At 48.6% G+C, this 131,433-nt stretch overlaps 1 long non-coding RNA gene and 2 pseudogenes across 2 annotated transcripts; 1 reads left to right on the plus strand and 2 right to left on the minus strand.

Moving 5' to 3' along the window:
- Positions 1 to 27,994: 27,994 nt before the first annotated feature.
- Positions 27,995 to 73,967, minus strand: LOC139361149 (uncharacterized). Of its 2 annotated transcripts, XR_011618682.1 has the most exons (4): positions 73,375 to 73,967; positions 73,234 to 73,289; positions 72,410 to 72,558; positions 27,995 to 28,064 (listed from the first exon to the last, which is right to left on the minus strand). It is a non-coding gene; the product is annotated as an uncharacterized lncRNA (long non-coding RNA). The 2 variants fall into 2 exon arrangements; XR_011618680.1 differs by having other exon boundaries at positions 73,234 to 73,962.
- On the plus strand, positions 72,611 to 72,926 carry LOC139361145 (small EDRK-rich factor 2-like; annotated as a pseudogene).
- A 436-nt stretch (positions 73,968 to 74,403) lies between the features above and the next one.
- Positions 74,404 to 109,808, minus strand: LOC139361146 (uncharacterized; annotated as a pseudogene).
- Between the last annotated feature and the right edge of the window lie 21,625 nt (positions 109,809 to 131,433).

A 131,433-nucleotide genomic window follows, 5' to 3' on the forward strand; every position in this document is an offset into this window, starting at 1 on the left:
CTAAACTTTCTGCTTTACTTGGGTGTGAACATCATGAAATGTAGTTTACAATTATTTGGGCAGAGAAAAGAGAATTTGGGTAGTTATGTAAAATTCAAGATTAAATAAAAGCAGTATTATATAGCAGAAATAAAACTTGGCTATTACCTTCGGTAATTTAGATCAGGGGTTGGCAGGTTTGTGCACCAAATCTGGTCCGTTTTTCTTGTAAATAAAGTTTTATTGGTACACAGCCATACACACTTGCTATCGCCCATGGCAGAGGGCAGAGTTGAGTGGTTGTGAGAGACCTTATGGCCTGCAGGAACTAAAACACTAGTAGCTGGCACCTTGCAGGCAAAGCTTATGACCTGATTCAAGTAACTGCCTAAACTGTCCAATTCGCTTGTTCTAAAACAATCCAACAATATAGCACACTTGTCTGAAGATCTGAGAACACGCATGCACCAGCCTAATCAGAAGAAAAGTCTAATTCTACCCAGAGGGTTACGAACTCTTCCCTTTTCCCTACAAAGAATTAAATGAATAAAACTGTGTGAGATTTTACTGGTATGTATCATATGTATGAGTCTTGATGAAAAGTTAAAAATGTGTATTTATATAGATACATAATGTTACTTTTCCTTCCACGTTTAACTCATACACTGTTTTCGGACTTCTGGTTCACAAAATCTGCATTTCTGCACCATGATTTTGAAGGCAAAAACCCGAATACTGGGCTAGTGGTCAATTCTGAGGCACCCAGCATGTTCAGGAGGCAGCGTCGGGGAGCGTGTCCCTTACCTGGAGGGGTGTAGGCGTCCACGGAGGTCTGCATGACCAGGGACCTGCGTTTGGAAGGCATAGGCACCGGCCATCTTCTGCTCTTTGGGTTTGGCCAGAGCCGCCTGGACAACTTCCGTGTGGACGTCTGAAACGGAGACAGCTCACTCAGTGCTCAGCTGAGGTCCCAGAGGCCAAGCTGCACCCTACTCTCTGTCCCCGCAGTACGGTTCATCCACCTTCTGAAACTCACCAACAGATGGGTGGGTGAGGAAAGAAAATCAGTGGTTACAATTCCAGTAAAGACATTAAAATTTATTTACAGACTTTTATTTATTCATTTTATGACTGTAGAATCCATATCCAAAAGCAAACACTGGCTCTAAACTGCGCTGAGATTTTTCTTTTTAGGGTGAATGGACCTTGATCTTTGGAGATTCTTTTAGGTCACACGTTTGAGCCTCCAAATCCTTTCACTGTACCGCTGAGAGGCGTGTGCACGCCTCGCACCCCAACTCACAGAGCCACGGTCGCAGCTCAGCTCAACACCGGCCATGGGCCAGGACTGTGTTGGCTATGGATATGGTTTGGCTGTGTCCCCACCCAAATCTCAACTTGAATTCTACATCCCAGAATCCCTATGTGTTGTGGGAGGGACTTAGGGAGAGGTAACTGAATCATTGGGGCCCGTCTTTCCTGTGCTCTTCTCGTGATAGTGAATAAGTCTCATGAGATCTCATGGTTTATCAGGGGTTTCCGCTTTTGCTTCTACCTCGTTTTCTCTTGCTGCTGACATGTAAGAAGTGCCTTTCGCCTCCTACCATGATTCTGAGGCCTCCCCAGCCATGCAGAACTGCAAGGCCAACTAAATCTTTTTCTTCCCAGTTTTGGGTATGTCTTTATCAGCAGCATGGAATTGGACTAAAACAACCATTAAGACATTTTGTGGCTATTAACCCATTACATTAATTCCACACATTCACTGAATGCCTTCTCTGTTAGTCCCTACGGGCTGGGGTCGCAGCGGTGATAAGGCAGACAGTCTCATGGCATCTCACGCTGGCCACTTCTTAATGGAGGAGACAGGTGATAGATGGGGTAGGGAATTAAAGCAGAGACAGATGCAGTGGCAACTCCAAACTGTGAAGCTAGGGAAGAACCTTCTTAACACAAAATCAGAACAACAGGAATGAACCATACTGGCTGTCAAGGCGAGAATCTTTGAGACACAGGGAAAAGCCCGCTCAAAGGCCCTAAACTGTGAGTGAGAACGGTGTTAGCAGAATAAAAACACCATCACCACCAAAAATGGACAGCGTGAGTGAAGACGGGTTGGGGCAGTTTTCTCTGAAGCTGTGAGAATGATCCCACTGAAAGGGAATCGGACGTGGCTTTCTGGCTTAAACCCCCCAAGCTGCCACCTGAGACAGGACCCAGACCCGCAACATCACACCCACAGGCAGCTCATCGCACTGCTTGGTCTTGGTCAGCCTTTGTACACACTACTCTCCCTAACTAGATAAAGAGCCTGGTCATCTGGCCACTATTTCTAATTCCCAGGTCATAAACCACTGTGTGACTGACTCGGCTCATGGCCAAAAACTGAAGGGATCAATGAAGTGACAGTCCACTCACTTGCACAAATCGCTTTTTGTTTTGCATAGTCTCCGTTTTAAACTTTTTGAATGTAATTTCAAAGACACAGAAAATCTGCAAGACCAGTGTAGTGAATTCCCACATAACTTACCAGGCTCAACTTAGGCCCAACTGTTCCTATCTTACATCACACTGCTTTCCTCCCTCCCCCATGAATTTTCTAAGTCAAATGAAAATAAATTTCAGATACCATGTCCCTCCATACCTAAATGTTACAATGTATTTCCTAAACACAAGGATATGCTCTCACATTCATTTTCCTCAAGATCGGGAAATTTAAATGTCATATACAAAGTTCACTTTCAAATGCTGTCAACTCTCTCCATAATTTTCTTACTTTGTCTTCCTCTTTTACGATCCAATCCAGGATCATGAATTGATTTGTCATGTGATTTTTACCAGTCCAGCATCCAAGTTTCTCAGGTTTTGTGTTTCTTGAAATTGGAAACGTGAAAGAATACAGGTCAGTTTTTTTACAGCTTGTCCTTTATTTTGGTATCTTCCAGACTAGACTCAAGGGTATGCATTTTAGCAGGGACACCGCAAGTCTGTCCTGTGTGACAATGTTAACATCAGCAACTCAGTGAAGGTGGTGCTTAAATTCCTTCAAAGCAAAGACGCTACTTCTCATGTTGAAATTAAGATTTGGGAGGAGGCACCATGACATTATGTGCATATTCTGTCTTCCATGAATTCTTCACTACTAGTTTTATCATCCACTGATTTCCTGTCATTCCTTCTAAATCATTAGATCTTCCATATTCACTGAAAAATAATTATTTCATCTTTCAGCATTCATTTATATATGTTCATATGTACTCATGGAGTCTGGCTTGGTAGGTTATGATTCACAGTTACAATGGTTTGTTTTGTTGCTCAACTGGTTCCAGATCTGATACCTGCTTCCCCAGCCCTTGGACCAGGGCTCCTTCTAGTGAAGAACGGTGTTTGGAAGCTAAGACCGGGCACCCGGTGCCCCTGGGCATTGCCGGCAAGCAGAACACACAACACGCATGTACACGCATGTGCACCCACACCCATCCACAGGCACTTCTGTCCCTGTCTACATCTGTCAGGAGCCTCCATCTTATACTGGTATAAGGTCCCACATAGACATTCGGCATTTGTGGGGATCTGGCACCGTGACTCACTTCTACAGATTTAACATGTTTATGTATAAATTACAATGGCTCAACTATAGGAAAACTGATAGCAGTAATGGATGAATTCCCTCATTTCTCACTTGGGCCACACTTCCTGTTTCTGCAAGAACATATCGCTTGGCTAGAAGACACGATGTTGACATTGACAGGAAAAAGGACCTTGTATAAAAATAATGCAAAGAATTCTTCTCAAAGGCCACTGGGACACACACTTTGTTGCTGATCAGCTGTCCACCGGCGCAGCAGCGAGAGAGAGCTCCACGCGTGAGCAGTCACGGTTCCCGTGACCCACACAAAGACCCCCAGGGTGACGACAGGCCAACCAGCATCCTTCGAACGGACACTTCCTTCCCGAAATAGCTTCCTGAGAGACAACAAACAGTGATAATTGCAGGCATTTCTATGACTGGGAAGCAAGAAACCCTCCCAGTCCTGTTCCTTCTGCACCACATCCAGAACAGGCGTACACCCGGTGTAGAAAGCTCCCAAGGCCTGAACAGATCATTCGATTCTAATTCAGACTGACCTAATCTCTGCAGTGCAGTCCTACAAACAGACTTTCCAAAAGTTACCAAACCACTACCTCAAACCTCATGCTTTCTCTGCTTCGAAAGAGGACATGCGGCTCGGTTTATACGGCCACCAGCACACACACAGGGTATTATCTTATTGCCCTTCAGTGCCAAGAAGAATCCTGTGGTCTCTCACAGTAAAAACAAAACCACATCCACCACAACCCAGCTTTTCAAGTTGCAGGGAGTTTTACAGCCTCTTTCTATGTCGTCTTCCTTTTTGCCCCAAACTGGATATTCTTTTTAATTTCTCCTTATTTCCTGAATATAATTTGATCAATACAATTAAAGTGCTTGTGTTAGAAGTAACTTTACTTAAAAAGAATTGAAAGAACTACATCAAAATATTAGGAGTAGCCATTTCAGGGTGACAAGAGAACAATATATTGTTTTTATTCATTCTTTTCAACATTTGCAAAGTTTTTTGCCTTGAATGTAGTCACTTTTGCAATCAGAGGTTACAGTGCTTGATGGAATGAGGCCATGAAGCACACACACCACCGAGTTTCTAACACAGAGCGATCTATGGGGAAGGATGGAGACACAGGAAAGGTTCATTTTAAAGCAATGCAGGTGGTTTTTTTCATAAAGGCAAAAGACATTTTTAAAAGTCTTTGCACCATACACAAGTCTGCTAAATTCAGTCAAAAAACAGAGAAAACAGTAACAGAAAAACACTTTAGCCCACAAGGAGACCAGCACACCCAGCTCGAAGCCACTCCAGATGAGGACGGAGAGTGGTTTCCTCACAGCTGACCCATAGGATCAGGTAATACGAGCAGGAGGGAAACGTGGGGACCACAAAGACGTCAGACTGTGGACTGTACAGCAAAAGACAGCAACACAAACTAGCGGAGTAATTAAAAACTATTGTGAAAAGATGTCCACATTCTATTTTAACCTGAAATCGGTGGCACGGTGACACTTCAAAACATCTATAAACAGCACCCCTGAAGATTCTGTCAGACTCTACACTGAACAAGGTTAAGACGAGGAACAATAACAGGATAGCCTCCCCACATTGTGTGGTGGAGTCTTCTCAGCACAGACCCTTAGAGCATGCTAACCCCATCATCAAAACACAGCGAACACGTGGAGAAAGGACAACCTGTCCAGGCGTGAAGATCAGCTTCTGAAGCATGCAGTGTAATTATGGCTGAAAGCATTTCCTGCGACACTGAGTGAAACGTTTGAGTCAGAATCTACCTCCATGTGCTAAGTTGTTGCTGTGTTTAATAATTCCCATCCAACTCAAAATATCCAAGGCAGAAAGCAGCATCCAACCATGAACACCTAAAATAGCGATTAAGTGGACAGCACTTTGTGGACAGACTTTTCCCAACGTGACACCTAGAGGGGACAAGGAGGCAACGCATGCCACGATGGCCCCCCGGTTCCACTCGCTGCTCCTCCTGCATCCTCAGCACAGCCAGATGCTTTGCTAGTGCCCTGCTGCAGAGGAAACACCCCCTTGCAGCTACTGGGGAGGCTTCTCTTATGTCATCCAGCTTAAAAGGCGGCATGTCCACTGGCCAGTGGCCCAAATCCCACACGTGAGGGGAGAGATCTGAACACCGGACACAGGGAGCAGGATGGACCCATCTCCCAGGAGAGCCAATGCCAGCGGGTCACAGGGAGTCCTGGCCAGTCTGAGGCCTGGGTGCGAGGAAGGGGGCAGTGTTGGATGAACACACAGTGCTGGAAAGGGTATGAGCCGAGAACAAAGACGTTTACAAAGCTCTGCATAAAATCCAGATCATTCTGAGAAGCGCTCAGAAGATGAAGAACTTTTAGGAAAATATAACATGGGTAAACAGGTTGCTACAAAACAAATATTCCCTTGAAAACACAACATCCTTTTCACAAAATGAGCCGATAGATGAAATCCAGCACCCGTGCAGCATCAGAAATCCATGAAAACATCTGACCAAGTGCCCTCCAAAGCCTTAATTACAAATGCCCTAAATACAGTTTTACCCAGCCACGTCTACGAGACATTAGATGAGAGGTCATGGACTGGAAACCATGAGAAACGGAAACATCCTGGGTAAAGGTACCAAGCAGGATTGCAGAGGAGTCAACAGACGTGTGCGCGGACGGCACGAGAGTGACAAGATTCGCTGGTCATGCTGGACACACAGAGTGTCACGGACTCCAACAAATGCCTGAAATGCAAATGCTTAAAAAGATAGGAGAAAATCATCTGGAAGCTCAGCAGTTAAGACAGAGAGCAGTGACTTTCTAGTATTTCTAAGTATCTTTGAGGATAAGCATCAAAAATGGTCAAGGATGTTTCTACCTACGGAGAGGCTGAGAAGTAAAGGCTTGCAATTTCATGTAAAGAGAAAATGATTTTAGCCCTGGTGCGGTGGCTCAAGCCTGTAATCCCAGCACTTTGGGAGGATGAGGGAGGTGGATCACAAGGTCAGGAGATCGAGACCAACCTGGCTAACATAGTGAAACCCGGTCTCTACTAAAAATGCAAAAAATTAGTCAGGCGTGGTGGTGGGTGCCTGTAGTCTCAGCTAGTTGGGAGGCTGAGGCAGGAGAATGGCGTGAACCCAGGAGGCAGAGCTTGCAGTGAGCCGAGATCAGGCCACTGCACTCCAGCCTAGGCGACAGAGCCAGACTCCACCTCAAAAAAAAAAAAAAAAAAAAAAAAAAATCATGATTTTAGCTTGGGATCCTAAAGCCGGATTAATGTGTTATCACAACAGAGACAAAAAGCAGGTGCATAAATACTGAGTGAGAAGGGGATGAGGGAATGAAATGGGTACTGCTGGACTCGGGGCTGTTGGGGCAGACACAGCACAGGGGCTCCATGGAGACCAGTGGCCTGCAGCCCTCTCAGGCAGGGAGGGCTCTTGCTGGAGAAGCTCCTACAAAGCTGTCGGGGCTGGGGGTGAGCTGCTGCTGCCATGCAACACAGGGGCCAGAAACTCCAGCAGGAGCAGGACCTGCTAGACCCCGTGTGCACGGCCCTGGGACTAAGAAGTGAAACCACTGTCCCGATATGCCTCTGCCAAACTTCAACACAACTGAACAGAATTTGCAGGGGTCAGATCCATGTTTTCTGAAGAAGGTAATAAAGGGTGAATGTGGAGCTGAGAGGCAATAAGTTGATAGAGGTGCATTTGGTGACCCCAAAAGAGGCAGATCTTTCTCATCTTTTCTCTCTGCTGAGGCTGTTTATGGTTCATTCCCTTTAGGCCTTTAAGAACCCAAAAGCATCCATCTATTAAGAGAAGGGATTATTCAGGATCAGCTTCATGCAGCATTGAATAGATCACTATTGTGAGTAAATAATTTGTTGGTACTTCTTACATTTATAGCGTTAGGTAAATTGGTTAACTAAAATACATTTATTTAACGACATTTCTTAAAGTACTAAAAATGGCAACAAACTACGTAGTATGTCACATGATGTTGGAGAAATAAAAAATACCTTCTCTGGCAAGAGTTTATTAAAAGTTCAACATCACAGTACACACATTACGTAGCCATTCCGTATGTCTCCATCTTCTGCAAGCACCCCTTCCTAAAATAATGAAAATGAAACATTCGTTTTTCTTTCCGTTTAATTCAGCAAGCTGCGATTCCGTCTCGCTGACAGGAGGCTTCGAGGGACTGGCAACACCCCACGTTCCTGCGTTCCAGGGAAACAGAAGAATAACTGGATTAAGAGTCCAGGCTTTGGCATCAGAATCCCAGCTCTGCCACTTACTCACACTGAGTAAGTTCTCAAATTGCTCGAAGCCTCCCTTGCATCATCCGTAAAATGGGAGCAATACTGGAGAGCTGCTGTGAGAGTCACATAAGATGAAATATACAAAGCAAACTACTAGGTCCTGGGCACAAGGCCACACGCAGTGATGGCTGCTTTTATAAATACCTTGAAGCAACGGATTTGTTGCCAATTTCCAAACCTAAAAAGCCCGAAAGGATTAGACTGTTGACACATCCCACCTCATCCTCCGGCGCGGATGACGTGGATTCCTTCCCACCTTGCTCCGGTGCGGACGACACGGATTCCTAGAGCGGCAGGACCATGGAGCACACGTCCTGCAGCCGCCTGGGATTTAAACACACCCATTTCACACAAAACTGCTGTCATAACTTGCTAAAATCTCTTTGGGCAAGCATAATTTCTCCAGTATGTCCTGGGAGCTAGAAATCCCTCCTTCACACAAAAAGGAAAGAAGTCCCACCCTGTGAAAAGACAGCTCTGAGAAGACTATGTCATATTAAACACAGCTACTTCCCTTTCCCATGACATTCTCAATGTTGCAGATCTCAGGCCCCAGCAGTAAGTTGGTTTTACTGGATGCTGTATTTACATTTTTTGGTGTTGTGGGGAGGGAGAAGGGGCAAGGTAGGGACAATGAAATCCAGCTTCTGTTATTCCCAGCTAGACATTGAGACTGACATGTAGAAGAGGACCTGGTATGGCCTGGCGCCTACTGTGGGCTCTTCTCAGATGGCCGCAGTGGGCCTCATGGCTTGAGAGCAAGCCTCTCGCTCTCCACCCCCTACTCCCTGACAGACAGAGGGAGAGATCCCCTTGGAGATTTTTCTTCGGATTGGGAGGGAACATGAGCATGAGGACAGGGGGACAGGGGAAAGGATGGAGGACGATCATCCACCTACAAAGTCGGGGTCTTACTGCAAACTTTATAGACAACCATGTCATTTAAGCATTCCACAAGCACTATCATCCTCGTTTCACAGATGACAGTCTCAGCAAGTCCCAGACGCCTGCCAAAGGGCCAGACTGGTGGCAACAAAGTCATAATGCATAACCACCTGGCCCAGTGGCGCCAGCCCACCCCTGACTGCAGGAGACGCTTCAGATGCCCCAGCAGAGAGAATGTCACAGCCCTGCTGAAGGGGGAGGATGACAACTAGAAGAAACAAACGTCCACATCACTTCCAGGATCTGAACAGTCACACTGGACCACCCCCAGGTGAGAAGTGGACGGTCAATCTCGGATGCCAGGCCACAGGGAGTGGTTACAACCACGTACCATGAGCCACATGCCCTTCGGCATCAGAAAGTGCTTTTGAGGAAACAAAACTGCTAAGGCATTGAAGATGGAATCGCTTTGACAGCAGAAAGAAGTGGGCTAATCTCAGTCAACACAAAAGCTCATGCAGTCCAGAGTCCTAAACCCCAGGAGGAGCCCATCTCTGTAATCAGAGCTTCACGGTCACTGCGTGTTCATGCCAGAGCCAGAGGCGTGCAGTGAATGGGGGCCAAGAGAGCTTCGACTTTCCACAACACATCAAGCATTGTCTTCCTGTTTTAGAAGCACACACTCCCTCACCCAGAGTCTGACTTTAAGTCTTTGCAGAATTATTTAAGCAGCTGCGTAGTAGCTACGGCTTTCTGCTCAGTTGCCTTTTTAAGTCAAAACTCCCAAGAGCCAAAGCAATCCAAGAGGCTCCTCAGCCAGTCTGTCTGCAGCGTGAGAAAGCAAAACTCAGAGGTGGCAGTGAGCGGTCAGGCCACCTGTGCCCACGCCAGGAAACCCAAGGGATATAGGAATGTAAATTCTGCAGTGTTGGCAGATGTGGAGCAAAGGAAACCCTTGCACGCCGTTGGTGGGAGTGCAAAGCAGCACAGCTGTGAAATAGTATGGAGCATCTTCCAAAACTAGAAACAGGACTCTGTGATCCAGCAATCCCACGTCTGGGTAAATATCCAAACGAATATTGAACCATTAATGGAGAGAGGCCTGTATGCTCACGTCCACCACAGCGCTATTGACAGTCACTTAGATGTGAAATTGACCTACACACCTGTCAGTGGATGAACAGATAGAGACATTGTGGTGTATGGACACAAGGCGTACAATTCACCTTAAAGAATGAAATTCTGTCATTTGCAAAAACATGGATCAACCTGGAAGATATTTTGCTAAGTGAAATAAACCAGGCACAGAAATACAAATACTGCATGATCCACTTATATGTGCCAAACTTTTTCTTTAAAAAGTAACATTTGTAGAAAGAGTGGAATAGGGATTAGCAGGGACTGGGATTGGGGAAATGGGGAAATGCTGGTCAATTCTGGAGACCGAATGTACAGCGTGGTAACTACAATTAGTAACAACGTATCATCTGCCTGAAATTCAGTTAACAATGTATCATCTGCCTGAAACTGGGTAAGAGAATGGATCTTCCGTATTCTCACCACACACACAAATTAACTACAAGGTGAGGGAATGTGTTATCAATAGCTTGAACTCGGAGATGAAAAAAAACCCTGAAACCCTTTCCTTCCTCCCAAAAGCTATTTGTAGATTTTGAACATTGATCTGTGTGGAAAAAATTCTGTTTTTCTTCCAGTGAGTCTCTTACAGAAAAATAAATAAATAAAGCATGTTAAAGTACAGTCACCCTCAGTGTCTGTGGGAGCGGGTTCCAAGGGTCAGAATCCCAAAGTCTGCGATGCTCAAGTCCGTGATAGAAAATGGCGCATCGTTTGCGTAGAACCCACGTGTGCTCTCCCGTGTACTTACAATCTCTACATTACTCGTAATAACGCAAACAACGTGAGTGCTGTGTTGTACTATCTTGTTTAGAAAATAATGAAAATGGCAAACTCTACGTATGTTCAGAACAGGTTAGGCCATTCTTTTCCTTCTGAATATTTTCACTTTCAGTTTGGCTGAATCCAGGGCTATAGAATCCATGAACATGGAAGGCCAACTCTGCGTCTCGGAAATTTTTAACATTCAGCAGGCGGGGGAACGAATACAGGCTCTCCCCTCCCACATCCCTCAGTACTTCCTGGTCATTCTGCTGTGTCAGCTGCTTCTCTTTTGACCAACTTCACAATCTTCATCAGCAACGGGGCAGCTCTGGACACGGAGAAGCAGACATCCTTCACTTGCAAACTGTGTTTGCCCTGGCAATGAGCTCAAGACGGTGTCTTCTTCCAGACACTCACCCGAGGAATCCGAACCATATGTAGTGAGGATCAGTCCTGCCACACACAGCAATCTCTTGGATGCAGAGAAGCTGAACAAGTGGCCAGGGCTCCTCTGACGCACACGAGACCACGTGGAGAAACGTCTGGTAACGTTACGGCACCTGGCTGGTTCCACCATAAAGATGGGACGCAGAGCAAGAATTTCTTGAAGCAACATTCATACGTTTGGAGTTGAAACGCAAGCGCCAAAAACATTAGCTATTTTGGAATAGGTTGGGACAGGGAAAACATCTGTCATGAGATTGAAAACAAATTTTTCTTGAGACAAGCCTGCCTCTGTCACCTGTGCTGGAGTGCAGTGGTGTGATCACGGCTCACCGCAGCCTTGACCTCCCCGGGGCCAAGTGATCCTCCCACCTCAGCCTTCTAGGTAGCTGGGAACACAGGCAGGCACTACTGCACCCGGCTGACTATGTAGTTTTTGCAGACATGGGGTCTTGCTGTGTTTCCCAGGCTGGCCTCAACCTCCTGGGCCCAAGTGATCCTCCCTCCCGGGCTGCCCAAAGTGCTGGGATTACAGGCATGAGCCACCAAATCCAGCCTCTGTCATGAGTGTTATAAACACAGTACTTGAATTTTTTCCAACCTCTTGCTATCCAGCCAGCTTCCCCGGCTGTGGCGAGGGTGTTGCTACTGCTGTTCTCTCTCCATGAAGGGCGGGGCAGCAGAGGACAGGCACACACCGTACCCAGGGAACGACTCGGCTCTAACAGGAGATGCCTCAGCTAAATGAAGTCCTCAGAGCCCCTCGAATCTCCACACCTGAGAGAACCGAACTCACTCACAGTCAGCAGTTCGTGCCACAGAAGCAGTAGAGACGCTTGCCTCTCCTCGGGGATCCCGGCCCAGAGACCCCACACCAGGACGTGTAGAACAGTGGAGAGTCACGCTTTCTTCTTTCTCCCTGCTGCCCGAGGGTCTCTCTCGGAGGGCGCGTCAGAGATGCACCTCTGTCAAGGGATGACTGACTTCCCTTTCATTTGTCTGAAAGGAAGTTTCTGCCCTTTCCTTCTCAGCAAATACAATTTTTCAATGAAGAAGTCAGCTCACCCCAAGACTCTGGGCTCAAGCGTGTCCCGACCTCCATCCCTGAGTACAAAATCTCCTCTCACCTCCAGGGCACCTTGGGAAGAGCCAGGACCCCGCTCACCGCTCCCCAGTAACACTCCTGGCCTGAAAAAAGCATCTGCAGTGTGGGCAAATTAAGGAGGCAACGTGCGTTTGTTGAGTCCTGCCAGCTAATTACAGATAAAACACGCTTTTTGATGGCTGTGAATGTTACTTATCTGCAATGCTGGCATTTCTCACCGATGTCCCTCTGTGCCGCAGAGCACTGCTGACTTCTGAGAACAACTTCTGCTTTCCTTGAGGAATTCTCAACCACCAGTTTTCATGCGAGGCACTGACTCTGAAAACTTCAGCCCTGTTAATATTTTTTACCCTTTTTCAGACTTTGAAAATGGGCTGCTTAATGAGAACAGCACGGCTAAACCCCTCGATGGCCACACGGCTGAGATTCACCACACACGATGCTGATTGACTCCCTGTCAGCATCGCAGGCATGACCCCTCGATGGCCGCATGGCTGAGGTTCACCACATGTGGCGCATGTTGGCATCGCAGGCCTGACAGCAGCATTCACACTGTCACCTCCTCTCTCTGTGGATTGCTGAGCTGCATCAGTGTTTTCACGCTGATATAAAGAACTGCCCAAGACTCTGTAATTTATAAAGGCAGAGGTTTCAGTCACAGTTCCGCATGGCTGGGGAGACCTCAGGAAACTTATGATCATGGCAGAAGGTGAAGGTGAAGCAAAGGCACGTCTTACACAGTGGCAGGAGAGAGGGAAGCGTGCAAGGGGGAGGAGTCCTACACTTAACGAAAAACCAGATCTCGTGAGAACTCCTCACAATCACGAGGATGGCAAAGGGGAATCCGCTCCCAGGATTCAATCACCTCCCAAGGGTTTGCCCTTGGCATGTGGGGTTATGGAAATTACAATTCGAGGTGAGATTGTGGTGGGGACACAGAGCCAAACCATATCATGGGCTTTACTGACACCTTTTAAAGAAACTCTTAAATGTCCAGTTATCATCTGCCAAATTGCTGACTTTATCATAGAGCGAGCATGGATATACTAAGCCCTTCGAACCTGTTAGTAGTCGAGGTACTGACTAGGACTTATCTCCAGTAACCTGGCCCTGCCACACTGGGACCGGGGAAGTAGCCCCAACCCTAAGCCTTCCAGCTCTCACTCAGGTGGATTTCGAAGGCAGACAGGGCCATTGAGAGCAAGCTCAAACTCAGGGAATAAAACTAGGGACCCTTCAAGCAAGTGCAGACTCCTGCTAGCCTTAACAAGAGATGTGGGTTCAGAAAGGCACTCCCTCCATCTGTACATGCCGGGGTCCCCTGCAGGCAACATGCACCTGCTTCCCTGACAACCACCTCCCTGCTCATGAACATCTGGGGCAAAGGTGGGCTCACAGCCAGCCCCTGCCTGTCTCAGGAGCAGGGCCCATGGCTGCTTCTGTGTTCTCATCCTGAGACCTGTGGCCACCAGCCCTTGGCTGCTCCATCAGACATTATACGGTACTACTTCAGCAGGTCCTGTGACCCCACAAATCCAGGATGCATGAAGAGAAAGTGACTGCTGCTTAGCAATTAATCACATAAATACTGTAGCTTTCACTTGGGCCTTGTTTGCTAACACTGTATGTGCCTAGGCTGTACGTGAGAATCTCCAAATGCCGTAGAAATTACCCTGAACTTTGTTTCCCAGTTCATTCATTCATCCCCCAAATATTTAATACCTACTGTGTGCCATGCAACGCAGAGTACATAAAACAGAAATCCTACACAAAACAGAGAAAGCGCACACAGAACACGGACATAACATCGCCAAATGTGTGCTGCATAAAAGATTTACAAAGTTATATTTTAACTTAAAATCTTTTAAAAGCTACAAATAAAGGGATGCTTAATTCAATGACTCCAGTGATTTTCTTAAATCACCACATCTGGGTAAGCAAAGGAAAACAAAACGGGACAGGCCAGGTACCTTCAGGACAGGAATGATTGCGCTGTCTCCTGCCACAGGTTTCAGGCTTCAGAAGATGCTAAGATCTTTCTATCATCCTTAAAGCTATATTTTTTCTCTGACAATCTTGCTTTCTGAAATAATGGCTCAGTCCCGAAAAGACTTGCGGTTAATTTAAGACGTCTGAGGTTTTCTTTTGGAGAGTGGAGGGGGCAAACGACCTACCAGAAGATGTATGTAATAAGCTTAAGTTATTCCAGAGAAGTTCGTGCACACCTTACGACTTTCTCTGAGGCCAGTGAGCTGCGGGCATCCCTCCAGGAAACACTGAGGCTTCCTGTGCACTAACTCAGATCGCGTCAAAAATACCGAGTTGCAGGGAGGAAAGCAGAGATGATTCCTAGTGCAACATGTAAATGTGATAAGATTTTGATGGTTTCACTAGCTATTTAAATAACAATGCTGATAGTACAAACTTTGATTTGTGGAAACGTCTTTTCTAAAAGATCTTGCCCAACGTTTATTAAGTGGCAATGATTAAGAATATTCTTTATTTAGAAGGCAAATAAAGTAGAATGTATGCAATCCTATACTCACTGATACATTACAAGAAGTAGAACTTGTCAAGATCTCTGCTTTGCAACACCAACTCTTAATAAAAGAAACGCCTGTCTATGTAAGCACGTGCGTATTCAAGGATTTTTATTATAACATGTTTATGAAGAGACATGTGTTGGTACCATACATCCCAATGACCGAGGGAAGATGAGAATATCTTAGAGAGAATGGGGGGAGGGGGACTTCTTTCATTTAAAACGAAAAAAAAAAGGTCAATAATCAAAGTGCAAAACTACTTGAAGAACGTGATCCTATTACAAGGTAACTTGTAGAACAAAGCAGTCCAGAGAGGCAAAAGGACTGACAAAGAGAAACACGAGTGAGTGAAATTAAATTTAATTCAATACATAGGCACCGCAGTATCCTTTCACTCAGCAATATGCGTTACGCACCGACTGCGGGCCAGGCACTGTCAGGTATGTGGCAATATCAGAACATAAAACATAAAACCTCTGTACCCTTGTGGCACTTCAATTCCCAGCCAGGTACGCTGGCTCACGCCTGTAATCCCAGCACTTTGGGAGGTGGAGGTGGGAGGACCACTTGAGGCCAGGAGTTTAAGACCAGCCTGGGGAACAGAGTGAAACTCCATTTCTACAAAAAACAAAATTAATTAACTGGGTGTGACAGCATGCACCTGTAGTCTCAGCGACTCAGGAGGCTGAGGTGGGAGGATTGTTTGAGCCTGGGAGTTCGAGGTTGCACTGAGCTCTGATTCTACCACTATACTCCAGCCTGGGCGATAGAGAGCCTGTCTCAGAAACATTCAAATTCCCACATAATTTTTACAACACCAATATACCATGCAACCATCTCCCTGATAAGCTCAATTATTTACTGGTCAAGGCATAGAATGTGAAGATATTATGAGGCACACGCAGGAACTAAACCTGCATGAATTTTTATCTTTTGCTAAAATGAGATTTGAGTGAACTAAATAAAACCACAATGAGTGTTCAAAGGAAAAGAATTGTCAACTGAACTGAAACAAAAATTAAAATTTATGAATTGCAGCCAAAATCATGATGGGAACTAAGCTTATGGCACGAAAGGCTCATATTTGAAAAAAGTAAGGTCTCAGGTCCATAATCTAAGCTGCCATCTTCAACTCAAAGCCAGTAAAAACATATCACAATGAGCACAAATAAAAGAAACTGAAAACAGAAAGGAGAAAACTCTAGTCACACCAAAAGCCTACATATAAAAATTCCCAAGGAATCTACAACAGTCAGTCCTAGATCCAATAACTGAGTTTAGCCAAGTCACAGCACACAATCAAATCTTACTCTACATAGGGGCAAATCAGTATTTGGGACCTAAATTTTAAAAACCACACACTCACAGTAGCTATATAAAAATCACGTAGGTATAAATCTAACAAAGCACACAGAGGATGTGTATGAAGAAAATTACAAAACGCTGAAGAAAGAAAAGAGCTACATCAGCTGAGCCACAAGTCCAAGCAGAATCGGCAACAGGGTCAAGACGCCAATTCTCTCCACATTGACCAATAGACTTAACATAATTCCTGCATAAATCCCAGCAGGACACTGACCTGCAGACTTACAATTCCAACATAAATCCCGCCAGGACTTTCTGTAGATAAGACAAGCTAAAAGTTACATGAAAGGGAAAGAAACAGAGGACAATAAACATTCCAATTAAAAAAAAATTGGCAAAGGTCAGACAGACACTTCAACGAAGTGGATGGACGTAAGCACTAGGAAACTAACAGAACTGCCCACAAAAGAGTGGCAGTGCTACTATACATAAATTTAAAAAACAAAATAAAACTGCAAGGGAGAAACAAATGGAACCAAGGGCTACAAAGATTATCTTATAGTTGGCAGAAAACCATGGAGGCGTTCCTTGCGTCTTTCTCTGAGAGCGCCACCTGACCACCCAGGAGACATCGCTGGCAGACCCAGAACCGGTGGACACTAACCACAGCTTCCACACTGAGAGGAAGGAGTCATTTGAAGAACATCCAAAAACATTCCTTCGGCTTTTACCATTCTGCTGTGCGAACTACCGAGTTAAGTTTGATGGCCTCTATACGAACACCGAGGTCCGCATTTATAATCCACTTTTTAAATCTTTCAGGACAGGACAATCCTCCTTTATCCCCTACCGTTTTCATCACGTTTCTATACATACCTGAAAAACTCTGCCACCTACATCAGATGTTTTGTCTAAACACGTTACTGTGACTTACCCTAAATTTACAACCGTTCATTTCAATTCCAAGTCCAAAGACTCATTTCCACAGTAATTATTGTACTCAGAAATTAAATTCCAGCTTCCTCGTCACACTTAAAATCAACTGCTTTCAACTTCTGGGTTAGAAATACAACTGATCTAATTCTGTAAACAGAGGATTTCATGGAAATACTCTCTCTTCATCTCACGACACGTGCAGGTGTCACTTGCAGTCTTCAATCCAACTCCCTGCCACCCAGAGCATGAAAGAGCAGCAAAGAATATTTATCCCCATCTCCTTGGGCCGGAGACCCACAGCATATCAATCACTGTCAAATCACGGTTGCGCAAAAATCAGTTCCAACGCCCCATGGAGAATAAAGGCCATGCTGGAAGCTGAGGCCGGCCACCCGCTGATACCCTGGCTACCACGGAACTATTCCAGGCACGAACCACCTGCAAGTCCTGGGGGACAAAGCCAGCATGCAATGTTGCCAACAGACCTGTGAGTAGGATCCCTGGCATGGCCACATTAGCCTGGGAGAGTGAGGACGGGACTCAGAAGCTGCAGGGTGACCATGTTGAGAAGTACCCACGGGCTCCGTGACCAAGTCACAAGTAAAAAGATGAGACGCTTCCTGTGTTCCCATGTTGTGTCACTTTATCACTAAAAATTTAGTGCCCCTTCCTTTTTCCTAAGAAAGCACAAGGCCTGAGTAACAAGTGACCACTAATCTGGTTCTTTTCAGCCTCAACAGAAGGCAACAGCTGCATAAACCAAATCACTAGAACATCACACTTTATGGCTACATCACAGCTTTTATTGCATGTCAAACCCTCAGCTCCAAGCGGCACTGACCCCAAATTGGACTCAAAGAGAACAGGTGAGCTCTTCAATCTCCATTTCTCAACACTCAAAGCCTTTTCTGTATGAGCTCATGTGACTCTCAGTGCTAGGTTCATTCATTCATTCATTCATTTAGCAAAACTGCCGTGAACCCCCGGGATTCCCACCCTGCCCTCCGAGGGATACTGTTCTCCTGGGACCTGTGTCCACACCCACATTACTGCAGCCCAGCACCCTTCCCGGAACCGTGCACACCTCCCCAAAAGAAAACTGTACAGAGAACGGCAACACGTCCAGTCATGTTCGGAGGAGCAATTTCAACCGCTGATGTTTTAAGGCAACAGACTGATAACTGGCACCTCATCAATACAGAGTTACTAACTTTCCAGCAGTGTCTCTAGTCCCTCTACAATGATATACAGATATATATGCAGGAGCTATCTTAGGAGTTAAAAAGACGCTGTTCAGGGAAACAGGAGAAAGCAAAACTTTTGAGGAACGGTGGGGGGAACGTCCACCTTCTACTGCCACAATTTGTGTCTCAGTGATCAAGCCAAGGTTCTCAACCTTTCCAATCTATTAACCCCCTGCCTGAGGCTCTGGGCTGAACCCCAGCTGTACTTCCTGGCAATAAACAACCTGCCCAACTGTGATTCCTGTGTGCACCTGGCACCAGTGGAGATGGAGCCATCTGCCCTGCTGTGCTTCCTGTGGGTGGCCCTGACGACACAGGAGATGGGGACCACCTGCCCAGCTATATTCCCTCTGGGTGCACCTGAGACTAGTAGGATCCTGCAGCATGTGCCTATACTGACAGCTGCTGCATCACCTCCTGCTGTAAAATCCCCCTTTCAGAGGTAACAGGACAATGGGGCAGGTTTTTTTCCTGGAGAAGTAAAGAACCTGAGAAATCCAGAGATTTGAGAAATCCAGGAGATTAGCAACACAAGTGACAAAGAAAAGGATCCTGTGACATCCACACGACATGACATTTGGCAGCACGAGAGTGTACTGGTATTCCCAGAACCACCTCGCACTGCATGGCATTGACATGTTTCCCATGCTTGTTACCTTCGGACAACACATTCAGGTAACCTTCACTTGCTAGGTTGCAGGTGGAGAGAGACTCCTGGAGACCACCAGTTGGAACCGAGACTCCATTATCTCCTGCTTGCAGCACTTCTGCATGAAGCTAACGCCTCCAAGTGTGCGTAAGATTTACGAACAGCAGACAAGCTCCATGACATCTTCTGAGAGGGAAGCTGTGCCATGTCAGGGGTTGGGACAGCAGCAGCAAGAGAGATCAGCACGAGTGCTGGGGAGACGCAGCCGGGAAATCTCGGTGTGTGTAGCCCTGGGGTCTGAGGCCTCCAACTGTCCATGTGGCTCCCACAGCTCAAGTCCAGCGTGTGGTCATGACCCAGGGCAGGGCCACTCACAGAGCACAGTTCATCTCAAATATGATGGGGGTGCTGAATGATCCACCAACCTACCAGAAGAGAATCGCCAGAACTCACGTGCAGAAGGCATGGATCAGACCACTCCCAGTAATACACATGCCCTCACCACCCTGCAGCTGCCTCCTCCCGCCCCCACACACAGCAGCCTCCTGGGACAACATCCTACTTGCCGGCCACAGCCTGGAGCCCCCAAAGCATGGAGGGGTTTAGTGAGCCACACAACATTCCCCCTTCACACCTGGGAAGTCAGCCCCTCACTGAAGTGGGTCCTGTACCCGCCAACTGTGCATGATCGGAGGTGTGAAGTCATGGACCTGGTCACCCGCTGTGCACGATCAGAGGTGTGTAAGGTTCCAGACCTGGTCACCCGCTATGCACAATCAGAGGTGTGAGGTGATGGACCTGGCCACCCACTGTGTACGAATAGAGGTGTGTGTGATTAGCGACCTTGTCACCAGCTCTACACAATCAGAGCCATGCGACGTTACAGACCTGGTCACCAGCTACACCCAATCAGAAGCTTTTGAGGTTAGGGACCTGTTCACCTGCTGTGCACAGAAGTGTGAGGTTATAGACCTGGTCATCTGCTGTGCATGATCAGAGGTGTGCGAGGTTAGGGACCTTGTCACCTGCTGTGTCCAATCAGAGCCAGGCAAGGTTACAGACCTAGTCACCAGCAGTGCCCAATCAGAAGTTTTCGAGGTTCCAAACCTGGTCACCCACTGTGCGGGAACAGAGGTGTGCGAGGTTAGGGTCCATGTGCGTGGTGACAGACCTGGTCACCAGCCAAGACACTTGACATTTCCAGGGTCATCCCGGCTTCCTTCAAAACTTGAAAAGTCTTTAGATATTTCCCAAAAGCTCATCCATCTTTGAAAATGATATGCGTGTGCACAGGTGATACCGATGACTGAAGATTGAAGGTTAGAGCATTCCAGCCCTCTGCCCATGTCCCATTCCATCTGCGAAAACTTGAGCATAAACATCCCCCTCTCTGAAGCTCCCTGAACCCCGTGGCAGGCCTGGGACTCAGGTCCAGTGTCCTGTCAGTTACACTGAACAAAATGTCATTCAACACTGGCCATGTGCCCTGTGCTTTAAACGTCTAAAAACCACATAGAAACCTCCCAAAGAACTACAATCTATGAAAGCGTTCATGGCTAGTATTTTAGGAAGACGGACCAGTCTTGATCTAAATCAAAGCCGACACTGCCCAAATTAACTCTGACCCCAGCTTCGTGCAAAGGCAGCCATCGCCTGGCCGTCGGTGTGACCAGCAGCCTGGGCACAGACAGGACCAGCTCCAGTCCCTCCCTGCACCTTAAGCGGGCTTCTGAGCTGCTGTCCATGACCAGTGATGGTGACGCCCAGAGCAGCTTTCCAGGAAAGCAGTAAACCTTTCAGGTCCTCACCTCACGAGGATGGCCATGTATAAATCAACCGCCTTTGTTACTGCCCTGCCATTCCCAAAGAGGAAGTGGGTTAAACTTCTTCCTCCTCCACATGCCCAACACAAGGCACACCTGCCCCAGCACGAGGCTCATCTACTTATTCCCGAGAAACTCACACAACCCACAGAGGCCGTGTACAATCAGAGGCCGCGCACAATCAGATGCCACAATCAGAGACTGAGTACAATCGGAGATCACACACAATCAGAGACCACACACAGAGGCCAGAGGCCACAATCAGAGACCACACAAAATCAGAGGCTGCACAGACAACACAATCAGAGGCTGTGCATAATCAGAGGCCACGCACAATCTCTGCAACCTCATCAGAAACTGTTTCTGATCATTCACCTGAGGCCACCAAGTTTAAATGAGAGGCCCAGGTTTTAAAAGACACAAGGAGTTCTCTGAAGGCAGACTCCGTGCATTCCACTATCAGCACCATTTGTGCCTGTCACGGTCAGGAAGAACCACAACCACGTCTCGGTGCCCTTGCAGTGCAGGGCGCTGAGTTTCTCCCCCTTTCCAAGCCCGCGGTGGCTCCTGGCGACCCAGGGCCTCTGCTCAGCCAGGCGCCCCCAAGACCTTCCTCCCTCACCTCACAGGGGAGCTGTTGCAGCCGGGCTTTCTGGCTCATCACTCCAATTCAGTCACTTACACCCTCATTCCAGGCTGAAGGTCTCTTCTGAAAATATCCAAATTTTACCCACGTCAGGCTCCATCTTTTCCCTAAGGCTGCTCCCCCCCTGCAGAGCAGCAACTCTGGTGCCCGTGCAGCCGGGGCCTGGGGGCGGATCCGTGGGCTCAGAGCACACAGCCCCTCAGCCCCTCTGTGTGTCCCCTTACTCCCTGCTCCCTGGCGTTAATGCCCTCCATCCTCGATTTCCTGATAGGCAAAAGAGCATTAATTCTAAGAGTGCTAACCGAACTGGGTCACTTAACACCGCGTCCGGCCCAGAACAGCCCTTGATCAATGACAGGTATTGCTGAGCTGTTACCATTGCGCTGGTTCCGGTTTTCTTGTGAGCCCTTTAGGCTCTTTGCCGTAAAGGCCACTCAATGGTGCTGTCCAAGCCTGTCTGTGGCAGATGGACAGGTGAGTGGCCGATGCACACGTGTGATGCTGAATGGGATCGTGCAAAGTTGGCCCCGCGTATTTTGGTCAAGGTAAGGTAAACGCCGCCCGTGCTTGCTTGCTGTCGCCCTGCGGTGTCCAGAAGGAGACGCTTAAAGGCAACTGCGCCACACCTACCTTCTTGGAAGGAGACGGCAAGACCAGACTGGCTGGAGCTGGGAAGTTGTGCGCTACAGATCAGGGCTGCGTGACCCAGGGAAGGCATCACTCGAAATACCTGCTGGAGAGCGGCCAATCCGACCCGACCGTCCACCTCCAGGGTCAGCCACGGGACTCCTCTTGATGTGTCATCCTGATCACCCCTCACAGAATAAATGAGCCTTTGACTTCAGCCTGTCCTAGGTACAACACCGACTGCCACCTCCCACGTCCTGAACCAGCCTGTCCCGGGGATTGCTGTGGACATAGAGGAGAAGGCTCAAGACATCTAGTGGCATTTCCTGGCAAGGACACTCACGATGCTTGACCGTAAAACTTAGGGTCAACTGGTTTTTCGAACAGACTGGAATTTACTTGTGGCACGCATGGATTCTGATTGACCCAGGGATGGGCAAGGAGGCTGACGGAAAACCCATTGTGACTGCGCCAGGCATTCCCGCACACACCGACATCTTCAGACTCGGGCGGCGTCCTAGTCTTACAATCAAATCGAAGCCCACAGAAACTAGGGAGCTTGTCCAAGACCTGCAAAAAGTATGTGGACAGCTGGCATTCAACTAAGTCCTTCCCTGGATCCATCCGCGCTGCTACCGGCCCCCACTCCCACCACCCCGCCATGGCCCCCGATAGACACAGCAGATCTGAACATCCGGCACCCCAAAAGCAGAGTAGGGAGCAGAGCCGGCTTCCTCAGGGGGAACTCACATGCAGCCCACTCCCCTTCTTGCCGAATGCCTGGGGACTCTATGCGGTAAGGTCTGCAGATGTGGCCTCACTCTGCACCAGGAGATCCAGGTGGCAGGCAGCGTTTTGGAGAGTGCTCCTCCAGACAGGAGAGAGGCATCTGACAGGGCTTGTCGGCTGATCCATGAGACACAGGACACCTGAGAGAAGGGCCGACAAACCCCACAAAGTCGCTGCGCACGCTTCGGACAGGTCTTGCTGCAGACTGTGGTTCTCGTCAGGCGCGAGGAAGTTTCCCAGGGCAGGAGCTCTCCTTGCACAGCAAAAGCGGCACAGGCGATGCAGCAGGGCGTACTTCAGCCCAGGGCTCAGGAACCACGGGGTGCAGCGCAGCCTGCAGCAAACCAGACACATCAGAAACGAAACTCCCACCTTTTACATTCAGTGACATTGAACGGAGGGAGTTATCTGTAGCAATGGTCCTCCTGGGGGACCCGTACAGCATGCATGACCACCGACACTGACCACGAGTACTTCCTAGATCCTGGGGGCTACCCCACTTTACATGCACGGTTCCATTCACAAATCTATGTGGGGCAGTTGTTAGCCCCAGCTTAGAGATGAGAAAAACGCTGCTGGAAAAGCTAAGTGAGAAAATCAGACTTCAGCACACCTGCCATCTCCAAGCCCCCTACTACTGTATGTACTAGGGTCTCAAGGTTGGGTGTGTGGCATTTTAAGTGACTAATCATAGGTGGTTTTCTTCTCTTCTACACTTGTTTAGCCTGAACGCGCACGTACATGCTCTGCTGCAGGTGCACTGCCGTATGTCGACCAGCAACGCTCTTTTCTGTCTCGGGTTCTCGTCACTGCCTTCCGGAAAGCTCTCGCCTGCTTTACAGCCAAGCCAGGTAGGCCTGGTCAGCCGCACAGTCAAATTCCTGCAGTGTCAGAGCTAAGTGCTGGCTGAGACTTTAACAGCGAAGACAGCGGAGTAATGGGGATAAACTGAACAAAACTGTATTGTAACGCAGATGAACGTCTAGAAGCAAAAGAAGCTGACACCCCTAAGAGATCAGGCGACTGCGTCTCACTATGATGTTAATAGCAGCTTGCTGTTTCCAGTGCCTCTCTGTGCCAGGGTTTCCAGTCAGCGTTTGTGTTTAACTGCTCCTGGGCTACCTGATCAAACCTCTGCAGAGATCAGGGATATCTAAATTGACCCGGTATTTGACCACAGCAAAGTCATTAGCCTTCGAGATGCATTTGAGACATCAACTTGCGTTCTTCAAGAGGTTTAAGACACACATAAGTCTTTCTTGCCAGGCTCAACACACACGGCCGGCCGTTTCTGAAGTCAGTGTTTCTGGAACAAAAGCCTTGGCCTGCCCCAGTGAACATTCACAATGAGCACACTGTCGCGAGGCTGCTTGGCCAACCAGCAGGGGGCAGGAGAGAGCTGCAGGTGCCGCGTGGGGTCCCTGCAAACCTGCCTCAGTCAAGCGCGGTGCCTCCTGCCAATCCAGCGGCTTCCTCCAAGGGGAAGAGGCCTCTTCAGCTGCTACTGCACTGATTTCAGGCGGCTCAGCCAATGGGGCAACAGATTCAACAGAGTCCCATGTTGTTAAAGGAAAACTTCTGTTACCAGGCAACCTTAGGGTCAGATTCAACGAAATATAACCAACAACATTGCTTCCAAAACAACATGCTACTAGTGTCTTATCCTTCAATGCTGCTTAAACACGGAAAAGTATGAGGAAAAAAGAACATGGCACTTACTTCTTAAAAAATAACCCCTCTTCCAGGTTCATTTTACCCATATCATAAAGACTTAGAACTGTGGATTGCCTACAGGAACGTGGAGTGGGGGTGGATCCCCACACTGACCCAGACTCACCCCAGGTCAGTCATCCCCCCACCACGGGGTTCACACCTCTCCAGGCCCTGTCACCTCATCAAGGAAAGGTGGCGTCTCTGAGCTCTCTTCGCAGGAAGCACCCAAACACGAGCTAGAGACACAGACACACCCACAACTGCTTTGAAATCCTGAACATATTTAAGGACTTCATATAAGTTTTTTAAAACGGTAAGAACAAAGTGAGCCTGGTTTTAACGTCTCAGCCACAATAACACCGTGTTCATCTGTCTTTTACTGCTTGTTCCTTCTCTGGCAGCTGCTGCCTGGCTGGCCGACTGCAGAAGAACAGCCTCTGGTACTCCCAGGAAGCCCTCCGTAAAAGCGTGACCACCACGATCACGTCTCAGGACGCCACACACGTTAGGACGCCACACACCCACAGACCGCCATTCCCACTGCCTAGAAGGCACTGAACGGGCCTCATGCTCTTTGTCAATGTCAACCTTCCTAAGCTATGTTGTGTTGAAAATTTTTAACCGCAGTCCACACATACTTCTTTGTTTGTGTCTTGCTTTTATCCTAGAGGAATATTTTTATGGAAAATTAAGCTGGCAAAGTTGAAGGGTTTTCTGAAAGTCGACTCCTAATCCTGGAAGGAAAAAAAATGGGCCAGATGTGGTGCTCACGCCTGTAATCCCAGCAGTTTTGGAGGTTGAGGCCAGGAGATTGCTTGAGCCCAAGAGCTCAAGACCAGCCTGGAAAACATGGCAAAACCTTGTCTCTATTAAAAATATCCAAAAAAAAAAAAAAAATAGCTGGGCGTGGTGACATGTGTCTAGTCCCAGCTACTCAGGAAGCTGAGGTGGGAGGATCACCTGAGCCCAGGAGGTGAAGACTGCAGTCAGCCAAGATTTGCATCACTGCACTGCAGCTTGGGTGACAGAGTAAGACACCGTCTCAAAAAAACAAAAAGCAAGAACAACTGTATAAATCATTATAGAAGGGAGCTGGCCGGGCGAGGTGGCTCACGCCTGTAATCCCAGCACTTTGGGAGGTCAAGGTGGGCAGATCACCTCAGGTCAGGAGTTTGAGACCAGCCTGGCCAATATGGGAAAACCCCATCTCTAATAAAAATACAAAAATTAACGGGGCATGGTGTTGGGTGCCTGCAATCCCAGCTACTGGGGAGGCTGAGGCAGGAGAATCACTTCAACCCAGGAGGCGGAAGTTGCAGTGGGCCGAGATTGCGCCACTGCACTCCAGCATGGGCAACAAGAGCGAGAGTCCACTTCAAGAAATAAAAATAAAAATGAAGGGAGCTAATGTTTTTCATTTGAGGGAAGGGAAAAGAACATTCAGTATTTATACCTCTCACGCACACATCTGCAGTGGTGTCCTAAAGTATTCAAGATACACACTCCTACAAATATAGCTCAAAACTACTCACCAAGTTACATGCTAAAAGCACATGCATTGTAAGAATGCTACATTATATTTTTTAAGCATCTGTATCCAATATTTTAGCATACTGGCAGTTTTCCCTTCAGGTGCTGTATGCCTATATTATTACATGTTTAGTCATTCATTTTAGAATTTATGACTTGCTTTAGGCGAAAAATATGTTTAAACATAAGCTACTAAATTAATGACTTAGGGGAAAAGTTACTAAGTTAACTTGGAAGTTAAACTTTGCAAACTGAATTTGTTGGACCTCATGCAAGCTAGACGATCAGTTTTTTAAATTGTTTCTTGTGTGTTTCCCTCGAGGATGGAAATCTCTTTACTCTCATCCACTGTGCACACTGCAGCCCCGCCTCTCCTCCACCACGCCACACTGCAGCCTGCAATTCACCCTGTACCAGGCTTTCCACACCTTACCTGAAAGTCACTAAGTATAACCAAGAAGGAAATGAAAAGCAGATAAATGACCTCCACCCCCACATTTAGCATGCAAATGTTAAAAGTTCATCAAAGTAAAACCAAAAACCCACGTTAGCTCACGATTGTAACTGGGAGAGTTATGTACATGGCAATTTGAAAAGTCATTTAAAGTTAAGTAAAAACATAATTGAGACTCTCAATAAATACAGTTTATACAAAAAGACATGTGCAAAGATTGACAGTGAGGAGAGGACTTCACTCTGCATCCAGCCTGTCCTGGAAGCCACGGCCAAATGCCAGGTTGTATGGATCCGAAAAGCAGGAAAAAACAAGTGTTGAAAGGTGTACAGTCTCAGCAATGTACAAATTCGATGTAGGATGCTCAGAAACCTTGAATTTCCAATCAGGAAACAGCAACATGAGGAAGTTTCCCAGCAGTGCCCACCTTCTGCCTACGGCACGTGTAACAGGAACGCTGGCCACCTCCGGGGGGACAGAGGCTTCCTGGTCACATTCGCTCTAGCAGCCGCACAGCTGGCCCCACCACAAACACCTGGCTAATACTGAAGAACCACTCACTCCCTGGGCTTTGCTCACTCTAGCCGGGAGAGCATATTTACAGAGTACTTTATCAACTGAGTCCTCGTTCAATGCGTCAAGCTTGTATAAGGCAGGGCAACCCCATTCCTGGCCCAATTAAGTGAACTGAGCAGAGCAACTGCCCCCAGTTGGACGGCACTCAGTCACGACAGCAGGAGCCACTGTTCACAGGGCGCTGGCTTCGTGCCGAGAACAGTTCCAAGCGTCTTCTCTCTGTCCGAGGAATGTGCGCTGCAACCCTGTGGGGCCGTTTGCAACGTCCACCAGAGTTCTGACGCAGCCAAGTCCAGCCTGTCTGTGGGCCTCGCCACGTGGCCGTCCACATCCCCTGCAGACCAGACCTCACTGCAGGGACTGCGGGTTCCAGGGCTGCCTTGAGGCACATGCTCCCTTCGCCACCTCCTCCTGGCCCCTGACATCAACCCTCACCACTGCTGCCAACACTTGATTTTCTCATGGCTCCTGAGGGGCCTGTTCTGCCCTTCCCTGCTCCCTGCGTCCGGCTTGGAGGGTGCCCACATCAACGCCAACGCCAACGCTCATGTAATCACCAACCCTTCCACGGGGCTTGATGCCTAGGAGTCTCAATATCAGAAAGTCAGATTCCTGTGCTTGTTGGAGAATTTCTTCCCATTGTAGAAGTGAAGGAGATAAAATTCTAGGTGCCTGCAATAACCTCATTTCCACAACGAAGCCACTTCTGTAGCACAAAACAAACAAAAAAGCTTTTTTAAAAACTTCTTTTATACAAGCTAAATACAATTTAATTTTTACATCCACGTTCTCATCAGCTCCCACCTGGCGAGCAGGCAAATAGTAATTTTCAAAGAAACAAATTGTTCCATAATTTTAACACTTAGCATTTTCACTATTAAGCAAGAATTATCCCAAAAATACACGAAGATCTTGTTCTCACCTTCAAAAATTGATTGTCACACAGTGAAATAGCACTTAATGCAAAGGAATTTTCTTTTCAGGTTTCTGTTCTGGAAAAGAAAAAAAAAAGATTTCTGGCAAAGAGATAAACACTAATTATGTCATAATCCAAAATGTCTCCAGGAAAAATAATGTCATCCAATTAGTTCTTTGAAGTGTTACAAATACAGCTGAGTTTTAATAGTAATTTGTCCATAATTATCAAAAGAATCTTTTAAAATCTTAATACTGAAAGAATAACCATAAACGGATATAAAACACAAAGCAGAAGGGTTAAAATTTTGGGGTAGATTTTGGCCCATATTTTTAACATATGCATAGTTATTTACCTAGCTGAAGCTTATCCCTCTCCTCCTAGGCTCTTCAAGACTGATTTTCAAATATAGACTGGCTTTTGGTACATGAAGGCAGCTTTAAAAGACGTCAGGATCAGGCCGGGCACAGTGGCTCAAGCCTGTAATCCCAGCATTTTAGGAGGCCAAGGTGGGCTGATCACTTGAGGCAAGGAGTTTGAGACCACCCTGGACAATATGGCAAAACCCAGCCTGTATTAAACACTTTTGTAATTAGCCAAGTGTGGTGGCACACACCTATAATCCCAGCTACTTGGGAGGCTGAGGCAGGGAGAACAGCTTGAACTCAGGAGGCGGAGGTTGCAGTGAGCCAAGATCGCACCACTGCACTCCAGCTTGGGCGACAAAGTGAGACAGTCTCAAACAAGAACTTAGCCCTCAGGAAAAGCGTTGACCACCACCCACCCCAACCAACCCAAGGAAACACATGGCAATCGTTATCATCTGATTTTGACACAATAAAGTTCTATTCTCCTCTTTAAACACAATGGTAAACACCTGCCATCAGTCCACAGAAACTGCCAGGACCCAGTAACACTGGACTAGCAAGATTAATGGGCCACGTATGCAGGGTTCAGCTGCAGAAAGTGATGACACCAAGAATGGTGTGTGCTCAAACCAGATTCCTTGCTTTCGGGGTGGAGGGGCTTCCCGGGAAAATCTAGTCCAGCGTGATGGTTTCCACTTCCACCGAGAGGAGGAAACAGGGGGTTTCCTGAGGGCACTGACAGGACTTGGGTCTCTGCCCCTTTGTCCTCTGTCCTATTATGGGATGAGGGTGGGCTGAAGGCAGGTTCTCCCTACATCTTCCGGGCAGGAGAGATGGAGCTGACAAGTGGACGATGGCTTTTCCAAAACATTCTCATGTTTATAACCTGTTATCAACCTGTTTTCCCTGGAGATCAGTGAAGCAGCATCATTGATTCTCTTCCATTAGGGACAACCCGGTGTTACGGGAGGCAGGAGACGGCATGCAAGCTCGGTCAGCCTCTGTGCTGTTCTGAGTCAGTCACTTGTGTCTGATCCTCAGCGTGCTCGTCTATCAAATGGGCGGCCCCACAGACCCAGTGACTTTCAACCAGAGTTCCATGGAGGTTGCCCAAGGACAGGGAGGGGGAAGAGGAGGAAGAGGAGGGAGGGGGAAGAGGAGGAAGAGGAGGGAGGGGGAAGAGGAGGAAGAGGAGGGAGGGGGAAGAGGAGGAAGAGGAGGGAGGGGGAAGAGGAGGAAGAGGAGGGAGGGGGAAGAGGAGGAAGAGGAGGGAGGGGGAAGAGGAGGAAGAGGAGGGAGGGGGAAGAGGGGGAAGAGGGGGAAGAGGAGGGAGAGGGAAGAGGGGGAAGAGGAGGGAGGGGGAAGAGGGGGAAGAGGAGGGAGGGGGAAGAGGGGGAAGAGGAGGGAGGGGGAAGAGAAGGAAGAGGAGGGAGGGGGAAGAAGAGGAAGAGGAGGGGGAAGAAGACGAAGAGAAGGGAAGAAGACGAAGGGAAGAGGAAGAGAAGAGAAGAGGAAGAAGAGGGAGGAGGAAGGGGAGGAAGGAAGAAGGGAAGGGGAAGGAAGAAGTGGAAGGGGCGGAAGGGGAGGGGGCGGAAGAGGAGTGTGGAGGGAGCAGTGTGGAGGGAGGAGCAGAAGGGGGGTTCTCTGAGGAGGAGGACCAAGTTTCTGAGGTGTCTTGGAGTCAGAGTTGGCAGTGGCTTGGGCTCTAGGCCCTCTCTTGCATAGTTTTAGGCTTTAACTATTTATATTTGTGGACTCTTTAAAAGATTTAATTTGAAGAAAACCGGAGTTGGGGATACCTTGCTTCTAAAACACAATTTCTCAAGCCTGAGACTAAGTGCTAGGAATTGCTCATTCTGTTACCATCATTTCCTCCTATTTAAAATCAGCTGCACACCCCCAATCTCCCTTCAGTGTAAACACCACCTTTTCCGAGGATCTCAAACGGCAGAGCGAGCAGCCCGTGACCCCGGCCGTGGGCACGAGGAGCGAAGAGCAGACGTGTGGTGAGGGCTACGGACGACATGAGAGGCAGAGGTCCGGCACTTCCCTGCACGGGCTGTGCTCCTCCAGGCCTAAAGGACATCCTCGCCTCTGGGGTGAACAAGCAGCACAAACTATCAACACTTATTCCAAAAGAATAGGAAGAAAATTCAAACGAAGTTAACACAGTTATCCCAACACAACACTGCAGGAGCCCAGAAACAAGAGGACCAGTGAGCCTGAGGTGGGTGGTTCCAATAGCGGGACAGTGACGTTGGCATTAGGGCTTTTTGACAAAAAAAAAAAAAAAAGACACAAAAGGTAACATGGGACACCCATTATTTCCTGCCAGTGGAAAGACACCCACAGGCCCCCAGATGCCAACGGCCCCCTGGGAACGAGCTCACGCAGCGCCTCGGGTCTTCACACAAGTCGGCGCGTGGTGTCCTCAGCAACCCCGCCCATGACACACACACCACACTTGACTCCCTTACCTGAGGGTCCAGGGGAATGGCGGGAAGTTCTCGAAGGACAGGGAATCCTGTGAGGGCACTGCACGACTATGCACCTCAGAGGGGCCCCCGGGCAGGTGCTCTCTCTCCAAAGGATGAGCTGGATCCTGACCACACCCAGATCGCGCTGGCCTCCAAGCCGAGCGCCAACATCTCACGTCCAAAGGGATGCGCAGGTGCCTGCTGCGCATGGAGCCCAAGCCCCTCCCAGAGCTCAGGACGAACCCAGTGTCCAGGCCTGGGGCCGTCACCAGCCAGGAGAGGCGTCCGGGGCACTTCCCAGCGATGGCAATGGGAAGTAACAACTCAGGCCCATCAGGGGCTTCCTCACTATGCGGGTGTTAGAAGTAGAGACAGAGGTTCAGGTCTAATGCCACAAACATCGACGGATCCCATGGAAATGCGGGCGCAGGCCCTCCATCCCAACAGCACGCATGGCTGCTCCATTCTGCTCCCACACACACGTCCCCACCCAGCCAAGCCCCTTCTCCTTTTCCCCACTGGATTCATCAAATCACACCTCACTGTCCTTGGCAAATGTACCATTAATTTACTTACTGCCCAGTAGAAAAGCACACTTCTAGTTAACATGACACCCCCGCTATGATAGAACAAGCCACTCAGGCAATGGTGTTTCATTACAGCAGCCAGAGCTACCTGAGATGATGATGCTCACCGTCCTACAGAAACGGCTACTCCCCTCTCCCAGAAAGAGGGGTTTAATTAAACTCCCTGTCTCTCCTCGCGGCCACCACAGATCTCACTCCCCCACCCCGTAAGCCAGCAGTTGCTAGGATTAAAGGAAACAGAGGATCGTTTTAGACCAGACCATCCATGTGGGTCCGAAGCCTGTAACTTTGCCCACTTCCATGGCGGCTATGTCACCGCATTCCCCATGCCAGCTCTGTGTCTGCACTGGGTAACAGGCTCTGCACAGACTCCTCTAGCTGCCATCTAGCACAGCCATTTCCCCTTCTCCTTTGCAGGTTGTCCTTCTATATGCAACCCCCAACCTTTCTGCAACCCAAGGCCTTCTGATCCTGGCATTCGGGGTGAGCTCAGCCATGTACTGGAGTCCTTGACTCAGGTTACCCAGGCCAAAGGCGTTGGCACCAACGATCTACTGGCTGTGGGGTCTGCACAGTCACTAGTTGCCCCAGCCACATCAGGGCCCTGGAGGGGAAGCAGAGGAAGCTGTGAAACTTCCAACAGTCATACGGGAACAGGGGCCCCTGGGATGAGGAGGATGCCATGGAAGGAAATTCAGAGAAAGAAAGAGCCTCAAAGGCTGGATGGGTCATGCCCAAAGCCTGCAATGCTGAATTTTCTAGGTTTCTGAACTCAATCACTGACCCATATAGCACATGTTTCCTGAGTGCTAACCCCGCATGGCATTGGATACGGCTAAAGTAGGACCCCCACTTCCCCCTTCCCCGACACATACACAGGGCCTCCGTCCTCATGGGAAATCAGGCCTGGGCGCCCAGCTAGCACCGTGAGCCTGGGAAGGGGGCCGATTCAGACGGACAGTGGGTGCAGCCTTGCCAAAGCCCAGCAGTCACCTGCACTGACACAGCCAGGCTGAGTCCGGATCAGCCGCACAGAAACCTGACCCTCTCAAGGGCACACCTGAGCTCATTAGGGACAGACACCGTCTCTTGCTTATCTCCAACACTTTCTCTGGATGTCTACTTACACACGGATGACACAGTCTCGGAAGCACAGTTATGATTCTGGAGACAGATCCCAGGCCTCCCCCTGCTCCTCTCCGTGGTGCCATTGATGGGGAGGGGCCGGTATGGCCGCGAGGCCACACACCCACAGTCACCCTGCCATGGAGACGCGGGCCTTCGACGGTTACTTCTGCCAAAGAACCCTGCTGCGTCTTGGAGCACACCACGGTGGGCGGGAAGCTCCACCCGGAGAAACAGCGATGCTTCTCCCCAGAGCCAACGGAGGGCACCCCCACCCTGCATTCAGCAGATTACTTACTTTCTGGAAAACATCTGAATTAATGGGGAACACTAAAATGAAAAGGTCACGCTAGAAAGGTTAGAAGGCTGTGTGAAGTCTCAGGAGGTCCAAAGATTTCTGAACCAAGACTGCTGTGGTCAACGAGCTTACAGGGAAATTTCCACATGGGCCTTCAACAAGCAACGCTCAGCAGAGAGGAGCAACGTTCTGCGCAGAACCTCAGAACCAGAACATCGGACACTACAAAGTCACATCAGAGCCAACAGCAACTGAAATACAGCGCTCTCCTAAGATGTGTGCGTCACCTGCAGAAAGTCACTACACATTAAGACGGGGGAAGAAAAGGATAAGGTTAGAAACAAATTTGAAGTAATTTCTGCATACAAAAAATTTCTACATCCACTGGCTTTCTCTCTGGGAGTAACAACTTTTACATGAGATGCACATCCCAGTTGGAAGGAGTTTGGGTTTTCCGTGGGCAGAGACAAGGGCTCTCCAAGAAATGTGAACCTTTTTTCAATCACTGAGCCGCGTACCATGAGGCCACTCTGGCCTCCCTGATCACCTCCCTGCTCTGCCTTCAGCCAGCTCCTTCCAGCACTCACCCTGCTGCTCCCAGAGCCTGCACTGGCCCAGGATCTCCTCTTCTACTGCTGTCAATCTTCCATTTTAGGGCAAATACGTTGGAGACTAGAAAGTTATAAGACCCCTTGGCTTTTTAAAAATTTGTCTTCTCAGAAAACAAAGAATACTAATTCTACTTTTATGGTTTAATGTGTTGCCGCCATCTGTATGTCGATGGATATGTGTTTTCATATATATTTTACTCAATATTTATAAAAGCATGCACTGTTGGCTACATTCAGTTCAATTACATTTGATGTAAGAAGTTTTAATTTCAGTGAATTCAGGCACTCAAAATTTAAGCCCTCTGACATCTATTAATCAAATGGAAAAATTACAGGTAGATATTACAAAAATCAAGAGAAGTGTTTAATATAAATCCTGGACTTTTAGATATTTCCACAAATGTAATGTATACATTAGTACACGACCTTGAGCATTTTTACAACTCTTTGAACTCAAATTCCATTCTTAACTTTTACAGATAAATCGACATCCATATGTGATTTTAAGCAGCTCAAACATCAGCTCTTAAAAACAACCAGAAATGCTGCGGGCAAATCCCACCAAGCAGCAAATAATGGAACTGCAGCCAACAACCCAGGTACCTCCCCTGAGGCATCTGGAACTCGAGGATTACGAGCAGCCTTTGGTTTCTGAGGCACCCGAGAGTGGGGACTCCCAACTCCCCAAGTCTAAGAAGGCCTCAGCAATAAGGACAACTGATCAAAAAGTCATCCCTGCGGGCTCCCTGCCACGGGCTCCTCCTTGCCTGCCCTCAGCCACGTGCTTACAAGATCTCACTTCCTCTCTGTCCCACAAAGCCTGACTCCTGAGATTCCAAGCCCTACTGCTTTCTGGGATGTGGCCATGGATGTCAACTGCACCTGTAAGGGGAGAAGCTGGTCAGGATACAGGATCCTGGCCATCCTGGCAGCGCTCAATCTGATAGTGTAACTTTGTAGTGAGTTACTTAATGCAAAGGTTTAACTTTGAATAATTTAGATATGTGTATTCTAACAGGGAAATTCTGAACGTAGAACACAGGCCACACCCTCACACAGATACTGTCTGGCCAGTACTCTTTTGTTTGCCTTTTCAATAGACGTTTTTAAAAGCAATTTTTGGTTCATAGCAAAATCAAGAAGAAAGTACAGAGTCCTCACATATCTCCTTTCCCAGCACAGGCACAGCCTCCATCATTCTCCTGCCCTCGCCGGACCAGCATGTCTGTACGACCGACAGACCCGCATCAACATGGTACCACCACCCACAGTCCACAGCTCACACGAGGACTCGGCCTGCTGCTGCTCACTCTGTGGGTTCCACAGACGTGGAACGGCATGGATCCCCCATGAAAGCCCCACCTGGAGTTGTTTCCCACCCTACACATCCCCTATGCTCCTCCCATTCATCTCTCCCTTCCCCAACCCCTGGCAGCCACTGACTGACTGTCTCCACAGCTTTGCCTTTCACAGACTGTGCTGTGGTTGGACTCAGATAGCGCAGCCTGTCCAGATTGGAGATTCACTTAGCAACATGTGTTTAAGATCCTTCCGTGTCTTTTCATGGCTTAGGGGTGCAGTTCTTTTCAGTGCTGAATAATATCCCAGTATCTGACATACCACAGTTTATCCATTCACCTACTGAAGGGCATCTTGGTTGCTTTCTAGTTTTGGCAACTATAAAGCTGCTGGCAACGTCTGTGTGCACATTTCCACATGGAAGTAAACTTTCAGCTCCTCTGAGTAAACGTCCAGGACTGTGATTGCTCCTGTGGTCGGAGAGCTTAGTTCCAAGGAAAACCACCACGCTGCCTCGCACAGCTGCTGCCCCACTTCCCCCAGTGATGAGTGAGGGTCCTGATGCTCACACACCCACCAGCACGTGGTGGTGTCGGAGTTCGCATTTTGGTCAGGCTGATGGGTGTACTCTGACACCTCACCCTATGACATAAGACTCGGGCCATCTGTTCACGTGTAGATTTGCCATCTGTGTATCTTCTTTGTTGGGATATCTGTCCAGGTCTTTGGTCCGTTTTTAATCAGGTCATTCATTTTCCTCTTGAGTTTTGAGAGTTCCTTGCACTGTTTGGATAACAGCCTTTATCAGATGAGTGTTTTACAGATATGTTCTCCGCGTCTGTGGCCTGCCCTCTCATGCTCCTGAGACACTATGTTTTTTATTATTAAAAACACTTTAGACAGAAGATGGACCTCCCAGCCCACCACGGTTCTTATTTTGGCCGTGGTTCCCACCTTTCCACGATCTGCTGGTCCTATGGGCTTCAACCCATACTAAGTCCCTAACATATCTCCAATGATGGCAACGTGAAAGCAGGCAGTTTGCAGGTAGAAAGGAGCTGATGGAGGCCGGAGACGAGTGTGAAGGCCAGTGGATTCATCCCTCAGGGACTGGCAGGCCTCTCAGATGTCCCCCTGGGTCACCTCCCAAATGAAGTACCTGCTTTGGCCATGGGCAGGAAGCAGGACCTGGCCCAGATCTCAGCATATTTGACCTGGCACCGCATTTACAGGTGAGCCTCTGTAACCAGAAACTCTATTCTCTGGGGAGAATGCATTTTCATTATCAAGGCTTTTAGGCTTTTAATTAAGAAACCAAAGAGCAGTGCCTGGAGTGAGGATGCAGGGACTCTGGGTGACCCACACGCTCATTTCCACCTGGCACAAAGGACCCTGGAGTGAGGGTGCAGTGCCTGCTCTGAGTCACCAGCACACTCATCATTTCTACATAAAGAACCCTGTGAGTCTGTCCCAGGGCTTTTTAGCCTACACCTAAAAATTCACAGCTCAGGAAACCCTAATCATTTTAGGAACCTGAGGGGTGGGCCAAGGGGATCTCACAGAGTTTGGTGCTGGCTGTGGGATCAGCAAAGGGCGACTGGGGCTTCCCGCAAGCACTTCCGGGAGGGCATGCACTGGCCCGAGGCTGGTTCCGCCTCCTATCCTCGGTTCTCATGCCCAGCCGTGAGGGGAGCCCCCTGCTTCAGGAGCAGTCCCTGGCTCCAGGCCCTAACGTCCATGTCCAGGCCCCTGGTAGGGCAGCTTCTACCCCAGGGAGGCTGGGACTGGAGATAACCTGGAGCTCTAGGCAATCCTGGCAACCACGTGCTTCCCGAAGTGGCTGCAGACAAACTCCTGCTTCCAAAACCTGGCACGGGCTGTGTGAGGCCTGGAACGCGGGAGGCTCATTTCGCAGGGTCCCCGCTCACATACAAAAGCAAGGCTAAGAGCAGGTAAATTATTTAATTACCCTCTCATGGTTATCAAGTCAAGTCATAGTCGCTTAGACCTATGTGTGACTAGAAGTATACACATTATGCAAGTGTATGTAAATGTGAATACAGACACGCTTATTTTATTTATTTATTTTTTTTTGAGACGGAGTCTCGCTCTGTCGCCCAGACTGGGGCAGTGGCGCGATCTGGGCTCACTGTAAGCTCCGCCTCCCGGGTTCACGCCATTCTCCTGCCTCAGCCTCCGGAGTAGCTGGGACTACAGGCGCCCGCCACCACGCCCGGCTAATTTCTTTTTGTATTTTTAGTAGAGACGGGGTTTCACCGTGTTAGCCAGGATGGTCTCGATCTCCTGACCTCGTGATCCGCCCGCCTCGGCCTCCCAAAGTGCTGGGATTACAACGCTTATTTTTTTATATATATCTTACGTATATGTATACACATGCATATGTATAAAACATGGATGAAAAAACCATAGTTAATATTTCAAAGGCCGGGCGCGGTGGCTCAAGCTTGTAATCCCAGCACTTTGGGAGGCCGAGACGGGCGGATCACGAGGTCAGGAGATCGAGACCATCCTGGCTAACACGGTGAAACCCCGTCTCTACTAAAAAATACAAAAAAAAAAACTAGCTGGGCGAGGTGGCGGGCGCCTGTAGTCCCAGCTACTCCGGAGGCTGAGGCAGGAGAATGGCGTAAACCCGGGAGGCGGAGCTTGCAGTGAGCTGAGAGATCTGGCCACTGCACTCCAGCCTGGGCGACAGAGCCAGACTCCATCTCAAAAAAAAAAAAAAAAAAAAAAAAAAAAAAAAAAAAATTTCAAATCTCAGTCACAAAGATCTCAGAAGCAAATTATTATCCTTAAATTCTAAACAAAGACGTAACATTTTACATTCTTACCAACAAAACATTCTCTATTAGCATTTTATTTTAAAAGCTAAGAATGCATTGCACTCTCTCAATCTCTATTTTTAACTCAGCTCACAAAGGCCCCTGTACCGCCGCAAGAAAGGTGGTGGTCACACCTGTGGCCATTTATCCTGCCTGCATCTAGCTTCTCTTCCTGAGGCAACAGCACCTCTGAAGTCACAGTCTGGCCTCCCAACTCTCCCCGCTCCCGGGCTTCTTGGCGTGTAGCTCTGCTACACACACCTCAGCAAATACTGCTGATTAGCCAGAATCACCCAGAAATCTCTTAACCTTGATTCTGGCTGCTTTTGTAATTTGTAATATTTGTACTTCTGGTGTGATTTGAGGAACAACACATTATAAAACTAGAGAAGATGTGGTTTTTATTCTCTCCTTTCTACTTGCAACCTTGAAAATTCAAGTAGCAGCAAGGGTTTGTTGAAAGTAACTTCCACCAAATAGAACCTATTCCAAATGTACTACAGAGCGTCAAATAACCACATAGATGTAAAATAGAGATGCAGACACAGATATCAAATCCAATAGTTAAACCAAACAGAAATGCTTGCCAGTTTGATAGGACTTCTAAAACTTGACATAAGTGTTGGCTAAGAGATACAAGATGTTATGAGATGAGTGAGATGCTTGGCCTAGAACCACAGACTCTCTCCTCTTTACAACAGAAAATCCATAAGGAAGTCAAATCTGAAAGAACCAGGTACCGTTGAACGGCATACTCAGCCATGCTTCCCCATCCCTGGGCCAGCTGCGGTGAGTGCAGCCAGTGGTTCACCAACATCCATCATCCATCCTCCAGGCCATGGCTACACTTTACTCCCAGGCTCCCTGCCATTATGTAGATTAGGTAAACCACGGCCACTCTCACCTTAAGCCTCCCCCGCCAGCATGGCAATCACCCATTCCCAACCACAACAAGGACAGCCGTGTCCCTGGGAACACAGAGCAGGGGTCGGTAAGGAACCTGGATCCCTAAATACCTCATGGAGCAGTCACCAGCCTGGAACATCCTCCCTGACAGGTTTGCAAGAGAGAAAAACTGCTTGGTTCCTCAAGCAACAATATTACAGAGTCTCAGGTCACAGCATCCTTACCTACCCTCGTCAGGAACCGTTTATGCTCATCAAGACATGGGAACAAAACTGCAGTGGCACAGTCACACTCACCCAGAATGCAGACCACCTGCTGTTCACATTCATGAGTTGTGAGCCAGCCACGTGGCCTGGACAGCTCACTTAGCCACTGAAATTACATCATCTAAGATTTTGTGGCAGTTACTTTGATAAATTATCCCTCCTGCTATGAAGAGTAAGGTTTGGCAATTTTTTTTTTTTTTTTTTTTTTTTTGAGTCGGAGTCTCCTGTGTCACCCAGGCCAGAGTGCAGTATTACAATCATGGCTTATCGCGGCCTTGACCTTCTGCCTCAAGCAATCCTCCCGCCTCAGCCTTCCAAGTAGCTGGGACCCACAGGCGAGTTTGATTTCTTTGCTAACGAATTCCTAATTCACCTTGCAGCGGGCCTGTTAGGGCCATATGCCCGGACATCCACCTTGCCGACCGGCCGTGTGGTCTCTAAGGTGGATGCACTCCGGTTGCCCGGGCTCTGCACGTGATGCTGAGTCTCCAAGTCTGCCGCTGTATAAGGGACTGACATCCCCGAGCGTCTCGACGTGCCACCGTGAGCCGGACTTTATTCCACAGGGCGACTCTGCTTCCCGTGACGAGATGCAGCACGTGAGCACAGATCAAAGGGTATCAACAACCCATTCCCCAGGTGCTAAGCAGAGGACCAAGAGTTTAGTTCCTTACTTACTTGCTCCAAGCTTGATTCAAAACAGCTTTCTGGGATCCTGGGGACAAACATCTCTAACTGGTGAGAATTCTGGCTTTAGTAACGGAAGAATCACCTAATGCCCATTTTGTAACTGCTGTTCTCATCAGAACTTGAGGTCGAAGGGTAAAATAAAAGGGGGGCCAAGATCTTGACACCCCAGGTTTGCACAAGGCTAACCAGCGTGATTGAGGGGGTGAAAGGAGTAGGATTTTTAAAGTGCTGAGTTTTAAAAACATGGCTGTAGGCTGGGTGCACTGCCTCACGTATATAAGCCCAGCACTTTGGGAGGCCGAGGTGGGAGGATTGCTTGAGGCCACGAGTTCAAGTCTAGCTTGAGTAACACAGCAACACTCTATCTCTTTAAAAAGAAAAAAAGTTATTAAAATAGTAATAAAAAGGTTAATACAATAAATTACTATATCAACATGGCACCCCCTGCTGTCAAACGAGGTGCACTCTCTGTGGCTACGATGAGGTCCGGAGAGAAATGTAACCGGCATCATAGGGAAGGTGGACCCCAAAGCTCCACGGCACTACTCCTGTACAGTGTGTTAACCAGCATGAAGTCTCCTCCACAATCAGAAGCCCCATGCTGGGACCCTGCCGGCAGCCCCAACTGGACAGAATGGCCTCGTGAATGTCCCTTCCCGCCACAAGCTGCAGACCCTGAGCCAGTCCTGGCTGTGACTGAGGCTGCGCATAAACGTCTGCGCCCAACAGCTCACCTTTGTACATGACACGCCCAGTCCACCTCATTTCAAATGTTACGCCTGCCCCAAGGCGAACATGGATGTTACAGGTTAACTCACTGCATGTGTGCTAGACTTTCCCTATAAGTGTTCAGACATTGCACGAACCAGATGAACAAACCGCACTTTCCCTGTAAACGTTCCAACATTCCACGAGCCCGATGAACACACACAGCCAACAAACCCCGGAACGTGTAACGCCGCGGCCTCCTCCCCTCCTGATGGGCACGTGCTTACAGCTCCCCCGAGACCACATTTCCCAAAGCACAGAGTGTTACTCTGAAAAGAAAACCTCCTTTTTCCTTCCTCTGTACATCTCGTGGTCGTGTTAACAACTATTGCTACAAATGCAGAGAAACGAGGTATCATCTGTGCCGGTCACCGAATTCCTAGCACCAAAGCTTCAGGGTTCAGGTGAAGTTTCTATCACCCTAAAGCCAACTCTGGAGATGAAGGCCGAACTGGGGAAAGGCTGTGTCTCTGCAAATCCACACCACGGGGCCCTCTGCAGTTGTGTGTAAGGAACTCTTGGCCTGTCCTGGGGTTTGGGGAGATCAGGATGCAAGCAGATACTCTACGCTCTGCCACGGGACCGTGAAGTCTGCGGAACCTCAGAGGAACACGGAGACAAATGGCTGCACGAGTCCCACAGGCCGCGCCTCGATGGGCACCGGTGTCAAGAACATAGACACGCCAGGAGGGGCAGCCGATGCAGTCAACGCCTGCAGCCCCAGCACGCGGCAGCATACGAGAGGGGGGTCTCTGGCCAGGCTCCACCACAACTGCCATATTCTGTAGCAAAATTTTAATCATAGGTTGTAACTAGTTATAACTCTAACTGGTTTTACAGATAAACAGAACACAGGGTACCAACAGACTCCAAAGTACTTCGCCTAGAACCAAGTCTAGAATGCAGATGGCTGCTGCTCCGAGTGTGATGAGTCCCCTGTAGTGCCATAAATCCTAGATCTAGGTGACTAAGTGCTCTGCCTAAACCAGATGGCACCCTGAGGCTCTGAGGGCACCCTCTCTCCCCAGGCCAGTCCATCAGCCCCGGCAGAAGCTTCTAGAGTAAGAAACTGTGGATTTGTATTGGACAGATGTAAACCAGGCCAAGTCACAGGGACTCATCCTGGAAGCCCGTCCGTTTACCCACTCATGCCCTGGAGAGCCCTGCCCCCAGCTCCACATCCGCAGTCACGCTGAACCACAAGAACTGGCTTCTAGGCCCTCAAGCCACTCCCTCTCGCCCCCGGACAGACCCTTCTAAAACCGTGAGGCCCAGAGTAGCCTTAACAGGTGGCCCAGCAGAACTGGCCTCTGCATGTATTGATACTTTGTGTGTGAGTGTGTGGGGGTGGTGGTGGTGGTTCTTGTTCTGTCACTCAGGCACACCATAAGTACAGTGGTGCTATTAGGGTTCACTGCAGCCTCAACCTGCCAGGCTTGGGTGATCCTCCAGCCTCAGCTTCCCGAGTAGCTGGGACCACAGGTGCACATCACCACTCCTATTTAATTTTTTTGTAGAGTCAGGGTCTTGCTATGTTGCCCAGGCTGGTCTCGAATTCCTGGGCTCAAAAGTGAACTGCCCACCTCAGCCTCCCAAGGTGCTGGGATGACAGGTGTGAGCCACCATGCCCAGCCTAGAATTGGTTTTTCTTAAACCTGAGTTTGACACATGAACCCCACTTACATAGATATCAGCACACTCTCACAGCTCGAGGGTTTTTCTGAATCCCGATTCTGTCCGTTCAAAGGTCAATATCTAAGATAGGGTCAGAACTGACCCTCCCTCAGTGAAGCCTAAGGGCAAATGCAGCAGCATCTCAGTGTATGAGGAGACAAAGTAAGAAGGGTGGAAAATACACACTGAAATTCTAGTGTTAGAATCATAATCACCAACACTTTAAGAGGCAATCTGCTTTCCAAAACATGTAGCTGCTGGATTAACTCCAAAGTCACCAGATTCCACAGGCAGGAGCTCAGAGGGGCACAGCTTTCTAAGGCCGCACAGCCCAGGGCAGAGTAACAGCCTCGGGGCAAAGCAAACTAAACAAAGGCTTGGTTCTCTCAAGGATGAAGGTGCTCAAGTCCTTCCAAATAGATTCTTCTTCTAAGTAAGTTAGATGCCTCCTACAACACTGTTTAGAGTGCCAGTGTGTTCAGAAACATGCGGTTGAAAATACATCTCAGGACCCCAAAATCACTAAGCTAAAGGGACGTCAATGTGAGGAACAGCTTAGGGCAAACCTACCTCCCATGCTCTTCCAAACAGAGACAGCTACTGGGGGAGGAAAAAAAAAAAAGCCATGTACCTCCCTCACAACCGATCCACAAGGAAATTCCTCATGACAGAGGAGAGAACCCAAAGTCCCCATCTGCACACGGAGATAAATGTGGATCTGACTGCTTCCTCTGGAAAGGTACACCAGAAACGCTTTTGTCTGATCTACCTGTGACCTGGAAACCCCTCCCCGCTTCGAGCCGTCCCTCCCTTCCTGGACCGAACCAACGTACATCTCACATATATTGTTGTCTCACATCTCCCTAAAATCTGTAAGACCAAGTTGTGCCCCAAACACCTTGGGCACGTGTCCAGGACCTCCTGAGGCTGTCGCAGTGTGTCCTCAACCCCTCGTGAGGCTGTGTCTTTAACCTTGGGAAAAGGAACTCTCTATGGGACGAGAACCGTCTCAGAGATCCTTCTGGTTTACAGGAAGCATTCTCTCCTGCGAGTATAACGATGAAATCATGTGGAATTACAAAGTGCCACTTTAGTAAAGGCCAAAGGAATTAGGGTTCAATGTGCTTAAAAAACAAACAAAAACAAGTAACGTTCTGTCAATGGACCATGAAGGCCACAACCCCTTTGGCAGTGAAGATGTCAACTGGGACGAGAAGCCCCTCCTGCGGATGCAGCAAAGGCTACCCTCTGACCCCACTTCCCAGAGTCTAGGTTCCCACTGCTCAGGGAAAAGCAACCCCAGCTTCACGGGGCTCGGGCCTCCAAACCCAACTCCCACCCATGCTGGAGAATCACCCCAGGGACTAGCGAAATGGCAGGTGCAACTCTCACCTCATCCCCTTAAAGGGGAAAAGGCAGCTTCCCGCTCCTCTTCCTGCTGGTGGGAACAGGGGCAAGAGCTGGAGGGGCAGGAGCTGGAGGGGCAGGAGTCGGGCGGCAGGAGGGAAGCAGCCTGGGTCCCTGCTAGTCACAGATGGCAAATGCCAACCATCCCCGACCTTCACTTTGAAAAGAAATCCTTCTCTTTTGTCAGGTCCCTGGTTAGAAGTTTGCACCCATTCCTTAAAAACAAAACAAAACCAAAAACAAACATGAAAAAACCTCAGATACAAAATGGGTGTCTTCCTGACAATATTTCAATTATCTGGAGGCCTTGGGTCAAATGACGGCAAAACAGGAATCTGAACACTGTTATTCAGAAAACTACCTTCCACAGCCCCCTCTACCCTCCCAGGCTCTCACCTTATGGTGTTTGTCTGCTAGATGATTAACAATAACTGTTCTGAAAACCTAGGTGTACAGAACAGACAAAAGTCCGCTCGGGTTGAGGGGAAGCAGGATAAGACCCCCTTCCCCGCAGGACGGTGGAGGAGGAACCTTCAGCACCTGGGTTTGCAAGATGCTGGATCTCTGAGAGCATCTCTCACAGCTCAAGTACGGCCAGACCCTCCTCTGACACAGCCTGTTCAGGCGAAGGTGGCACCTGCCCTAGAGATCCACAGCCCTGCGCGGGGCTCTACTGGAGCTGAACTTTCCTCCCTTGGTAAGAGTCAGGGCCAGGGGTGGGGAGAGGAGAGAAGTAGCAGGCCTGAGGGGCACTGTGGAAACTCCATGCCACGCTAACTCTCGTCTGACGTGCTCCGGCCAAAGCCACGCTTTTTGGAGGGCGTTTACCTTCACACATCCGGAAATCATCAACGTCTAGACTCCCCACAGAACAGATCCTTCCCCAGGAGGCAGATGCTTGGCTGTAACACGGGGTAATGAGGGGCGCGCCTTCGTGCCCATTCTGTAATGTTTCCCATTACCTATTTTACCTTAAGCGACAAATGATTCCCGTTTACACGGGACACAGTGACACAGACAGCAAAACACATGAGATTCAGTGTGATCCCACACACGTCACTGCTGACCTCAAGTTCTTTGTTCGTTTTGCTTCTAGAGTTTGTACACTCTCCCGGGGTTCCAGGCCTGTGGATTCAACCAATCATAGATCAAGAATATTTTTTAATGTGTTTGTACTAAGCATTCAGAATTTATTATTCATTAAACAACTACTCCCATGGCATGTCCATGGTATAGCTGTTATGAGCAACCCTGACATGACTGTCTGCAGGAGGATGTGCGTATGTCATATGCAAACACGATGCCATTTTAGAGCAGGGACCTCAACACCCACAGACCTCGGATTCCATAGGCAGTCCTGCAGCCTACTCCCATGGGCACTGTGGAATGCCTATAACAGAAAATGTGGAGGTTTTAAATAGTTATGCACTAAATCTAATCTTTTGTTAAGAAATTACTATGTATCATGTGTATTATTTGGAAGTCCTTCATGGCCCAGAGACTTGACATGTTCTTATCTTTTTGTCCACGGATCTAGCCATTCCAGTAAGCTTATTGAACACAAATCAATTTTACAATTAAATTCTTACAGGAATCACACTCAATCTGTAAGTTGCTTTGGTTTTTAAAGGGAAATAACCAATAGTTTTGCAAACCAGCTATATCATAGAATAACAGGACAAAGTAGCCCCATGACATGCCAAAAACATGGGGTTTCAAAGCTAACCAGTATAAAACACGTTACAAACCTCTAAATATGAAAACGTTTTACACCACAACAGATATTCCAGAAAAAAACAAGATATTCAAAAAAGGCCTTTGCAGAAAAGCACTTTCCCCTTCATTTTTCACACGGTTTCCAGAAGCTTGTGTTTGGCAATGACCATGAACCAGAAGTAGCGTCCGCTGCAACTACTGCTACCGCAAGACAGAATATTAAGGCAAAAAAAGAGAACACATTGATGAGAACAGGTAGAGTGTTATACAAATAAGTGTGTTCTAAAGTCAACAATGTTCAAATTCTAGGTCTTCCACAGACACTAGACGGTAACCGCCAAAGCTTATGTACCTGGCAACGTTCAAGGAGACCAAGTTCAGAGCTGTCACAAGGCAGCACCATCCTCAGGAGATTATCTCAGGCGGGTTTGAGGGCAAGTGCCCCCGTCACAGCAGGAAAGCTGCCCAGCCCAGCACTTCCTGAGATCACAGACCTTCGCCTTCCCACGTCTTCAATAGTTCCTTTACACCGGGAACCAGACAGCAAAACCTAAAACACTTCCTCAAATCTCAAGACAGTCTTTAGAGCTCTTTTCCTTCCCCTTCTCTTACTGAAAAAGCCTATTTTGTAAGCAACCTGTAGTGCTTCCCAGAGCTGGGGCGGGAGGAGAGCTGGTGTTGGGTAGACCGAGTTTCAAGCGTGGGGAGACCAGAAAGTTCTGGAGATGGATGGCGGTGATCGTGGCACCACAGTGTGAACACACTTAATGCCACCAAACCATACACTTAAAAATAGAGTGCTATGTAATTTTACAAAAATCAACACACTGAGAAAACTCATCTATAATTACTGTCACTTCTAATATCTTACATCCTGTAAGTTTCATTTGCTTTTGGAAATCCTCAGAGCAATCATGAAAGACTAATACCCTATCGTCTCTGAAACGCAGGCAAAGTCGTTCAAGGGTTTTTTTTTTTTTTTTTTTTTTTTTGAGACGGAGTCTCGCTTTGTCGCCCAGGCTGGAGTGCAGTGGCCAGATCTCAGCTCACTGCAAGCTCCGCCTCCTGGGTTCCCGCCATTCTCCTGCCTCAGCCTCCCGAGTAGCTGGGACCACAGGCGCCGCCACCTCGCCCGGCTAATTTGTGTTTTTAGTAGAGACGGGGTTTCGCCGTGTTAGCCAGGATGGTCTCGATCTCCTGACCTTGTGATCCGCCCGTCTCGGCCTCCCAAAGTGCTGGGATTACAGGCTTGAGCCACCGCGCCCGGCCTCAAGGGTTTTGATTATAGGAAAGTAGCTGGAAAGCAAAGCGCCCGTTAGACACGGCAGCCATGGTAGGACAAACACATGGTAGGAAGGTGGTGGTCATGCTACACACAGATGGGAAGGGTTTGGGGAGCCAGAGCACCCGATGCTCGGGAGGCACCTGGGCAGGAGCTGAGAATGAACCAAACACGTTCGATCACGCAACATTCACAGACCCTGAGTCCAGCCACCGCCGCTGACATCCACTGTGGCTGGGGTGTCCTCTGCCACAGAGATACACACCCTGCCAAGGATACTGTACAGATTTAATGTCAAAGCACAGACACGCTCAGGTCCAGCTGTTCAGATAGAAGCAAACACAACACATTTCCCAGACACCAGCAGCAAGACTCTCCACCTGACTGCGTTCGGAATAACGATCTTCTTTGCCAGGGCTGAGCCATGCTTCCCTCTCGCCTGTCCTCTGCCTTCACCAGCTTCGTGAGCGTTTCCGGGCAAGTGTTTGTGCAGGTGCTATCACTTATTTCCACAGCGAGAATATACACAGACACCACACAGAAATGGGCAACCCCGTTAGGAGCTGTGCAGGGACATCTAACTCATCCGATGTGCCAAATTCCTGTTGCCATGGAAATTAAACTAGCTAAACTACCGTTGCTATGACCTCATCTCTTACTGCACCACTAAAGATCATCCGGGTAAGAGGAATGTGTCTCTGCATAGCATTCAGCTCACGTTTACATGTCGTTTTTCCCTGAATATGGTTCTGTGAGATAGAAATCAGTAAGATGGGGTGTAACATCTAGTATAGGATCATTGTGTCTCCTAGGCTCAAACACTTCCTTTAAGATCCTCAGAAAATGAAGTTTAACTCTGGGGACGCGAGTTACATAGTAACTTGTTTTGGATACTGTCTCTTTCACAATCCAAATATCAACACCAAAGTTCTTGAGTTCCTTTTGAAATTGAAAGGAATTTACAAACCATAAAAGCCCCAATATTAAAGGATACAATTCAGTCTTTTTAGCATATTCTCAAAGCTGTACATCAACCACTAGTATGTAATTCCGGGACTTTTTCACCACGGGTCGAAGAAACCTTGAACCCATTAAGAGTCAGCACCTGCTCCTTCCTTCCACCAGCCCCTGGCAATCGCCAGCCGACTTCCGTTTCTCTGGATTTGCCCATTCTGGACACCTGTTGTGAGGAGAATCGTACAGTGCGTGACCTTCGGTGCTGACATCTTTCACGTCCAGGGAGAGTGGAATCTCACAGTGAGTGACCTGTTGACAGATACCTGGACTGTTTCTACTACTACGAATAATGCTGCTATGAAGACTCTTGCATAAGATTTTTTTGGCAAAAATATTTTCAATTTTCTTGGGCGTATGCCTAGGAGTGACATTGCTGGGTTGTACGGTGATTTCATGTTTAACTTTTCTGAGAAACTGCCAGACTTTTCCAAATCAACTGTACCATTTTACTCCCCCTCCCACTAGCAATATATCAAGATTTCAGTTTTCCCAAATTCACCACCATGTCCCTGTCCAATACTGGGGTTTTACCCATCCCGGTGGTTGTGAAGTGGTATCTCACGGTAGTTTTGATTTCCATTTCTAAGATGATGAATTCTGCTAAACATCTCATGTGCTTTTTAAGGCATTTATAATGTCTTTCTTTAGAGAATGTCTATTCAAATCCCTTGTCCATTTTTAAATTGGATTTTTACTAAGAGCTTTTAAATATATTCATGATATCAGGTCCTTATCATGATAATGTATTCCGTTCTGTGGGTTGTCTTTTTACTTTAAGAGTATCCTCTGAAATGAACATTTTTAATTTTGATCCCGTCTTTTTCCCTTCAGTTGCTTGTTACAGCTTTAGACGTCTCAGCCAAGGAAACATTGCCTAATCCAACGTAGCAGTTTCACCAGGATTCTTCCCTAAAGGTGTCATGGGCTGAACTATCCCCCCTCTCAAGATTCACATGTTAAAGTCACAACCCCGGAAACTCAAAATGTCACTGTACCTAAGTGTACAGGGCCTTTAACTTGGAAATTTAGGTCACATAAGATCTTAAGAGTAGGCCCTGATCCAGTATGACTGGTATTCTTTTGAGAGAATTTAGACACAGTCCTCAGTGCTGCATGCACATAAGACAAACCTCTGAGGACACAGAGAGGACGCCGTCTACACAGCATGGGGTGAGGCCCCAGAGAATCCAACACTGGCCGCACCTTGATCCCAGGCTTCCAGTCTCCAGAAAAAAGGAAATAAGATGCTGTTGTTTAAGCCGCACGGTCTGTGGTGTCCGTTATGGTACCCAGCAGACTGACAGAATGGGTCTCACAGTCGACTCCTTACACTGGGTCCATTTTGAGCTTTGCGTGTAGGGTGAGGAAGGGTCCAGTCCATCCTTTTCCATGTGGATACCCTAGTTGTCCCAGCACCATTGAGTTGTGAAAGGAAAAAAGTAAAGCAACCCTTACCGTCCTTTCTCCATCAACAGATTAGAAGATACACTGAAAAATCGTGGACAATTTTCTCAGTTTAAGCCAGTAGTTTTCAAATTTTTGGGTCTCAGGAACCCTTTGCACTTTATTCAAGATCACAAAAAAGCTTTCTTATCAGGCCGGGAGTGGTGGCTGCTCATGCCTGTAATCCCAGCACTTTGGGAGGCAGAGGCAGGTGGATCACTTGAGGTCAGGAGTTCAAGACTGCGCTGACCAACATGGCGAAACCCCATCTCTACTAAAATACAAAAATTAGCCTGGCATGGTGGCGAACACCTGTAGTACCAGCTACTAGGGAGGCTGAGGCACAAGAATCACTTGAATTCAGGAGGCAGAGGTTGAAGTGAGCTAAGGTCACACCACCGCACTCCGGCCTGCGTGGCAGAGTAAGAATCTGTCTCAAAAAATAAAAAATAAAAAAAAAAAACAATTTAGTTTATTTTACAATGATAAAGTCATTACATCTTAACACAGTCTTCAAGAAGAAACCATTTTCCAAAATAAGCAGCAGCGTGGCAACAGTTTGTGCTGCTGTGAAAACACCTAACATCCCTGCACCTCAGACAGCAGGATTCTCATGCCTGCATCTGCGTTCAGTGGGCTACAGAGCCGTGGCTGAAGTTTATGAAAGATGTCCGACCCCACGCTGATATACAAGTAGGAAGCAGTATTTTCATTGTGTATTCAGATCATTTTAAGTATTCTCTGCTGCCAAATGTAACAAGTGGCACTTCCGCACAGGCTGTCTGCAACGCAGAGACTGCGCTCTGGTCGACGGGCCTTTCTGCCCCAATTCCTTCTGAGTCAACTGGTCCGTCCTGCACTTGAATGGCTTTTACCAGCACACGATTTTGTAATCACACATTGGTTAGAAAACACTGGTTCATAATTATGAGCAACTTCCACATTTCGTTCTATATCAAAAAACAAACAAAAACACATCAATATCACCATTGATCACATGAGAAAGTGGTGGACACAAGATTTTTATATTTTAATACTCATTGGAAAGCTCAAATGTCTATCATTGGGAATAATGTAAGGTACTTTCCTTGAGATGAAAGTCATTTTGTTCATTTTTCAGGCCACAGCTGCAAATACCTCCATCTGAAGTGGCATCGTTTGTAAGTCATTCTTTCTATAAAGGCGGCCGTTAGTGGAAGAAGTGGTTCTGCAGGTTCATAGCTCAGAGGCACCAGTGCTCTCCCAAGATAACCATAAAATCCGCAGAAGACGCACCTGTGCACACTTCCTGTTTCTCACTCAGAACATTCCAGAAGGAACCCTGAATCCCGATGCCGCAGTGGGACTGAAGTTTGCTCTCACCCACACAATAAACCCAGCGAGCTCCAACAGCCCCCACCCCGAGGCCACAGCCTTGGTCCTCTGTCTGGTCTAGGAGGGCTCCTGCAGCTCCAGCCTAACAGGGAAAAGCAGGCACCCACATGTCAGAAAGCCCTCCCAAAGCCCGGCGAGCACTTCCGCTTATGTGCCAGCTAAGTGCGTTTGAGAAGGATACAACCAGCTGTACGGCAGGCGGCGAGGTACCAGCAAATACTCAGGGTTCATGTTACTGAGGAAGGAAGGTGAACAGCGAGATACCCAGCAAGTACTCAGGGCTCACGTTATGGATGAGGAAGCCAGGCAGATAATGAGGTACCCAGCAGGGTTCACGTTTCCGAGGAGGAAAGGAGGGTGAAGACAAGGGGGATGGAACAGCCTGTCATAAGCTTTAGCATTTACAAGGCTCACTGAAGATTATCCGATTTGATCTTAACAGCTCACAAGATAGGCAGAGGCACGGCTCCTTCACTTCATAAAGAGATCCCGAGAACTGATGATGACCACGTGCTCTTCCCACAGGCTCCCAGAAATCATTCTCAAATCATCTCTCAGTTGTATACATGTGATAGTATCTCAGTCACGTCCCCTCTCTGCAGGGGAATTTTAATGCCGCCCTGCTGTTGCTTCGCACCCCTGCCCTCTCCTGCATTTCAGCCATGCCCACCATCCATGGGGAGTCTGCACCACCCCACCCCCGCTGCTACTGAGGGCTTGGATCACCCTTATCTTTCATTTCCACCTACAGGGACCTGTTCTTCCTTCAAATGCAGCTCAAACTCTCTCATTGTGTGAAGCCTTTTCCAGCCATCACAACTGTCATGTGTAAAATCAGTCTGTGGAATGCTTCATTCAGGAGGTGCTTATGTTGACTCATCGGCTGTGATCAGGACCAACTTCTGAGCAAACCAGGTGGTCCCCGCTCCCCAGCTCTGCTCCAGTGCACTTAAAACAAGGATTCCTGGAAGCACCTTTTTAGCCCAATTCACGCATGAGTCTGCCCCACACCCTACAGAAAAGCCCTGGTGGTCGGCGGTCAGGGCTCGGGGCCCCCAGGTGGGTAAGGAGAGCTTAGTGCCCTCTCTGGACTTGTCGCTTAGAGACCCGTGGCTGGAAGGGAAGAAACTTGCATCCTGTGAAACATCCAGGCCCCGAGACCCACTCAGGAGCAGAAAATGGGGAAAGAGCCTCGAACACACCCACGGGAGGGCAGACAGCAGGAGCCACGGAGGCCACCAGGAGGGAGGGAGGGAGGCAGGCAGGCAGTGAGGCCAGAGGTGATGTGGCCAGGAGGGAGTTGATGTCGCCAGAGGTGACGTGCTGTGGGGATAACACGGTGTGGTGCGGGGAGGAGATGTGGCCAGAGGCAACGTGGCCAGGGAAGGAGACATGGCTGGAAGTGACAAGAGGGGTCTCCAGGCCTCAGATTGTGCCTGATTTTTAGATGACATTTTAATTAAGATGTTATATCTAACTTTAACGAAAAATAGCAATTTAGAACCATTGTGTACATTTAAAGCACGATACAAATAGACCACATTTCCCAAACCAAAGAACAGTGCATTAAAGGAAAAAATAGCAGCTCACCAAAAAAAAAAAAAAAAAAAAAAAAAAAAAGTGAGTAAAGAAAAAATTCATTTAAGATCAGAAATAAAGAGATCCTATAGCTCTTCTAGTCCAATCCCCACCCTAACGTGAATGGGGGGAAAAAGAAAGTAGATCCTAGTCAGTCAGAATTAAAGACAAAACCGATCCAATTTACCTTCCACTTGACAGAAAACAAGAAGCTCATCAAGGAATCCCTACAAACAGTAGCTTTAGTAGTTCCCAAAATGCAAAATTCACCTACAAATTAAATCCACTGCTAAGTGTGTATAGAGTAATTTTTTTCATTATTGCCTTCCTCATCCCCAGGGGCTTTTTTAGACTTTTTTTCCCCAATTGCCTCCAACACCCAGGAAATTTAAACCCCACAAGTAAACCGTGTCTCGATTCATCCACAGCGTCCTTTAGAGCAGACAGTCCATTGCTCTAAGACGTTCTTGTCACCTAAGCACCGATTACAGCCTAAGAACGCACAACACGTACTCACACGAACTCTGACAGACAATAGGTGAGATATGGCACATGAGGAGGAAGACAAGATAAATGAGCTTCACCGACACCCCAGATCTGAGAAGTGAAACAGGCAGCCTGCTCGGGTGCAGGTGACTCCTGGAAAACAGCCAAGGGCAGCATTTGGAGAAGCAGCACCAAAGGGCCAGGAGGGTCTGGGGGCTTTAGAAGGGAGGGGCGCCCCGAGCAGGTACTGGCGGATTCAGAAGGGAAGGGCGCCCCGACCAGGTACTGGGGGATTCAGAAGGGAGGGGCGCCCCGACCAGGTACTGGGGGATTCAGAAGGGAAGGGCGCCCCGACCAGGTTCTGGGGCCTCAGAGGGGAGTGATGCCCCGATCACTTGCTGGGGGCTTCAGAGGGGAAGGCCACCCTGACCTCGTGCTGGGACTTCAGATGAGAAGGCGCCCCGATCGGGGCCTTGGGGCGGCAAGACAAGCCCAGGGTTCCGTCGTCACTTTTCACTCCCTACTTCCGAATCTCGTCCTGAAGTTGCAGCCAGTCCAGGTATTCATTTACCCATAAAATTATGTATCTGTGAGTAACACAAGTCACTAATCCACACAGATCTGAGTCCACAGATACCTCCCAGAGATGCCACCATCCCTTCTGGTAGAAGAGCAGCCCAGGGGCCCACGCTGCTAGGAAGGGAGACTATCTCCAGCCTGACGCTGCAGAGTCCTCAACACAAAGTCTACCTTTGGGAACATGCCGTCTCCTACAGAAGCAACTAGGGGCATGTAGGGTTTTTTAAAATCTTTTTTTTCTTAAGACAGAGTCTCCCTTTGTCACCCAGGCTGAAGTGCAGTGGCTCAATCTCGGCTTGTTGCAACCTCTGCCTCTCGAGTTCAAGTGATTCTTCTGCCTCGGCCTCCCGAGTAGCTGGGATTACAGGCGCCTGTCACCACGCCCGACTAATTTTTTATATTTTTAAGTACAGATGGGATTTCACCTTGTTGGTCAGGCTAGTCTTGAACACCTCACCTGACCAGCAGTGAGGGTGAAAGGGGCGCCATGTGAGTACCCCTGAAAACACACACAAGCCTGGCTGCTTAAAAGGAATGAATATAGCTCAACACTCCTATGTGAACATTGATGTGTCTACTGCCTTACAGAATCCTCCTAGATGAGCTTCTTCCTTGGAGCCTTTTCTCACCTACACTGCCTACAGGTGTCCACTGGGCTCCCTGGGCAGTATCGTGTCTTTGTTTAGAATATCACAGTATTTGGAGGCCTGTTTAATCCCAAGTCAGAGCCTTATCATAACTCAGACACCATCCCTCAGGGCTTGTGGGCCACCTTCGGCTAATGCAGGCTGCTCCACAGTGCCCTGCAGATGGACTTGGTGCATCCACACGATTTTAAGATTTGGGGCTGCCGTTTTCTGCAGTCACAGATGCGGACTTACAGATTCATCATGACTGAAGGCAGCACGTGTTTTTATGTTCCTTCTGTAATGGTAATAATCATGGCAACATTTCCTCGATCCTTAAAAAAGCCTCCTAACAGCAGTTGCATTCCACCCCCTTCCTTAAAATTAATAGAATTTACCAAACTAGGTGAAATCAGTCTTCATGAGAAAGTGAGAAATCAGTGTTCACACAATGGCATAGTAGCTGGGCATAGAGTGTACGTCAACATCCCAAACTAAGCACCCATCACAGTTATTCCCAACTCGCAGGAAAGCTAGAAAAATTAGAAGGCTTAAAACATACTTATAAATGAAAACAACAAGAAACCAATGTTTCTGAGGAGCATTTGTTAGCCCAGCAAGGAAAGCCATTAACCAGTGCTGATTATATTGCATTTGATTACAGCAGCCAAAGACGTGTCCAGAGGAAGAGAGTTTTAAAGATTAGTCTTTCGGTAAGAATGCTTGCTTAACAAGTTCACACTACTGGGCTACACCAATCGTCAATTATAAAGCAAGGCAAACGAGTGTGAGTCATTTTCCTTAATCCTTAATGCGTCAAAAATTACCACATTGGCCAAGCTGGTCTCCAACTCCTGATCTCAGGTGATCCGCCCGCCCCGGCCTCCCAAAGCGCTGGGATTACAGGCATGAGCCACCACGCCTGGCTGAGAAGTGTTTGACAGAGGCTGAGGGGAGGCTCCTGTCCCTTTCTGGGACATCCACATCACACCCAGTTTCCCATATCGACTATGACACTTGAAGCATCACAGCAAGGGCAGCTGCATCCCCGCAGTTCTCTGCACTAATGCCACAGTTGCGTGAGCAGCCACAGCCCTGGAGCTGCCACTCAGCCTTATCGTGCTGGAACAAGCACAGCAGAAACTACCAAGCCCCCAAAAGAGGGAGGAGTGGGGACCCAGGGGAGTGAACCAGGAAGGAGGAATGCGGCTCAGGAGAGTAGGGAGGCGTGGAGGCCCAGGGCAGTGAACCAGGAGGGAGGCGTGGGGGCCCAGGGCAGTGAACCAGGAGGGAGGCGTGGGGGCCCAGGGCAGTGAACCAGGAGGGAGGCGTGGGGACACAGGGCAGTGAACCAGGAGGGAGGAGGGTGGAGTTCGACCCAGGGAGTGAACCAGGAGGGAGGAATGTGGTCCAGGAAGTGAACCAGGAGGGAGGAGTGTGGTCCGGGGAGTGAACCAGGAGGGAGGAGTGTGGTCCAGGGAGTGAACCAGGAGGGAGGTGTGTGGTCCAGGGAGTGAACCAGGAGGGAGGTGTGTGGTCCAGGGGAGTGAGCCAGGAAGGAGGAGGGAGGAATGAGGTCTGGGGAATGAACCACGAGGGAGGAGTACAGTCTATGGGAGTAGGGAGGAGTATGATCCAGGGGAGTGAACAAGGAGCCTCTAGGGGTAGCAAGTTCACACACCACAAATACCTCCCAATCCATCCGCGTGCAGGGAGGGGACGGAAACCAGGCAGGACCTGCAGCGCTTTCTCCTCGCAGAAGAGGAGTGAGGATACCAGCTTATGCATGAAATCAGAGCTAAAGTTATACCACGGTGGGGAGACGATTCACAGCCCAAATGGGTGCAAAAAGAAACCAATCATACAAGATCAGTGGATGGAACGGGATCAGAAATTTAAGCCTGTAACAAGCTTTCAGAAAAAACTTCACTTGATCTGCAAGATGACTGCAGCTCTGCTTGATCATTTCTGGAAGTGTCTAACTCGCGATGAGCCATCTCAGAGCCGTTCAAGAGGAGTAACAAAATCAAAACGCCAAGGCATGCTCCGTATTTTACATAGCCTGCAACAGTATGGAAATGAGCAGCCGTGCCAGAGCTTTCAAGTTTGTTTGAAGTAAATTCCAGCATGAGGGCAGCATCTTCCTGGCTGAAGCAATGAGGTGGGCTCCTGCTCACCGCATGGGAGACCAGATTTCAGCTAAGCTGCTGTCAAGGGTCTCCAAACCACGATCCCCGACCGAGCCTTGGCCAGGGAACCAGAAGTGATTTTTACACTTTGAAGTTTTCACAAAAGAAATATATGCAGAGACTTCTGTGGCCCTCAAAGCATAACACGTTGCCTACCCTGCCCTTTACAGGAGCTTCTAGTTTTGGAGTCAGTTACAAAGTGTTTCTATAAAATAATGTCACTGATTTTCAAGCATGCCAGGAAAAGTCACACTTCTCAACAACCCTCAATGGAGATGCACCATCCTGTGTTTCACACAGATTTTAGATTTTTAAAAGCCAAAATAAGGGAGGTAATTCAGCTAAGTATTATAGTAACACAATTTGAGCTACTTAATGATGTGTGACAACAGAATAATTGGCATTCCTGTGAGGCAATAAACTAGCTCAAACACAAAATAACAAATCAAAGCATATTTTGGCCTCTCAAAGTGATCAGTGAAATTGGAAATAACATTCACTTAAATGACATTTTAAAAAAAAAAGCAAAAACAAAACAAATACTACTACACCATCACTCCTTAAATTTATTTAACTACTGCTGCCAAATAAAATGGAGAGACTTCTTACTGCAGGGTAATAATCGGCCATCGTCACCATGAAATAGACCGCTGTGCAGGCTCAGGCCCTCCAGCCCACAAAGGCAGGGGGAGGGAGGAGAAACGATGGCCAGAAAGAAAGGGACAGGGCAACCATGACCTACTCAGCAATTGTACCCTCCCACCTTTCTTCTGGACTTACAATTTTGGAGCCATCTGGGTTTACCTTCCTATGTCCATAAGTCAGCAAGTTCTCGAAGCCAGAAATCTACAATGTTTCTGGCAGCCAAGTCCTCACGGCCTTCCCCCATGTTTTAGGGCCCCATCAGCTCACCCCTGGATAGTATCAATGGCCTCAAATCTCCAGTCAACCTTGCACTCCACAGACTGAAGTATGCCAAGAGCCACTCGAGACTGCCACTGCCCTGATCAAAGGCTTTCAGAGACAGTTGCCAGCACCGCACAAATCCATGTGGCTTCACCAGGCGCAAAGCGGCTCCAGCATTCCATCCAGTCTGTCGCTGCTACCATAGCTGTGAGTCTAGGATGTGTCAGGAAGGGAAGGAAGACACCATGTACATCATCTCATTTAAGCTTCAGTGTCACAAGGTGGATTTTGTCGTGCCCATTTTATGGATCACGAAAGTTTTAAGGAGGGCAAGCACAGGGCCCTGCTGACACAAGAGCAAGACCCGCAGAGGCCTGGGCATGACCCCCGCCCCACGCTCCCTGGGTCCTGATGTCCACTTCTCCCCCGTGGGAGCCTGATCCTGGGTCTGTCTGAATTGCTACCATTCCTCAGACACGACTCACGTCTGTCCACCTCCTCTCCTTTATCTGTTTCCCGCAGCCCAGAGGCGTGTGTGCTCTTCCATCCAGACAGACATCACACTTCAGCACCTGCACCTGACACCACTCAGCCAAAAGCTTCTCTCAAACCTCCCCCCACACCTGCCGGTCACACAGGTCTGCACCCATCACCTTTCTCACACAAATTCTCATGTATTCCTGTGTAGCACCATCCAACTGATAATAGTCTGAGAGGAGGAAGCTTTGTAGATAAGTCCACATTCTACTTTGCTCCCAGCCCTCCGTCTTGCATGAGGCAACCGATTAACAGCAAATTCATTTCAGCACAACGTTTCCATTTGAAGGAACGCAGAGCATAGAGTTCTGGTCATAATTAAAAGCTTGTTTCATTCGTCATTTGAAATTCCATGTACTGCTGCAACAGCAGCACCCCCTCCTCGCCAGGCTCTGCCCTAAGGACATCTTTCTTCCAGCGCACGACTCCCATCAGAACCCCGGCAGCGAGAACCCCGCAGGTTTCCCAGCGCCTCGGGCTGCGGCTTCCACGCTGGGCCGGCACTGAAAGGACGGGAATGGTGCCCCCAACAACTACAGGATCCAAAGCTGGCCGACTGCTCTGTAGAATGGAGACATGTTAGTAATCCCTAATATTTCCACTGACAGGCTGCTCAGGTAAACTGGGAAAAATCCACAAAATAGAAAGAACCCATGGGGAGGAGCATTTCTCTCTCCAACCTGGCAGCAAACGGTGACTATGCACACGACCTTTTCGGGATAACCATCGACTGCATCTCAGGTCAGCAACAGCCCCGCTGAGGGCCAAAAAACCAGCTCCCCCTGGCCCTCACTTCCTAAGGGTCAGCCCTCCCAGGCCGCCTCTCCTGGAAGATCAGCTCTGACGCACCCACGACGGTCAGGAACCGGCTCTGGGACTCATTTCCCTGGCTCCTGCCCACCGCCCTCTCTCTTCTTCCTCCTCCATCTCCGTCTTCGCTCCCATCCTCCCTCCCCCTTTCACTTCCCTTCTCTCCTTTCCTCTCCCTCCCACATTTCCTTTCAGCCCTCACCTTCCTCACTGCACTTCCCCATCCAACTCTTCCTCACTGCACTTCCCCATCCAACTCAGCTGACGCATTCTCAGGTCAGTAGAGGGTTTTCTTTCACTCTGTTTTTATTGCAATGATCATTCTTAATGAACAGAAACCTATTTCGGACCATGTGGATGCCACCTCATGACCAACCGCTCCCCCGTGGCTCCGTGTCCACTCCAGTGTCCTCACGGCGCAGGTGCCCAGGAGTATGGCTGTGACCAGGGGTAGCAACATGGGACATGAGAGAGGTATCCCAGCCAAGAGGCCCTGCCAAGCCTCCCCAGCAAACCGGAGCAAGGCCCAGGGCGGTAGGGAGAGCGCCGTGCTCATGCTGTAGGCAGTTCAGCTTCCGCAAACTGTCCGTCGACTGCAAATTACTTTGTTTCCATGGTTACAAAAGAACCATAAGCATCCTGAAATATGTTCTTGGTTTCATGTTTGCGAAATCTAAGCAACATTATAAGAAAAATCACTGAATTCTGCCCGAGGCTCTAGGGGTGTTTTCCTCTCTGAAAGGAGCCCCTTCCGGGACTTGGGATTGAGTGACAGCCTTCAAAATCACGGTTCTCCTGGTGGTAACAGGGAAATCCTCAGCCCGCCAGCAGCTGGGGCCCTCGAAGCCCTACGGCTCCACACACCAGTGTTCTGAGGATCGCACGTGTGCAGATAGCAAAGCTTGCTGCACACACGCCAGGTGCTAACAAGCCCCAAACGTCTCATTCATACTTGCTGACCACATCTCTTCTCTCAGCCTCCACGGCGTTTCACACTCTGCCTTTATATAGAGATGAACCGTACATTCTGAGCGCCACAAAGATTCAACTCCCGGGCAGAGGGGTGCATCTTTCCACCACGGGATCCTCACTCCAGCCGGCACAGGATTTCCAGAGTGGGCGAGTCTAATGTTGATGACACTTTCTCAATATTCCCTTCACACCCCTCCAAAAACAAGAGTGTTGCCAGCTTCTTACCGAGGTTGTAATGAAGAAAATCTCTCTCTCTTATTTGTCACTTTTCAACGTAATACCTGTGAAGAATGTGACTCTACATGTACACTGTAAGCACCCACACCGTGAACATTCTGCTCTCCCGTGACTGTATTCACAGGTCACAAGGACAAAACTTCTTCATAGTAGCCAATATATATATATATTTTTAACATGACTTCCACATCTGAAAGTCACAGATGTGGCTTTTGCTTCTTAAAAAGATTCAAATGATACACAAACCAGGTTTAAGAAACACGTTGGTCCAGGTGGGAAAATGACCCCTCAGTCTCCCTCCCCTCAAAGACCAGGGCAGCCAGGAAACTGCGCTCTCCGGTCAATGACAGCCAGCAGGATTCCCTAAATAAGCAGCCGGAAGATTCCCATCTCACAGAGCGCGCCTTTCAAGACTCAAGATGTCCCCGCGCTCCCTAAATGTCCTACAAAGAACAGACTACCCAACTGAGGACTGAGGCAATAAAGAAACATGTTTTTGGCCAGGTGCGGCGGCTCACGCTTGTAATCTCAGCATTTTGGGAGGGCGAGGCAGGTGGATCACAAGGTCAGGAGATCGAGACCATCCTGGCTAACATGGTGAAACCCCCGCCTCTACCAAAAATAAAAAAATTAGCCAGGCGTGGTCACGGGCACCTGTAGTCCCCAGCTGCTCAGGAGGCTGAGGCAGGAGAATGGCGTGAAACTGGGAGGCAGAGTTTGCAGTGAGCCGAGATCGTGCCACTGCACTCCAGCCTGGGCGACAGAGCAAGACTCTGTCTCAAAAAATTAAAATAAATAAAATTTAAAATGTTTTCAGCAAATAGCATCATCGACCCCCAAATGAGAGGTACCGTTTTCATTCTAGGAGGGAAACACTACAAAGCACGTACGTTTTAGCCCCGTAAGTGAATTCTTCGGGCGTTCCTGTGTCCGCTATCAAATGCAGCACATCACCTCAAAAGGCAAAGTTCTATAAGTCACATCCAAGGAGGGGAAAAATCATTCTAAGTTTTAGTAATCCAGTAAGAACCTGATCCAGAGAAGTCTACTTGTTCCAGACTCTAAACAGCAATATATTGCTACAATGTAATGAAAACAAAGGGATGATTAAGAAGATTTCAATGCTAATAAAAGACAAAAACGTAATTGGATTTATTCTACTCTAGACAGAGCAGCCGGGCAGTTCACCCATACGTTATTATCGTTGGTGTTTTTCAGGCAGCGTCCAAACTGTCAACAAGGCTTGACAGCAAGGGCGTGATCTCCACTCACTGCAAGGTCCGCCTCCCAGGCTCAAGCCATTCTCTTCAGCCTCTGGAGTAGCCGGGACAACAGGTGTGCAGTCATCACGCCCAGCTAATTTGTGTGTTTTCAGTAGAAGTGGGATTTCACCAGGTTGCCCAGGCTTGTTTCCTGGGTCTCAAGCTCCCAGGCTCAAGCAATCCACCCACCTCGGCCTCCCAAAGCGCTGGGATTACAGGCGTGAGCCATCACGCCTGGCCCTTTTTTTTTCTTTTCTTTTTAAGTGATTAATGTGCTTCAGAGTCTTGTCGGCATTTTTTTTTTTTTTTTTTTTAAGAAGTAGTAAATTCTGTAAGGGAAAGAAACCATTAACACGTTTTACACTTCTCAAAACTGAAATGCTAAGAATAAATGTATTTTATTCACAGAAGTAGCATTCTTAAAGTTCTGTAAAAGTGGTACCATGGACACCACCACATCACAGACGAGCGTGGCAGGACTGCTCAGATTCAGAACACATTCTCAACAGTCCTCCTGCCCCTTTCCTCAATGGGAACACTTTATTCGGTCTTTTATTCAAATTAAGTATCTTGCAAGGGAGTTGAAGAAAACTGCATGGCACATTTTAAAACTTCAATGCTTTTCTCAATGTTCACCACGTTCTGATGCATTTTACTGACTACACGGCCAATAAGCCTAAAGCTTTTTGCATCGATAAAGACAATGCTCCTTGTAGCAATAGGCTTTTTCTTTTCTATACAAAGATCTATAACTTAAGCTAGTAAACTGGGCATTTCACAAAGATTTTGCACAATTCCTAGCACAGATTTTAGCAAAATAAAACCGTTATCTTTCTGCAATTAAATAATCAAGCATAGGAAACTGCACAGTTAAAATAACCATTCCATTATTTTATATAAACACAAATGAGAAAGTAGAGTATGCTTTGAAAAACAGCATTTCCATATGCCAACGATGAAGCAGAAAACAGTTCCTCAGCCTCATATGACATTTGACAACCAAATATTCTGGCCCAAGCCCAGCCTGGCTAACGGAAATGAAGTAAACATGTGAGTGACCGTGGTGGGGCACTCTGATAGCCACAGTCCAGGAAAGAACAGCTAACATCTTTCTTCTTCATGGGAAAACTGAAACATGCTCTAGAGACCTTAATTCTTTAAAACACAGTCTGCCCCAGTACTAACCTTAAGCTCCCATTGATCAAGATTGCTATAACCACAGAGGTGTTTTTCCAGGCCCTCCAAAATCACGGACATGGCACATACACGACGTTTTCAAACACTCAATGCTGCCAATTTGTTAAATGTGCTGTGATACTGGAGGTCTTGTGCAGGACCAGAAGCGTCGCAGCCTGGTTACCTGTCCTGGTGTTCAATGCTTTGTATGTGCAAAACCCGCTGTTACAATTTACCGGGCTTAATGTGATTCAGTTCGTCACAGAAGAGAGCTATGACATTTACTTAATTCCACGCACAGATTCTCAGATTCACCTTCCATGAATGACTGCTCTGTCCACGAGACGAGACAGCAGAGGGAAGACCCAGGAAAGGCCCGGGAGATGCCAGGTGCTCACAAACTGGTATCCGTCTGCTGGTTTTGGCTTAAAGGAAAACAGACATAGAAGAAACTAAAAGGGCTCACTACACCTAATATCACAATGTTCTCAACTTTACCTTAGCCAAAAATAAAAGCAGAAAAGCAAAACTATTCCAGGGCATGATTCCAGTGCTAACCTGAAACATGAAATATTTAGAAAGCAGAGCTTATTGTGAGTGCAATTAATATACACATAAAACACTGGTTTCACAAAACCCAGTCTTTGCGATTGCTTTTATAGAAAGTAAAATTCTCATGAGGATCGCATACATTAACTGATTTTCAAATGAAGGGACTGGTAAACTTCAGGGCATATGATTTCTGCCACACACGAGGGGAGCAGTGAGAGAGAAGAGCTAGGATCAAGTGTGCTGAAGCTGTCCTAGGACTGAAATTCAGTTTCTGCCAAAACAAAAACACAGGAGGCTGTCAACTTCGATAGCAAGCTCTGCTTGAGAGCGTCAAGATGTTAAAGTTGCAAAGGGGCTTCTCCCTGTATGGGCACGTGTGACCCTTGCAAAAACATTGCTCAGCATCATCAAAAACCAGGAAAGAACACAAGCCTTCCACACATAAAATCCAAGGGCAGAAGGGAGCAGAGTCCAAGCTTGCTCGGCAGGACTGTTCCCGGAGGAGAACAGCACAGAGGACGTCACAGGGAGGGCAGAGCAAGCAACAGCAGCTTCTGTCTCACCGCAAGCAGGGCCTGAGCCAGGGGAGCAGTCTCCTCCAACCTGACAAGGAGGCGCGAGGAGCCACAGAGAAGTCAATTCAGGGTCCTTTACAGAAAGGGGCAACAATGAGAAAATCTGGTCTTACCCAACCCCCCCCCCCCACCTCCCACGGTAATAGCTGAACCCGCACGTGTGTCTGTCATGTTCCCCAACCCCTCTTGCAGATGCTCTTCCTTCACCCGGGTGCCTGTCTCCGTGCTGCTCCTGAGGCCACACCTGTTGCCATCCAGAAGTGACCAGGAATTCACCTTTGTCCGGGAGAAGCAAATGCAGAGTTCACACACTCCTGTACAGGTTTGCTGGACGAGAATCTAACTGCACTGTCCGATTCCAGATGTGCTGGTACCAAGGAGAACGTTCGATGTCCGGCATTTATAAACGGTATCAGTGGGTTCTCCTGGGACTCCCAGGCAGCCATACGAGGGAGGGAGATGTTGCCCTGTTACCCCCAGCCAAAGCAAGGCTGAGAGACAAACACCACAGGCCATATCACACTCGAGCACCGACTCTTGACAGTTGCTCGTTCGTGTGTTAAGAAGAGTTCGGGGTACAGGAGTCAGACAGGCCTGATCTCCAGCAGTGATCAGCAGTGACTGTCCAGAAGTCTCGTATCTAAGCCCCGACTTGCCCATCTGGCCTTCCTTCAGGAACAATGCCCACCTCACCGTGCTACCATGAACGCTAAGTCAGCACGTACATACACAACCAGATTCATTGCAATTGTGCTTTCTACAACAAGTTAATACAACCAGGCGATATCATTCAGACTGAATAACCAATATTAGAACAGAAGATCAGGCCAGGGATGGTGGCTCAGACCTGTAATCCCAGCACTTTGGGAAGCTGAGGTGGGTGGATCACTTGAGGTCAGGAGTTGGAGACTCGTTTGGCCAACATGGCAAAACCCCATCTCTACTAAAAATAAATTATCCAGACATGGTGGCACACACCCTGTAACCCCAGCTACTAGGGAGGCTGAGGCATAAGAATCGCTTGAACCTGGGAAGTAGAGGTTGCAGTGAACGACATCATACTACTGTGCTCCACCCTTCCAGCCTGGGTGACAGACCAAGATTCTAGTAAAAAAATAAAAGGTCAAGATGAAAACTGATTGCCTAGGTCCATGTTCCATATACTTCAAACATAAAGTTCATTAGCTGGTACTTGATCAAGTTGTTGATTTCTTCATTACAATCTTGTATATCCTTCTCACATGGCTCAAAATGTTTACATTTGAGCACACCTCGAGTATAACAAAAAATAAAGTGCCTATATTTCATAAATGGGCAAGTTCCAGTAAGGCTGCATCCTGCTCTAGTTAATCCTTTGACAACGTAAAGCTGAGCCATCCTGACATAGCACTGACACATGGTACAAGAATAATGACCTCCAATTAAATCGTTAGATTTAGAGAAAGAAAAAGTATCGGGACTGTAACTAGGAATAAAGGCAAAAAGAAACACGAGAAATTAGTCACGTTTAAATCAATACCCTTTCTGTGGGGCCGTAATAAAGTATACACAACAGGTGTGCAAGCTGTCATGCTAAGCTGTCACCAAGCTCTCTATGAAGGTGGTAAGAGCGTCCCAAGTCGCAGAGCCTCGTATTCCTATTTAAACCCTAAACAGCCAACACCACACTCAGCACGCAGTGAGAACTCTGAGAGCTTAGAGGAACGCATGATGGGATGAAGGGCCCCAGTCCCGCCATCACCCTGCTGCTTATTAAAAATATAAAACAAAGCCCTGCCTTCAAGGTGCTCAGATCTAACTAGTACAAGGTTTTGCTTTTAACAAGTTAACTACGACTGATGAAGACTCTCAACAGCTGTGCGAAATGTAAGGCAACCTAGTAAGAGGAACTTGGCTGAGACTAAACCCAGAGATGGTTTTTTAACCACAGAAGAGGAAAGAACTGAAGAACCTTACAGAAAGTTGACAGCAATTTCTGTTTCTCTATGGTAGAACCTGGAATTTACCTTTGAGACAGACTGCCCTTCTGTTCTGAAAAATCAGATTATTCTTGCAATCCTCCATCAGAAGTGGAATTCCTAAAGGCATGGAAAACCAAGTACTAATTTTAACCCCCCCCCCCCAAAAAAAACTACTTGTGATCTTAGATGTGAGATTTAGTATTCTCAAATTCCAAATTTGGAAATATTTTGCACAAAGTCCTTATTTTCCCTGTTTACTTGAAAGCTCTCTATTCTTTTGTCCTAAATATCTTCTTTCTCATCCTTCCAAACAGTATCTGAAGATGAACTTACATATCGTTTTCAATGTTAACAAAGAAGATACTACATTTGTCATGAACTGTTTAGATTCACAACTCTAGGAGGGACTTTGCTACATCGTGAGGAATAACACGAGTCAGTAAATACGCCACGAATAAGGAACAGTAGAAAGTGGACACATTTCCTGATGAGTGGCGATTTCTCATTGAGCTGCTGACAAAGTTATCATATGGAAAACTAGACAGTTACTATGTTAGTTCTACTTCACTTAAGTGACCGAGTCATTGTTGTTTCGGTTCCCTCTCTCGTCTGGGGATGAGACACACCTCACAAAGCTGTTTATGATTTCAGGAACACACACATCAATGAAGTGACTGTCCCTAAATCGTTGCAGAGGGTACAGTAACCTGCCAAATTTCAACTAGGTTGCAACCAACAACTGTTTTCATCCTACACTCTCCGGTGCCAGCGAGAGGGTGCATTCTTGGATCCCTGCGGGAGCCCTATTCCTGGTGCCACAGAACACACACACATTTACATTCACATAGTGTACATATATGAGGGTACACTGTAACATGTGTACCTGCATAGAGCGTACACACATCCGAATACCTAGAGTGTACATAAGTGCACTACATGCGTAGAGTGCACACACATCCAGATCCATGTAGTGTACACGCATAGAGTGTACACACATCCAAATATGTAGTGTACAAACAAGTTCACTACGTGCGTACATAGAGCATACATACATCCACATAGCAAATGTACATAGGTACGCTAACATGTATGCACATACATAACATGTACACCCACCTATATGCAAACAGTGTACACAGGTATACTATAACCTGTATGTACATGCATATGGCGTACACATGCACATTGGTGTGTACACAGGTATGCTATTTGCTATATGTATACACATGCATATAGCATACATTCTTATCCAATGCACGTAGGTGCACGACAGCATGCATACACATGCGCAGTGTACACATATGCACATGTATACAATGTACATCAATATACTAACGTATAAAGCGTATACACATATACAATTGTGTACATACATATGCAGCATGTGTATGTATTAGTGTGTACATATCCAGAAGTTTCTTCAGTGTGCATAGTATACATGCATGCTTGTGCGCACATATGTATATATACATCTGCAGAAATACTGTGCACATAACCACATGGTGTACGTACACAGGTATGTATATGGCATTAAATACGTGCATGTATGTACACACGCAGAACAGATAGGTGTCCAAGTAGTGTGCATATAACCATAGTGCCCATATGCCCATACACACATATACACATGTACATGCATGCCTGCAGCATGCACGTGTGTAAGACACATATGTAGTGTACATACCTATACATTGCACATACATGCACAGTGGAAATACAAGTAGTATGGGTTCACCACATACAAACACGTACATTTATACAATACACATATACCGAGAGCCAGAATGTGTCATGAGTATTAACACTGCGGAAACGCTTCCGGTTCTACCTAAGTGAATTTTTTTTCAAACTATAATAGAACTCATACAAAAAGGGTTTTAAGGAAATGAATAAAGCTAGTGACAAAAACAGTGAGAAGGGCACAACCACTTTCCCTCAGAGTTCTGGGCCTGACCGTGGAAGTTCAGAGGTCTCCTAATGCAGTACACATCAGAACTGACTCACGATGAAGTGCTCCTTAAAAATTAAAAATGTGTCCTCATGTTTTGGCCTTTGAGACAAAGCCTCTTAGTTAATCGAGTTCTGACTGAATGTGACTCACAGTACTCTGGCAGATTCTTCATTTTCTGGTGAGACAGACGAATGTCCCAGGGTGAGGGCAATGCCAGACTTTTCGGGGTCAGCTTTTCAAGGAGCGATGTCTGGCACAACATAATCCAACACCATAGTAGGATCCCCCACCCAGCCACTTAGACGCTTTCGGGTACTTACTCTGCTTGTTTCCCTTTCTTGAATTCAGCTGGGGGGGGAAAAAAAACCAAAAAAATCAAAACCAAAAACAAACAGCCCATGTATTTGTGTGTCTGAAAAGTTAATACATCCACATCCAACTTTCTAAATGAGACACGGCAGGTATGATGGTCACTGAACAGTGGCCACTATTGACAAAATATAAAGTCTTCTGCAAACAGGAATACAAAAGTCAAGGGAATTTACTTCACATATTAAAGCTGTCAAGGGTGCTCATGAAAAATGTACTTAGAGGTTTTCCTTTAAAGTTATTTTAGAGGATTTTTAAGTTGCAATACTTAAAAGCCTCTGGGAAAAGAAAGGATACAGGTATCTGGAAGATTTATACTAAATGATTTTCATGTCTTTTTGAAAAAGTTAAATAAGGTCAGCCTTGAAGAAATGAGTTCCACTACTCTGAGGCTGTGGATGGAATCCACAACACCAGACAATTGAATAAACAGCAAGGCTGCACACACAGGACACAGGCAGTGAGCCAGCCTGACTAGTTGTCAGGTTCTGGGTCAGTTCTACCCACTTCTGCCCAGGCCCCACTGGAGATGAAAACCTGCCCTTTAGAAGCCTTCAATCCCCACCTTCCAAAATCTAATCCTCTTCAACTGAGGCCCGAGTCCAAAAATCTACTGACATCTTAGCACCTGTTAGGCCAGCTGTCCCCCAGTCTTTTTGGCACCAGGGATGGGTTTCATGGAAGACAATTTTTCTGGGGGCTGGTTTTGAATTGCAACTGTTCCACCTCAGGTCAGGAATCAGATCCTCATAAGGAGCACCTCCGAGATCCCTCCCATGCAGTTTATGATAGGGTCCCAGGGCCGAAGGAGAACACGCGGCTTATGATAGGGCCCCCGCACCTAGGAAAACATGTGGCTTATGAGAGGGCTCCAGCGCCTAGGAGAACAGGCGGCTTAGGAGAGGGTCCCAGCGCCTAGGAGAACAGGTATTAAATGAGTTGACAAGCCAAAATCCACCCGATCTACCACTCCAAAACAAACATACACCACTGCCCAATATTAATGTGAGCCAAAAACATGGAAGTCCTGAGGGCCCACACTGACCACAGCCAGACACCACTTCTGCAAGACCAAGCATGTGCCTAGAGATCACCCGTGATGACCCAGGAGAGCAGCTTTGAGCAGAGACAAAAGTTAAGGAGAGGCACATGGGCCAGGGTGCTGGGCGTGCCCGTCTTTGTGACCTCACTGAGATTGTTGACCTCTGACCCTTGGTGTCCGTCCTATGGAGGAGGTAGCCCCCAAATCCCTGCCTCCCTTCAGCACTGACTGAGGCGGCCCTGAAATCTCCCCAGGGCTGAGACTGCTTCTAAATCCTGTGAACTGTACACCCACATAAATGAACAAAAAACAATATATCAAATATGCAGACAGGAAGAGGGAAATATGTGAATCCTTCCTTATTCAACAGGCATTTAAAAAGTAACAGGAAAATTGTGATAGTCTTTAAACAACCACCAGCTATCATGCCCTGTTGACATGTTTTAGCTAATCAGGAACATCTTTACCAAGCACATGTGCGTTCAGGAAATCAGTTGACAGGTCCCAAATAACCTCGGAGCTTGTGACCTGACCCCCACTCACGTACATCACCTCTCCAGAGGAACGTGTCCTGGACACCTTTCAAATGGTGAGGAACAGGAACAAGGGTAGCTTTCCCTCAACACCACAAAACAAGCTCGATCCCGAGGAGCCCGGAGAACAGCGATGTTTGTTTAGATGCTTTCCCACTGACCTTGTCAGAGGGAACGTTCCCATCCCACAACACCCAGTGTTTTACTCTCCCTGGGATACCAGCAGCCGTCAACCCTCAACAAGCTGGAAACACAGGCCAAGATGACAGGAGGCTTCTCTCCATTCCCTACTGAATTCGCTCAGGACACGGATGTTCCCAAACACACACGGCCCCGAGTATTCCACACCTGGAGAACATTCAAACAACAGACGCTGCAAAGACATTCCCCTAAAGAGAAACTCAGTTTCTAACTTCCCTTAGGGAAAAATATGAGACCCAGAACTTTCCGGAAAATCAAGTGTGGGAGGAAGCCACTCACCTCTGGCACTTCCTAAACCTGCCTTCCCATGCAGGGATGTCCCCGCGACAGCCCCGTCCACCCAGGACGGCACCAGGGCTCAGGCAGCCAGCACCTGGGCAGCTGGCAAAGCAACCCCAGGGTGAAAACGCCATCCCAGGCACCACTTCCCGGAGCCCCTCAGCAAGAAAAACAGAGGTGGGACAGAACCGAGGGCTGACTCGAGGCTGGGGAGCCACAGACCCACACAGCTCAATCATCAGACATGCTCTTCTGTGGACAGAGCCCAGCCCAGGGAGAGGCCAGCACAGAGACCCTCGTGCCGGCTCCACGGGCCAGCGTCCTCCAGGGCTGCAAGTTTGTGATCACAGCTTCAGAATTTGGTTCCAGAATCTTCCGGAATCAAAGACGCACCAAACTGTAAAGCTGCCAGGACAGCAGGGCCCAGGAGCAGGCTCAGGGGAGGACCACGTAGAAACCCCACACACAGCATACACGTGTGCATGCTTACTCCACACATGCCACCCCTTCACCCAATACTATACACGCAAACGCATGTATGCACTCCATAGACACCCTCAAATACACTCACCAAATATGATGCGTGTACACACTCCACACACACCCTCAAATACATGCAACACACATGAACATGCTCACTCCACCCACACCTGCTAAATACACTCACCACACACGCACAAACGTGACACACCTGCACACTCATTCCAGACATCACACCCCTCACCAAGTACACAGGCGCACACAACCCCAAGTCCAGAACCTGCAGACTCCACAAGCTTTGGTTTCCCCCACTGTTTCTCTCATCACATGAGATCCACACACAGCTGTCATTTACTGACATCTAACACCCGGGGAGGCCCTTAGACAGAACTGCAGTCACAAGTCGGCTTCATTCAGGCATTCATCACCAGCCTCCTGAAGCCACCTCCTGTCCCCACGGGGAGGGAGGCCGAGACCGGAGACGTCACTGGGCTTACAGATCCCCAGGCTGGCAACCCAGCGAAATGAGGAGGGCTCGGCCACGGCCCTGGAGGGAGACGGGTACTGGCTCAGGTATGCGGAACATGAGTCCTCATTTCCAGACAGTGTCACCTACGACAGCGTCAGGTGAAAGCCAGTGGTTTGACATTCCTGGGATAGACAGTCCTGGAATTCCAAGGGAAGCTTTTTACTCCTCCCCTCTGAACACAGGAGGTCCATGGTCCTCTCACATCTAACACTGGGAATCCGAATCGGTGACTCGTTGTCCACCTGAGGACCACCCAAGAGGATCCACACATCTGCTACAATAGCAGCACTGCACCTGGTCTGCAGGGGAGCAAAGAAAATCCAACCTTTATGACTAAAACTGCATTACCCCAACACTGGAAGCCTGCAGTGTGTATATCGTCAAGCCCCCACACATCTGCACCACCTGCAAGAGGAACACAAGCACTTAGTCCCGGGTTCTCAGGACGGCCTGCGAGGTGGATGCTGGCACCCTTCTCATCTCCCAGTGGAGAGGAGAGAAGGCCAGGGTCAGGACTGGTGTATCAGGAGGGTCGGGGTTGAAACCCCATCTGCCTCACAAAGCAGCCCTTCCCGTTCAAGTGACTTCGATCATCATCCTTAAAATGTACCAGTTACCAGCAATTCTGAGTGCGGCTCCTTGGGACGTCATAAGCAAGCATTTTGTTAGAAAGATTTTGCCAAATCTGCTTTCAAAATACTATGTTATGAAATGACTAATGAAAATTTGAGCTATGAAATATAGCATATAGTTAAATGAATCCCAAAATGACTATCGCGAAGGAAGTTTTAACTTGAAGTGAAAAATATCCTCTAAAGGACATCAGCCAGAATTATCTTCAATCATTACTGATCCCATATGCTTCATGAATTATACAGCATCATCTCAGATATGAACTTAAAATCATTAGCTGAAAGCACATTTCAGCACAACCAAAGTTCTGCTATAATAAGCAGCACAGGCGTCTCTGGAGAGGATTTTAATTGGGACTACAAACAATGCGCACGATCGTGGTAAGAGGTTTCATGCTGGCTGTTCTCCAAGGTCCGACACAGAGAAACACCACTAACCTCAAAGAAACCTGCTGCTCTGTAATGAGATGAGAGATGATGTGGACGGACTACTGTAAATATTTGAAAAGGAGAAACAATCATATCAGTTTCCCTTTACATTCTTAGAAAAAACCGATTTTTCTTTTGGGATGATTTAAAAAGAAAATGATATTTCTGGATTTTTTTTTAATTATTATTATTTTTTTACTTTTCTTTCTGAGACTGGGTCTTGGCTCTGTTGCCAAGATTGGAGTACAGTGGAGCAATCGCAGCTCACTGTAGCCTTAAGTGATCTTCCCACCTCAGCCTCCAGAGTAGCAGGAACCACAGGCACGCACCACCACACTCAGCTAATTTTTCTGTTATACAGATGGGGTCTTGCTATGTTGTCCAGGCTGGACTTCAACTCCTTGGCCTCAAGTGATCCTCCTGCCTTGACCTCCCAAAGATTTAGCCTAAGCGACCATGTCTTATCGGAAAATAGACATTAGAACAAATGCATTTCTGTACGATTTTTTACCTCTTTTCACTGGGGAAAAAGGTAACTTGCCACCAAGGGTCGGACACAAAGACGTTACTGCAGGCAAGAGCGCTGTGCATCCCGGGAACCACTACACCACGAGGTATGGCCGTGCACCCTGGACGCAGGAGTAACACACGAGGCTAGCACAGGCCGATGCTGGCCCTCTCCAGAAGTAGGCCTATCCTTCCTCCTCTCCTCAGCCCCCTCTCCCTTCAGGCCTCAGTGGCTGCTGACAGGGGAGAGGCCACAACTAGAGGAGTTTCTCAACTCCACCAGGGACAGGAGCCCCGGATGCTGGGGACTCAACTGCTGCCCTCCATGCCCACCTCCTTCTGGTCCAGACTTCTCAGGAGTCAGACGTGGCCACTTTGACCCTCTTTCCCTTCTGTGGCTCCTACAAAAACTAGTCCAGCAAGCCCAGGCTGCCTCACACTCCAGGGACACCCGGCACAGGCCCCCTCCATGTCCTTATCCAAGCTCCTGGGGCCAGAAGGGTCTTGCAATATTTCAATTTCCACTTGAGCATCCCCCGCTTGAAATTCAAAGTGCTCCGAAAAGCATTTCCTTCCAGTGTCATGAGGAAGCTCGGAATGTTTCAGGTTTCAGAGCATTTTGGAGTAGGGACTCTCAGCCTTAATTTGAACCTCTTCAAGGAAGCCACACACTGAAGCCCCCGATGTCCACCCTACACAATCCCAGCACACCCTCTGAAGTCCTCAGCAACAGATTTTCTTTCTTCAAAAATAACCACAAGTCACAAACTCACACGCAATCACAGAAGGGGGTTGTGGACACCCGCACAGACGATGAAATTTAACTGTCACATTTTTACCTGGGTAATTTAAAGTCATTCCTCGAAACACACCTGTTTTCCTGAGTTGCATTTTAAGGTGAACACACACAAATCATTTCAGGGAAACAAACGTCTCTTTGGGCTGCGTGTGGTTTCTTGACTCCCGTGAATAACTCAGCGTTCACCCTCACTTCTGGATAAGGGAGACGATGCAAAGAAATCTGTTAAAACAAAGACATGAAAACAAGTTTAAGAAGGGTCTGAAAGGGAGCCGCTGCCGTCGCCATGACCCGCGGTAACCAGCGTGAGCTCGCCCACCAGAAGAATATGAAAAAGCAGAGCGACTCAGTTAAGGGAAAGCGCCGAGATGACGGGTTTCTGCTGCCGCCCGCAAGCAGAGGGACTCGGAGATCATGCAGCAGAAGCAGAAAAAGGCAAACGAGAAGAAGGAGGAACCCAAGTAGCTTTGTGGCTTCGTGTCCAACCCTCTTGCCCTTCGCCTGTGTGCCTGGAGCCAGTCCCACCACGCTCGCGTTTCCTCCTGTAGTGCTCACAGGTCCCAGCACCGATGGCATTCCCTCTGCCCTGAGTCTGCAGCGGGTCCCTTTTGTGCTTCCTTCCCCTCAGGTAGCCTCTCTCCCCCTGGGCCACTCCCGGGGGTGAGGGGGTTACCCCTTCCCAGTGTTTTTTATTCCTGTGGGCCTCACCCCAAAGTATTAAAAGTAGCTTTGTAATTCAAAAAAAAAAAAAAAAGAAGGGTTTGAAAAGTTCCTCCTGTCCCCCTGGAGGGGAGACGAGGACGCCTGGAAAGCTCACGGGGGACAGGAGCACAGCCTCCTCAGTGTGCCATGGACGACGCCTCGCCAAGGGGAGAGCATGATGCCTGGAAGACTCACAGGGGTGGGAGCACAGCCTCCTCAGTGCTTTCTACACTCAGCAGCTTCAGAAATTCCTGCAGAAGCAGAACACATGAGAACTGAGACTGGAACACCCCAAAGAAAGGGGACGAGGGGTCTAAAAAAGCATTCGATCATTACCAAGGAGCGCGGGCATGAAGCCGCTTCAAAGACCGTGTGAGAAGTCACTCATAGGCGTTTCAGAAAATAAGGGTAGCGCGAGATTGCTCCATCAGCTCAAACAGGCTGCCGTCCCTCAGGCCATGAAGTCCCTGACATGAGACTCTCACTGAGCAGAAGTCACTCGCATCTCTGCCAGAGAAAGTACTACAAGCTGACACATAACCTCATGAAACCTGGGCTTCAGCCGGTCAACAGTGAGTCTGACATGGTACATCCCTCCAGATGGTTAAAGACCCCAGGGGTTCATCGGACAACCTCGAAGGGCTGTGTCTGTCCAGCCCCTTTTCCAAGTTCTGGATGATTTTTCCTAATGTACTATAAGCAGCATGTTCCAGTAGAGACGTCATTAACTGACTCTGGGTCCTCTTAACTTTGAAATTAGAAACACACTTGGCCAGGCACGGTGGCTCATGCCTGTGATCTCAGTACATTGGGAGGCTGAGGCAGCTGAACTGCTTAAGTCCAGGAGTTTGAGTCCAGCCTGGGCAACATTGCAAAACTCCATCTCTACAAAAAAATACAAAACTAAGTCAGGCATGGGGACACGTGGAACATGTGCCTGTGGGTCCTGGCTACTCAGGAGACTGAGGCAAGAGGATCGCTTGAGCCTGGGAGGTTGAGGCTGTAGTAAGCCGTGCTCACACCACTGCCTGGGCAACAAAAAGGTTTTTTTTTTTTTTTTTTTTTTTTTTTTTGTCTGTCTCAAAAAAACCAAAGAGAATAAGAATTATATACCTGACTAGCCCAAAATAAAAGAGGCCTTGTGGAACAACCTGAAACACAGCTGCAAATTCTGGCAGGGCCTCCCCTGGCTTGATTTGTGGTGAGTGCAGGACCGCTCTGAAGGATAGGACCCCAGGCACCTTCCGATACTAGACCTTACGGTACAACTTCCCTTCGCTGGACGGAACACTGGCCTTGGAGCCTGGGACACCCTAGGGCAGTGCCACCATCCCGAGGCCACCATGGCACAAGCAGGCCCTACCATCAGGAAGCCCGGGACATCCTGGGGCAGTGCCACCAACCCGAGGCCGCTGTGACACAAGGGGGCCCTGGTGCCACTGAGAGGTTACACAGCAGGTCCAAGCCCAGGCCAGGAGTGAAGAGGCTCCACATCCTTTCCATCCCTCCATGTGAGTCCACAGATGTCTTGGAGCAGAAATGCATCACCCTCAATGTCCACGGGTAAGTTTTTGGACACAGAATCTGGAAGCATAAAAGATGGTTCTGGGCTGGTTGGTTGCTGGCTCGGATCTGTCCTCTTTCCACACAAAACCTGGCTCACACCAAGCAGCGTCTAAGTCCTGGAAGACCTGCTAAACACAAGTGCAGTTACAAAGCGGAGAAACTGGAGGGGGCCGGGCTGTGCTCCAGTGGCACCAGCGTTTCTCAGGAAGACCCCAGGCATTACAGAGTCCAGGACAAGGGCTTCCTGGGATCCAGGACATGGAACAAGAACCCATTTCCCAGTCCTGTTGAATATGAATCGGCTAAGGGCCGTTTCCATCAGAGGACTGAGCACCGCCCCACAACATCTTGGTATGGGTATGTTATTACATACGTTGGTATGGGTATGTTATTACATACGTTGGTATGGGTACGTTATTACATACGTTGGTATGGGTATGTTATTATCCATACCAAGGTAATAACAAGCCCGTTACCAGCAGGAGGCTGGTGATGAAGACAGGAGGACCAGATGAGCACGAGGGATCCTGACAGATCATCCCTGGCACCGAGCAAGGGGCGGACAGTACCCCCTGTTCCTGACGCATCAGCCCTGGCACTGAGCGAGGGGTGGCAGCACGGCCTGTGCTCCTGCAAATGCAGAGGGATGTGAGGGGGCCGCAGGCTGGGCTTGGAGGCTAACTCAACCACCTGCGCTTGCACTTCCGTTCCTCATGGCAGGGAAGTGAGGCACAGGCAGCATTAGGGCTCACCTTGCCCCCGGGCTGCACTTTTTTCTGCTTATGAGTCGTGCTCACTTTACATGGACAGGCATAGCTATAATAACGGTTCCCTGATTATTTCGCTGCCTACATAAAGGGCTTTCAGAATTCACTTCCATCCTTAGGAAAGGCGGCCAACACCAGGCTGTCTCCCTTAAGATGCCATGTCTCATATGGGGGAAAAAAATCAAGAGAAATCAAATAAAGGCCATAAAATACATCAGTTTCAACACTAAAATTTGATAGTACGCTTTAAATTGAAGATGAGTTAAGTCACATTTCCAAACCTCTGAAAGCACGGTTACTGGGAGGAAGTGGTTTGCAACACACAAAGGCAGCTCTGTAGAAGGGCCCAGGCTGGATGAAGGCTCAAACGTCAGTGCAAGGAGCAAGTCTGAACAAACTCTCTCTTGCCCTGCTGCTGTCCTCTTCCAAAACACACTGTTTATCTGTCAGTTTAGAACAAGGCCTAGGGAGGTGGGAGACAGGCCTGGGAGGGTCACCTAGCATCCAAGCTCCTCACCCACAAAACTGCACCAGGCTGAGCTGAGCGGTACACACAAACACGACTAATTCTCCCCAAAAAGAAGACGGAAGGCAGCACACTGCCACGCCAGGCACCCTGCAGATGAGAAGATTGAGGGGAGCCAGAGGTACCTTTAATCTTGCTTGCATGGTGGAGGGAGAGGAATAATGCCACTCACTTGAGTGTTGCACAATTCTTTCTAGCACTGAGTGGCAGAAAACAAAAATGATAGATGCTTCCTCAGATAAATGTTTCTGAAGAACTGAACATAAATTACGTTCAGGAAATAGCATTACGAATGCCTCAAGTGCTTCTGTTTTCAATAATCCCAGAGTAATTCTATAAACCCGGGAATCAGTCTCACCCAACTCCAGGACCACGGCCCAGGTGACGTGGGCACATATATCCCGAAGCTCCAATGCTCAAGTGAAGTGGGGCGAGTGAAAATGATCCTGGGTATAATTTACACGGACACAGGAAGGTGGCTGAGCCCCAAACCCCTAAACCAGGAAGACCAGTGTCCTTCAGGGGCCTCACCTCTGTCCTTTCCCAGCCTCTGGGAACCACCACTCTGCTGTCTACTGACACAAACGCCCCTCCAAGGTACAACACCAGGAAGATCATCATTCAAAACTGAGGAACGTGGCAGAACAAAGCTGTCAGGAGATTTTAATCACCAACACCACTTGTTACATGATCCAAAGATGATTAAAATCCCAGGCCCTTCAAGACTGAATGTTTTCTATACTTAAATGCATTTAGTCACCGTATTGGGGGGTTATTCCTTTGTTTTGCTGCAAATATATCCAACTGCTGTAAAAGCAAAAGGCAATTTGTTAACGAAGCTTCTTGGAGTGTCTCAACAGGCCTCGAGGTAGGATAAAAGGCAGGACTTCCTGGCAGAAACGCTCAGCTCTGAGGTCAGGTGGAGTTCTTGAGCACCACCCAAGGCAAAATAAGGTCGAAGACCACGCCACATTTTCCTCAATCACATCTTCATTCCATGTTTCCTTCTATTTCTCACGACTTCACTGGAAGAAATTGTGCTGAAAGAAAATGGAAACACACACATACATAGGAGACCCTACAGATGCTGAGAATGGGTGCAGCCGTCACAGTCCGAATGTCCTTTCAGGGCCATCTGACCTGGCTGGGATCCAAGTATCCAAGTGCAGGATTGTATGTCAGACCCGTGAAGCCAGGATTACAGCCACTGAACGGCAGGTTTCCATCCCACGGAAACCGGCCTTGCTTGGGGCTTCCTCAGGGACCACCGACCTCAAGCCACCACCCGTCAACTACTTCAACTAACCTACATCATGGCAGAGGCCTCCCTAGGCAGACCAGTCCTGCCCAGGTCCTGCTTCATGGCAAACCCTCCAGACAAACGTCCTTGGCCTCTTCCGGGAGGCTGTGCTCGGAAGGTACCCTCATTTACTTCTGTGGCTCTGAGACATTTAACTAGAGCCCAACACATTTCTTCCTGTTCACATAGTATTGAGTTAAAAGATTTTTATGAGTCAATTTTCACTGGGAAAAATTCCATTTCAGGAGCCCCAGTGACCACAATGAAAATGTTTTTACCTTCCCTTACATGACATCGGCAACATCAGGTCCAGGAAACGTTCTGGATCTCAGATGATGGCATATCCACTCACAGTAACTCTTGGTCTTGTTTCACAAGCTATCAAATGCTGCCCAGAGACAGAAAAAACCCCACAACGTGGCAGGGAGGGACGACCAGCATGAGTTCTAAGGCCACCCGGGTCTGCTGACAGAGTGGTGAGGGGCAAACAGTGCAGGGTCTAAGGCCAGACCGCCCGGGTCCCGCTGACAATGTGGCTTCAGGAGTTTCCTAAACCCTCTGGCTCTCCAAGTTTCATGTCAGAAAAATGCAATGATAACCGTGTCCACCTCGTTTAAAAAAAAAAAAAATATATATATATATATATATACACACACACACACACACACACATATATATATACACACAGATACACACACACACGCGCACATATATATACCCCAAAGCTACAGCCCTATAAAGGTCATTAATCCTAGTTATCCTCAAGGCATTGAGCGATCAATAATGAGCCATCCCCCTGCTGCTGACCTGCCTCAGCCCCATCCTCCGGAAACCCCGCATCCACACCAGCCACACAGGATGAGGCCAGGGAAGGAGCAGGACTGTGTCTTGGGAACTTAAACTCTGGAAGCTGAGTTAAATCAGTGCCACTCATATCTTGTCACCAACTATCTTGTTAAATTGGGGGATTCCATCTCTGGGGATCTTGAAGGAACCTGAGGCTCTACATTGAGTGAGATGAGCAGTCGTGCTGGAATGAGACGGCAGGGAAAGCAACTGAATCTGGGGTCGCAGCTGCCTGAGACTTGGGTCCCACCGGGAAAGTGGCACCAGGGCCCTCAGGACAGTGGCGGAGGTCCCAGGAGGCAAGTCCCGGCGCAGAGACTCATGGACCCAAAGATTGCTCCAGGGACAGGAGGGGCTGCTGTGCTGACAGCCAAGAGGCAGGCAGCCTTCGAGCTCCTCCAGCTGCCATCCTGCAGGCAGGGAGGACAGTGCCCAGACCACCCCGGGGCTCCCCCAGCCTGCCAGGCTGCTACTCTTACTCCAGCCACTGACAAGAGTCCCCATGTTCCAAGCTAGGTTGAAACAGTGCCTCAGGCCTCGGGGCACATGCACCCCCCTGCAGGGCCACTCCTACCCAACACCTGGGGATGGCTATTCCCACACATCCCCAACTCACAGCAAAACTTAAAAATGAAAGTCGGAAGATACAGCCAGGAAAGCAATGCTCAAGAAGCAACTCCAGGGTGACTCTTCCTAGAGCTATTGCTATTGAACATCTTTAAAAACATTTCCAGGGTGACTTCCTAGAGCTATTGCTGTTGAAAATCTTTCAAATTCTTCATTTCAAAATTAGCTTTTATTACACTGTCTTCCCTATTCTACCAAGACTCTAGAAAACAAAACCATTACAATTTCCAATTCTATCTTATAGCAAGTTAGAAATACACGTTTCCTCAAAGGATTCTACGTGTTTGCTTGGCAATATCCTTTCCATGCCCCGTACTACTGCCCACAACAGGGAAGGCTTTTCCAACCCAACCCAACCCAACCCAACCCAACCCAACCCAACCCAACCCAAGGGCCCTGAGACAGGCCCCTAACGAATCGTCTACAAACTCTTGAGACAGGCTTGCCCTGACAAATCATCTGCAAACTCCATCTTCCATTAAAAACAGTACCGAAAATGAGCATATTACCACTTTTTAAAAATTACTGTGAAGTGGACAGTGTTCAGTTCTGTGAATTTCGGCACACATATTCCCATAATCATCATCACACAAGCAGAACAGTGCAACAGCCCCAAACCCACTCACGGGGCCTCATAAGCATACCCTCCCATTCTCAGCAACCACCCTCTCTGTGTTCTCCTATCCCTCGGGTCTGTCTTTTGCGAGCGTTGTGGCAAAACACTCACAAAATCACGATTTCCTGGGCATCGTGCTTGGAGGTGCACCCAGGGTGTCCTGCGATCGACAGCCAGGCCTCGGGGCTGCTGGATATTTATTATTCCACGTATGGCTGTGGCACATTGTAACCTGTTTTGGGCAACTATAGACAGCGCTATTAACATCTGGGCACAGTTTTTCTTAAACATCAGCTTCTGTTTCTCTAGGGTAAATACCCAGGATTGGGGTCACCGGGCCCGACGTTTGTGTGAGTTCAGTTTTGTAAGAAACCCAAGCTGTCTGCACCGTGCTGAACCCCAGCATCGCACAGGAGTCCCGACTGCCTGTCCTCACCAGCACCTGGGGCTGTCGGAAGACCTTAGTCAGGCGCTGCAGCAGGGGTGTGAACAAATTCACTGCGGCTTCGGTGCACATCTCAGTGCAACCAGTCATGCTGAAGGTCGTTTCAGATGCTTTCGGGCCATCCTCCCGTCCTTCTCAGTGAAGCATCTGTTCAGGTCTCTTCCGCTTTTAAGTCAGGTGGTTTGTTCTCTGTCAGGAGCCGTGGGAGTCCTGTGCATTCTGGATACGAGTCCTTTGCCGGCTGCATGGTTCATACACATCTTCTCCCCATCTATCGAAAATGTCTCTCTTCAATTCCCTAGGGGTGTCTTTTATACTAGAAGTTTAATTTTAATGAGTCTTACCTACTTGTTTTCTTCCTTGATTATGGATCATGGTATGGCTAAGAGCTCTCACCCTAGGTCTCGACAATTTCCCTTTCTTCTACAGGTTTTGTAGTTTGGTATTTTACATTCAGGGCTATGGCCCACCTTAGTTTTCATACAGGAATTTCTCCCTGTTTTCACTCTTTTGCATACGGCTGTCCCATAATTCCAGCACCATTTGTTGAAAAGACTCAAAATTCCACTGAACTGCTTTTGCGTCTTTGGATCGGTTCTGGACTCCACTCTGTCAGCTGACCCGTGCGTCCATCTTGAGCATAATTTATGACTTTAGTGGCTGTCTCTGTGAAAAAAGTAATTCTGTCTGGAAGCAAAAGCCACATTAGAAATGCTCTAAATAAGATTCTTCCTCTTGTCAGGAGAGCAAAGCCACTGCCCTAAGCAGAGGTGAGGCCTCAACAGCTCCCAGGCACAACCTTAACACACAATGGGGAAGGGAATTCATTTCAAGGGCCACAACGTGAGACCAGCATAGCCATGAAAACTGCAATCATTTCACAACAGAATGAAATTCATAAAGAACTGCTGAGAAGCGTATGATAAGTTACATAAATCACTGTTCCTTAAATTCTGACGGTTGACTAGGACAGAAATAGCTTCACGGTACAGTTCAAACAGGAGAAAGGTAGGTAGGGGTGGTTTCCACACCACACAGGACCTGCAGGAAAGGGACACTTTTCCTCTAAACGGGAGATCCCGGGAGTGATGTGATAAACCATGGTGAGAGGCACAGAACGGTGCAAGCCGGAGTCGCGGCCTTCGCCCCACCACAGAGTCTGTGTCCGTGAACGACGAGGCTCAAATGTCAGGCCGGGGCAACCGAGGCAGTTATCAGGGGACAAGAAAACGAGCGCACGGTGGAGGCAAAGGTCTGAAATCGCGCGGCAACTTCGAGTCAAGTGGGACAAACTGACTCAAAATACAGGTTCCAAAAACCATCACAGAGAGCTGTTCCTTGGCCCTGGAAAGGCTAAGTGACCAATGCCCACACTGAGCATCTGCTCCCAGAGACGACCCTGGTGACCTAAGGCCCAGCTCCTCCGAACCCTCGCTGAACCTCAGTGAGGAACTTTGTTGGTATCTTACGGCACATTGACATATTCCCTTAAAATCTGGTATTTCATCAACACTGCAGGCGCCAGCTTTGACTCATACACGTTTCGATTAAACAAGATAATTTACACCCTGACCATGCCAGGTAAGAGGTTTACTACAATCTTTAAACAGAGCCAGAGGCTACAGTCTGCTCCTACACAACACCATGTCTCTACAAGTTCGATGGGTTTTTACTTTCCATGTCTTCACTTGCCTAGTGCTAGAAAGCAGATTAAAAACAGAAGGAACCCAGAAACACTATTGAATGAGACTCAAATATCTTGCAGTCATCATCGTGATGAGATGTTTATTAAACAGAAATGTTCTCCCCTGTAGAAAGCAACACACATCAACACACACCGATAACTGTCGACAGCATTCCAGATCATCTTCCCTTCCATGGCCACAGTGCAGGGCAATGGACCACGCACACCTACAGACCCACGGAAAGCGGGGTGACACGGCCGATTCTTGTAGCCAGCAGGCCAGGGTACACTCAAAGTGCATCTCTTTCCAGAGGACCGCCACGGAAAGTTACACATTTATTCCACAAGTTAATGGCACTGCACCCAACATTTCTGTAAGATTCTCTTAGCAAGCTTTTCCTTCTGCCTAAAATGTCCTGACACAAACTGAAAAAGCTCTTGGAGCTGCCAAAGACTTCAGTATCCCCTTAACTATTGTCATGCACGCCCGTGTGAAGAGACCACCAAACAGGCTTTGTGAGCGCAACATGGCTGTTTATTTCACCTGGGTGCAGGCGGGCTGAGTCCGAAAAGAGTCAGGGAAGGGAGGTAAGTGTGGGGCCGTTTTATAGGATTTGGATAGGTAAAGGAAAATTACAGTCAAAGGGGGCTTGTTCTCTGGCGGGCAGGAGTGGGGGTCACAAGGTGCTCAGTGGGGGAGCTTTTTGAGCCACGATGAGCCAGGAAAAGGAATTTCCAAAAAAAAAAAAAATCATCGCTTAAGGCAAGGACCGGCCATTTTCACTTATTTCTGGTAGAATATTATCAGTTAAGTTCAGGCAGGGCATTTGAACTTTTGTGATTCTTCAGTTACTCAGGCCATCTGGGCGTATATACGTGCAAGTCACAGGGGACGCAATGGCTTGGCTTGGGCTCAGAGGCCTGACAACTATAGTCTTTACTTTTAAGGTGTGGGGTCAGATCATATAATCCCCAACTAAGCTCCTGATCCTGTGTGTGGCATCTAGTAACAGTAAGTTCCATTCCTGGATTACATTTGACTCAAGAGTCCACAGTGAGAACGATTTCTGGTGAATGAAACCCCAGGCAGGAGGGTGATTCTGCTGGGCAGCTCTTCACACACAACCCAGGAGCTGAGGGGAGAGGAAGAGGCCCACGCGCGTCCACCGTGTTCACGCCCCCTTGGAATGCGCCCCACTCCCAGAGACCCGGACCCAAGGGAAATCTGACCTGAAAATGGGCAAACCCTCACTTTGGCAGAGGGACAGGGACTCGGGGCCACAACTTGACCTCAGAGCAACACAAGTGCAGACACAGCACCCCAGGACACCCTCCCCACCCAAATTCAAGGAGGAAAACCAACCCCCCGACCCCTTGCGGAAACCCCCGGCGGCTGGAGCAGACGCCTGCCGGCCTGTGCAGCCTCTGCCGTCTCACATTCCGGGCTCAGCACCTGTGCCTCAGCCCTGGCACTGCTCGCCACACCCACAGGTGTGCCAGGAGGGGCAGGTCCTAAGGTCTCCACTGCACCAAAGCCTGCAAGCCGCCCCTAAAAGTGGCCTTCAGAGTTTCTTTCTAGCCCTACGATCCCAGTGCCCCTCCTACAATTCTAGGCGGAAAGGTGAACGGAGACCAATGGACAGAGGTGTGTGCGAGGACACGCCAGGCAGCAGCACTTTGCAGGAGGGCACTAACGCTCACTAAGCAAAGAATCAATGTTGCTTGCCACAAAAATGAGAGCAGTAAAGATTTCTTCAAACAGAAATGAGTTTGTGTCATGATTTGCTCTTAATACATAAGAAAGCATAAAAGTAGGCCTATTAACAATTACGTAAGTCTTTAGAGGCCCTTGAACTACTTCTGCCCCGAGTCCTTCCCTTGCTATTTATGGAAATATGGGAGAAACCAGGAGGTCTGAGCGTGGACCTGGCCATGCTCCCAGGGGCCGAGGAAAGTACCCATCTGTCCAGTCTTCCCTCCACCCCACGGTTCCCTCCTACCCAGACTCTTGGGCTGACGCGGCTCATGCCCTCAACAGCGCCATCATTAAACGTTTAGCTTCGCATCACGACGGCTTCCTCTGGCCTCCTCTGACCACTCCTGAACCTGAACCTGCAGTCAGCACTAGTCTGCAGGACACGTGTTGACAAAGTTGATGGATCACGGCCTCCAACGAGGGAGGTGCCAGGCAAGGAGTCGGAGAGCCGGGGATGGAGCAGCCCTCACCCACGGAGGCGAAGGCCAACAGCGGCCACCACCGAGGACCTCCCTTCCCACCCTGAGGGCAACAGACACGCAATCATACACATTCCCTGTGGGAAAATCAGTCAGTCCCTGGGGCCTCGCGCCAGGGGTGGGGGAGCATCATGGGGAGATGCCCCAGCCCCAGCCTGGCTCTTCTCTCTACAGCTCCTTTTCCCTCCTCTTCCACCAACCCCTTCCCACCCCCTCCTAGCCTCAGAGGCTCCTTCCTCAAATTCTTTCCCCTTGATGAAGTCATTCATGCCCAAAATACAAGGCAAAGTCAGGGGGGTTCAAGAGAAAATCCATACCGTGGCTCGCGTTTTAGATTCTCATAAGCTTGAGAATAACCAAGCAAGAATCTTTGGCATCTGAATGGTCTGAAGGATTCTGAGCTCAATGTCCTGCACTGGCCCGGAGTGGATCATGGGTGTCTCGGACATCTTCACAACTCTACACCAGTTATTTTGAAACACACCAGCAGAATAGAATCATGTGAATAGCTGCTTCTCAGTTAAAAGTAGGAAAAGACTCCAAAAGCTGCCCTCAAGGATCATCCTTCCCACGAGGAGTTTCTGCATCGGGCCCTTCAGGCACAGGCAAGACCCCCGGGCCCAACTCCCTCATCCCTGCGTCATAAAGCAGCAAAGACGGTGGGGAATAAAGCAAGTGAAGGAGTCAGTCCCGCACAAAACGGGCTCCAGAAGCCACAGCCACTCTCCCAGTGTGGGAGCCAAGTTCAGAGATCTGGAAACACCAGCGTTCCCAGGGAGGAAGGCAGAACAGTGCCATTTCCCCCTAGTTTAGGGAGACACCACCCCACGTCCTCTGGCCTTAATAGAAGAGAGACTTCACATAAATGATTTCAATGACTCCACCACACACAGAAAGTGGGCTGAGGGCTAACACACCCATATAAATGCCTGGCAAAAACACATTAAATGAACACACAGATAAGCAAGGTTCTCTGTTATCCACCAAATATTCAGAAACAAATCCCGTAAGCAATCTCTTTGCAATCAAAAGACCAATTCAGAGGTGCAGATTAAAAAGAAACATACAACTGAACCCTTAATACACCAAGAAGCAAATTCCACGGAAGTGTTATCACATCACCACCTCCCAGCTGAAGGAAGCAGTACTGGCCACTGACCAGCTGTTCACTCGTGTGTCAGTGAACGAATGGCAGTGCTGCCCAGGACAACGATGAGATGTTAACCGGAAAAGGGCAAAACTGCAGAGGCTGGAGGGACCTTCCAGGTAACCCGGCCCCCTCAGTGGACAGAGGACCCCCGTGGGGCCACAGAGCCCAGAGCTCCAGTGTGTTCGGGGCAAGGATTCAACTGCAACCCTGATGATGTCCGAACGCCTTCTGCCCTTCTGTGTCTCTGCCCCACTAACGGGGAATCCGTGAATGCTAAGGAAATGTAACGCATTTTACAATACATGTAGATTTTTAGCAAATTAAAGATAAACAGTGACAAACTTTGAGAATTAACCAAAATATAGTTCAGTGAATGCCCAAACTCAAAGCTAGTCTCCAAGAGGTGATAATCTGTGTGTGGTGGTTAACTCCTGTGAATCCCAGCAGTTGGGGAGGCTGAGGCAGGAGAATCACTTGAGCCTAGAAGGTTGGGGTTGCAGTGAGCTGTCATTGTACTACTGCACCCAGCCTGAGAAACAGAGTGAGCCTGTCAAAAACAAACAAACAAAAACAAATTAAAGGAGTTCAAATGAACTCGCCCATACCCTTTAAATTTTCATTTGGGTACATGGGGTGATCTAGTTCCTTTTTCCCTTGCAATACATGAATAATGTAATAATTAAATATAATCTAACAATTACATGGGAAAATTTAATTATTTTCCCATTTCATTATTCCCTATCTCAGGGAAAAAGTTGAAAGTATTCCCTATTTCAGGGAAAAACCTAAAAATCATTTTAAACCTTCCTTCCACAAAACAGTGTACTCAGTCATCTCTATCTGCTTTATCATGTGGAATTCAGCTTCACATGTCTACAACACAGTTTTTGTGAAACAGCGTTTCTGTAGACAGGCAAGAGAAAGAAACACTTGGTCTATGTAGAAGCAGCAGAAGACACGTTTTAACAGAAAAGGGAGAAGATACCACCGTGTGAATCTGGAAATTCTGTCCTCATCTTGTCCACACACAGAAAACACCCAAGCACGTGCCTAGTGTTCAACAGGAGCACAGAAAGGACAGGGATCCCTCCAGTTGTTTAGTGACCAGCCCCACTTGTCACCGCCACATAACAAAATCCGCACGGCAACTTCAGCACGTTTCATTCACGATTCCACGGAAATCAGACTGAAGAACATACAGATGTTTTGCCCACATTTAAAAATCCAAGTGTGGGACTCATAGAAATAAAACACATTATGGGTTCACTTAACTTTTCCAAATTTTTACTTGGAGAAACCTATCAAGTTCTTGTCAGTTACATCCTTAAGTTTTTCAATAATTTTTCAATGCAAAGGTCGGGCAAGACTTGTAAAAAGGTACACACATCCCGGCGCGGTGGCTCACACCTATAATCCCAGCACTTTGGGAGGCCGAAGTGGACAGATCACGAGGTCAGGAAACCGAGACCATCCTGGCTAACACGGTGAAACCCCGTCTCTACTAAAACTACAAACAATTAGCCAGGCGTGGTGGCGGGTGCCTGTAGTCCCAGCTACTTGGGAGGCTGAGGCTGGAGGATTGCATGAACCCGGGAGGCAGAGCTTGCAGTGAGCTGAGAACGCACCACCGCACTCCAGCCTGGGTGACAGAGGGAAACTGTCTCCAAAAAAAAAACAAAGGAGGTACACACATACATGCCACGTTCTTCTCTCAAAGAGACAGGCCCTTTTTTAAGATTCCAGAAGTAAATGTGGTTGTCACCCTGCTTTTGAGAGGATGGGCTGTGTTTTAAGCATGAACACACTTTCCTCCATGCACCAAGGATGCACCATGGGGGCAGTGCTGCCGCCGCCTCCCCAGTCTCTGCTCAGGGTGGGGCAAGGGGAGCTCAGTTGTCTCCCGTATACACCGTCAACGGTCCAGGTGCTCAGGAGGCGGCTTCCAGGACTCGCTGTAGGCATTCGTCAGCAGGGCAGGCAGTGCCTCGTGCTGGTGGGCATCCAGCAGTAAGGGGGTCTTGCACTTCACTCCCTGGGCCCAGCCGCAGACAGAGGGGAAAGAGACACCTGTATCGTAACTCATGTGTATTTATAGACACACAGAGACTCTGCAGTGCAAGGTGCAGAACTAGAAGGAATCATGGAAATAAGAGGGAAGACATTTGGTTACGACTGGCAGAGCCACCTCAAGCCTCAGCACTTCCTGCCGGAGCCCTCACTGACCAGACTCCTCCAGGGTCACTGCCACTGCCACTGCCTTGCCCAGCTCATGACAGGGCAGAGAGTGACAGAGCCTCAGAACAACCGCCCACTCCTTCCTCACCAGCCCAGGGGACGAGCTACTCATGAGTGTCCCAAAGCCTGAATGTGGGAACACAGAGGTGACTGAGCAGAAAGGGGGACAGCCACAATGGCCGCGGGTGTGCAGATATTGCGGGGCACCCCAGCAGCCCTTTCCGTCTTAAAGAGGACGGCCACGGGTGTGCGGATGCTCCCGCGTGACCCAGCCGTCCTTTCCACCTTATAGGGGAATGGCCACGGGTGTGCGGATATTCCCGGGTGCCCCAGAGCCCTTTTCACCTTAAGGAGATTTTCACAGTCTCATATCAGTCTCCAAACTATTCAGTGAGGTTGGAGGAGTATCACTGTGGACCAACACTGATTGGCACCAAGTAAGGGCAATTTTATAACCATGTCTCAACCGTGAAACAATCAGGTCTTTGGCCATCTGGTCTAAGCTTTTTCTGTAACAAAGTTGGATAATTAGGTTGAACTTTGGTTTTCCAAAACTTGTTACAGAAACCACATCTTCCTAGATGTGGCTCTGTGGTGTCACGTGCACATATCAGTAGCCAGGCTTGCCAAGAGTCACGGCACGTTCCACGTTCACCTGAGAAGGCTGCTCAACCACTGAGGGCTCTGGCATGCTCTGAAATGAATTTGCCACTTCAGCCTACACTCTACTCCCTTGTTTGGTTAAAGAAACCCAAAAAGCAGAATTTGTTTTGGCCAATCGCCTGCTGACCCAACTGCAGACGTTTTAATTAGAGTACTTTCATTGCATCCTAGAAAGCAAAGTCATATAGATCAACTCATTATTACCACTCCGAAGGTTTAGTAAATCTCCAGATAATCAGGCAAACATTTTAAGAAGCTACATTAAGGTTTACAATACTCAAAATTTAAAACTACATCCATGCTTCAAAAAACCACCATTCCCATTTTAGATGGCCAAATGCACATGAGAAAGAAAGAAACGTGCTGAGCGCATTTTTTGGGTAATCTTATGGAGAAACTGCCACTTTAAAAATGGCTCTAGTTCCTGGCTCCAGATGGGTGTGGTGGGTTGCCTCACTCAATTTCAACTCCACCTGAAGCTGGGACACTAGAAATCCATTCGCAGACTCCACGGCACCAGAATTCCCACTTCTGGAAACAGCCTGGAATGCAGACCTGTAGCAGAGAATTCTTTCCTGCCCACCCTAACCATCCTCTGTGGAAGGCGACAGTCAAAGACAAGTCCACCCCCCTAGCCGCAACTGCACCACGAAGAACCATTTCAAGGTGGGAGGTGATTGATTAGTGGGAACAGGCAGTTTAGCTAATCACTTATAAGGCAGAGAAGGGGGGTTTGAAGGCCTGTATCTGGCCTTGTCCTCGGTAAATGGTCATCCGCCAGTCAGCCTAAGCCACATGGGAAGGGGCTTCTTGCAGTAAAAGTGGGGGCGCAGTTGTGGGGAGGGGGAATGTCTTAACCATCACTGTTTTACAGGATCACAGGGCTCAGGCAATGTTCAGTATTGTCACACACCAAGGTTTTTACAGTCTGAAGAAAACTACAGTCCGAAGGTGTCAGTTCTCAAAGCCCCTACGTTCCTCCTGCTAAGATTCCCAGAGGGTCTCCACTTCTTGCACCGAACCCCAACTTGCACAGGCACCTGCGTCTTCCTCCTGCAGCAAATGCAGATAAGAAGCTGTGGCTCTGCTGCGGTAATGATGCCATGCAGCCCTGACACCACAGCAGAGCAATGGCTCTGGCCTGAATGTCCCCAAAACCTCATGCTGAAACCATCTCCGACGGGATACATTAAGAGCTGGGGCCTTTGGGAGGTCCTGCTCTCAGGACTGGGCTTGGTGTCCTTGTTGGGAGGCCTGGAGGAGCCCTCCTGCTCCTCCACAACGTGAGTTCTGACGAGACAACCGCTGCCACGCAAGACCCGGCGAGATGCTGCCATCTGTGAGCCACAGGCCCTGGGGCACCAGATCTGCAGGTGCCTTGACCTTGGACTGCCTTGACCTTGGACTTTCCAGCTTCCAGAGCTGTGAGCAATAAATGTCTCTTTACAAATCACCCAATCGACAGCAGCCGGACAGAGGCAGGAATGTCACAACATGAGTCACTTTCTCAGTGGGCCAGAGGACTCCCCATGAGCCACCACTGTAAAGCAAGAACTCCCTGGAGGATGGAAAGGGGGTCACAAGGAATTCTACCCAGCACCAGGGTGTCTGTCCTTTCTTGCAGGAAGACAGCTGAGCCATGGCAGGAAACTACAGGGTGGGTGGGGCTGGACAGTAATGTGTCACCTGCTCATCTAAGCCTCAGTCTCCTGCCTCTCATCACGACAGTGGGGGTAACAGCCCCCTCACCTGAGCTGTTGGGGGAGGTAAGAGTGCTGGGTGACTAACAATTGTTAGCTCCACAGAAATTAGGCAAGGAATCCGCCCCATGTCTTATAAAACCAAACCAGCCCAGGAATTCCACATCACTACTAATTTGCATGGGAAAATGCCGGATTCTCCTGAGTTCTGGCATGTCATTTGTATTAATAAAGTTTGCAGAGTTTTCACATAGTAAGTATATAAAACAGGAAAATAAATCATGCAATTTGGAGGCTGAAGCAGGAGAATCACTTGAGCACAGGCAGCAGAGGTTGCAGTGAGCCAAGGCCTCGCCACTGTACTCCAGTCTGGGTGACAGAACGAGACTCCATCTCAAAAAATAAAAAGAAAGATTTTGCTGCTTCATACTAGTAAAGTGGGCAGACTCTACATGCCAACTCTTATTCAAAGGTCTCCTAACACTGACTCAGGAACTCTGGCCCTGATGTGCTTGGGGTTTTAATGCTAACAGTGTTAAAGACCACTCCCCCAGGAGCTCTGAACAAGTACTCCAGGTATACGCTGAACAAGACCACACTCTCTGACCGAAATCTAACTTCACAGACCCAAACCACAGAAACACAGAAGACACTGCTTCTGTCCAACTTTTTGTTCTGCCATCGTTTGTGTCCATTATTTCCTACAAACCATCTCATTAGAATTTAAGGCACACAAAAGGCCAAAACAACAGGGTTACTTTTCAAAGGTTTGGAGGTGAAGAACAGATACAATGCGTTCGCTTCCTATTGCTGCTGCAACAAATTACCACAAATGCAAACCTCCTCTGAGCCCTGGAAGTCAGGAGTCCCAGGGCTGAAGTCAAGGGGTCAGTAGCTTGTATTCCTGCCTGGAGTCTCCCAACTCATAGAAGCGACCACGCAGCTTGACTCACAGCCCCACACCCCTCCTACCACTGCCCCGGCCTCAGCCCTGCACCCCTCCGGCCCCTGCCCCACCCCCGCCCTCAGCCCCACAGCCCTCTGGCCTCTATCTCGTCCTCAGGTCTCCTCCTCTGAGGCAGACCCTCGTACTGCCTTCTCAAAAGGCACATGTGAAGACACTGGACCCACCTGGACAACCCAGGGTCCTCCCCCATCTCACTGTCCATTACACTCACATCTGCAAAGCCTCTTTTGCCATGGAAACTTCATTAGACTAACAATCATTTAACAAGTCCATTCTAATGATGTGAAAATTGGCATTGTTTTCCTCCTAATGAACAGATCAGTCACCCAAGGAACCTATAAATATTTGACTATTAAATATACAATACTGTAGGAGACAGAGATGAGGAAGTGGGTTCCTCCCTGAAAGACGACTGGACCCTAGACGGAGGGATGAACATTCTGAACAGAATCAACATAACTCAACATTTGAGTCGGAGAGGCCAAGCAATAAGACGTTCAAAAAAGCAACCAGAAAGTATGTACTGTGCCTGTAGTTCACATCTGCCCCTGGCGTCATGAGCACGAGCGTGCGGACACGCACACAGGGCCCAAGTGTAAGATCAAATATAAGGAAGCTTTCCACTGTAGTATTTAACTAGATCTTATTACAAAATAACCTCCTGATTGCAGTTTTTATCCAAAAAGTTCTCTGTAATTAAGGAAATTAATTTTCCCCTAAAAGACATTTCTCTATTTATCATCCCATATAAACTAAATGGGCATATTAAAGAAAAAAGACAAATGTTTGACTTCGGGGGTTTGCCTATGACTTGGATAAGCAGGATTTTCTTCTGGCCATGCAGGGAGCAGCTGGACCAGACTGGAGGGAAGGAAGAACAAATTTCCACTCTGACCTCAGTTGGGCACCAGCGTCTTCCCTGTCAGAATGGGGGTGTGGTGCTTCCCATACACCAGCCTCTGACGAAACTCAGCCCAAGGGTGTGGGAAAATGCTGTCTACTTCTGAAAAATCTATAAAGTGCAGACACATCAAAAGCTTCAGAAAACTGTAAAGGACCAAGGAGACCACTACATCCTTAGAGTTTACAGAAAATGGTCACCATCACACGTGCCTGAGGTCCAGGGTCAGCTCCCAGCTGCCGCGACGCCGTGAGCGCAGCCCTGGCTTCCCCTCTGATGCAGAGAGCTGGTCACTCTGCCGGCAGCACTCAGAGCTCAGAACATTCTAGATGAAAGCAACGTGTTCCTTTTAAAATGGGGAACCGGGGCAGCACAACCGAAGCTCTACGACTGTCTCAACTACTGGGTTTCGGGGTAGCATTAGGAAATCGTGAGAATCCAAATCTCAATTTCATACAGATTCCAGATTCACTGCAGGTTCCAGAATTTCCTGGAACCTTCTTCCAATTTATCACTCAGGATTCCCTTGCCAAAGCTAATAAAGTCTACATTCCTTACGGAAAACCCACCATAAGCACCACCACAAATAAGATCAACTGACGCCCGCCCTTCGCACCAAACCTATAAACTGTTACTCACACAAGACTGTGCTGGAGGCAGCCCTCAGCTGAAGCTGAATCCGTGAGACTTCATTATCCCCATTTTGGATCGAGTGTGAAGACTGTCAGCAAACCAGGGCCCCAGTGTGAAGCAGAGAACAGATCCTCTGATGCCTGCCTGAACATTTCCTTCCCACCTCTGGCTTGCATATTGAACACCCTCAGAGCTACTGAGTCACCCACATTTGCAGGTCATTTATCCAGCCACCAGGATAACACAATTATGCGATAACAATGCCTTCTCAGGGCTTTGTCATACTCAACAAGGAAGCTCAGAAGGCTAGGTAAGCGCAAGAAAGGGGGAAGCGTCCTCCAAACAGACAAAAACCAAGGAAAACCATGCAGAGACTTGAGAGAGAGAGCAGAAACAGAGCCCGCTGTAGCCTTTCAGGTCCTGCTGGCCGCAGCCCTGCGTTAGGAGTCACCATTTCCACGGATGCATCCTGCTGGGCCCATTTGAAAGGTCCCGCTTGCGAGACATTCACCCCCACTTCCAGCTCCTGCAAGACCCGCTGCAGCCCCACTCCATCCTGGGGGCCGACTGTGCAAGTCTTCCCGGCGAGACCCCTCAGAGCCTGCTCAGTGTCTGAGACTGGGAAGCACCAACGATCCAGAAAGGCACAATCCCGTTCTCCTCGTGCTGCTTTCTGGGTTCCAAGTTGTCTAACGAGTCCTGCATAAACCCCGGGCTGGGGAGCCAGCCAGGGCCCAGCAGCACCCAGCTCATGCGCTCCACTCACCCCACAGAGGACCACGGAGGCCCCAGCATGCTCTGTCCGCGGGGCAAGACACCAGAAACAGCCACAGTTCAGGGTTCTGCCACCCACCCTCTGCCGTCATTACCTGCTGTGATCTGAATTCTCATTGGTGGGAAAAGTGATCCCACAGCTCCGCTGCCTTAATTACCTGCTGGGATCTGAAATTGCATTGCTTGGAAAGGGCATCTCACTGGTCAAGCACTCCTTGCTGCCTCCTTGCAAACAACATTAAAAATCCAAAACCCCTCTTAAAGAACGTTTACTATAACCTCAAAACAAGACCCATCCCGAGACCAAGGAAGATACACACGCACATCTGACACCTGGCGGACGTCCTTGACCGACGCCACAGCTTCCATGTGGCGTGTGAAGCAGGAGGCCTGTCACGGTGACTCAGGCTGAGGTCTGAAGAGGGGTCTTCCAAGCAACTAGGCAACCAGGACGCACACCCCAAAACCCAAGTCCCCGCACTCATGTACCTGGCAGAAATGCTGCGTGGCCATCGACACCAGTTGTGAACCAAGACCGATCTGTGTCCTGTGGCCCTCACAACGTCCGTACATGCCTGGGCCCAACACAGGCCCGCACGGCACCCTGCTTGCCTCCAGTGGGGCTCTCTCCTGCCAAGGGGGATGGCCCTGAAGTCCGTTGAGATTTCCAAAGCTCTACAACGTCGTCCTTCCTCCTGCTTGTTCAGAAGGCCTAAAGCCCTGAAGACACCAGTGAGAATTGACCTAGCCTCTTAAGGCAGCTCAAATACCTAAACACTGGAACGCTGGACCTCTCTGCCCTCGAGAGCAGCCGATAACACACTGGGCTAAGCAGAAGGCACAGATGTCACATCCAGAAGCCAGTGGCGCTCAGGATTGCATTCCAGGAGCCGCCCATGTGAGTCCCTCCAAGGCTTCCAAGTCCCACTTGATTGTTTTCATCGTATCTGTATAACATCCGAGACATTATATCTCACGGTATCTATGAGATCGTCTCTACTTTTATGAGCACATATGCTCCCTGACTTACCGTGGGATGAAACTGTTCCAATAAACCCAGAGTAAGCTGAAAATATCCTAAATAGAAAGTACATTTGACATAATAGTTTCAACTTACAACGAGTTCATCCAGAGGCAGCCCATCTTGGGCCAAACAATGCACTGAGTGTGACTAATTCACACCATCACAAGGTTGGAAAAAAAAAAAAAAAACACATATGTAACCATTGGGAGCCAGGGACCATCTGTATTGGGGCTCCTGTCTTCAGAGACAACAGAAACCTCTTCTTAGGCAAGAATCACAATTTATAATCCTCAAAATGTTAAACTTAGTTTAACAATATAGAGGTTCAAACAAAGCCAAAGTAGGCCCACAAGGCCGTTTGTGCCATTCGCTAAGACACACGACTCTGTAATAACCCTCACCACAGCCCCTCAGGGTGGGTCCCAGAGGCGGCTGAGGCTTGTGGCTACGGACACTAACGAAACCAAAATCAGAGTACGCAGGTGCAGTCAAGTCATATGACTTCTCCACTAGCATATGCACAAATGTTCATCAGCAAATCTCATCTTTGCTTTACCTGCCTCCCATGACCTAAAAAGGAGTCCACCACACACACCCCCCCACACACACACCACTTCAAAAACATAATTAGTACTTGGATTCAATTCTGGGCATTCAGAATAGACCTAATGGGTGATAAAATCTCTCCTCCAACCCATTGCTTAGTCTTCTTAGAGGATGAAGGATTTTGCATAACACAAGTCAACATATAAAAGATCTGCTATAGAAACAGACTTTCAAGTGGTCCTCATTATAGTGATTCAACTAATATACAAAGGCCCAACACACAGCACAGTGTATGTTAGAAGAATGATTAATTTGTTCCCCTAAAAATCCTAATATCTACACAGAGAAAATACCCAATACACATTTTATCATTCTTTACCAGTATAGTCATACAAAGGAGTATCACAAAAGCAAAAGAACACATTTGGTTTGATTCACAGTTCTAAGTTTAATATAAAATTGCTAAAACCACCAAGACAAACATGACTATGAAATATTTAATGATCTTCACCTAAATTCAAGTCACCATTCAACCACCACTACCTCTACTGTCCTTACGGGAACTTTCCAAAAGTAAATTCTGGAATTAACAGGACAAAATTTTCTGGTGATAGAAATTAGGAAGAAATTGGTTGAAGGCCGTTCCTTGGCTGTCAAACTTTTTCTCAATAATATTTTGTAAAATAAAAGCATCAAACAGATCTTTACATTAACTTACAATCTATCAAGCAATACTGGAGCAAGCTTTAAATAGTAGCCACATACTGTCAGGGCTGACTAACATTAAATCAGTATCAGTCTCATGTCTTGCAGCATCCACAGCTCATCTTCTTAAAACCACTTAAGATTTCATAATTAACTCAAACAATGTAAGTCATCTCCTTGATCTTTGACATTAAGGGGTCATTTTCCCCCAAAATAGTACCTCTTTCCTTGACATGATTTAATCTGTGGTTAGAGTATTTAACAGGATTTCTTTCCTTCTAATAAAATATACACCTTTCCAATATGAAAAACTCTAACTGATAATGCTATAGCTTAACGAGGTCAAAAGCATTTTTTTTAAGTTAAAAAAAGAACCTAACTGCATCTTTGGACCTTATGTGAGGTAGTGTCCAGGGTCACTGGGACCCCTGCTTGGCCAGTGTAGCTGGGTACCAATTAAAGACAGAAACCCAAGCATTCACTCAAAGCCCCTTCCCAGCTGTTCATCCTAGTAGAAGCAGCCATGGGTACAAACGAATGCGGCATTCTACGGAGGGCTTTGGGGATAGGCTGCTTGAGAACATCAAAGTGGCTCACGTCCCCCGAGTATAAAGCCAGTGACTGCTCTCAGCTTCCATCCACAGTAGCCAAGGTCTAGAATCACCTGAGTGCCCGTCAACAGGGGATGAAGGGAACGTGGCCCAAATATACACAGGAGCAATACTCCACCACACAGCGGAGAGCCCTGTCATCCGCGGCAGCATGGATGGAGTTGGAGGACATTACGTTAAGCAAACGAGCCAAGCAAGGAAACGGCGCATGTTCTCACTCATAAGCAGGAGCTGAGAGCAGATCTCGTGGAGGCCAAGAGTAGGTGGTCAACAGGGCCCAGCAGAGCCCACTCATAAGCAGGATGGGCAGAGGCTGGTAACGGGCACAAACACACAGCCTAATGGGAACACGACACCTACTATTGATAAATCAGCAGGGGCATGGCAGTGGGTCATCTACTGTGGATTTCAAAACAGCTAGGAGAGAATAACTTCACATAACCAGCACAAGGAAAAGAAACTATTTAAAGTGAAAGACATCCCAAGTACACAGATTTCATCAATATAGGGGTGAATCAAGGTATCACATGCACTCTCGAAATATGTACATATATTATGTATCAACAGAAACAAAAACCAATGACAGAACCATTTGCGAAGCGCGTGCAGGAGAAGAATGGGAAGCCTGACATGGTGTGGCTGTGTGTCCCCACCCAAATCTCATGCTGAACTCTAACCCTGTGTTGGAGGAGAGCCCTGGTGGGAAGTGATTGACTCATGGGGGTGGTTTCTAATGGTTTAGCACGATCCCCCAAGTGCTGTCCTCATGATAGTTCTCCTGAGATCTGGTTGTTTGGAGGTGCATGGCACCTTCCCCTTCACTCTCTCTCCCCTTCCAGCCATGTGAAGACATGCCGGCCTCCCCTTCACCTTCCACTCTGATTGTAAGTTTCCCCAGATGTAGAAGCCTGTACAACCCACAGAACTGTATGCCGATTAAACCTTTTTTTCCTTATTACCCAGCCTCAGATAGTTCTTTATAGCAGTGGAAGAACAGTACAGTCCTCAGGACCAGCAATGTTTTCCTTCTACCCAGCGGCCAACAAGGTCCCACACCCTAGCTGGTTTTCCAAAGCTTTGCCAGAATGCTGAAGCTGTTTTGGGGATACTAACTTTCCCCATCTCTGGCAAACCAGATGGGGCATCCTATTTGCCTCTTACCACCTTTCTCAGAGAAACCCCACCTCTGAAACAGCCTCCACCAGGGGCCTCCTTCAGCAGCAGCAAAGCTGAGTGTTCCTTGCACTTCCCTTCTTCTGAACAAGTAAACATCTTGAGCTTGTTTTTCCATCTTCCCAGCTCATTGAAAAAAATATCTTATGCTTTCTATTTTCCTAACACACACACATGGAAGAGAAGTGCCGTGAGGGCAGGGGCTCTTGTTTTCCCGGATCTGAGCGTGGCCCTCAAACACTAGCCAAATACTAACACGATATCCAGAGGCAGAAATGCAAATATCCACATGACTTCAAATACCCTAAGGATCTAACAGGCCGAGTGGCCCATGTAACTATGGTGTGCTGGGCCATTCAACAGGGGTCCAAATCCCTATCCAAGTGAACTCTTTAATTTCGAGACTTTTCAGACAGCTGTTTTTTTTCTTGTGGTTGTTCTGTTTTGTTTTTATTAAACGGATATGTTACAGTTATGATCAAGAATATCCCAGGCCGAGAGTGGTGGCTCGTGCCTGTAATCCCAGCACTTTGGGAGGCCAAGGTGAACGAATCACCTGAGGTCAGGAGTTCAAGACCAGCCTGGCCAACATGTTGAAACCCCGTCTCTACTAATACAAAAATGAACCAGCCATGGTGGCAGGCACTTATAATCCCAGCTACTCAGGAGGCTCAGGCAGGAGAATGGCGTGAACCAAGAGGTGAGGCTGCAGTGAGCCAAGATCGTGCCACTGCATTCCAGCCTGGGCAACACAGCAAGACTGTCTCAAAAAAATAAAAATAAACCAATACTCCCAGTTAGTTCTTCACCAATGTCAGATACATCAGTTTAAAGAAAAATATGAAAGCATGTTTTTAAATTTCAGTGTTGAATTTAACCATATCTTTTAAGATATGAAGATAGAAGTTCCCCAAGGATCGGGAGAGAAAAAAGCAGTTAAGAAAATGTTAAAACCTCAGGAGAAAAACAAGTATGGGTTAAGACCTCAAGGCAAAACTTTTTCTTTGCACTTTGATTTCAAAAGAACAGAGATGCCCAAATTATGAACTCTCCCATCTACATTTTATATTCGTCTGTGTCCTTTGAAAGGCTGGAGATGGGATCCCAGGTTCCAAAGTGCCTGGCCATGGCTCACATCAGGCGGCAGCTTTCACAGCCGTTTACTCCCCTGACTGTGCCTAGAGAGCTCTGTGGCCCAATTTACAAAAAAAAAAAGGTCCTAATTTACTCACGTTCATCACTTATGAGCAGAGTCTCAAGAAATGAGACAAATATTGACACTCCACAGAAGCAAGTACTCTCTTCCAAAAGGTCAAGTGCCAGGTTCCCATGAGCCAGGCAGCTTGCTTACAGAAAGCCCTGGCTGACTTGCTGGTTTAATGCTAAATGCATTTAAAATATTAAGTGATCAAACCCCCCTCCCAGTGGGTGTGCGCATTGAGCTGGCTGCAGTAGTGATGCAGACCACGTTCTTTCCTTTGGTTTTGCTTCAAGCAGAGCACCCCACACCCAGGAAGAGGCCAAAGGACGGCATCGAGGTCTAGGACAGATCTAAGGAGAGCTGCAGGCTGACTGCCTCATCTGCAAATAGTCTCTCATTTCAGAGGCAATCATGGAACAGAGTTCATAACACGTGAGTTTTTAAAATTCATATTTCTAATTGCATCCCATTAGAACTTTTGAACCTCCACCTCCCACCTAGAGAACGTCAGCTCAAGCCGATCACAGCGCAGTGCGATTTTCTATAAATAATGTGCACGCCTGCATCTGAGCTGAGATGTGAATGTCTGGAATGTGCCTGCCAGGCCCAGGAGGAACTGCAGCAAGTGTGGGGACACAAGCCGCTAAGGAATCTGATTTGGAGGGAGCTGGAGGCAACTAAAACTAGGTCCACTGGTTTTTCTTGGTAAGGTTTGACCAGGCAAACTGTTATCACTTGTTGCTAATTTATGGTAATTGGGATGGGGACTTAACAGTAAGTAATTAGAGCAATTACAGAATTTTCTACTCAATTACAATGGCACAGATTCCTGAGGATGGAAGAACTGTTGCCCAGGAATAGAGTTCAAGAGGTCCTCCACTTGCTCCGAGGAACATGGCATTTCCACGCACCCCTGCTTTGGTCCCTGGCCACCACCATCCTGATCTCGGCCATCTGATGGCATCAGTCCCCAAAGCTGGAAACACCTGATACCTCTTGTCACCCTCCCATCTGCCCTGCCTTCCTCCAGTCCGGGATATTCAGGGATGCCCACATACAGGACCAGGAAACCAGGGTTATCCCAAACCAGTGCCTGCATTCAAAGTCCTCCACGGCAGCACAATCACCAATGGCCAATACTCCCAGAACCTTCCACCTCAAAACGGGAGCACATCTGGATTCAAGCTGACAATGCTGCCTTCTCTTTGCCATGTACCCATGGAGGCATGTCAGGTTCCACCTAAAGGTATCAGGTTCCACGCTGGCTAGGAGCCCAAACCTAGTCACTCTGCATGATCTCAATTCACCATCCACAGAGAAGCCTGCAGTTTTCCTCTGGTGCACGGTGTGGATGGTGGATGGTGGATGCATTTCCCCTGAAGACTCGGAGACAGGAGCCTGGCCAAGGAGGCCAGTCACCCCAGCCCCTGCAAGGCCCGGACGTGCCCCTCTGCGTCCCTCTGCTGTCTGCACACAGTACCCAAGTCTAGCAGCGCTGGCTCTGTGGTGGGATCCATCTGGGCCTGCAGAGGACCCGGGGCACAGGAACCGTGCAGCCTGGCTGCAGCCAGAGGCCTAAGGGATCCCCACGAGGCTCTCCAGCCTAGGTGCCCTCACCACAGGCAGAGCCATGCAAGAGAGTTGCCTGCTGAACTGGAAACGCCCCAATCTGCTCAGGTAACACAGAAAGACAACAGCCACCTACAGCTGCTGAGCCCCAAAACGTGGCCACTGGGCCTGAAGGGTTGAATCTGGAATTTAATCTGTGAAGTTCTTTTCAAATGTGTTTAGCTATGTAATCAAATCTTTATTCTAATTCAATTTAAAGGAGCCTCTGGCTATGGGCTCCCTTGTCGGGCATCACAGCTCCAGGGAGTAAGAATGGGAGAGGGGCCCAGAGCCTTTCTGCATTCTCCACGCTAATTCAACACGTCATCATAAGGAAAGGCACTCCAGCAGGAGAGGTGTGCACGGGAAGAACTGGGTTGGCCCTGACAAGCAGGACCCCCATGGCATCACAGCTGCCTCAGCCAACAGGCAAAAAGACAATGATGCCCACCTGGACAGGCCACCGGATGTGATGATGTACCCCCAAGCCCTAGTCCCACAGCAGCCAGAGACCACCCGCTGCTCATCCCAGGTGAAACAGGCAGAGCTACCCGAGCCATCAAAAGCAGGAAGAATTAAGGAGGCGATTCCCACGACACACGTGACACTCCTTGGAGACAGACACAGGCTTCGCTGTGAAAGTGCAGAGGACGGTGCAGTCCCTAGGCGGGCTGCTTCTTCCAACGATCGGGAAGAAACCAGATCCATTTCCTTGTAGGAGAATCATTTGTACCGTAATTAGACAGAAGACAGAAGGTGGCTGATGTTATCAAATCATCAAGCACCTCACGGCTGCTTCTCCAAGGAAGGCCTGGAAATTTGCAGCCACCCGCGTAGGGGCCGCAGTGTTTACAATGGAGATATGGGTGACTGAGGTCTGGCTTCCTCAGGGAAGCTAAATTTGAACTTTCACCACTGAGGAATCGGTCATTTACAGTCACTCACCCTCAATGCAGAAGAGGTCTCAAGACACTGCACCAGACTTCAACACTCAGGGTTAGGGTTAGGGTCAAATTCACAAGTTTTACAAGATGTATTTCCTTGGGATGCCAGAAGAGATGCAGCTTCACACCCCCCACCCCCCACCTGCATGGTTTGCTTAGCCCCTTCACCAGTGGATCTCACCTACAGATGACACATCCACGCCTCATCCATGGCAGCACAGAAAACCACTTGGAAGACAGCCACTCCCACCAAGCTTCCTGACTTTGGTGTTTAAAATCTGCATCATTTAAAATCTGCATCCCATACGTGAGATTACACTCCTCCAAACAACGACATTGCCACTGTCATTTCACCCAAAAGGGCTTTAGGAAATGACACGCGGTCCAGACGCCAGAGGACGCCGGCCGCCTTACTCTAGCCTAATTCCTTTGTGTCTGTATGGAGGCTTCACAGATACAGCCCATTAATGACCCTATGAGAAGCTCAGGGCATAGACGAACTCAGTGCTGAATTTTTTCCATTTATCACCCTTTTGTTTTGTCCAGAAGACAGCTGAGAAAGGTGGGGGCAGATCATCTCCTCGAGTGTAATGACTCTAGCCACTTCTCTTCACCCCAGGTCACCCCTCAGTCAACACGCTCTTGAGAAACCAGAGCAATTCTGTTCCCTTCACTCTGGGTTCCAAGCACTAAATTCCTCCATTTTATCAATGAGATTATCAAGCAGCCGTTTGTAATCTGGACTGCAATCTGATACGAAATTTAAAGCTAATTTAAGTTGCGGCAATAGTTCCTATTTACATTATAGATAAGGCATGAATGAAAACTTTAATCTGTTCATAGGACCAACTTTGTAAACAAACCAATTATTCGAGCAATGATTGTTTTCAGTTAGATGCAAATTACTTGGCTCATAAAAGATTTACCAGTAGGAATTTTTAAATCCATGGTCTGTCTTTTCTGAGCCTGTCTCTACACCTTCCCCTGAGTGCACAGCAGGACTTCTCAGCACATCCCATCAGCAGGCCCACTGAAGAGAATAAGCCCGCAGCCCCCAGCCCAGGAATCAAGTCCGAGCCCCAGCAGCCCCTCGTCCAGCCGGGGCTTCCTCACCAGCACAGCGCCCAGAGGTCTTCCAGGTTTAACGCCACGTGTGCGTGGAATGTAGAGTGCTGGAAGGAACACAATAGACATTCAACAATGCAAATTCCCCCCTGGAACAGCCCAGCAATCCTCTACCTTCCCCAAAGTACCCATGCCAGGCAGGCATAGTGTCCAATGGGGGTGCCTAGGAATCAGCATTTAACACTATTCTGATGAATAAAAGAGTTTGAGAGGTCGGTCAGCGAGAGGCTGCCGTGGCCTCCACTCATTTGCAGGCTCTGAAGAGACACAGATTCAGGTAACAGGCCAGACAGGACAGGACAAGGATGGGGAGGTGGAGGACAAATTTCATGGGCCACCAACCACCCCGCCATCCCCACTGAGACTCCGTGATTTAAGGAGAGGCAAAGCCAGGGAGAAAAGATGCCCGCACCACACGAGCGACTGAGATTTCACCTAAAGCACGCAGCACGTGGCTGAGGGCCAAGGTTGGGCAAGCCAGGAGCACAGAACGGGATTCACAGGCCCAGAGGTGCCCCCCACACCCAGACCCCCTGCAGACCTCTCAAGCACTGCCTGTGTCTCCTGCCTGGTTTATTTCCTCCCCCCCTTCTACTGTGTTGGTTTCTCAGCCACCACCCACCACCACACAACCCTCTCTACAAGCTTGGTGGACTGAAAAGAGCGGCGGCAGGTAAGATCTGGGCTCTGGGGCCAACGTCCTGCCTGAGACATTAGTTCCAACCCACCCAGCTGTGATGTGAGCCACCGAGATTTCTCAAATGTGAGATGGGAAGGTAACTGAACCCACTCACCAGGACGGCTGTGCAGACTCAGATTACATATAGCCACACCTCGGCGTCCAGCACACGTGGGACCCCAGTCGTGTTGCCCCTGATGGGAATCCCTCTATCTATGCCCCTTCTGCTACCAGAGCCAACTGCCAGCAGTAGCTGTGGAGGGTGCATCCTCTATTCCCACTCCACTCACCTCCCATCGCTCCACGCAGTGACCTACCACGCAGCGGCCACCAGCAAATCCGGCCCCACTGGATAACCGACCACCAGCCACCCCTCACTTTGGGGCGTCTTCCACTTGCAGTTCCGAAACAGGCCGAGAAACCGCCCTCAAAGGCAGTCACCTGTTCCTTAGTGCATGTAATGACCTGCCACGCAGGACCACCAGCAAACCCATCTCCACCATGCAGGCTCCTGTGGATAACCGAACCCCCACCCCCCACCTTGGAGCGTCTTCCACTTGCAGTTCTGAAGGGGGCCGAGAAACCGCTCTCAAGGGCACTCATCTGTTTCTTATTGCACGTAATGACCTGCCAAGCAGGGCCACCAGCAAACCCAGCTCCACCGTCCAGGTTCTGGTGGGTAACTGCCCCCGTCCCCCGCTTCCTCCTGGGGTGTCTGGGAGGCTCAGAAACTGCCCTCCAAGGGCACTCATCTGTTCCTTATTCCACTAATAGCTCATTTACAGAAATCCACTTTGACTTTCCAGCACTGCAGTTGTGACAATTTAGCAATCCTGCTTGCAAGCTACAAGAGCTTGAGGTCAGGTCCACCTCACCAGTATCCCAGAGACCCAGCACTATCCCACTGTGTTTAAAATTCCAAAATACTCCTTCGAAATGCTACTGGCATTTGCTTTGCACATAAAATGCTAAAAACCTTCAAGTGAAACAAATATCTTCAACAGTTTGATACAATGACACATCTGCCAAGTTGTAAAGCCTCATGCATTTATAACATTTTATTTATGGTCAAATGGTTCATTAATATAAATTATGAGAATCTCTAAGAAACAGGTTTCTTCTGGCATTAGATGACCAAAGGAAAACTGGGTTCGGGCTGGCTTGTGGGCCTGTAGAGGCAGACATATCTGCTGACACAACCAAGCTCCTTCCCACTGACGTGGCCTCATCTCAGGCCCCTCACCCGGATGCCCGCAGGCCCCTGGAGGAGCAAGCTGACCTGTCCACATTTCTCAAATGCACAGCTGTTGCTCACACTGCAGATAGCGTTCAAGGCACGAGCAGGCCGCCACGCTAAAAATACCACGCAGCGTCCACGCCAGGTGACGGTGGTTTTCACTCCATCCCAAAGCCCCAGGTATGAGTTTACAGCCATGATTACCACATGGATTTTTAGACCCTCAGGACATACTTTGTTTACTTTTATGCAACAAAGTTAAAAGACTATCACTCAGATATAGGCTCATGAAACTGTGGAACAATTATTTGGGAACAGAGCCTCTGCCGGATCAGGATTAGCACTTGGGACAACATTCCATGACCTCGGTCCACACAAACCCATCCAGACCAGAAGCCTCCCGCACTGTCATTTCTGTGGATTTCTGTAAACGAGGTATTACTGCAATAAGGAATAGATGAGGGCCCTTGGAAGGCAGTTTCTGAGCCTCCCAACCACACGGCCATGTTCAGGCTGAAGCCGCACCACCTCCAGAAACACTGTCCCTCGCGGAGGTGTGCCTGGCCTCTCCCTTTTTCCAAAACTTAACAAATCCTGAAAAAGACAGGTCTGTGTAGAAAAACACAAACTACTTGCCATTCCTCTTCCCAGTTGAGGCTGTAGGAAGCTCGTCTCGGCCCTCACCGTGTTCTGACTGTGGCTTGGTTCCCATAAGAAATAAAGTCAGAATTCTAGTCCCTGTCTCCTGGGCAGTGTGGCAGGCATACATACCTTCAGTTACATGAGGAAAGGCGTGGCGAACCCCCTTCCTTCAGTAAAACTGCACAGTTCCCAGAACCCCGATGCCATCCCCCTCACACCACTGTGAACACCTGGACAGAGCACATTTCAATACGTGCACCTTTGTGGGCTAGTTTTCTATTTCTCCACTAAATCACCCCAAATTTAGCACCCTAAACACTGACTTATTTTCTCCCATTTCTGGAAGCTGGAGTCTAAAACAGGTCCCACCAGCTAACGTCGAAATGTCGGCAGGGCTGGCTCTGGGGAAGCGACCGTCTCCTTGCCTCCCGCAGCCTCTAGAGGCTTCCGCATCCCTGGTCCATATGGCACCCACTGTCTTCAGGACCCACAGCGGCTCTGACGGCCCCTCAACTGGAAGACGCAGAAATGTCAGGAGCCCGGGATCTAGTGCTAGGGCCAAACCGCCCCACCCTCCCAGCTCCTCACACACTCCCGTGTGAGCTAATATAGATTCCACTTTAACTAGTGTCACCTGTGTAAGGGGTAAGTGCCCAGCTGTGAACTGCTTAACCTCGCCCACACAAACCCCGAGAAATAACTCACAGGCCATGGACCACGCCACAAGCAATAAGTGACCACCTGCTCAGGGACCTCCACGCCCCAGCAGAGCCCTCCGGTGACTCCTTGTGAGCTCAGACTGGCGGCAGGGGTCTGCAGCGCCAGAGGGCCCTGGATAAAAAAGACAGCTTCCATGTCGGGAGGCAGCCGCCCGCGGTTGGGTTCCCAGTACTTTAATAGCCCAGGTGGACAAGCCGCGCCGCATGCAACCCCATCACCAGAATAACGGCTACACGTGGCGAGTGCACGGGTGGCCACCACTCCGCCCAGCTGGCCGCGCTAAGCACATCACCACCGTGACGCCCAATCAGACTCAACTGCTGGAACAGTCCCGGCATCGGCCCCCAAGAACATTCTGGATCACAATTCAGAGTAGCGATTGCGATCAGGACCACACGTGGCTGAATGTTTTCACAGGAGGACGCCACAGCTGGACTGACGCCACAGCTGGATCTGGGTGGACTGAGAGCATTTCCCACTGTACATTCTTACAACACCATTTTATTTGCGCTTTATTAAACTCCTATGGCTTTTTTCTGCTTATCTACTTTATGGGAGTGTTTCTTGTTCTTATGACTGCGGTGATACTTCACGCTACAACTATCAATGTGTAAATTAGTTTGGAAGTCGCCCTATCATTAAACATTTCACAAGCAAGCAGTCAGAGGCACCTAACCCGGAGGCCTCTTTTCTTCTCTGAGCCAAACCTACCTTGGACTCAAAGAAAACGGCACACGGAGAGGGGCTGGATCTCCAGTGTCCATTCCCAGGGGGCCTCCTGGGGAGCAGATATGGAGGGAGAAGCCCTGGGCTATGGCACTGTCGTACTAAAGAAAACTCTATTTGGGTAATGTAAGCACCAGACTTAAGAGATCAAGCAAACCATGAAAAGAAACCACTAACCACAGCTTCTCCAAAACAGAACTAAACACCCTTTAGTTTGAATTGGAAAAGCAGAAGTGATGATCAGGATACAAAAAAAAAAAAAAAAAAAAAAAAAAAAAAAAAAAAAATGACACAGTATCTGAACACAGGAGAATAATCAAGGGCCACTGTCTCTTCCTGTGTCAGTGGGAGCCTCGCATCTAAGCTGGATTTACAAGGTTGCTACTTTGGACTGAAAGGTATCCCCAACCCTAGTTTGTAAGCAAGTGGAGCAGAATGCTTCAATTATTTCAAGGTTTAGCGGTAAAGCTCTGCAACTCTCACAACCATTTTAATTGGTGTAATTTTAAAGTGACTCAATCTGTTGGCTGGAGTATCTAACGGCTTAACCACGGGGTCACGTTGGAAAATTTTTCCAATTGCTTTTGTTTTTCCTACTGAAGATGCATTTGAACGTTCTTGTAGCTTGCAGTTGGCTGGTTCTGATGTTTGGTCCTGAGGAGGCCCGAGTATCCGTAGAGGAAGAATCTGAAACCTCAAGCCACTCGAGTGCTGTCTGGGCAGATGGAGACCCCAACCCGAGGGCCCCTGACGGACTCAGCATGGGCGCAGGGCCCCCCGACGCAACGGGCCACGTATTTGCCGGTTACAAATCAACATAAGCACACACCCCCAGGTGTGCACACACGCTCTGTACACATCTGTCCCTGTCAACACCAGCACACACCCCCAGGTGTGCACACACGCTCTGTACACGCTCACGTCTGTCCGTGCCAACACCAACCCACAACCCCGAGGTGTGCACACACACTCTGTACACATGTGTCCCTGCCAATGCCAGCACACATTCTGTACGCACTCACATCTGTCCCTGCCATTGCCAGCACATATCCCCAAGGTGTACACACACGCTCTGTACACACTCACATCCCTCCCTGCCAATATGAGCACACATTCCCAGGGGTGCACACAGGCTCTGCACATACTCATGTCTGTCCCTGCAGCCTGAGTCAAACAGTCACAGAGAGGCAGAGGAGGAGGAAGAAGGATGGGATGGACACTAAGGTCCTGGGCCGGGTTCCCCTCCCTACCTCGGGAGAGACCCCTCATGTGATCCTGCCATCACTCACCCTTCCGCCTCCATCCTCCATCCTCCCACAGGGATCGGGAGGATGCCCACTGCACAGAGCTGTGATGAGCATGAACAGAAGATGGCAGGAGCTCACGCCAAGGTGCTGAGCACGGGGCCTACGGAGTGCTTCTTTCTGCTGTGGCTGACATCATCAAACAAGAGACTGACACAGCTTCTGCAGAGAATGTCACTTGCTGAGAAACTGAAACGTGTGACCTAGGAGCCTGTGAAGGTCTAAGAACAAACCAACAAACCAAACGGTTTTGTTTGTTTTTCAAACACCATAGCCTGTTTTTTCTTTTTTTTCACGCTCTACCTTCGGTATCATTTAGTTCAATTTCAAAGTAAGTCCAAAAATTACACAAAATCACAGGACTGAGCATGGAGCATTGTTTCACTTCATGTCCTCCAGCCTTTAGGACACATTAAGGAAAGACATGATTCCAGGATTCCCATTAGAAAGGCTGCCCTGAGGCACCTGCTGGGGCAGCCAAATTGCAGCTGTTGATGCTGCCCCCAAGCTGCTTGGATGAAGGAGAAGATTCCGGAGGTCTCCTCTCTTCTGCCCCTTGTCCAGGAGAGAAGGTGGGGGGGAGAAAGGTGAGAGAAGATAGGAAGAAGGAGGGGGGACGGAGGGAGAGAGGAGGAGAGAGGGAGAGAGAGAGGAGGGGGGAGGGAGGGATGGGGGAGGGAGGGAGGAGGGGCATGTTCCATCCACCAAGGCAGCTACACTGCAGAGAGAATGGAGGGTGTGTTGCCTCTCAGGACAGCAAGTTCAAGCTGTTTATAATTGTTAGCGTAAACAGTGACCAGCTGAGGACAGGGCTGTCATTGGAGTTGACGTTTTATTTTCATAGTTGATATTGGGGACCTGGACCTAAAGCACCATGCCTTGCCCTTTTGCCAGGTGGGCCTATGCTTCTCTATACTTGAGTCTATTTGACTAAATGCCCGATATTGACTAGGAATTATGACGTGTAGGATACCCCTTACCACAGTAACGTCAAACTCATGTTCTAAATGCAATTTATTCAGGGAATGGCTTCTAACTCTGGGTGGGAATGTTAAGCTCAGTCCAGTTCAATTCAGTAAGCATTTATCAAGAAACTCCTAGACCAAGAGCTCTGTTAGACACTGGGTATGGGGTGATGGGGATACGAAGATGTGGAATTAGAACTCGAGAAGCTCAAATGCTTCCATTTAATTCCCTAATGCAATTACTAAGCTTCAACCTGATGGCTGTAATGTCTAAATTCACTTTTTCTTTATTCCAGTTCTACATAACAAAGCGTAAATAATCGCAGAGGAATGATTCTGTGTTGGACTATTCAGTGGACAGAGAAGAGCATTCTGACCAGTGTCAGACACTGTCTCCGTTCCCAGGGAGCCCGTGAGGTGGCTGCACAGAGCACACGCGTGAAGATTCAGGAACATGAGCGTCAGGTGATGGGAGGGGCACGGAGGCAGCACCAGAAAGATGCCTGCCGAGAGGCCGCTGCAGCCAGGCCGGCCGGGAAGGTCACGGGAGTGGGCGCAGGCATCTCCCTCCAGCCGCACTTGGTTTTCATGAGGACGCGTGCACGGAAGGGGATGACACCGAAATGCTGTGGCGCTGAGGGGAGGAGGGGAGGGACACAGGGCCGACGGCTGGCCCCCACCCCTTCCGTCCCTGCCCCTATGAACGCTGCCAAAATCAGCCCCAACGAGGAGAAATGAGGTGGGTGAAAGAGGTGGACAGACTTGGCTTCCATGGAATTCACAGATTCCAGTCATTAAAAATCCCTTCTGAGTTTTCATCTGGAAAACTTTGCCAGTGTACTTAGGGACAAGAGGCAGAAGACGAAGCCAACACAACTGGGCTCAAACTGCCACCCTTCTCCTTCTCTCTTCATCCACCACCCTCCCTGGGCCCCTGAGAGTGAGAACCAGGAGTTGCACAGCCCAAGGGTGCAGCCCCTGACCAGAGGAGGGAGCCGCACGGCGGGGCCCCCAGCACGTGGATGGCAGGATCTGTGCTATGTCAGTCCCAGGGCCCCAAGCAGAGAAGGCCTGGGGCTCCCAGCTGAAGTTTTGCTGTCTCCTCTCTCACCAAAGTCGAGAAGGACTGAGTGGGACCAACGCCGCACCTGGTGGCTCCTCGGTGGCTGCCGATGTGGTCCTCAGGCTGCGGGTGAGACCCTCTAGGGAAGCCCAGACAGTGGAGAGAATCACAGCCACGAGTGCTCCAGTTGCCCCACAACTCAAGCATAGCCTGAGGAAGGCAGCGCCCGCTCAGATCCCCGTGCAGGCTTGTGTGGCACACTGGTGAGGCACACGGCACCAGAACATGGCACTTTAAGTGGTTTTGTGGGGTGTAGGAACACAAAGTGTGGTCTGGAGTGGCTCAGAAGTCACTCCCACCAGCCTGTGGGGACCCGGACGGCCCCTTTGGACGTGGCTGGAGTCTCTCCAGGGCGGGCTCCAAAGTCCCAAGGATGAGGTGAGCGTCGGTCTTGCTCTGAGGAAGGCCCCTGACAAGTATCCTGAACATGCAGGTACACAGCTGGCTGACTCATCTGAAGGGACCTGCTGGGCTACGAGCCAGGGACGGCTAGAGAGAACTCGACTAACACACGAACCCTGCCCAGGCGCCCACCTGGGCCGCCCACGAGAAAACTACGGAAGCTGTGAAGACGGAGGTGTGCACGGGGCTGGGAGAATCCTGGGAGGAGCCGCACTGGGGACCAGGAGGGACGGAGGGCTGGGCCCCACAAGCAATCGAGGGAGGCACTCGGTGCCCTGTACACCCCTCTGCACCCACAGCTGCAGGCCTGGCTGGCAACACGACCTTGTCTGCAGGGGCCCAGGAGCACGTGTGTTTGGCAGGAGCTGCCCTCCTGGAGCCGCACTACCGGTACCGTCATTTTAGAGGCAGGTACCTGATATCAACGATGACAATCAACCATGCCACCCTGAATTGCAGCCATGTCCTCAGCCGGTCACTCTTTATGCTGAGAATCACAAAGAGCTTGAACTCGCCGTCCCAAGAGGCAACAAGCCCTTCATTATCACGGCAGCAAGCCTCTGTGCAGCCCTCCACCCACGCCGTTTCCCGTCGGGGCAACATGAAGTCCCATGACGGTGACTCAGAGCCAGCCCAGTGCAGGAAAAATCACAAAAACTCAAACACATCCTAAACGTGGGCAGTTGGTAGGAGCCGATTCCTAAATTCAGCCTGTTCAGAGGCTTTCGGGGCTAGCACAGCTCTGATAACAGGCTTGCGCTTTCTGCTCCCGGTAAAGGGCGGCGAGGAGGCCAGGCTCTGCCATTCTGCAGGCTCCCCTACGTGGACCCTGCCCTGTGGCCTCGGTGGCCTGTGCCAGACAGCGTGACCGTTGCCCGCAGTGAACACTCGGCACAGCGCAGCAGGCTTGGGGAAGAACAGAAAGTGACCTCTCAGCCCGCGGAAGATGCTAAGCCACGCACGGCCTCACGTGTACTGCGTGTCAATCGCCGCTGAAGCAGGAACGAGCTCTTAATAGTTCCAGTAAATGCAAAGGCCGCCCTGGAAAACTGCGTGAACCTTTGTGACTACTCACAGGTAGGTAGCTACTGCCTGAGACACAAAGGTAAAGAATTAACCTGAAACTGCATATTATAAAACTTATTTTTAAATGATGGCGCTTAATTGAAAAGACTCCCAAAGAATACTGCATTAGAAAGTGACAGAGTGAAACCGTGAGGCTGACCGCAGGAGTCCCTGGAAATTTCACCAAATGTTGTGTCAAAACCGGGAAACAGAAGAACTGCACCTGATGAAACATTCGATTAATCCCTCGAGTCCTCCCCACATACGAAGCTATGTAAAAAGTGTTCCCAGAAGGTCAAGTGAGCAGGAGGGCTGTGAACACACAAAGAGAGAGCCACTTCGTCCACGGACCACAACAAAAGAAACGCTAATGAGTGCCGACGACACGCTGGAGTCCAGGGCTCTGGGCGCAGCTGGGATGGGGACACTCAGGGTCCCACTGTGCAGATGGGAAACCAGGGTGGAAACACCAGGGAGCCTGTCCCAGGGTGCAGAGCTAGTGAACAGTGGTTCATACTGCGACAATCCCAGCTGCCAGGCTCTGGGGCTCCTCGGGACAGAATCCTGTTGACTTCACTCTGGGGTGCGAGAAGCGGCAGCATCCCCCAAAGGCACCTGGAGAAGTGGTGTTACCCTCCATCCACTGTCCCCGGCGTTACCCTCCATGCCCCTGTACCCGGCGTTACCCTCCGTCCCCCTGTCCCTGGTGTTACCCTACGTCCTCTGTCCCCAGTGTTGCTCACCATCCTCCTCACCTTCAGTCCCCTCTCCCTGTCCTCCCTCATTTTCCTGTTCAGCCAGAGCACATCACATGTCTCTTCCCTTTTCAAGAGGCTCAGCTGCACCCAGAGGCATTCCAGCCTATTCGGGATGGGACACACACCCTGGGGAAATGCCAGCACAGGGCCGGAAGAGCCTGAGACCGTCTCACTGTCGCCCAGGAAGGATGGAACAGCCCACGGTCACGCTGATTGTCAGGCAGGATGAAAACTTCTGTGTCCGAAATGTTCTTTTCACTGGAACTCTTCGGACCATTCGTGAACGAATCAGTTAAATACCAGCAAGGGCCATTCCCACTTATTCTCTGGCTACAGTTTTCCACCCACCAGCAACCACACTCCTAGGAATTATCCCTAACGCAGAATCAGCGTCTTGTGCCTTTAGGAAAACCTCTTTCTCTCCTGCTTTGTCCTCCTTCCCCAAAAGGTGCCTCTGACTGCCTCACTCGCCGTACCAGGATTTCACTCGGCTATGGAGGAAAATCTGTGTGAGGCTCAGAGGTGGCTGGTCCCTGCATGGGCAGCAGGTCTGTGACATCCTCCGAGGAGCCTGGCCCAGGCCTGCCTCACACGCCAGGACTCTGCCTTCTGGCCCTCAGGCCCCCGAAGCTGCTTTCCCTCCAGGTGTCATGCCCCGGGCAAGAAGGCCGGACCAGGGCCCAGGGCTGCTGTGGGTCGGAAAAGCCTCCTGATACCTCCCACTCCAGGACCCCCCATCAGCATCCCAGCATCTGGACCTGTGTCACCAGCCGCTCCGCCGTACAAGAGAATTGGATTTTCAGCTGGGTGTGCTGCTTCCCTAAACAAAGTAGGGTGTTGTTACTCAGGAAAAAGGAAAAATTGACATCTTCTTGGCAACCCCGCGACATCCAGCCACCGGTTCTCACCACCCCCAGAGATGTCCATCCAGGGCAGATAGTGTCTTCAACCGAGCGCCACTGACCCAGAAGTGCAGTAATTAGTACACTTTCACCAGAATCACCCACTCCTTCACCTTTACACCCAAGAAAAACATGTTTGCCAGGCAAATTAGATGTCCAGGAGGTGTAAGGAAACCCCAAGCCTGCTTTAAGCCTCAGACTTTTGAGACCGCTGAGGGCTGTGCGCACAAGAACAAGGCTGCACCCGAAAGCTCTGCTACTGCCGGACGTCGTGGACAGACCGCACGGCTCAGCCACATGGACCCTTCCAGGACTTCACGAGAGGGACCTCCGTGGTACATGCAATGATGTGCACTTCGTTCAGCCTCGAACAGACCACGCCCTCGTTACAGGGTCGGTGGTCCACCTCCTGCCATCAGCCCCCCACCTCACCGAGGGTCTGTGTCTTCATCTGAAATAACTTTGCTGTTTTACCTGGGTACCAAAATGCAGCATCGCGATGTTTAAAGGGCTTTAAATATCAACACTCCGGGTGCAGTCCTTGTCACTTTAATGCGGTCACTCGATGCAGGCCTCACTCACAACTCTGAGGTAGCTCATACCTTCCCTACCTAACCAAGGAAGAAACGAAGGCACGGAAGGTGCAGCTCCTAAGGAGCAGATTAGGATTCAAAACAGTGATCTTCGTCACATGCTGACCTACCTCTCAGGCTGAGATAACGTTGAAAATTAACCAGGTAGAACAGCATTCCATAAATCAGCTGGAAATGGTCCTCGTGGATGGGCCTGTGGTTACTCCCTGAAGAACAAGGCCATTAGCCCAAAAATCCACCTGTGTCACACTCAAATGTTTACATATACAATTATTTTTAAAATAACCCAATCAAGCATGTTCACAGCCATTTAGAGCCATAGAGATCGTCTGCTTCGCTGACAATCAACCCAAGACCTCTGTCGGCAAAGGGCACGGTGCCAGATCCAGAGAAGGCGGGACAGAGACACAAGCAGGAACCTCTCCATCCCTGGGAGCCTCGCTCTGATGTGTCCGTGAGGACACGGTACAGACCGCGGGGCACAGGCAGACGGCAGGCCAGGAGAAGGGGCTGCATTGCCGGGAGGCAGTGCTTTGAGCTCGAATGGATGGAACACTGCTAACCAGTGAAGGTGGAGAGACGGCACCCGTCTGAGAGCATGTAGAGGCAGCAAAGCACAGCCAGCCTCGGGGAACCAGAAGCCACAGGGACATCAGGTTGGGTGCTGCTGTCTGCCGGCCACCGGCTGGGGGACTGTACTGGGCCTGGAGGGACATCCCTGACACTCCCCACCAGATGCCAGGGGCACCCCCAGCCCCAGGTGAGAACCACGGATCCCATGGCGAATGAGGCCAGCCTGTGGGAAGTGGGGCTGGGACAGCTCTGTACAGCTTAATAGGAAGTTGGGTTCTATTTTGTGGGGTTTTGGTCACGCCGATGGCTAGTCACGGCTGTTCGTCAGGAAGTGATTTGAGGACAGACTAGAGAAGGGGCTGCCAAGACCAGCGGAGCATTCGCTGCCTGGGTCCAAGGAAAAGGAAATAAAGGCTAGCGATGTGACAGTGGGGGGAAGCACAGAGCGAAGGAACTGGTGGAGACACAGGGCTGGCCCCGCACAGGGCTCTGAGCAGCTACCCGGGGGTCGTCCTATAAATTTTCCTCATGGCCCCAAGAGGCGGCTGTGAGGATCCATCTCCTGAGGACAGAACTGCTCCAGAGCCACACAGCGAGGATCCACAGAACCAAGATCCGGGCCAGCTCCAAAGCGGGTGAACTTGACCCCTCAGTCATGGTCCTAAGACAGGGATCGGAGCCCCCTGGACACACAGACTCAGGAACTGCAGGAAGGGGAAACGGATGCCCCGGACCAGTGGCGGGACCCAGGGTTTCAGCCCTCCAGGGCCACTGGGAGGAGCCACTGCACAGGTGGACACACGGTGCTTTAACCCACGCTGGGGGGAGGAGCCCTCACTCTCAGGGTGGAGACCGCAGCTCGATCGGGCCAGCCTCCCTGCTGGGCACAGCCTGCGCCACACAGGATGCTGAGGTGCCCCAACGTTGGGGTGCTCAGAGCCACTCAGCTGAGATCGTGGTGCTTTCTGTAACCACTCTCGTTTCTTTATGCTATAGATCTGGACTCCACCCTTTGCAATGTGTGGGCTTCTAGGAAGAGGCTGGCCAGCCGGGGAAATGTCCTGGGCTCTGTCCCAGTGATGACGAACTTGGCTCCCCACAAGGGCGGCCTGTTCACCACAGTGACCCCCGGGGACCACGCCTGCACCCACCTTGTTGAAGATAATTCACTTCTCATCCGTGAAAGAATAAAGCTAGACTAACTCAATTTCACACTCACTTCCAACTTTAACAACTTGTGTTAGGAAATCAAAGGCAAGGACTCTGACCACGTCACAAACCCAGGAAGCAAAATCCAAGACTAACGGAACGATGCCACCTTCGCAGTTCCGAGCTTTACTAGTTGTTTTTCTTTTCTGGTCTGTTTTTCTCTTTTGGTTTAAATAATTAAAGACCCTCGTTGAGAAGAAAAAAAAATTCTCTATGAACCTAAAAAAAGTGGTTCTAATTAAACATTTACATATTCTTCCACATGCTTCATAAACAGTTGAAATTACAGCTCTAGGCCGGGTGCGGTGGCTCAAGCCTGTAATCCCAGCACTTTGGGAGGCCGAGACGGGCGGATCACGAGGTCAGGAGATCGAGACCATCCTGGTTGACACGGTGAAACCCTGTCTCTACTAAAAAATACAAAAAAAAACTAGCCGGGCGAGGTGGCGGGCGCCTGTAGTCCCAGCTACTCGGGAGGCTGAGGCAGGAGAATGGCGTGAACCCAGGAGGCGGAGCTTGCAGTGAGCCAAGATCACGCCACTGCACTCCAGCCTGGGCGGCAGAGCGAGACACTGTCTCAAAAAAAAAAAAAAAAAAAAAAAAAAAAAAAAAAAAGAAATTACAGCTCTACTTACTGTTAAGTACTTTAACCAAATGAAAGGTTAATTATACAGACTGGCAATTATAAAAAATAAGGCTAGATTTCATTCAGACCAGGGATTCTGTGCTAATATGCTCTCAACTGTCTTGAAATAATGGTGAAATTTTAAAATTACTTTTGTACTTAAATATGTCCCCAAAGTGAAGCACAGCGGCTAACATCCATCATGGTCCCCGGAAGAGCGACCCGCCCTACTATGGCCGACACCCTGATTCCCGAGGGCTGCATCCCGGGGCTATACTGGTGCAGAGAACGTTCAGGAAACAGACCAGGTGGCAGGAGGGGGTCTTGTCCTCAAGAAACCTCATGAGTCTTGCTAGGGGGACAAACAGCGAGAGAATGAAACCGGCAGCCACGGAATCCGGACAGCGATGCCCAGGCCTCGCCATGTGTACCCCCTGGCTGGCACCTCCCTGAGACCCATCTGGCACAGGCAGCAGCAGGGTCCGGCCCTTGGAGCGCAGGGATGGCAGAGCAGAGCCATCAAAGCGGGTGGCATGCTGACAGCGGCTTCTCCGCAAGAGCTCCTGGCTCTCAGGGAGCTGAGAGCTCCTCAATGGGAAATTCTGGCTGAGCTCCAGGGGAAAGTGGGTGGGAGGCCCGTCTCCTCTGCCCCCATCTCCTCTGCCCCAACCCTGGAAGAGGGTCAGATATCAATGCTAACTCTTGTGCTGACTCAATTAATTCCAACAATTCAGAAAACAAACTTGCTTTAAGTATTAATTTCCTTAAAAGAACGAACACGAATTCAAATAATTCACATAATTAAAATGATTTTAATTGTTAATTTAATTAAAACATCTCCGTTTTCACAGCATCACGTACCTTGGTACTTTCTCCTTATTGCATTTCCCATCTTCCAGGGCAGGTTTCCTTCCACCCAGGGCAGCAGCGACTCTGGTGTCTCGGGTATTCCCAGGCTTCCGTCAGCCCCTGGGGGGCTTACAGTTCTGCAGCGGTCTCCATCCTCATTAATCTGCATAAGAATATCCGTCCGCAGGGATGTCCTGTGGCCCCGTGGCCACATCTGACGTGCAGCTAAACGCTGGGCGTGTCGCCTGGTGACAGCAGATGACACAGCTGTGGGCAAGGTAGCACCTCTGGGCGCCGACACTCTCGATGAGTTTTTTACAAGACCATTCTTTAATGGATGAACCCCGACAGGAAACACTAAAGATTGTTTTTAACTATTTTTATATCAAGACATATCTTTATCAAACGTTCACTCAAAGCTAAATGTCACTTCTCCAGCCAACCCCTTTAAGAATACCTAAAACTTAAGACTGGAATGACGCTTTCAAACACATACTCTACTCATGCATTCCCGGGAGCAGAGAGCAGCTTAATGTTTTCACGATACACAGGCATGAAGTTTGGCGAAGGCATTTTAATATTTTTACCTGAATATTTTAATAAAATCAAAAGATCATTTTCACTCTAATATTCTACTTAGAATGTAATTTTCCATTAAATAAACAGTCAGTGTTCAGTAACCCACATGCTGATAAACTTTTGAAAACTTTAGAAAGTATTAAGTATAATCAAAGATTACTTTTAATTTTCGAGCTGGTAAGAGCCTGTGTCAGGGAACAGTGTTGAGATTGAAGAGATAAAAGCGCGATTATTTTCTTAAAGAAAAGCGAAATTCTTAAAAGAGACCACGTGATTATATAAAGAAACACAGAATCCGTTTTCAGAAATGGCAAACATTGACCACAGAACACCAGCCTTGCCCGTGATGAGAGAAACAGTTAAAAGGAAGAATTCACGGCGGCCCAGCATAGATCAGGTGTGGGAGGACAGAGACGTGATGATATGATCCTCCTTCTAACTTCCCAGAAAGGCACAAATGGCCAGCATTGTAACTGAAGACCAGGCAGGCACCAGTGTGAACTCAGACTCCATGGCCAGCACCGTAACTGGAGACCACATGGGCAATGGTGTGAACTCAGACCTCACGGCCCACACCGTAACTGGAGATCACACGGGCACCAGTGTGAACTCGGACCCGACGGCACCTGCCTGGGCTGCTCCAGCCACCACCAGAACCTGTTCTGCAGCTGAACTGGAAGCTGATTCTGGAAGGAACTGAGGAGCATGAGGACGAGATCCTTCTTCCTCGACAGGGATCAATTTTTTAATGATTTCTTTCTTTTAGAAAACTGTTAATAAACTACTTTGTTCCAAAATGTCCAGGATTTCAGCAGCCTCTATATTCCTTCATGTCAATCAAAGCTTAGGCACGTGGGTTACTTCACTGTTCGCGACACCCTTTTCAAATAAAACCTGGGGCCGCCTGTGTACCCAAGAGCCTGGGCACTGAACATTCAGAGAAAACGTCCAGGGCGAGAGTGTTCACGTCCCAGCGGTGCGGTAGAGTGGATGGGGGGAGTTCGAGCCACAGGTGGCCACGCCTCCCCTGCCTCCGGCCAGTGCCCACTGCTCACGCACTCCTTCCTCGGCCCATCCTGAGCCACGGGGCCCTCGCGTAACCAAGGCCACTGCGGTACCTCCAGGAACAAACTGGTTACAGGTGGACTGCTCTCTACGCAAGATACAAAGATTGTTTTTAAAACTGCTCGTCTCTGGAACTTATCCCAGTCACAGGCTAGATTAAGAAAACTGACTAAAAACAGCAGGAAGAAAAACTCACTCTACCCATTGAGGCACAGCCTCTGAAATAACTGCAGAGGAGTTTTCCTGGGTTAGGTACGCGGTGGGGTGACCCTACCCCATAACGGGGCGATGGCACATGGTGGGAACCAAGGAACATCTCCGAGTAAATGTAGGAAAATGCACTCAACTCCCAAACAGAGAGAGAAACTGCTTTTTTCCTTAAAAGCTTCTCTCTTTTATTCTCAGAAAGACTCTCTTTGGTGTCTTGACTGCTGAAGGGACAAGCCTGTCATCCCCAGAAAGCAGCCCTGGACAGTCTCCAGATCCTATGGCCCTCAGGCCCACCTTGCCTACTGATGATCCCACATTACGAAACCTAATCATCAGAAAAACCTCCCAGTCCGCAGCTCACCAGTGACATTTTATTCAGGGAAATGCTAATAAAAACCTGGGGCTCTGTGTAAACGCTGTCCCCTAGGTACTGAGGCTCCACACAGATGGCACACAGGGAGACAGGCCTCACTCCTTCCTGGTGCCCCATGTCTCTCTTCACATTTTATTAGCTGAGTTTTGTGGCGGTTTGTTACTTTTAACCTGCCTGTCCAAGGCAACTGCACTAAACTAATTGTCCGGGGCAGATCCACTCATAATGACCCTCAGCTCAGAGTTGGAAGTAGCACTGGAGAATGAGGTGGTTTCAGGGCACTATGCTTCCCTGCCCTCTTTTCCAGGGATGCCAAGTAAGTTTCTGCCATGGCCGATGATGTCAGTACTACACTAACATTCGTTCAACGGCAGGCCACCAATTAATGCTTAATGAACAATGCCCTTAAGAGCAAAACCCCATCTCTACCAAAAATACAAAAAATTAGCTGGACATGGTGGTGAGCGCCTATGATCTCAGCTACTGGGGGACTGAGGCAGGAGAATTGTTTGAACCCAGGAGGCAGAGTTCGCAGTGAGCCGAGATTGCACCATTGCACTCCAGCCTGGGCAACAAGAGTGAGACTCCATCTCAAAAAAGAAAGAAAGAAAGAAAAGGAAGAAAGGAAGAAAGGAAGAAAGGAAGAAAGGAAGAAAGGAAGAAAGGAAGAAAGGAAGAAAGAAAGAAAGAAAGAAAGAAAGAAAGAAAGAAAGAAAGAAAGAAAGAAAGAAAGAAAGAAAGAAAGAAAGAAAGAAAGAAAGAATTCTCACGACACTGTCAACATCTTCAGTTCTTCCCAAGGATAGCGTAAAATTATCACACACAACGTAAACCCAGTTAGATCAACGTTCTCTCCTCACCAATCCAAAACTAAATCCTTATTTCAAACTGGCCCCCAATTTTTCACAATTTAAGAAGACTGAGAGGAATAACCATGAACAAGCAAGGTTTACACAGACGTCAGACTTCCCAACTCTCGCTCAGGAGCTCACCCCAAACTCCTTCTGCGGAATCAGCCCGGATAACAGTTCCTGGTGGCCGCACAAGAACAGAGGGTCCCACGAACCCACGACAGACCCCACCATTCAGCCCCAGGCAGAGGAGAGAGGTGGACGGTCACGAAAGACAGAAAAGCAGGGAACTGTGATTCTTCTGAGTTAATGCAGGTGATTGGGCCAAAAAACAAGGCACATCCACCTGTGAATGGTGTGAGCTCCCAGCTGGCTGTGCAGAGGCTGTAGATATGAAGGAACTCACTTCCCTGCACACTGAAGTGCATCAGCATCTCCACATCGACCGCACCTGGGCTCTGCTCGCCCCTCACAAACTAGGATGACAGTGGCTGCTTCTGGACAGAATGTCAAGGACGGATGGACAGACATCCTGGACAGACACTGTACAGAGACCAGGGGCTGGGCAGGGGGAAGCGGCACAACCTTGGGGCCAGCAGGGGCGAGGCCAGGAAGCCTCGGTGAAGGCCTGCATCTCCTCATCCAACAGAAGCAGGAGGGGCCACCCAGTGAGGGCTGCAGCTGCGGTGAAGTGGCCAGTGGGACATAGCAGGAGGCCGTGGCCAGCCTTACCCCCAGCCCGGGAGGAGGGGCCCAGCTGTGGGCACTGCCCCGGGAGCCAGCATCCTGAGCCCCCAGGGAAGATGGGAAATTGCCCCTGGGCACTGGGTGCTCAGGCTGGAGGTGGTGAGACCTCGAGGCCCTGCAGTCGGGGAGGCAAGGGCAGAGGTGGCCAGACTGCAGCTCAGTGAAGGGCTTTGTCAGGAAAGGCCCCCAGAGGCTGCCTCACCAGCCCGGGGGAGGTTACTTCCAGCCCAGAGGCTCAACAGGGCCCTCGGTGGTGATGCTTAACCTTGTCCTCTGACAGAGGACCATCGAGACAGAGTCACTCAAACCTCTGCCAAGTTCTGCACCCAAATGAAGCGCATCATAAAACACCTCATTTCACCCTACACAGAGTCCACAGACTGCTCCACAGTCTCCCAGGTAAGAGTTGGTGCATCTCTGCTGAGCTACTTCTGACTTCATCCTTTCTCAACTGCTTCATGTTTCACCCTCCACAGAGTCCACAGACTGCCCCACATTTCACCCTACACAGTCCACAGACTGCCCCACATTTCACCCTACACAGAGTACAGAGACTGCTTCACAGAATACTACCAAAGGGGACCATCAAATGATCCCCAAGAAGTAATGCGCGCCTTAAAAGTAAGAAAGCCAACCTCCTCCCCCTCTCCTAACCCCCTCCCCTCATTTCCGCAGAACCAAAGAAATATGAAGGGCCAGTGACGCCCCACTGAAGAACGCTCTCCTGGTGGTTACACTCTGTACATAGGGAGCACAACACTGCTCCGTGCTGCCTGAGGCTACTAGTCTATACTACACTAATACGATCTGTTTGTTCTATTCTATACTATTCCATTCTCTATGATAGAATACTACAGCTTCATTCCATACTATAAAATACTGTACTATCTGTTCTATTCTATTCTATTTTCTTCTATACGGAAAAGAGTTAGCCAGCTTGCTTTAGGCAGACAGTAAGGGAAGGGTCCCAGAGAGCCTCCAGTCCATGTTTTGTGCAGATAGGGGGACTTGCACGGGGGGCTCGCCTAAACATGCTCACATCAGAATAAGGATCCCCATGCACATGGGGGAATGGGGTGGAACCACCAGATATTTGCTCCTTAGACAGGGAGCCCAGCCCCATCAGCTTCTATATAAAAGCCCTTGTAGTCAACTGGGAAGGAGGCGACCATCAACTTGCTCTCAGGACCCCTCTTTTCGCTGAGAGCTTAACTTTTAGCTTAACGAGTTCCACTGCACTCACTCTTCGATGTCCCCGTGCCTGTTTCTTCCTGGTCATGAGACAAGAACCTGGACCCAGCTGAGCTAAAGAGCAAAACTCCTGCATCAGTGCTACAGAACACTATCCTCTCTGTTCTGTGCCATGCGACTCTACTATTCCACACCACACTACGTAATATTAATACTATGCTGTGTGTTCTAATCTAGATTGTATTATGCTATGCAATACTACATCATTAGTTCAACTGTATACTCTACAATACTATCCCACTTGTTCTATTCTAGACCATGTAATACTATTTGTCCTATTGTATACTATACTACATAATGTTACACCGTTTCTTCTATTCTATGCTACCCTATATAACAGTATGCTATTTGTTCTTTTCTGCGCTACTCTATGTAATTCTATTCTGTTTGTTCCATTCTATACAATACCTTGCATCATTTTACCATGTTCCACGATACAAGAGTAGAGTCAGTTATACTTTCATAATCTCTTTTCCAAGCTCTTACCCAGTAAGAAATGTGATGTTTTACTATGCCTCACATAAATGCACATTTCATGATAATCAATGCCATTTCCTATGGTTGTAGAATTCTGTCTCTATGATTCTACTGATACGGCTTCTTTGGGCTTTTCTGTAAGTCCTTTGCAGTGTCTCGTTTCCTAGTGAAAAGATGACTAAGGTCCCGATAAGATCCTACAAAACCAGCATTCACACAGGCTCACCTGTGAGCACACTGCTGGACTCCGTGTTAAAGGAGGGACAGGAAGACAGACGGCTGTCGGTGGATGGAAGGCAACAAGCACAGAGTAGATTCCAGAACTGAGACAGGTACCAAGGCTCTGGCACAGCTCAGGGTCGATCCCAATTCTAGCCTCTCACAGAAAGGCAGAGGAGACTTAGCACAAAGAGCATGGAACTTTGCTTTAATAAAGCAAATGCTTACCATCCACTGTGAGGAGCTCAAGGAGAAATGGCAGTAGGCTCTACTAATAACTACTGCTTTAAAAAATGGAAGGGAGAGGGTACATTTTCACATGGGCCATGTGGAAAGTTGGCTGGACCTGACACTGGACCTGATGCTGGACCTGCCGCTGGACCTGATGCTGGACCTGACGCTGGACCTGCCCCTGGACCTGCCACTCGGTCTGCTACTGGACTGCTAACAAATGCTGCAGATTTTTATGGCGAGAAAAGTACAATGCGTCTGAGAGCAGCTGTCCCAGCTCTGGATGAAGCCGGCAGAACAAGGAAGCAGCAGAGACGCTGGTATCATTCAGTGGGCAGAGTCAATGACCCTCCTCTAAGTCCAGCAAAGCTCAATCTGCATGTCTGCAACTAGAAATAGCAATCGTAAGCCAGACCTCCTGGCAAATACCATTGACCCGCTGTAATTCTGTGTGGTGTATTATGTCCCATGTACGGGAAATCATTCACAGAGCCTTTAACCAGGAAGTACTAACATGACTTTTAATGCAATATAACAGCTTAGCACCCATTTCACATATATTTAACCCCAGTGGTATATTTAAATATATATTTTATAGAACATCAGGCATGTTTATCTAATGGCTCGAACTTTCACAATGTCTCTCTCCCTGAGAGGACAGCGGAGGATCCCATGCACTGTCTCCAGGAACATGCCCTTCCCAGAGAGGATTCACAAATCAAATGTGCACATGCATGCATGCACAGACACGTATCACACACACACATACACATGGACACGCACACCTACATGCAATACATACATTCACACATGCACACACATTCACATAATCACATAATACCACCACATAACACATGCATACACATACACACAACACTCAAACACACACGCACAAACATACAACACTCAAACACACACGCACAAGCATACACACAACACTCAAACACACATGCATATACATACGCATTCTGACACATACATATGTAAATGCGTAGACATAACATGCACAAATATACATGTATAACTATATACACACGAGCATCCATGCATGCCTACTTGCACATATGTGCAGTCGTGCCTAAACATGTAACACATGCACACACATACATGCAACACAAATACACATGCACACATATACACATGCATGCACATGTACATTACACACAAAGGCACACATACATGCACAACACATATACATGCAATATACACTTTCATACACATAAATGCAAACACACATACATATACACCCCTCAAAGACCCCATTATTCAATTTTTTTTTTTTTTTTTTTTTTTTTTTGAGACGGAGTCTCGCTCTGTCACCCAGGCTGGAGTGCAGTGGCCGGATCTCAGCTCACTGCAAGCTCCGCCTCCCGGGTTCACGCCATTCTCCTGCCTCAGCCTCCCGAGTAGCTGGGACTACAGGCGCCTGCCACCTCGCCCAGCTATGTTTTTGTATTTTTAGTAGAGACGGGGTTTCACTGTGTTAGCCAGGATGGTCTCGATCTCCTGACCTCGTGATCCGCCCGTCTCGGCCTCCCAAAGTGCTGGGATTACAGGCTTGAGCCACCTTGCCCGGCCCCCATTATTCAATTCTAAACAAAGTGGTTTATCCCCCAAATGTACCTTCCCGTAATTAATAAGCTCTACTGCACATTTCTTGTTTCTAATAATGAGGTCTCACACACAGCACACACACATTTATACTCCAATACGTGTGAACATATAAATAGAAATAGGCACACGTGCACGAAGACCCTCTTCTGTAAAGGTATTCTCAAACTTGAACTGAACGAATTCTGCTAATTATAGTCAGAGTCAGCAAAGATATATATTTGACCTCGGAATGAATATACTCGTTCTTTTCATTACCCCTGGCAACAGCAAGAAGGTAAAACAGAGTTGTGCGATACCCTGTCACTTATTCAATCCCACTTCCTGGGATCTGACCCACTTGGAATAGCGTTTCTGTCTGAGTGATTTCCTTCTGACTAAAATCATGAGACAATTCCTTCTCTTCCTGCTTTCTCTTTCCCAGGCCTTTTCACTGCCCTTTCATCATCTCGGAAACTAAATCATACTTGTCAAAATGGAACGCAAAGAAACAGCCTTAGGAGAGAATCCCACAATGGAATGGACCCAAGAGAGGAAAAAATATTCTTTTTGAAAATGTACAAAAGGAAAAGTCAAGAGGCCTGGATTCCCTCTCATGACAGAAACAGACGTCAGCATAGCAGGTCACTCAGCACAGTTCAGCTCTGTGTATGAAACAGAGATTCTAGTCCTTGTCCCTGTTTCAAGCTCTGTGTATGAAACAGAGTCTAGCCCTTGTCCCTGTTTCATGATGTTGCAGTGAAGGTAACAAAACGGACAAAGGGCACAGGCTGCAGAAAAGGATTTTAAAAGGATGACTTTTAAAATGTGAGCCTGCTTTTCAAGGGCACAATGAGGACATTTTCAAGTATATTAAAGCTGATTTATAAGAGATGGGTATAAAGACTCTACAAGGTCATTAGACTTTAGACTTACAAAGAAAACAAATCACATTCTCCTAGCATCACCAGTCAGGTGTTCCACAAATACTAAGAATAGCCACCGCAACGGGGTCCACTATGAGGGGTCAAAACATAACCCATGAAGCATGGCCAAGAGCTCCTATAACCTGATTTCTAGGAATCTAATTTTAAACATCCTCACAGCTAGCACATCACAAAAATACAGAGCTCCAAATGCTGTAACACAAGTGCTAACAACACCTAGCCAAAAATATACGAGGCATTTCAGGCAAAAATCCCAGAGTCAGAAGAACACAAGTTTTCTAAGTTCTTCAAAAGCTGGTGCTGATTGAGGCTCTTCTGCAGACTTCAACAAAAGACACGCTAGAATTAGCCATTGACGGTAACCCTGAGTCAACACGCACAGTGTTCGGAAAAGCACAAGGCCTGCTCCGGGCTTGAGACCCCTGGGAACTTTCTCTGGACCACACCGAGTGGACGACTTTGAGGACTCAAAATAACCAACAACCAGTCCACGAACAGAGAAAGAAGACTGCAGCCTCCCTGGGGACCTGGCTCCATGCCTGTCCCCTTTCTTCCGGATACCTTTGCCCTTCCTGGCTCCCTCCTCCACCTGGAGATGCTCTGGGTTCAGGCCCCTCTCCAGTTGTGTCTCGGTCCACAGCTGGCTACCTGTGTGAAGCACCAGGCCTTGAAGGACCATCTCCACCTGCTTCCTGCACTTCCCACCCACTTCCGCGAGACCCCCAGGTTCTGGCTGCTCTCAGGGATCAGGGCCGCCAGGCTCCCCTCACAGGCTCCAACTGGAGTCCTGCCCCCTGGTTTTCAGCAACACTTGGGACTTTCTCCTGGAAACTCTCGGCTCTGGGCTTTAGAGAACTGTGCCATCCAGCTCTTCTCTGGACTCTAAGCAGGGCCTTTTCTGGGTCTTCTAACCCTTCCTCCATTTCCAAATGTGGGCTTTCCTTTGGCGTCCTCTCTCCAGACATGCACGCCTCACACTCTGGCTACTTCACCTGCACGTCTACCTAAGAGGCTCCCAAATGCACCCTGCTCCAGATTGTCCCCAAGCCTCCTCCTGTATTTCCAGACTCGCAGCTTGCAGTGGTGTCTGTAAGTATCTCCGAGTCAGATCCACACTTGCTTCTCCTGATTTCCAGCAAAGCGCAACGCCAACCTCAGGGTGCAGACTCGCAGCTTCTTCCGCCTTCCTGCACTCCCTCTTCCCCTCCTGACCCAGACACCGAATCGCTCAGCTCACTGGCTGCCTTCTGTCCTCCTCTCGCCATGGCGAGTGCCCTGCATGAGCCTGCTCTGTCCCTCAGGCTCCACGGCGTGCCGCACATCAGAGGCGATTCTCTCCGGAACCCTCAGTGGCTCCCTCGTATCCGACAGGTAAGGACTTCCACATTCTGGCCCCAATCTAACTTTCTGGCCTCAGATATGCACATGCATATTTTATCTATGCAAAGAGAGTACAGGCCTCACACCTGCTCTCATTCCTGGGCTCCTAGCTCCTCCTGAAGGTGCTGTATGAGCTACCTATGCACTTTCCAAACCCTAATTGAATATGCGCTTGGAGAACATTTACTTGATAATTTTGTGGCATTGCTGGATAACGTGGACAAAGTGAGAACTACGCAGGTGTGTGGATGCTGCCTTGCCCAGACGTCACTTACCCAGACACTCCCAGATGCTCAAGGTGACCAGCCCTATTGGCGCACAGGCAGGCGCAGGCTGCACCCCCACAGCTGGGCCCGGCGAGCTGAACTATAATCATGAAGCAGCTGTTTGCTCCTAAATCTGTGTATGCCGGTGCACTTGTTACACATTACTGAAACCAATAAAGTATGACTCCAAAGAGTGAATAATTGTATGAAAACTAAGTTGGATGCCTTTCAAAGACTTAATATGGGGGAAATTTTTTTTTTTTCATTTTAATCTTTTCTACATTGCTATCACATTAGGTATGGGCAAAAAATATACACAATGTTTGAGGAAATAATTTTTAAAGGTTTCAAATGTAACATATCTTGTTTCTCTTGTGTTGCCTATTCTCTTCTAGAAGAATCAAAACTGTGGCAGGCCTGCGATGGCTGTGGTTGAGGAAAGAGGCCACACCCACAGCCAGCAGAACCACGCTCAGCAGCAGCCTAGCCCCGCGTGGAAGAGGCGTGAACACTCTCGGGAGAGGTGGATGTGCACTAACCGTTCCCAGCTCTGACCTCTTTGATTAACTGAATATGGTGATTGGTTTTATCTGAACATCAGACAAAAGGGTGTCTACGCCCAGGAAAGACTCTAAACACTCTGGACCCTGCGGGGGCAGATGGTGACCTTGACCCAGTGATACCACTCTCCAGTGGGCAGCCAGCCCAGTCTCCTAATCGTAAAGGACATTCATAGCAACACTACGAAAAAGAAACACGACTGTTCTGAGCCGGAAAAGTGAAATTTAAAACATTAAATATACAGGTTCTAACTAAGAGGCAGACGGACCGGGCGCGGTGGCTCACGCCTGTAATCCCAACCCCTTGGAAGGCCGTGGTGGGTGGATCACTTGAGGTCAGGAGTTCGAGACCAGCCTGGTCAACATGGTGAAACCCCATCTCTACTAAAAATGCAAAAATTACCCGGATGTGGTGGCGGGCACCTGTAATCCCAGCTACTTAGGAGGCTGAGGCAGGAGAATCGCTTGAACCCGGGAGGTGGAGGTTGCAGTGAGCCGAGATCGCGCCACCGCACTCCAGCCTGGGCAACACTTTCTCAAAAAAAGTAAAATAAAATAAAATAAAATAAAATAAAATAAAATAAAAGGCAGACAAACAAAAGGAGATTTCCTCTGATCTTAAAAACAGAAGTATTTGATTCACAGCCTGGATAATTGAAGATCTGCATAGAAATCACCTAGGGCCCCGCCCTCCCTCACAACAGACTGCGATAGAGGGGAGGAGGGCAGGAGGTGGGCCCCTTATCCACGAGAAGCTCCTCCCACCCCATCCCCTTCCTCAGGAGGGCGACCTGCCCAGTGCAGGCTCCCTTCTCCCCAGGTAAGACCCTGGTGTCTCTACAGGAACACCCACCTCCCTTCCCTGCAATCCACTCCAGCTGCTCACGGCCAGCCAAGGGGGGCGCTCTTCAGAGAGGAGCAAACGGCTTCGGGGAGAGCCTGAACTCCCACATCCCAGGTGTGGCTTGCCAGGGAGCACAGAGGAAGGATGCAGGTCCCGAGAAGGAGGAGGCGCAGGAGGACGATGAGAGAGACAAGAGAGACAAGAGAGGCAGACCGCCTAGCGACGCGCTGAGCGCAGGACCTGGCGGAGGCCTCCTGGGGAGGGGCAGAGGCAAACAGGCTGCTGCTTCTAGGCTGCTCCGGAGGATACAAGCTCGGAAGGGGCTGCAAGGCAGGACTCGCTGAGGAGCAGTCATGTGGATGCCCCGCCTCTCACACGGCACACACTGACAACATGCAACTAACAAACAACACAACACGCATGTACAATGCGCTTATACAACACTGACAACACACAATGCACACAAACACACACAACCTATACAACACATACCCAATACATGCAACTCACAACACAATATGCATTTTTAACACTCAGGCAACGCATAACCAATACATGCAACTCGCAACACAACATGTACGTACAACACACTCATACACACATACAGCACACGTAACTCACATACAACACAACACGCACGTACAATGCACTCATACAGCACACACAACACACAACTCACATACAACATGCACATGCAACACACTCATACGACACACAACACTCATATAACACACAACACACACAACTCACAACACAATATGCACACACAACACTCACACAACATACACACAATACATACAACTCACAACATACACATACAACACACTCATACAGCTCACGTACAAAACATGCAACTCACGTTCAACACAACATGCACGTACAACATACACGACACACTCAAATCAACGCAACATTCACATACTCACAACATACACATACAATACACTCAAACAACACATACAAGAAATGTAACTCACGCACAACACAACATGCACATACAACACACTACACAACATTCAACACATACAACATACACAATACATGCAACTCAACACAAATACATGTACAATGCACTCACAACACACAACACTTACACAACACACAACACATGCAACTCACAAACACACGTACAACACACTCATACAACACACAGCACTCACAAAACATACACACAATACATGCAACTCATATACAACATACACATACACACGTACAATGCACAACACTCATATAACACACAACACACATACAACATACAAAACATACAACTCACAAATACACGTAGAACACACTCATACAACACACAACACTCAAACATACAATAAATGCAACTCAACACAATATGCACATGCAACACACATACAACCCATGCAACTCACATACAACACAACACACTCATGCAACACATTCATACAACACACACTGTACAGATTCTAAGTATGAAATAGAAAACAGCACACGCACGGTTTCTAAAGTATGATGAAAGTGTTTTCAAGAAGGTCGTCCAACATCCAAACTGGTACCATGTCCTCATTTTCAGCTGCTGCTCAGATTCAAGCATTTTTATCATCCGCTCTATGAATTATAATAATACAGCATAAACCCAGTTTTCATTTTACACCCACTTTGGTGTGGGTTGCTCCAAAACAGGGGCCAGGAGCCTCAGAGTCGTCCTTCAGAACAAAACACAACCCACACTCAGAGGCCAGGAAGGGAACTCGGGGGGTGACACACACTCTCTCATCTGCAGAGCTCTGCTTCAATTACTTCACACGCAACCAGGGCTGGAACGGGGTTGCTGAGGGTACAGACACGGCAAACTGAGAAGAAACTGGCAGGTGGAGGAAGATCGGCCAAAACCCAAGGAAAAATGCTGAACATTTTCCACAAATAGTTCACACGACAGATGATACTCGGGCTACTGAAAGTTTATTGAGAGGGGTCTTGCTCCAAAGAAAAAGTTCTCTCCCAAGGTTATCGAAGATTCACAGCAGACACCTGCCCCCAACACACCATCTGCCGAGGGCCTAGGAGTCAAAAAGAAAGTAAGACAGAAGTAAGGGTACAGGGGAAGGAGAGCAGGAGGGGACCGAGTACTCGGAACCAAGTGAAGTGATGGGCGGACACTGAATGCCTGACTCCAGGGTTATCACCTCGGAAAACAAGTCTGTTGAAGTCCGTAGTAACAGTGTTAGTGCTTTCACTGAACCTGCACTCAACACTGGAGAACCTCCCTGTGTTATGAAGACGATCTGAAAAATAACATTAATTCACAAGGTAGAGTGACGATTCAGCCACAGAAAATAAAACTGATATAATCCACTACAAGTCACACTGTCTTTCTTTAAGACTGGTTTATGATGCAGAAAAGAGGCAGCTTGAGATCTCAAATACTGAAACTGGCAGACACCTTGTTTCCCTGAATTCTCACAACCGTGGCACCAGCTAGGGTAAGACAGAGTGGCTTTCAGAGCTTCCAGAACAACAGAACAGATCGATCATAAATATGCAAAGGTGATCTGAAGACAGAATTAATATTCCACGTTTTGGCTTAAACTAGTCATGTGATTTCCAATAAGTGGGAAACATCCACACCAATTTTTATAAGAAAGTTCAATGTGAACACATAGTACAGAACACGATCTTTGTTTTGGAATTTATTTATTTAATATGACAATTTCAATTGTCTTTAGGGATTCCTGATGTTGAATGCTCATCTTTACTAATGATGAGCTACCCATTTTCTGACTGAGGAAATGGAAAGTTGTCACTGCCTAACACCAATACTCAACACAGCCTGTATGAAAGGGAAAGCTACACCTGTGTGCACACACATGCGTACACATGCATACACATACCTACACATGTACACGCACACACATACACGTGTACGCACGTGCACACACATGTACACATGTGTGCATACATCCATATGCATGCACACATACGCACATACCTGCATACACACGCATATGCGCACACACATACATATACACGCGTACACATGTACATACATACATGCATATACACGTGCACATGGACACGCATACACGCATACAGACGTGCACACACATGCATATGTACATGCATACGTAAGTATCATCTCAGGTATGTGGATTCAAAATTCTGATGCAAACAAGAATAATCACAAAACAAGGTAGGGTGTCAACAAGTGAGAATTGAGATGGAAGTCCTGGAATGTTCCAGAGACCATAGGAGGGAGGTCTGCACATCACGTAAACATCTTACCCATTTTAAACGTGACCATTCCTGCCAACATCGGCCTGGATTAAGAAGATTTCATTGACATAAGGAACAGAAAATATAATACTTGTTCTAATGAGGTTCTCTAATCATTAGATTATTTTCATAATTATAAGTAATCACTAAATAACTTCCTTTCAAGGGTCTAAAAATAAAAATAAGATTACAAAGTCACAGTCCTGACAGTTTTATCATGCAAATCACAGCTGTGAAAATAAAGCATGGCTTTGAGACTATGCCCTCCTCAAATACCCTTCATGGAATTTTGTACCAGTAATGGCTGGTAATTAATTGTTACACCAGGTGGAAAAGTATATCATTTGGGGTATATGAAGTAAGCATGTAAAGAGAAATGACCACACACACCTGAAACCAGGTCTCATTTCACAACTGTTTCCTACTTTCGATTTGCTTAATTTACTTCATGAGGTGCCTTGAGGAGAGAAAGCAGAGCTGGGATCCGCCCCGAGGCTGCTTCGGGAAGAGCTGGGTGGGCACCAAGCCCCTCAGACCGAGGGCTGAGCTGCGTGGCTATGACCCCATCACTGCGGCTCCCCAAGCGTGTGTCCCTGTGTGTCACGCAAACCCCTGCCACAC

This window comes from Macaca nemestrina, assembly GCF_043159975.1.
Source record: "Macaca nemestrina isolate mMacNem1 chromosome 11 unlocalized genomic scaffold, mMacNem.hap1 SUPER_11_unloc_2, whole genome shotgun sequence".
Classification (NCBI taxonomy): domain Eukaryota; kingdom Metazoa; phylum Chordata; class Mammalia; order Primates; family Cercopithecidae; genus Macaca; species Macaca nemestrina.